Genomic DNA, 144179 nt, shown 5'->3' with positions numbered 1-144179 from the left:
CAGCCTACCAGACTGTATTGGGTCTAGCCATGATGAGATTCATGGGTCAGGGTCAAAGCAGTAGCCCTCAGGCACAGGGCAACATGGCCTTGTGGCCAGAGTCCATATAGCAGCCCCCAGATACAGGGCAGTGGCCTAGTGGCCAACACCAGAGGCGGTGTGGCAGCCCAGGTAGGGGGGGCCTGGGCTCACTTGACTCCACCAGGCCCTAACCCAGGGCCTTAACAGCACTCCGGCACTGGGTCAGCAGGGAATCACGCTGACCTCACATGAGTGGGAGATACCGAACTTCCTGAAGCTGCAGTCTATGAGGCATTGAGGTCTCCAGGCTCCTCAGTGCAGGTAACTCCCTGGGATCCTGATGGCAATAGATCTCTGGGCCTGCTCTCAGGATCTCTGGCTCTGGCAGGCAAGGGCTGAGATGGCTCCTCAGCTGGCGCCTCCCCAAAAGATCCTTCCTCTCTGACAGTCAACCCAGACTGAACTGGGTTAGAATCATAGAATCATAGAATATCAGGGTTGGAAGGGACCCCAGAAGGTCATCTAGTCCAACCCCCTGCTTGAAGCAGGACCAATTCCCAGTTAAATCATCCCAGCCAGGGCTTTGTCAAGCCTGACCTTAAAAACCTCTAAGGAAGGAGATTCTACCACCTCCCTAGGTAACGCATTCCAGTGTTTCACCACCCTCTTAGTGAAAAAGTTTTTCCTAATATCCAATCTAAACCTCCCCCACTGCAACTTGAGACCATTACTCCTCGTTCTGTCATCTGCTACCATTGAGAACAGTCTAGAGCCATCCTCTTTGGAACCCCCTTTCAGGTAGTTGAAAGCAGCTATCAAATCCCCCCTCATTCTTCTCTTCTGCAGGCTAAACAATCCCAGCTCCCTCAGCCTCTCCTCATAAGTCATGTGTTCCAGTCCCCTAATCATTTTTGTTGCCCTTCGCTGGACTCTCTCCAATTTATCCACATCCTTCTTGTAGTGTGGGGCCCAAAACTGGACACAGTACTCCAGATGAGGCCTCACCAATGTCGAATAGAGGGGAATGATCACGACCCTCGATCTGCTCGCTATGCCCCTACTTATACACCCCAAAATGCCATTGGCCTTTTTGGCAACAAGGGCACACTGCTGACTCATATCCAGCTTCTCGTCCACTGTAACCCCTAGGTCCTTTTCCACAGAACTGCTGCCTAGCCATTCGGTCCCTAGTCTGTAGCTGTGCATTGGGTTCTTCCGTCCTAAGTGCAGGACCCTGCACTTATCCTTATTGAACCTCATCAGATTTCTTTTGGCCCAATCCTCCACTTTGTCTAGGTCCTTCTGTATCCTATCCCTCCCCTCCAGCGTATCTACCACTCCTCCCAGTTTAGTATCATCCGCAAATTTGCTGAGAGTGCAATCCACACCATCCTCCAGATCATTTATGAAGATATTGAACAAAACCGGCCCCAACACTGACCCTTGGGGCACTCCACTTGATACCGGCTGCCAACTAGACATGGAGCCATTGATCACTACCCGTTGAGCCCGACAATCTAGCCAGCTTTCTACCCACCTTATAGTGCATTCATCCAGCCCATACTTCCTTAACTTGCTGACAAGAATACTGTGGGAGACCGTGTCAAAAGCTTTGCTAAAGTCAAGAAACAATACATCCACTGCTTTCCCTTCATCCACAGAACCAGTAATCTCATCATAAAAGGCGATTAGATTAGTCAGGCATGACCTTCCCTTGGTGAATCCATGCTGGCTGTTCCTGATCACTTTCCTCTCATGCAAGTGCTTCAGGATTGATTCTTTGAGGACCTGCTCCATGATTTTTCCAGGGACTGAGGTGAGGCTGACTGGCCTGTAGTTCCCAGGAGCCTCCTTCTTCCCTTTTTTAAAGATTGGCACTACATTAGCCTTTTTCCAGTCATCCGGGACTTCCCCGGTTCGCCACGAGTTTTCAAAGATAATGGCCAATGGCTCTGCAATCACAGCCGCCAATTTCTTCAGCACTCTCGGATGCAACTCGTCCGGCCCCATGGACTTGTGCACGTCCAGCTTTTCTAAATAGTCCCTAACCACCTCTATCTCCACAAAGGGCTCGCCATCTCTTCCCCATTTTGTGATGCCCAGCGCAGAAGTCTGGGAGCTGACCTTGTTAGTGAAAACAGAGGCAAAAAAAGCATTGAGTACATTAGCTTTTTCCACATCCTCTGTCACTAGGTTGCCTCCCTCATTCAGTAAGGGGCCCACACTTTCCTTGGCTTTCTTCTTGTTGCCAACATACCTGAAGAAACCCTTCTTGTTACTCTTAACATCTCTCGCTAGCTGCAGCTCCAGGTGCGATTTGGCCCTCCTGATATCATTCCTACATGCCCGAGCAATATTTTTATACTCTTCCCTGGTCATATGTCCAACCTTCCACTTCTTGTAAGCTTCTTCTTTATGTTTAAGATCCTCTAGGATTTCACCATTAAGGGTTGCTCCCTTTTATACTAGAATAGCACTCGGAGCACGCCTAGTATGGTCTGAGGGGTGGGAACGTTTCCACCTATAGTGTGGGGTTAACCCCTTCTGGTCCAGTGTGGGGTATGTATGCCCCATCACACAAGACCCCAAAAGGCGGTCCACCTCCCTCTCCTCCCCTCCCAACCTAGAGAAGAAGTCTGCATTGGTGTGGGCCTTACCTGGTCAATGACATACGCAGAAGTCATATGGCTGGAGGGAAAGGTACCAACGCATTAGCCGGGGATTTGTCTCCTTCATGCTGTGTAACCATCTGAGGGGTGCATGAGGAGTAATGAATGTGAAGGTGCTGTGAAGTAAATAATAATGTAGGGCATCGACAGCCCACTTCACGGCCAAAGCCTCTTAATCATTGAATGATGGGTTTCTCTGGGAAACAACTTATGGCTCAGATACAAAATGGGATGTTCTTCCCCATCTACTTCCTGAGGCAGGATGGCCCACAGTCCCATTTCTGAGGCATCGTTTGGAGCTGGATGTATGAGGACTGGCTCCTGTGCTAGCTGTTTCTTTAGAGTCTGAAAGGCCTCTTCACATTGGTCAGTCCATCGCACTTGCTGGGGCTGGGAGCTCTTAGTCGGGGGCGGGGTGGGGGAGAGAAGCAATTGTCATGAAGCTGGGCACAAAGTGTCAACAGTATCCGGCCAATCCCAAGAATTGGTGTACCTGTTTCTTTGGCATTGGTGTTTCAGATAGGGCCTGGACCTTGTTGACCAGCGGTCATAGCTTACCACCTCCCACTACATACCCACATAGGTCACTTCTTCCTGTCCGAGATGGCATTTCATGGGATTGACAGTGAGACTGGCATCCTGGAGGGCTTGGAATATACTGGCGAGGTGCTGGAGATGGTCTTCCCAGTTGCCACTGTAGACCACAATGTTGTCTATATATGTTGCCATGTACCAGTCATGAGGTTGTAACACCTTATTCATCAGCCACTGGAAAGTGGCGGCTGCCCCATGTAGCCTGAATGGCATTGTGATGAACGGGAAGAGGCCATATTGTGCGGGAAGGGCAGTATTCGCCTGGGAGTTTGGCATCAGGGGTATCTGCCAATACCCTTTTGTTAAGTCCAGGGTTGACAAATATTTGGCTCTCCCTACCTACTCTAGGAGTTCCTTGATGTGTGGCATCAGGTATGCATTGAACCAGAAGATGGCACTGACCTTTTGGAAACCAATGCAAAATCAGATGTTCCTATTTGGTTTGGGGACCAAGATGAGTGGGCTCAACCATTCACTTCATATCCTTCAACCACTCCCATCTCAAGCATCTCCTCCAGTTCCTAGCAGGTGGTGGTCCACATTTTCCGGGGAAGAGGCCAATGGTCATCCCTCACTCTCTGTCCCGGGGGTGTCGCGATGTGGCAGCGATGTGGCGGCCTCTGTCTGGGGCGGGTCAACAAGACATCTGGGAAGTCCTGCAGGAGATGCTGTAACTACTCTCATTGCTCTCATCCTGCTCTTTTCTAGTGGCCCAACAAAATCCATTCTGACATATTCAAAGGGTATGCCCACCACAGGGATATAAGCAGGGGGCTCTGGGTACCCCCTTTGGTCTCGAACACTAGCATTTGGAGCAGGAGGCACAATAGTCCTTTACCTCTTAGTTTATGCAACGCCAGAAGAAGCGGCGGGCTATCATCTGGAGGGTCTTCTCTCTACCTAGCTGTCCTGCCCAAGGTATCTCGTGGGCCAAATGTAGGAGGCTCTGGAATAATCTCTGGGGCACCAAGAACTGTTGGCTAGCTTCCTGTGTTTGGGGGTCCTGCACTACTCGATAGAGGCAGTTCCCTGGACCTCAAACTGCGGCCCCTGGGAAAGTTGTGGTGGGGTGTCCCCTCCTTAGTCTAAGACCACCACCTGTTCCCAGGCTTAGCTCAAGGTCGGGTCTTCTCTCTATTTTTGGATGAAGTCCCTGTCACACTCCAGCTCGGTCCAGGCGTCTTCCACAGGGCAGTCCGTGCCAGGGCGTGTATCCACAGATGGTCCCAAGGAGTTAGTTGGCCTTTCACCTACAGAGAAGGGAGGAACTCAGCTGGGGGGGAACTCAGCTGGGGGGGAGGGGCTCAGGGCTCCGGGCCATTGGGGGGGCACAGGCATACAGGATGGAGCCAGGGGCTAGCCTTCCCAAAGGCGGGCTCCACCTGCCACCCATGACCCCGGCATGTTTGCCTCTATCTCTGATATCATATTGCCTCTATATAATTCCATGGTAGGCCCACATGTTGAATACTGCTTGCAGATGTGGTCACCCCATCACAAAAAAAGATATATTGGAATTGGAAAAGGTTCAAAAAAGGGCAACAAAAATTATTAGGGGTATGGAACGGCTGCCAAATGAGGAGAGATTAATAGACTGGGACTTTTCATCTTGGAAAAGAGATGACTAAGGGGGGGATATGATAAAAGTTCATAGACATCATGCCTGGTGTGGAGAAAGTAAATAAGGAAGTGTTATTTACTCCCTGTCATAACAGAACAACTAGGGAATGAAATTAATTAAAATAAATGAAATTAATAGGCAGCAGATGTAAAACAAACAAAATGAAGTATTTTTTCACACAATGCACAGTCAACCTGTGGAACTCTTTGCCAGAGGATGTTGTGAAGGCAAGACTATAACAGGGTTCAAAAATAACTAGATAAATTAATGGAGGATAGGTCCACCAATGGCTATGTCAGGGTTCTCTCCCCATTCTGAACTCTAGGGTACAGATGTGGGGACCCGCATGAAAGACCCCCCTAAGCTTATTTCTACCACCTTAGGTTAAAAACTTCCCGAAGGCACAAATTCTTCCTTGTCCTTGGATGGGTACTGCTGCCACCACCAAGTGAGTTAGACAGAGATTCAGGAAAATAACCACTTGGAGTTCCTGTTTCCCTAAAATATCCTCCCAAGCCCCTTCACCCCCTTTCCTGGGGAGGCTTAAGAATAATCTACCAACCAAATAGGTAAACCAGATTCTTAAAAAACAGAACTTTATTATAAAGGAAAAAAAAAGTAAAAGAAGCACCTCTGGAAAATCAGGATGGATGGAAAGTAACTTTACAGGGTAATCAGATTCAAAACACAGAGGATTCCCCTCTAGGCAAAACTTTAAAGTTACAAAAAAAAAATGATAAACCTCCCTCTTAGCACAGGGAAAATTCACAAGCTAAAAACAAAAGATAATTTAACATGCCTTGCCTTATTTACTTACTCTTTTTGCAATATTGAGACTCATTTTAGGATGATTTTAGGAAAAGGAGTTTTCTGACCTGATGCTTCTCTGCTTCCCCAGGGAACACACAAAACAAAGAGCACAAACAAAGCCTCCCGCCCAATTTGAAAGTATCTTCTTTCCCCATTGGTCCTTTTGGTCAGGTGACAACCAGGTTATTTGAGCTTCTTAATTCCTTACAGGTAAGAAGGAATTCTAGGCTACCCTTAGCTGTATGACAGGTTTCAGAGTAACAGCCGTGTTAGTCTGTATTCGCAAAAAGAAAAGGAGTACTTGTGGCACCTTAGAGACTAACCGATTTATTTGAGCATAAGCTTTTGTGAGCTTATGCATCCGATGAAGTGAGCTGTAGCACACGAAAGCTTATGCTCAAATAAATTGGTTAGTCTCTAAGGTGCCACAAGTACTCCTTTCCCTTAGCTGTATGGTTATGACAGGCTATTAGCCAGGCTGGACAGGGGATGGTGTCCTTAGCCTCTGTTTGCCAGAAGCTGGGAGTGGGCGATAGGGGATGGATCACTTGATGATTACCTGTTCTGTTCATTCCCTTTGGGGCACCTGGCACTGACCACTGTTGAAAGAGAGGATCCTGGTCTAGATGAACCTTTGGTCTGACCCAGTATGGCCATTTTTATGTTTATAAACAAACTACCCACCCCAAAAGTGGAAGCTGGTAGCAGCACTGAACTCATGACATATCACACTCAAGCTGTGTTGCAGTTAAGAGCTCCGTCTGAGGCTAGGACATGCGCTGTGAGCTGACATCAGGTATGAAACTCAGGGAAGGCTAGAGCCGTTACATGCCCCCCCCCCCAAAAAAAATGGTGTCCCTGCAGCCAGGAGGAGCAGAAGCAGACAAAGCAGGGACCTCTGGTTCTCCAGAGATTGAGACTTTTGTACAGTTTGATTTGACTTTCTCTGCCATGTACTGACTGATTGAGCCATCCTCCCTTCTACCTCCCGATCTCTTCCCCTAAGCATCACTTTTTTTACCCTCTACTCACCACCCCACCCCCTCTCTTCTCCCCATCAGTGGCCTTCTCCCTTATCGTCACCTGGGCCCCTCCTGATTAAACCCAACAGCATGAACACCCTGTGGCACTCACATGCCATTGGCTGCCCTCATATTGTTTACTCTGCTGGTGTGTTCTACCCCTTCCCCATCCTGTGGCGGTCTGCTCTGCTTAGACTGTCAGCTCCTCATGGCCAGGGCTGTCTTCCTTTTCTGTGTTTGTACATCACCTAGCACAACAGGGTCCTGGGCTATGACTGGGACTTCTAGGGCTAAGGGAATAGAAATAACAGCAACTAATAAAGAGCTGCCTTGCTACTTTGCTGTTACAGAGCATGTAATCCTTCAGCAATCCACCAAAAATCTCAGCAGTGCTAATGAGGAATAACTTATTCAAACATGGCCAGTTTATTTCTTGAAACTGCTGGCACAGGTGTCAGTTAAGAACTAGACACAAGCCGGGATCACAATCTCTGTTAACTATCTGAGGTGGAGTTTCTAAGCAAAAATAGTTACCTATTTTCCTGCACCTATCTCACCTTCAACACTGATTGTATTTTACACACATTTGCAGTTCTTACTAAGGGATAAGTTCAACAAAAAAACCCACCATTCTATTTTCTCCACATCTCAAAGGGACAGCTTTTCCCAAATTATTGGATTAGGTAGGCAATGACTTCAGAAGTAACGTCATGTAGAGTTGTGACATACCAGCGTACAAGCCAGACTAATGAGCAGCTGTGTCACCCCTGCCCTCAAACCCTGGGTGCCTTACAATGCCTTTATGCAGTAGATACAACCTGGGCCACTCACAAATAGCCTTCCAGCATGCAAGACTCATCCTGAGTGTCTGTGCCTGCCAGCCACACTTGGGTTACACTCTGCCGCTCCCCAGCCTTGGTTATACTGCACGGTGACCCCCAACACACTCCCAGTCCCAGATTTCCCCCAGAAATATATGTCCTGTACTGCCCAGCTGTCTCCTGGACAGCACACAATAAACCTTTAAGAGAATAATATGCCAGTTTATTATTTCGAATAGCTACTCAGAAACTTCAGTGTAAATACACTGGTTTATATGAAACAGAAAAGAAATTTAATAACTACAAAAAGAGATTTTATGAGAGTACAAGAAATGAGGCATAAAAGTCATAAATGGTTTCAAGAAAAATAAAGCTAAAATGCTTACTAACACATTGCTAAGAAACTATCTTAGTTTCAAAGCAAATTTGTCTCAGCAGATGCTTCAGAAGTCTTACTGACCAAACTTTAGGTCAGGACCCCTCCATCAAAGCTCAATGGTGGTGCCATTTTGTCATCTCAGATGCAGAGAATGCAATGGGCAGGACGAGGAAGGGGTGTTTTGGGGGTATCTACCCCTTCTTTTTATAGATATAATTTGGCAAATCAAACTAATATCTGGTTATATGACCAAATGACCCTCAAAAAAGAAAAAGAAACACATCACAGAGAGGTGTAAGATTCACATAACTTGAAATTAGTTTCTAATTTCATATAACTAGAAATTCCAGAGCCGGTTAAACGTGATGACTCAGAATCAAGACAAGAGATTCTCCCATTGCATTCTCCTCTGATCCATTCAAACCAGCTTCACTCATTACTATTGAGTTTTGTACAGGGCTCTCAATTAATCGCAGTTAACTCATGCGATTAACTCAAAAAAATTAATTGTGATTAATCTCACTGTTAAACAACACAATACCAATTGAAATTTATTAAATATTTTTGGATGCTTTTCTACATTTTCAAATATATTGATTTCAATTACAACACAGAATACAAAGTGTACAGTGCTCACTTTATATTATTATTTTTATTACAAATATTTGCACTGTAAAAATGATAAACAAAGAAACAGTATTTTTCAATTCACCTCATACAAGTACTGAAGTGCAACCTCTTTATCATGAAAGTGCAACTTACAAATGAAAGTGAGAACAGGTGTTTGCATGGAACTTTTGTAGTCAGCATTGCAAGGTATTTATGTACCAGATTGCTAAACATTCGTATGCCCCTTCATGCTTCAGCCACCATTCCAGATGACATGTTTCCATGTTGATGATGCTCATTAAAAAAAAGCTTTAATTAAATTTGTGACTGAATTCTTTGGGGGAGAATTATATATCTCCTGCTCTGTTTTACCTGCATTCATCCATACATTTCATGTTAGAGCAGTCTCGGATGATGACCCCGCATATGTTCATTTTAAGAAGACTTTCATTTCAGATTTCTAAAGATAGCTTCAGCACTTGACCCAAGGTACGCTAAGTGCTGTGAGGAGGTACGCTAAGTGCTGTATTAAGGGGGCTGTGTTGGTGAGTATTTGAGTGTCTGTTGCGGGGATAGTTTGACAGTTTGACCGTGTGCTTGATTGTTTGAAAAGTGTGAATTGGGAGTTGTCAAGGTTCCTCCCCCACTCTGAACTCTAGGGTACAGATGTGGGGACCTGCATGAAAAACCTCCTAAGCTTATCTTTACCAGCTTAGGTCAAAACTTCCCCAAGGTACAAAATATTCCACCCTTTGTCTTTGGATTGGCCGCTACCACCACCAAACTAATACTGGTTACTGGGGAAGAGCTGTTTGGACACGTCCTTCCCCCCAAAATACTTCCCAAAACCTTGCACCCCACTTCCTGGACAAGGTTTGGTAAAAAGCCTCAACAATTTGCCTAGGTGACTACAGACCCAGACCCTTGGATCTTAAGAACAATGAACAATCCTCCCAACACTTGCACCCCCCCTTTCCTGGGAAATGTTGGATATAAAGCCTCACCAATTTGCATAGGTGACCACAGACCCAAACCCTTGGATCTGAGAACAATGAAAAAGCATTCAGTTTTCTTACAAGAAGACTTTTAATAAAAAATAGAAGTAAATAGAAATAAAGAAATCCCCCCTGTAAAATCAGGATGGTAGATACCTTACAGGGTAATTAGATTCAAAACATAGAGAACCCCTCTAGGCAAAACCTTAAGTTACAAAAAAGATACACAGACAGAAATAGTTATTCTATTCAGCACAGTTCTTTTCTCAGCCATTTAAAGAAATCATAATCTAACACGTACCTAGCTAGATTACTTACTAAAAGTTCTAAGACTCCATTCCTGGTCTATCCCCGGCAAAGACAGAATATAGACAGACACACAGACCCTTTGTTTCTCTCCCTCCTCCCAGCTTTTGAAAGTATCTTGTCTCCTCATTGGTCATTTTGGTCAGGTGCCAGTGAGGTTACCTTTAGCTTCTTAACCCTTTACAGGTGAGAGGATTTTTTTCTCTGGCCAGGAGGGATTTTAAAGGAGTTTACCCTTCCCTTTATATTTATGACAGGAGTGCTTTGTTCCAGGTGAGCCTTGAGTGGGCCTGACTGTTATAAAAAGCCAGTCAGCTGCGAACCAGCTGAGTGGCAAACAGCAGAGAGGCTAACAGAGGGAGTTTGCCTGGGGAGAGCCCACTGAGGCTTACATCGTGCAGGCTTCTCTGAGTAGTTACTACAACTCCTGAGGAAGCTCGTAGAAGGAAGGTAATGTGGATGGTGAGCGTTCTGCTGTTGTGACCTGCACAGGATGTGCCATGTTTGTCTTTCTTCCTCAGAACAGAAGTGACTTTGTCTGTACAAAGTGCAAGCTGGTCTCCATATTGGAAGAGAAGGTTCAATGTCTGGAGAAACAAGTATCGACCCTGCGTTGCATAAGAGAAACTGAAGATTTCCTGGACAAAAATCAGGATATGCTTCTACAGACACAACATTCTGAAGATTCAGAGCAGGCTGCGCAGCGGGGACAGAAGAACAGTGAAGAAATTTGGCAGCATGTGACCTCCAGAAGAAGAAAGGGGAGCATCCATGTACCAGCAATGAAAATACAGGTAAGCAACCGTTTTCATGTTCTCGCCACAGGTACTAATGCAGAGAGTGGACTAGATGATACATCTGAGGGAAGGGAACTGGAGACTTTGCCAATTGGAAGGCATGAGATACACTGTCCTAGGGATGGGGGTTCCATGACCACCGCTCCCAAGAGAAGGAGGTGGGTGCTGGTGGTCAGGGACTCTCTCCTCAGGGGGACCGAGTCATCTATCTGCCACCCCGACCGGGAAAACCGAGAAGTCTGCTGCTTGCCAGGAGCTAGGATTCATGATGTGATGGAGAGACTGCCGAGACTCATCAAGCCCTTGGATGGCTACCCCTTTCTGCTTCTCCACATGGGCACCAATGATACTGCCAAGAATGACCTTGAGCGGATCACTGCAGACTACGTGGCTCTGGGAAGAAGGATAAAGGAGTTTGAGGCACAAGTGGTGTTCTCGTCCATCCTCCCCGTGCAAGGAAAAGGCCTGGGTAGAGACTGTCGAATCGTGAAAGTCAACAAATGGCTACGCAGGTGGTGTCGGAGAGAAGGCTTTGGATTCTTTGACCATGGGATGGTGTTCCAAGAAGGAGGAGTGCTAGGCAGAGACGGGCTCCATCTAACCAAGAGAGGGAAGAGCATCTTCACAAGCAGGCTGGCTAACCTAGTGAGGAGGGCTTTAAACTAGGTTCACCGGGGGAAGGAGACCAAAGCCCTGAGGTAAGTGGGGAAGTGGGATACTGGGAGGAAGCACAAGCAGGAGAGCATGAGAGGGGAGGGCTCCTGCCTCATACTGAGAAAGAAGGACGATCAGCAATTTATCTCAAGTGCCTATACACAAATGCAAGAAGTCTGGGAAACAAGCAGGGAGAACTGGACATCCTGGCACAGTCAAGGAATTATGATGTGATTGGAATAACAGAGACTTGGTGGAATAACTCACATGACTAGAATACTGTCATGGATGGATATAAACTGTTCAGGAAGGACAAGTAGGGCAGAAAAGGTGGGGGAGTTGCATTATATGTAAGAGAGCAGTATGACTGCTCAGAGCTCCAGTATGAAACTGCAGAAAAACCTGAGAGTCTCTGGATTAAGTTTAGAAGTGTGAGCAACAAGGGTGATGTCATAGTGGGAGTCTGCTATAGACCACCGGACCAGGGGGATAAGGTGGATGAGGCTTTCTTCCGGCAACTAATGGAAGTTACTAGATAGCAGGCCCTGGTTCTCATGGGAGACTTCAATCACCCTGATATCTGCTGGGAGAGCAATACAGCAGTGCACAGACAATCCAGGAAGTTTTTGGAAAGTGTAGGGGACAATTTCCTGGTGCAAGTGCTGGAGGAACCAACTACGGGCAGAGCTCTTCTTGACCTGCTGCTCACAAACTGGGAAGAATTAGTAGGGGAAGCAAAAGTGGATGGGAACCTGGGAGGCAGTGACCATGAGATGGTCAAGTTCAGGATCCTGACACAAGAAAGAAAGGAGAGCAGCAGAATACAGACCCTGGACTTCAGAAAAGCAGACTTTGACTCCCTCAGGGAACTGATGGGCAGGATCCCCTGGGAGAATAACATGAGGGGGAAAGGAGTTCAGGAGAGCTGGCTGTATTTTAAAGAATCCTTATTGAGGTTACAGGGACAAACCATCCCGCTGTGTAGAAAGAATAGTAAATATGGCAGGCGACCAGCTTGACTTAACAGTGAAATCCTTGCTGATCTTAAACACAAAAAAGAAGCTTACAAGATGTGGAAGATTGGACAAATGACCAGGGAGGAGTATAAAAATAAAGCTCAGGCATGCAAGAATGAAATCAGGAAGGCCAAATCACACCTGGAGTTGCAGCAAGCAAGAGACATTAAGAGTAACAAGAAGGGTTTCTTCAGCTATGTTAGCAACAAGAAGAAAGTCAAGGAAAGTGTGGGCCCCTTACTGAATGAGGGAGGCAACCTAGTGACAGAGGATATGGAAAAAGCTAATGTACTCATTGCTTTTTTTGCCTCTGTCACAAACAAGGTCAGCTCCCAGACTACTGCACTGGGCAGCACAGCATGGGGAGGAGGTGACCAGCCCTCTGTGGAGAAAGAAGTGGTTCAGGACTATTTAGAAAAGCTGGACAAGCACAACTCCATGGGGCCAGATGTGCTGCATCCGAGAGTGCTAAAGGAGTTGGCAGCTGTGATTGCAGAGCCATTGGCCATTATCTTTGAAAACTCATGGCGATCGGGGGAGGTCCTGGATGACTGGAAAAAAGGCTAATGTAGTGCCCATCTTTAAAAAAGGGAAGAAGGAGGATCCTGGGAACCACAGGCCAGTCAGCCTCACCTCAGTCCCTGGAAAAATCATGGAGGAGGTCCTCAAGGAATCCATTCTGAAGCATTTAGAGGAGACGAAGGTGATCAGGAACAGTAAGCATGGATTCACCAAGGGCAAGTCATGCCTGACTAATCTAATTGCCTTCTATGACGAGATAACTGGCTCTGTGGATGAGGGGAAAGCGGTGGACGTGTTGTTCCTTGACTTTAGCAAAGCCTTTGACACGGTCTCCCACAGTATTCTTGCCAGCAAGTTAAAGAAGCATGGCCTGGATGAATGGACTGTAAAGTGGATAGAAAGCTGGCTAGATCATCGGGCTCAACAGGTAGTGATCAATGGCTCCATGTCTAGTTGGCAGCCAGTATCAAGCGGAGTGCCCCAAGGGTCAGTCCTGGGGCCAGTTTTGTTCAATATCTTCATTAATGATCTGGAGGATGGCGTGGATTGCATCCTCAGCAAGTTTGCAGATGACACTAAACTGGGAAGAGAGATAGATACGCTGGAGGGTAGGGATAGGATACAGAGGGACCTAGACAAATTGGAGGATTGGGCCAAAAGAAATCTGATGAGGTTCAACAAGGACAAGTGCAGAGTCCTGCACTTAGGATGAAAGAATCCCATGCACTGCTACAGACTAGGGGACCAAATGGCTAGGCAGCAGTTCTGCAGAAAAGGACCTAGGGGTTACAGTGGACGAGAAGCTGGATATGAGTCAACAGTGTACTCTTGTTGCCAAGAAGGCCAATGGCATTTTGGGATGTATAAGTAGGGGCATTGCCAGCAGATTGAGGGACGCGATCGTTCCCCTCTATTGGACATTGGTGAGGGCTTATCTGGAGTACTGTGTCCAGTTTTCGGCCCCACACTACAAGAAGGAAGTGAAAATATTTGAAAGAGTCCAGTGGAGGGCAACAAAAATGATTAGGGGACTGGAACACATGACTTATGAGGAGAGGCTGAGGGAACTGGGATTGTTTAGTCTGTGGAAGAGAAGAATGAGGGGGATTGGATAGCTGCTTTCAACTACCTGAAAGGGAGTTCCAAAGAGAATGGATCTAGACTGTTCTCAGTGGTAGCAGATGACAGAACAAGGAGTAATGGTCTCAAGTTGCAGTGGGGGAGGTTTAGGTTGGATATTAGGAAAAACGTTTTCACTAGAAGGGTGAAGAAGCACTGGAATGGGTTACCTAGGGAGGTGGTGGAATCTCCTTCCTTAGAGGTTTTTAAGGTCAGGCTTGACAAAGCCCTGGCTGGGATGATTTAGTTGGGGATTAGCCCTGCTTTGAGCAGGGGGTTGGACTAGATGACCTCCTGAGGTCCCTTCCAACCCTGATATCCTATGATTCTAAGGTTTAAGAATCTGAAGTGCCTTCCAAAATCTGAGAGGGATGAGGTGTGCAGCATGCTTTCAGAAGTGTTTAGAAAAGCAACACTTCAATGCAGAAACTACAGAACTGAACCACCAAAAAAGAAAATCAACCTTCTGCTGGTGGCATTTGATTCAGATTATGAAAATGAATATGTGTTGGTCTGCACTGCTTTGGATTGTTATCAAGCAGAACCCGTTATCAGCATGGACGCATGTCCTCTGGAAGGGTGGTTGAAGTATGAAGGGACATATGAATCTAGCACATAAATATCTTGCAATGCCAGCTACAACAGTGCCATGCACATATCAGATTATATACAAATTTATATACTAAAAATATAAATTTACTCCCACACTTTCAGGTGACATTGTAAACAAGAAGCAGGCAGTATTATCTCCTGCAAATGTAAACAAACTTGTTTGTCTGAGCGATTGACTGAACAAGAAGTAGGTCTGAGAAGTAGGACTTGGTTCTTAAGTTTTATACTGTTTAATTTTTGAGGGTTTTTTGAATACTGTTTTGTTTTTGTATATAATTTTACATTTGTAAGTTCAACTCTCATGACAAAGAGATTGCACTACATTATTTGTATTAGGTGAATTGAAAAATACAATTTATTTTGTATTTTACTGTGCAAATATTTGTAATAAAAATTATAATATAAAGTGAGCACTGTACACTTTGCATTCTGTGTGGTAATTGAAATCAATATATTTGAAAATGTAGAAAACATCCAAAAATATTTAAATAAATGGTATTCTATTATTCTTTAACAGTGCAACTAATTGCACAATTGATTAATTTTTTTAATATTGTGATTAATTTTTTTAATCACTTGACTGCTTGAGTTTTATTATTTTCAAAAGTTCTAGCATCATCATAATGGAAAATTAAACAAAGCAAATTTAACCTCTCCATCTGCAAACAATCTCATCTCAGTAGGAAAAATCCTAGAAGAGGCTTTCCCAACAGTTGGAAACCGGGATTTGAACTCCCAGTGATCATGCTGTGTTTGAGATCCATTCAAATTCCCCTTGCAGGTCTGTGACACTGTCAGCTCAGTTTCAAAAATACTGTTTTATGATCAAAGAAAACAAAATGTGATTCCCAAGCAGAAGACTGAGAACACTGAATCATAAGACACAATGACGGGTGGAGGTGTAGACAGTGGAGAAGATAAATTCTATTTGGCTCAAACATTGCTGGGGTAATTCGGAAGGTGGGAATCCCTCTAACTCACTTCTTCAGGTGTCACAGAGGTTGAAATTTTTGCCCCCCATCCCTAATCCTGCTCCTTCTCTTTGTTATATTTAACTGGTAGAAAAATGTTCAGCAGAACCCAGTGTAATGTGAGAACAACTGGGAATGAAACAATCTGTCCCTAGTGTGGGAACCTGGTGACTAACAATTTATTTGCCATGGGAGAAAAAGTTTAAATGTGATGCTCCAAATGTGTTTAGACTAGGAAAAGTGATGGAGGTTATGCCAAGTGTTGAGGAAATTTGCTAAACTATCCTTTTCTTTTTGCGAATACAGACTAACACGGCTGTTACTCTGAAACCTAAATTATCCTGGCCACCATATATGGGGTATTTTTCAATTGAAAAAATACTTGTGTTTTTACATTAGGATAACTAATTGAAGCTAGCTAACTCCATGGAAAATCCTAGTTGAGTCAAGGCCCACATAGATTTAATCTCCATGTACTTAGTTGAGGTCACTCCTGGTTCCCCCACCTGGGATTGATTGAGATTCCGGTTGGAGGGACACACACCTCCATCACACAGGACAAATGAGTTGCTGAAAAAGGCTGTGGGATTCCTCCCCCCCAAGGGAGGGTGAGCTACAAATGGGAAAAGCAGATAACTCAGCTGGGGGAACTGAAAGACCATGGGGGCACAAAGCTTCCTTTAAACTCACTAAGTGGGAACTAGCAAAAGGAAAACAAAAACTTCCCTCAGCTCTAGACAAGGTTTTGATTCTCAACTACCTAAGAGGTGGTTCCAGAGAGGATGGTTCTAGACTATTCTCAGTGGTAGAAGAGGACAGGACAAGGAGTAATGGTCTCAAGTTGCAGTGGGGGAGGTTTAGGTTGGATATTAGGAAAAACGTTTTCACTAGGAGGGTGGTGAAATACTGGAATGCGTTACCTAGGGAGGTGGTAGAATCTCCTTCCTTAGAAGTTTTTAAGGTCAGGCTTGACAAAGCCCTGGCTGGGATGATTTAATTGGGGATTGGTCCTGCTTTGAGCAGGAGGTTGGACTAGATGACCTCTTGAGGTCCCTTCCAACCCTGATATTCTATGATTTTATGATTCTATCTCCCTTGCAGCTTCTCTGATGATAAATAAAGGCTGAGCTCTGATGGAAGTATTTCCGACACTTGGAGCATTCATAGGATCTCCCTCCTGCGTGGATCCTCTGATGTCTAATAAGGTGTGAGTTCCGAGCAAAGGTTTTCCCACACTCACAGCATTCATAGGGTTTCTCACCTGTGTGGATCCTCTGATGTCGAATAAGGTGTGAGAGCTGAGGGAAGTTTTTCCCACACTCACAGCATTCATAGGGTTTCTCACCTGTGTGGATCCTCTGATGTCTAACAAGGTGTGAGTGCTGAGGGAACGTTTTCCCACACTCACAGCATTCATAGGGTTTCTCACCTGTGTGGGTCCTCTGATGTCTAATAAGGTGTGAGCTCCAAGTGAATATTTTTCCACACTCACAGCATTCATAAGGTTTCTCCCCCGTGTGGATCCTCTGATGTGTAATAAGATTTGAGTTCTGAGTGAAGGTTTGCCCACACTCACAGCATTCATAGGGTTTCTCACCTGTGTGGATCATCTGATGTCTAATAAGGTGTGAGTGCCGAAGGAATGTTTTCCTGCACTCACAGCATTCATATGGTTTGTCCCCAGTGTGGATCCTCTGATGGCTAATAAGAGCTGAGCTCTGAGGGAAGGTTTTCCCGCACTCTCTGCATTCATAGGGCCTTTCCCCTGTATGGATCCTCTGATGGTTAATAAGGGTTGAGCGCTCAGTGAAATTTTTCCCACACTCTCTGCATTCATAGGGTTTCTCCCCTGTGTGGATCCTCTGATGGTTAACGAGGGCTGAGCTCCAAGTGAAGGTTTTCCCACACTCACAGCATTCATAGGGTTTCTCCCCTGTATGGATCCTCTGATGGTTAATAAAGGCTGAGCTCCGAGCAAAGGTTTTCCCACACTCACAGCATTCATAGGGTTTCTCCCCTGTGTGGATCCTCTGATGGTTAGTAAGGGTTGATCTCTGAGAGAAGGTTTTCCCACACTCACAGCATTCATAGGGTTTCTCCCTTGTATGGATCCTCTGATGGTCAATAAGGGCTGAGCTCCGAGAGAAAGTTTTCCCACACTCAGAGCATTCATAGGGTTTCTCCCCTGTGTGGATCCTCTGATGTTTAATAAGGCTTGAGTGCTCAGTGAAGGTTTTCCCACACTCACAGCATTCATAGGGTTTCTCTCCTGTGTGGATTCTCTCATGTTTAACAAGGCACGAGCGCCTACTGAAGTTTTTCCCACACTCAACACATGTGTTACTTCTCTCTCCCATGGGGATTCTCTGCTGGGCCATGGTTTCCTTGTGGCCTTTGTGAGTTCCCTGATAATTAACAGATTTTCCAGCTTTCTGCACTGGCTGGTTTCCCTGCCGCTTCTCTGGCCTGTGCTGACTCTCACAGGCTTTTCCTTGCTCACAAGTCCTAGACATTCTCCCTTTGCATCTTTGCAATAAAGACTCTTGTGGTTCCATTTTATCATCTTCCTGCTGAGGATTCTGCTCCATGGTCTCTATCACCATCCCATCACCTGCTAGGACAGAGAAAGAAAAAATCTCAGAAACAGGAATGGAAAAGACCAAAAGAACAGCTGGAAATGGAAAAAATCAGGGACTGAATTTCACCAAACTCTTCCTTAAAGGGGAGAGAGGAGGGGATCAATTCTGCATGCAGTTCCCATCCAAACACTCTAGGAGAAGGAAGTTTGGGGAAGGAGGTACTGCCAGAAGTTAGTCAGGATGGGTAGGAAGCTGTGAGCAGTATCTGCCCTGAGGATATGACACCTGCTGGGAACGATCATGAACACAGAGAGCTCACAAGGCCTTTGCTGGGAACTCCATCTATTTTCTTCAGGCACTGAGTTGGTTTAATGATCACTCACCTGTATACCTACCTCTCAGGAGCTTTCTTTCCTCTGAGTCCTGGAGACCTGTGGAAAACAATTCTTCCCCTTTTTCCAGCTGGGAGATGACATCAAGTTTAGAAACTGGAAATCCTGCTAAGGGGAAAGAAGACAAGTGAGATCAGATGAATTCGTGGGGCTTTTGTCACACACACAAAAAAATTCTGTTACTTTAACCCCAGCCCATTTTAAAGCAGTAAAATCCTGAGGCCAGCTCCCCAGGTGCTCAAAGGTTCAGGGCACTCTTCTTCTGAGGTAATTAACTGTGCCCATGTCTACTAGGAACATACACAGCCAGACACTCATGATCAAAAGGGCTCTTAAAACCCAGAGCAGGTAACTCCATGTCACAGAAAGGGAAGACTCCAGTCAGAGGGGAAGTCCCCCTAGAACTGCTTCATACTGACAGAGAGAGAGGGCCACAGACACTGCAGGAGAGAGAAAGGCCTGAGACCTGAGAGCTGATGGGGGACACTCAGAGAGACGAGGAGTGGTAGATACGCTGGAGGGGAGGGATAGGATACAGAAGGACCTAGACCAATTAGAAGATTGGGCCAAAAGGAATCTGATGAGGTTCAATAAGGATAAGTGCAGGGTCCTGCACTTAGGACGGAAGAACCCAATGCACAGCTACAGACTAGGGACCGAATGGCTAGGCAGCAGTTCTGCGGAAAAGGACCTAGGGGTGACAGTGGACAAGAAGCTGGATATGAGTCAGCAGTGTGCCCTTGTTGCCAAGAAGGCCAATGGCATTTTGGGATGTATAAGTAGGGGCATAGCGAGCAGATCGAGGGACGTGATCGTTCCCCTCTATTCGACATTGGTGAGGCCTCATCTGGAGTACTGTGTCCAGTTTTGGGCCCCACACTTCAAGAAGGATGTGGATAAATTGGAGAGAGTCCAGCGAAGGGCAACAAAAATGATTAGGGGACTGGAACACATGACTTATGAGGAGAGGCTGAGGGAGCTGGGATTGTTTAGCCTGCAGAAGAGAAGAATGAGGGGGGATTTGATAGCTGCTTTCAACTACCTGAAAGGGGGTTCCAAAGAGGATGGCTCTAGACTGTTCTCAATGGTAGCAGATGACAGAACGAGGAGTAATGGTCTCAAGTTGCAGTGGGGGAGGTTTAGATTGGATATTAGGAAAAACTTTTTCACTAAGAGGGTGGTGAAACACTGGAATGCGTTACCTAGGGAGGTGGTAGAATCTCCTTCCTTAGAGGTTTTTAAGGTCAGGCTTGACAAAGCCCTGGCTGGGATGATTTAACTGGGAATTGGTCCTGCTTTGAGCAGGGGGTTGGACTAGATGACCTTCTGGGGTCCCTTCCAACCCTGATATTCTATGATTCTATGAAGGGCATAGAGAGGCAGCTAGCCCTGCCAATCACTATGACCCCCATGGTCCTTCCTCTAACTGCTCTCACCCTTCCACACCTCCAGGGACCCAAGGAAAAATCTCTCCTTGGGTTTTCTCCTCTCCTCCCATGGCCCACATCCCTTCACACTACCAGTTCTCCCAAATTATCTACTCCCCAACCCTCATCACATTATCTCAGTTGTCCCTTGGTCCTGATTCCCAAGAGCTCCTGCCAGAAATGTGTCCCTTTGCTCCCTCCCATTGCTAGCACCCCTATTTTCTGGAGCACCCTCTACCCAACACCCATGCTCCCTTTACTCTAACCAGCACCAACCCTTCCAGATTCTTGGTTTCTATTGCTTCCAGCCCTCCACAGCTTCCTAACTCACTACAGCAGCTGTTCCATGGCATCACCACCCCTTACCACTGCCCCCAGCCCTCCCAACTCATAGGAGATCTTTGCCCCAAACCTTCCTCTCCCTGCTCTCTAACACCCTCCCTCCCATTGCCCAGAACCTCCCCATTATTATCATTTACTATTCCTGTTACCATAGCACCTAGTAGTGCTATTCATGGACTAGGATCCCATTCTGCTGGACACTCTATAAACAAAAAAATGGTCTTTTCACTAAAGATCTGACAATCTAAGAAAGAGAGAAGAGAAAGATGGATACAGACAGACATGGGCGTGACAGAGATGGCAGTTTCCTGTGATATCCTGGACCATCCTTATTGAATGAAGTCAAACCTTACTGAATTAAGTTCTCAGTATCCTTGGAGTTTATTTGATTAAAAATATGAGTGTGTATGTATTACCGTGGGACGGTCTTTAACGTCTCCGGGGAGGAGACCTGGCTAACATAAACCCTAGGAAATCTTATGAACTTCCAAAGATTCTTTGAAACAACATGCTAGACAAAGGTAAATGGGATTCCCAGGAAATACTTGGAAGAAGGAGAAGGCAACTTCTCACCTCCACCCCAAACCTATGGAAGCTGTGAACACAAGTTCTACTCCTGGGGTAATTCTGCACCAAAAATTAAAATTTCTGCCCATATTTTAAAATTATGTAAAATTCTATATATTTTAGTTGTCAAAATAACGCAATATAATCATGCCATTTTCAATTATTTGTGTAATTTATTTCAACATACCTGTCAGCAAATATGTCTGTAACAATACAGACAACAAAACAGATTCAGAGAATGTTTTTCGACAAATAGATTAATTACAAGGAATATTAATACAGAACTCTGAGTAATAATTCATTTAAACTACAATACAGAAATGTATTTCCCGCATCCCTCAGAAGCAGTGCAAAAGCTTGTGGGAGTCAGGGGTAATGGAGATGAGGAAGAGGAAAGTGCTGGGAAGGGGCCTGGGTGCGAACCTCGAGAGTTGTTTGGTGTGGTGGGAGAAGTATGGAACAGACTTTTGGGTGGCGGGAGGGGGCGAGAGGGATTGTTAAGGATCCTTCCCCATACAAAGCCTGGCTGACCCGTCTCTCTCATTCAGACACATCTACACATGTCCCCATGTGTCCCTGCACCCTCTCCGCACTGCCCCCATGTGGTGCCACACTCCCACTCAACAACCCCCTCACTCAGGTGTCCCTGCCCCGCTCCCCATGTGGTCCTGCACCCCCAATAAGCCACTCCCCTCCCCATGTGTCCCTACACCCCCAACCCTTAACTTAGGCTGTCCCCGCACTAGTTCTTGAACCCCAGTCTGTGATTCCCCAGCAGCCCCATGTGCCCCACACTGTCCATCCCCCATATTCTGTGCCTCCTGACCTGGCTCCATGGGTATGGTACTATGAGGACCCTAGACGCTCCTCTTCCCTATCTCCAACTGGAACCGCTTGTGCCCAAGAGCATCTGCTCTCTTTACTGGCACCACATCAGCCCCTAGTGGGTGAAAGGTATAACTGCAGCACATCTCTGGCAGAATGTATTTTCTACAGAGAAAAAAATTCTGTGCGGCACATTAATTCTGTGCACATACAAAGGTGCAGAATTCCCCCAGGAGTAAAGTTCAGAGGCCCAAACTAGATAAAAGGGTATGCGCACATGCATAGGCATGCTTGTTCTAACAACCACAGAAAAAACTCTTGGTGGGGTCTGAAGGTCTGTTCACCTGCCTGAGCCCTTGTTGGGGTTGGGGTGCTCTCAGGTAAGCTTATTAGCATGTGTATAGGTTCTTTTATTGTTTTTAGTATGTTCTTTCTGTAATGCTTTTACCTTGAGAATCCCTGTTTGCTGGGAAAGGGCGATCTGGTAACTTAACTGGGGCCAGTTAGGCTGTTCATAGCCTCTGAGGAAGGCAGGCAAAGCAGGTCTGCTGAGAGGATCTGCCTTGCTGGGCAATTCACAGGGTAGGCAGGGAGCTGTGCAGCCTGGAGATACCCCAGTCAGGAGAGAGAGAGATGTGGGTTTCTACCCAAGAGAGGTGACGTCTGGGCAGCCTGAGAGTGGGAGCCCTTGCTGGACCACAGAGGGGGAATACAGGTGCAATGGCCATGAATAGTGACAGGGGAAGCACAAGGAAACAATAAGACAACATTTGTCATCCTGATAGATAGTGGTCTTAGCACACAACCCACCTAACCACTGTCATGTGTTTGAAAGCTTCATTGAACTGGGAAGTTGTATGGAGGGATGGGAAGAGGGCTAACCAGGTAGGTCTTGGGATGTTTATGGGGAGTTCCTCCAAAGAGCAAGAAGCATCATGGAAGAAAGCTCAGAACAATAGAAGGGAAGGGCTGGAAGGGAGCTTAAGAATTTTTCAAGCCCAGCTCTCTGTGCTATGACGGGATCAAGCAAACCTAGACCATCCCTCATAGGTGTTTGTCCAACCTGTTTTTTTTAAAACTTCCAATGATGGGGAATCCACAACATCCCTTGGAAGCCTATTCCAGGGCATAAGTATCCTTGCAGTTAGAAAGTTTTTCCTAATATCTAACAGAAACTGCAAAGTAAGCTCATTAAGGACCTGGTGGAAGATATCTCTGAGTCATTAGTGATAATTTGTGAAGATGTCTTAAAATCTAGTCCAAGGACTAAGTATTATGTAAGCCATCCCCTATCCCCAACCTGTTCTTACAAACTTTTGGGATCGGTAGAACTTTCTTGTATGATGAACAACATTTTCAGTAATCCTCATCGTATTTGACTTGACCGTCTGGGAGGAAGCCCAAGGCTGGGTTGTTTTAAGGGAACTGTTTTTTGCTTCTGGGTATCTAGTAAGGTAGTGTAGAAGCTGTTTTGTTGCTGGCATGGTACATCTAAGTATCAGAATAACCACCAGCTTTGGGGATTGTCTGCCCCATTCTTTGCAGCTTGCACTAAGTGAGCAATCTCAGCATGGTACCCCTGGGACCCTGGTCATGAGTTTCAATAATGGCATAGAGAACACCAAACTGGGAGGGGCTGCAAACACTTTGGAGGACAACATTAGAATTCAGAATGATCCTGGCAAACTGGGAAAATGATGGGAAATTAATGGAATGAAATGCAATAAGGATAAATGCAAAGTAATACACTTAAGAGGAAATAATCAACTGCACAAATATAAAATGGGAAAGGACTGCCTAAGGAGTATTGTGGAAAAGGATCTGGGGGTGGTAGTGGATTACAAACTAAATAGGACTCAACAATTTAATACTGTTGCAAAAAATATGAACAGCATTCTCCCATGTATAAGCAGGCGTGCTGTAAGCAAGACACAAGAAGTCATTCTACCACTCTGCCCAGCACTGATAAGGCCTCAACTGGAATACTGTTTCCAGTTCTGGACAAAATACACTTCAGAAAAGATATGCACATATTGGAGAAAGTGCAGAGGAGAGCAAAATCAAAAACGATTACAGGTCTGGAAAAATGACCTATAAGGAAAGACTAAGAAAATTGGGTTTGTTTAGTCTAGAAAAGAGAATCCTGAAGGGGGTCATGATGACAGTCTGCAAGTACATAAAAGCTTGTTATAAAGAGGAGGATGCTTAATTGTTCTCCTTATCCACTGAGGACAGGATATTACCTCTTGGTAATGAGCTTGAATTGCAGCAAGGGAGATTTAGGTTAGACATTAGTAGTAACTTCCTAACTGTAAGGGTAGTTAAGCACTGGAACAAATTACTTAGGATGGTTGTGGGATCTCCGTTATTGGAGGTTTTTAAGAACAGGTTGGGGATTGCTTATCTAATACTTAGTCCTTGAACTAGATGACCTTTGCGGAGTCTTCCAGTCCTACATTTCTATGATTACTTGTTCTCCTACCTTCAGTGGACACAGAGAACAATCACTGTCCTCTTAAGAACTGCCCTTAACATATATGAAGAGTGTTTTCAGGTGCCCCTTAAGTCTTCTTTTCTCAAGACTAAACATGCCAGCTTTTTTCAACCTTTCCTTTTGGGTTAGCTTCTCTAATCCTTTCATGATTTTTATTGCACACCTGAGCAATACCTTGAATTTCTCCACATATTTCCTAAAGTGCGACACTGAGAAATGGACACAGTACTCCAGCTGAGGCCTCACGCGGTGCTGACTAGAGCAGGACAATTACCTCCAGTGTCTTACAAATCAAATTCCTGTTAATAGATGTCAGAATGATAATATCCTCTTCTGCAGTTGCATCACAATGTTGATTCATATTCAGTTTGTGATCCACTATAACCCCCAGATCCTTTTCAGCAGTACTACTGCTTAGCTAGTTATTCTCCATTTCGTAGTGTGCATTTGATTTTTCCTTCTGAAGTAAAATACTTTGCACTTGCCTTTATTGAATTTAATCTTGTTCATTCAGACAATTCTCAATTATGTAATGGTCATTTTGAATTGTAATCCTGTCCACCAAAGCGCTTGCAACCCCTCTCAGCTTGGCTTAATAGGCACAAGTCTGCTTTTAGAACTCCTTATTCTGATACTCTCACCCCTTTCTATCCTTAGAATCACAAAATCTATCATTTCATGATTAATTTCACCCAAATTGCCTTCCAGCTTCAGATTCACTGCCAATTCCTCCATCTTGGTCATAAACAAGTCTGAAATGACTATCTCTCTGGTCACTTGTGCCACACTCTGGAATAAAAAGTTTGTCCCCAAAACGCTGCAAGAATTTAATGAACATTTTGTGCTTTGTGTGCTACTTTTCCAACAGATATCTGGATAGTTAAAGCCCCCCATATCTACTACATCTTGTGTTTCAGATATTTCTGTTATTTGCTCTAAAAATTCCTCATTCACCTTCTCTTCCTGATATCTTTACCTACAGAAGACCCCAACCACAACATCACCCCTATTTTTTTTTACTCCTGTTATCTTCACATAGAGAACCTCAGCTGTTCTGCTTACCACCTTCTCCTGGATCTGAGAACAAGTATTTATATTTTTGACTCCTGGGGGCATTCTGTGCCAAAAAATTAAAAATTCTGCACACAATATTTTAAAATTCTGCATATTTTATTTGTCAAAATAACTCTACACCATCATGCTAGTTTCAATTATTTTGGTAATTTATTTCAAAATATGTTAGCAAGTATGTGTGTAACAATCCAGACATACACAAAAATTCCCCCAGGAGTAGAGAGTTAAAGAAACCCCTACTACAACGCTCTGTTTCTCTCCCACCCCCCCACCCCCGAGCCCAGCTGCAGGGTGCTCCCCCGTCCAGACACCTGCACCCCCCTCAGCCCATACACAAACACCCCCAACCCCAGAGCCCAGGGATCTAGAGGGAGAAACAGCCTGATGTTGGGTCCCAGGCTTGTATGGAGTTTCCTGCATGCTGCTTTCTTCCTTCAGAGCATTCTGAGACCTGCAGCTGCCAGGAACCCCCCGGCAGCGTCTTCTATTTGTGAGCTCAGTTCTGCCAGGCCAAGTGGCCCCTAGTGGGGGCCAGTAACTCTGCAGCCCATTTTGGTGGGGCAAAAAAGAAAATTCTGCATGCACAGCATTTCTGCGCAAATTCTGCATTGCACAGTGGCGCAGAATTCCCCCAGGAGTATATAATGCAACACCTCTTCCCTTTCTACCCTGCTGGTCCTTCCTGAACAACCTAGATTCGTCTGCAACAATATTCCAGTCATAAGACTTGTCCCACTAAGACTCTGGGATGCTAATTAAGTCATAATTTAGCTTATGTACTAATACTTCCAGTTCTTCCTCCTTCTTCCCCATACTCCTTGCATTTGTGTGTAGACATCCAAGATGTTGAGCAGCTTTCCCTTTGGTTGTTCCTTTGACCTTATTGTAAATTTTCCTCTCCATGAAGGGGCTTGTCTGAAAATTTAACAAGTGGGTGATAGAGGCTGGCATCACGAGCTGATCAGAAGTGTGAGATCGCACCTCAGTACTGAAAGAGAGATCATATGTAAGGTAGTAATAAGCCAGAAAGGGCCTTGACACTGAAGATAAGTGTTTTATGTTTGATATGATAGGAATGGTGGAGATAGTGGAGGGATTAAAAGAGATGGCTGTGAAATGGTTTTCAAGGGTCTTGGATGACTCTAGCCTTTATGCAGGGTCTCTTGGGTCTGCTCCGTTTAGGCTGTCAGCACTACACCAGGGAGCGAGCCTTTCAGCCTAGGTCCCCAAACTTGCAAGAGTGATGCTCAAGCTAGCACATTAAAAACAGCTGTGTAGACATTGCAGCTCAAGTGGAGCTCAGGCTCCTAAGCCCATCCCTGGTTTGAGAGACCTAGCTCTAGCCCAGGGGTCTCAAACATGTGGCCCGCAGGGCTATTTCCTGCAGCCCGCCAAGCAGCCTGGCCCCAGTACACGCCACTGCCACCCTGGAGCCCGCACCCCTCCTGCACCCCAACTCCCTGCCCTGAGCTCCCTGCCACACTGACCCCCTGCTGCACCCCAACCCCCTGTCCTGAGTCCCCTGCCACACCTCTCCTGCACCCCCTGGGGGGCAGGGAGGGGGCAGAATTGGGGTTGGGACTTCAGGGCAGAGGTTGGAATGGGGGCAGGGAAGGGGTGGGAAGAGGTGGGGGCAGGGCGGTGCCTCATGGAAGGGGTGGAGTGGGGGTGGGGCCGGAGGCAGTAAGGGTGGGGGTGTCAGTGATGTGGCCCTCGGACCAATGCACTCATCCTCATGTGGCCCTCGTGGTCATATGAGTTTGAGACCTCTGCTCTAGCCCAACCTCCAAACACCTAGACGGTTATATATAGCCCTCCAGAGTGAGTCTGTGGACCTAGGCTAGGAGGATCTCTCCCAGAGACAATGTAGACATATACATAACATGTTACTTCCTAGCCTTTGCTTTCTGCAAGGGTGACCCCCAGGTCTCCACTCCTCGGAGATAGGCACGTCTGGAGGCAGCACCCTTTGTGTCATGATGGCACTTCAGTGAGTTCAAATGATTTCAGACCCCTCATAAACATCACTTCTTTTGGGGTGCTGCAGCCAGTAGGTATTTGCAGCAACACAAGACAGCCTTTTCATAACAAGACCACACGGCTTAAGCAACTGCAATACAGATCCCTTGGTTAGTCCGGTAAAGCAATACTGAACTCTACATTCATTTTGGCAAAGTCATCTGCCCAGCTTTTCCAAAGCCTCCTCCATTTCATCTCTCTCTCTCCCCGTGTCTCAGTCTTTTTGTCCTGGATAGCAGCAAAGTTAAAGCCCAGTTGGTTTGAACCCTAGTTCCTACATCCCAAAATATACTGCAGTTGTGTTCTTGTGTTCTGTTTTCCTTAGACCCAGTCATTACACCTTCATGTCCAATCTTTGAGACTTCCTCTGTTCAGTGTGCCTCATTCATATATCAACAGTTCTTGAAAGTGTTACTTTAATAGCAATTACATCCACATCCCAGAAGAGGAATTAATTTCTTCACACCCAGTGGCTAGCAAAATAAATTGAGAGGGAAGCAGATCCATGTATATTTTTCATTAAAAGAAACTACTAAATAAATCCCCCATTCTCCAGAGAGAGACAAGGTCAAAGAAAAAGACTAGGACAATGAATCATAAAAATCACAGAAACACAGGGGTAAAAGGACCTCAAAATGTCAGCTAATCTATCCTGCAGCCCTAATGCAGGACCAAGTATATATAGAACATTAGACAAATATATGTCAGCAACCTGTTTGCAAAAACCTCCAGTGACTGGGATTCCACAACCTCTCTTGGTAACCTATTCCAGGATTTATTTATCCTCACAAGTTGGAAAGTTTCTTCTAATAGACAACCTAAACATCCCTTGCTGTAGATCAAGCCAATTACTACTTCTCCTACCCCAGTGCACATGGAGAACAATTGATCACCATCCTCTGCAAAGCAGCCTTTAACATATCTGAAGACGCTTATCAGGTCTCTCCCAATCTTCTTTTCTCAAGACTAAACACCACCAATTCTTTCAAACTTTCCTCAGAGGTCACATTTGAGGATAGTGAGCCAGCTTTGTGGATGTTTACTTCTGAATGGATATGAGCAGCACATGATTGCGTACATTAAGGAGGAGAGAAGAATGTTGCAATAAATTGAGACAGGAGAATATGAGAGCTTGGACAAAAGTTTTAGCTGTGTGGATGGGTAGGAAGGCTGTACCTTAGGGACATTATGCAGTAAGAAAATGCAAGATGTAGAAATAAGGTGCATGTGAGGACCTAGAGAGAGGCCTGTGTTGCGGCATATGCGCAGCGTACAGACATGAGAGACAGAATGCAGAAAAGGATGGTGGTGGTCTCTGCAGTGATACAGAAAGGAGGCTGGGGGATGGCTCAGGGGAAATATTAAGACGTGTGTTTTAGCCATTTAAGCTTTTGAGCTTGAGCTGATGACTAGACATCTATGAAGAAATATCAGAGAGACAGGCTGAGATTTCAGTTTGGAGAGAAAGAGACAGGTCTGGAGCAGATAATTAGATCTGTGAGTTATCAGCATAGAGACGGTAGCTGAATAACAGACTTAAAAGTGGCAATTCTTCAACAAAAAAAACTTCAAAAACAAACTCCAATGTGAAACTGCAGAACTGGAATTAATATGCAAACTGGACACCATCACATTAGGCCTGAATAAAGCCTGGGAGTGGTTGGGTCATTACAAAACCTAAATCTAATTTCCCCCATACTAATTTCCCCCTACTGTTCCTCACACCTTCTTGTCAACTGTTTGAAATGGGCCACTCTAATTACCACTACAAAAGTTATTTTTCCTCCCTTGGTATCCTACTGTTAATTGAATTGTCTTGTTAGACTGACCTCACACTTGGTAAGGCAACTCCCATCTTTTCATGTATTTATACCTGCTCCTATATTTTCCACTCCATGCATCTGATGAAGTGGGCTCTAGCCCACGAAAGCTCATGCCCAAATAAATTTGTTAGTCTCTAAGGTGCCACAAGGACTCCTTGTTGCTTTTGCTGACACAGACTAACACGGCTACCACTCAAAGCTGAATTTGTGTTTGTGAATGAAATTAACCAATGTAAGGTACAGAGGAAGAAGAGAAGTGAACCAAGGACAGAGCTTGTGTAAGCCCCGCAGAAAGCTGGAGTGGGGATCAGGATTGTCCAAGGACACACTGAAACAGAGCTCAAAGAAGTAGGAGAAGTGGGAGAGGATAAGGGAAGATCAGATTTCAAGAGGAGGAGCATGGTCGATGGATGAAAGGCAGCTGACAGGTCGAGGATCAGAATGAAGTAGTGGTTCTGAGCTTTGCCTAGGGAGAGGCCAGTAGAAACTTTTGCAAAAACAGTCCCAGTGCCCTGCTCAAAATCTCTCACTCTCTGAAACGGTCCCTTCCCACCCCACCAGGCCCTTCCTGCTTTCTAGAGCAACCACTCTCCAAGCCCTTTACTCCCCATGTCCCTCGGCTCCAAGTGTTCCCCACTCCCAGCTACTCATCACCTACTCAACTTTCCTTCAACAGCACCACCATTGCTGGGCCCTCCACCCCCTTTTCCCCATTCCTAGACCCCACTCTCCCAGCTCACACCATTACCAGTTCCCAGGAGCAACTCTCGCTGACTCCCTCCAGCCTCCTCCTTCTACTGTACCCAATCATCCCTGATTCCCTCTAATCCTAGTCCTCCACACACTCCTCCCCTCTGTTCCCTCTGATCTCAGGCCTCCCTGCCTTGTGGCACCTCACAAACACCAGTTCCCCATCATCTTCTCCCTTCCTCCTGCTCTCCCTTGTCTTAAAGCCTGAATGAGACCCTCAAACTGTCTCATGTCCACAGATGGGTGCACCTGATTGCCATGTCCTCCATGCATTTGGAAAGTTATCCTAGCAGACCACCAGCTCCACTGTATTTAGGGTTCAGCATTACTTTCTGTTTAAAAGCCAGCTATTCTAGTTTCTCTGCAGTTTACATGCTTACTCACATTGTCCTGAAATATACTGCTCACCATGTGGGTGCAGGGCAGGATTAGTGCTCTAAAGAGGGGGTTAATACCATCTTGCCCTTGCAACTTATTAATGTTTAAATTATCAATTTGTTCCAAAATGTCCTCTATCAACACCTTAATCTGGAACTTTTCCTCAGATTTGCCAGCTACAAAGAATGGCTCAGGTATAGAAAAGTCCCTCACATCCTCTGTAGTGAAGACTGATGCAAAGGATTCAGTTAGGGAATCAAGGGCATTGCAGAGCAACTGAGTGCTCATTTAGCATCCCAAGCACCCAGTAGCCCCACTGATTGTCTGGCAGGGTTCCTGATTCTGATGTACTTAGGATGGGCAGGAATGCTGTCCCTAACCTCTGTTTGCCAGAAGCTAGCAATGAGTGGCAGGGGATGGATCACTTGATGATTACTTGTTCTGTTAATTCCCTCTGGGGCACCTGATACTAGCCACTGTTGGAAGACAGGATACTGGGCTAGATGGACCTTTGGTCTGACCCAGTAGAGCCATTCTTATGATCATATGAAAAATTTACAACACACAGTGTTAGGGCTCTGACTCAAATGCATGATGTGAAAGACAGCATGCAGTGAAATATAGTAAAAAAAAATTAAATGAATCAAACTGTTCCACAGAATCTCTATTGATAAAAATTCCACGCTTGAATAATAACGGTATAGCAATAAGAATATACTACTGAACACCTTACCAGGATGATCTTGGTGATTATGGAATGCTCAGGGAGATTAGAGAGATTATAAAAATGGAAAAGTCAGTAATATATGGTCAGTGGAAATCCCCAAATGTTTACTGGGTACATGTCACCTCAGGATGGGATGCAGAGATAAAGTTTTTATTCACCGTTAATGACATCTTATTGGAGCAGCTAGTTCTGGAATCCACAAGGGGAGAGGCAAGTCTAGATTTACCCCTAAATGGCACACAGGATCTGGTTCAAGAGGTGAATACAGCTTAACCACTTTGTAATATAGAGCATAATGTAATTAAATTTAATATGCCTGTGAGGGGTAGAAGCCCACCACAGATGTATTTAAGAGCATGTTCTTGTCACAAGGTTTGTCAGCAGTCTGGTGGCATACATGCTAGTGGTCTCCAATGCTCAGGGTGGGTAAGTGAAGGCAATTACTCAGAAGGAATCCTCAGTGCAAGGGTAAAGAGGTGGTAACATTATGAAAGTCTGAGATGGATTGTGTGTAGTAGGCTCAATATCTAAGTGCAGGCCAGGTGTAGGTACCTTCTGTTCCCTACATGAAACCTAACCCCAAGTTTTGCCTTAGCAAAGAGAAGGTGTTAGACTTTGTGCTGTACTGGTCCTGTGCTCTGTTCCCAAACTGCTCTGTAGCGGGGAGGGTAGAGTGTCATTTGCCTGTTGAGGTGTTGCTGAAACAGGGCAGAGATGAGGTTGCATTGTGGGGTGTTGTGAAACTAAACTCTTCACTTCCCCTTCGAATAACCAAGGGGACAGGAATCCTTACCCAGTGAGGTCACATTCTCATAGTTCTCCTGCATGACATCTCTGTACAGAGCTCTCTGAGCGGGGTCCAGCAAAGCCCACTCTTCCTTGGTGAAATACACAACCACCTCCTCGAAGGTCACCGGCCCCTGAAAGAGAAAGAGCCCCCACTCAGTACCTGCTGCCTCTGACAATCCCACAATTCACAGGAGAGGAGCGCCAATTACATGGAAGCTCTGGGAGGCAGGCAGACAGCATTATCCCATACCTGCCCCATCGGAACAGGCAGGAAGCATTAGGGTGAGCGGAGAAAAAGAGAGCCCTTCACCCCTCTGAGCAGAGAGAGGGGGCAGGGGTCTTCACATTCATCACTCACGTACTAGCCAGAGGCTCATACAGGAGATAAGGCTCCCAGCAGAGTCCAGGGATAACACCATGGTGGGAATTGCAACACCCTCCCCATTGATAGCAGCTAGATGGGGGTGTCTTCCCTAGGCCTCCCTGAAGTGCTAAGTTCCCTCTAAGGTGAACGGCCGCACAGCTGCCTATTAAGCCCCGTGCAGGGACTCAGGGCTGCGGCAGGGAAAGGCACCCCTCCCTGTCGGCCCCGGTGCGGACCTGCTCCAGACTTGCCACGGTTGGGGAAAAGGCACCCCTCCCCCGGCCCCAAGCACAGACCTGCCCTGGACTTGCTGCTGCTGTGGGAGAGGAGCCTCTCCCTGAGGCACCTCTCCCCCTGCCCCAAGCTGCTGAGGTGAGAGAGGGCTGGGGGGAGTCCTCTCTCCCCACCGCAACCCCGGGGCAGCCTGTACCCCCAAACCCCTCATCCCCAGCCCCACCCCAGAGCCCACATAGTCCCACATCACCTCCATATTGGGGCACATAACAAAATTCATTCCGCACATGGACATAAAAAATTAGAGGAACACTGCTGATGGGTGCCCCTTTATATCTCACAGCAGCCTCTGGCTAGTAGGTTCAGGCTCTAGTATTGGACTCTGCTAAGTTTTCCCAGCCCACTCCAGGGGGGTTGTTTCCTGTTCCACAAATTAGGAAATTCCTACCCACAAACCCCAGGGGTCTGTTCCTAGCAAATCCCAGAACATTTTTCACACCTTGCCCCTCTCCCTTTCTCCAGCCTGTGTAATTCCTGACCCCTCCCACCTTCAGACCAACTCCCCTCCCCCACCCCCCCAAGTGCCCACCTCCTATGTATTTACTGCCCTTCTCGCTCTCTAACAGGAACCACTAGCAACTCCCTGATAAATCCTACCTCAACTGGCTCCACTGCAGCCATTTCCCTTCCCTGGAAGGATCTGGAGCAAAACAGGGATGTTACACTGCAGCCTGTTAGAGCAAAAAAGGGCAATTGCGGACATGTTAGAACAGGAAATAATTTCACATCAAAATTACCCCCCAGGCTCTTTCCGGGCACACTAGTGTTCTAGACTGTTGCGCAAATAACAGAGAAATTCAAAATACATTTTACTTACCCAGACCTCTGTTAGAAAAGGAATTGAAAAAAACCTGTAAGTTCTTGGAATGTACTAGGGACACCTGTTTGTTTCAGAGGATTGAAGTAGTAGTAACTGGAGGACAGCCTTTTAGACTTGATTCTGGCTAACAAGAAGGAATTAGTTAGGAAACTGAAGGTGGAAAGCAATATGGGTAAATGTGATCATGAAATGATGATTTCAAGATTCTGTGAGAAGGAAGGCATGAGAGTAACAGAATAAGGACAATGGACTTCAAAAAGGCAGACTTCAACAAACCCGGAGATCTGGTAGATGAGGTCCCATGGAATGAAATCTGAGCTGAAAATAAGAGTTCAGGAGAGATGGCGATTTCTCAGAGACAATATTAAAGGAGCAACAGCAAACTATCATAATGTGAAGGAAAGATAGGGCTATTTTGCCCACTTACTATTCTTTCTGTCAGGAGCTCTTTAATGATCAGAAAATAAAAAGGAATCCTACAAAAAGTGCTATCATGGACAAATTGCTATGGATGAGTACAAAAGAATAGCACAAGCATGTGGGGGGAAAAATCAGAAAGATTAACTCACAAAATGAGTTAGGCCTAGCAAGTTATAGAAATGGCACCAAGATAAGGGTTCTATAAATATATTGGGAGCAAGAAACGGGTGAAGGAATATGTAGGTACTCTACTTACCAGGGACGGAGAGTTCGTAACAGATGATATCAAGAAGACTTAAGGTGTTTAATGCCTTTTTATATTCACTAAAAAAGTTTAATTATGACCAGATACTAAAACAATTATTCTTAATCAAGAGTGGGAGGAACAGAAACCACAATGGGGAACTAACAGGCTAAAATATATTTAGATAAGTTAGATGTATTAAAGTCAGCAGGGCCTAATGAAGCTCATCCCAGGGTACTTGAGGAATTAGCTGAAGCAATCTTGGAACAGTTACCAATTATCTTTGACAACTCCTGGAGGATGGTGAGGTCCCACAGGACAGGAGAAGGGCAAACATAAAACCGGTCTTTAAAAAGGGGAACAATGAAGACCTGGGGGAATAAAAACCAGTCAAGCCTTAGATAACTGGAAAGAAAATTTTATTAAAACAATCAATTTATAAGTACCTAGAGAACAGTAAAGTGAAAAGTAATAGGCAGCATGGATTATCAAATACAAATCATGCCAAACCAATCTGATTTCCTGCTTTCACAGGGGTAATGCTTTTATGGATACGGGGGACACTGTAGACATCATGTATCTCTATTTTAGTAAGGCTTTTGACCCAGGCCACCATGGCATTCTCATAGGCAAACTAGGGAAATGTAGTGTACATGAAAGTACTATGAGTGCACAATTTCTTGAAAGGCTGCACTTAGAGAATACGTATTAATGGCTTGCTGTCAAACTGGGAGCATTTACCTAATGGGGTCCCACAGGAGCCAGTCCTGGAACTGGTACTATTTAATATTTTTATGAATGGCAAAGATAATGGAGTGGAGGGTATGCTTATAAAATTTGTAGATAACACCAAGCTGGGAAGAGTTGAAAGCACGTAGAAGAACTAGAATTTAAAATGACCTTTATAAATTAGAGAATTTATCTGAAAGAACAAGATGAAATTCAATGAAGAAAACTGCAAAGTACTACATTTTAAGCAAGGAAAATCCAATGCACAACTACAAAATGGAAACTAACTGGCTAGTACTACTGAAAAGGGTCTGGAGGTTATAGTGGATCACAAACTGAATCTGAGTCAGCCATGTGACAAAGTTGTGAAAAAGGCTAGTTAAGCACTGGAGTAGTTACCAAGGAAGGTTGTGGAATCGCCATCACTGGAGGTTTATAAGGACAGGTTGGACAAATGCCTCAGTGTAGGGGGCTGGACTAGATAACCTCTCAAGGTTCATTCCAGTCCTACATTTCCATAATTCTATTCTGAGGAAAAGTTTGGTCACTTTATTACAGCACTGATTCATCCCCTTCCATCAGCACTAAGCCACCAGGACATTTTAAAACTGTCCCAGTAACAAAGTCTGAGAAGCAATTGCAAGACAAGAGCAGAACAAAAGGAGTGACTTTGGGGGATTCCCCTCCCAACATTGTCCCCAGGGGAGCACACTCCCACAGCTAGTTGTATAGGAAATTGTTTTTTTTCCTCTCCCTGCACCTCACCTTGTCACAGGAAAGTGAATCTGCCCAGGGATGCTGCAATAAGTGTGAGTGGGCAGGTCAGAGATCTGGGAATCTCTCCCCAGTTACTTCCCCCCCCTACCCCTTTCAGTCTCTCTCTTTTTTTCCCCTTATGTCTTCCTTCCCCTGTCCCTCCCCCTCTGGCTGAGGGGCAGCCATTTCTAGGTGTTTGGTCTCCTATGACTGGATCAGCTCCTACAATTGCTAAGGGGAGGAAATACGTGGGATGAAGGGGAGGGCTGTTTGTGCACAAACATTTTCCCTGAAGTCTCTATTAATTACCTGGAGTTTCTGGCTCAGCTGTTGGTGTTGGCAAAGTCTAGGGCTGCCTTATGGGCTAATTACAGCTGGAGAAAGTCCTCACCTTGTCTGGGCACAGAGAAGACTTTACTTAAGGTCACACCCTAGCCTTGATTCCGCCAGGGGAACAGCAGCTGCTCAGTCTTGATTCCCAGATTGGAATGGAGGCAGTAGTGTCTGACCCAGGAAGCTCAACTCCAATATCCTGAGCAGAGAGACTGAGCAGTTTCCCCACCTTTAGTGATAACTGAAATACCCACTCCACAGGGAGGCATCCTGATCTCATTTGCCCACGTGTTAATCTGGCCCTCAAACTCCTGCCAGGGAGCGGGGTCTGGAAAATTAGAGAGAAAATGGGGCAAAATCTGAAAAGGAGACTAGAGAAACTGTCAATAATTGCTTGCTGCCTTTACACCTGAAAGGAGAGGTCCTTTCTCTGACTCCTGTCCATGGGGCGCATGGTAGGAAGGTGACCCATAGAAGCTGACTTGAGGCTGACGCAAGGTAAGCAAAGCCGAACCAGCCTCCTAGGGTACTGGCTTGGAAGTCGGTACGGCGGGTGGGCCTGGCCTCCCCGACATCAGTGGTTCTCAACCAGGGGTACAGGTACCCCTGGGGGTACAGGTACCCCTGGGGGTACACAGAGGTCTTCCAGAGGGTACATCAACTCATCTAGATATTTCCCTAGTTTTACAACAGGCAACATAAAAAGCACCAGTGACGTCAGTCCAAACTAAATTTTGCACAGTACGACATGTGTGCGCCGCCCTGTATACCACACACTGAAACGTAAGTACAATATTTACATTCCAGTGGGTTTATTTTATAATTATGTAACCCTTCTGCCAGGCCAAGTTGATAGCAGCAAGGGCCGGATTCAGTACACAGGGGTTCCCTCTCATCAAAGCAAATGCAAAAACTGGCTCGAGCCCTCACCCAGTGACCCGGGAAAATCTTACACACCCCCTGGGCGCCTCAAAGAGGCAATACTTCCCCTCTCGCAAGCACAGAGTTTTGGTGTAGTAGAGAATCTTTAATAACATGAGGTAAACAACATCAGCATTAAATTGGGGAAACACCACAACTAGTGTTCATTAACCAAACCATGAGCAAAGACCCACCCCAGCAAATTGGGCCACATCCTTTCCCTCGGGTTCTTGAGTCCCAGAACCCAAACGTCTCTTGAGTCCAGCAATCCACAAATCACCCAAAGTTCAAAAAGTCCAGCCCCAGAGTTCAAACTTCATCTGCAGAGTGTTACTCCCCAGTCTGGCTAAAATGTGCCTGTGTGTGGGGGAAAGAGGTAAGGGACACCTTACGTGTCCTGAAGCTGACTGCCCCACAGGGCTCTGCTCCGCTCCGCTGTCTCACGAACGGCTCCGCTCCACCACGACTGGCTCCGCTCTGCACAGCTTGCCGTCCCACGAACAGCTCTGCTCAGCTCGCCGTCTCATGAACGGCTCCACTCTGCACAGCTCACCTCGCCGTCTCACAAACACTCCGCCAGCCTATCCACGAACAGCACTACTGCACTCTAGTTCTGCCGGCTCCCCACTACTTGACACAGTGCTCAGTGATTTCAGCTCATAGTAGTGGGAGCCTTAATGCTGGTGCACCATGAGGCCAAAGTGAATTCAGCACAGTACCTGTAGCAAGACTCTTAATAGACCCAAAATTAGCTCTGACATTCTACAGTGGAGAGAGACAGAGGTGCAACTGGTGTTTCAGGCCCTCACAAAGAGGCCCACACCACCAGGTACAAATACCTGTCTCAATCCCCCCCCGCTCAATTCACAGAGTTTTGGAACCCATGTCCCTTGCCTAGCAAGTGCTACTTAATTGATGGTGAGTCCCTCCATCATAACAAAAGCCCAAGTACAGTTCCAAGCACAGTTCCCATAATCAGGGTAATAACAATTTATTCTTCCCGCCCCAATAACAGAGACACTGGGGATCCCACAGCAGCCAAAGTGACCATTTGGGCAGTTATGGCCTCATTCTAGGCAGGGTGGGTGTGCCTATGCAAATGAGATCAGCCCCTGAAGTTCTTTTCCACAACTTGCCACACCTCACCACCAGATGCCAGGGTGGAGCTCATCCTGACTCTGCTGACAATTATAGGGTCCACATGAGCAAGTCAGCCATGCCCAGTCCCGGGGGCTGCAACACGTGGGCATGTCTGTATCTGACACCTGGGGGACAGGAGACGCAGCCAACGCCTGGAAGGGGACAGTCACCTGCAAAGGGAGCCCCAGCCCCCAGCTACCCATCCCTGGCTCGGCCCCTCAGCCAGGAGACCCCGCCCCCAGCACGATCATAGAATCATAGAATCTCAGGGTTGGAAGGGACCCCTGAAGGTCATCTAGTCCAACCCCCGGCTCGAAGCAGGACCAATTCCCAGTTAAATCATCCCAGCCAGGGCTTTGTCAAGCCTGACCTTAAAAACCTCTAAGGAAGGAGATTCTACCACCTCCCTAGGTAACGCATTCCAGTGTTTCACCACCCTCTTAGTGAAAAAGTTTTTCCTAATATCCAATTTAAACCTCCCCCACTGCAACTTGAGACCATTACTCCTCGTTCTGTCATCTGCTACCATTGAGAACAGTCTAGAGCCATCCTCTTTGGAACCCCCTTTCAGGTAGTTGAAAGCAGCTATCAAATCCCCCCTCATTCTTCTCTTCTGCAGACTAAACAATCCCAGCTCCCTCAGCCTCTCCTCATAAGTCATGTGTTCCAGTCCCCTCATCATTTTTGTTGCCCTTCCCTGGACTCTCTCCAATTTATCCACATCCTTCTTATAGTGTGGGGCCCAAAACTGGACACAGTACTCCAGATGAGGCCTCCCCAATGTCGAATAGAGGGGGACGATCACGTCCCTCGATCTGCTCGCTATGCCCCTACTTATACATCCCAAAATGCCATTGGCCTTCTTGGCAACAAGGGCACACTGCTGACTCATATCCAGCTTCTCGTCCACTGTCACCCCTAGGTCCTTTTCCGCAGAACTGCTGCCGAGCCATTCGGTCCCTAGTCTGTAGCTGAGCATTACCTTACGATCCCTGGCCCCCGACTGCCACGAGCCGGGCGGGGCCGGTCGCTATCTCTGGAGCCCGGCCCTGGCCGCGGGGGGAGCCGGGGGGGGAGGGGGCGTTCCTAGGGCGCTGCCCGGACCCCGGGGAGCAGCAGGGCGGGGCCCGGAGACCCCGGGGCTGAGGCTCCCCACGGAGCGCAGCGGCCCCGCCCCCGGGACACCAGAGTTCGCGTTAGAAGCGGGAAGGCGCCGGGGGGCTCTGGGCGGGGCCACTGCTCCGGGAGGGGGCGGGTCTGAGAGGCGCCGGCTGGGGGAGGGGCACAGGGCCGGGGGCCGGGGGGGTGTCTCGGGGGGAGGGTCAGGCTGACCCCGGGGCCCTCCCTTACCTGGGCTCCAGAGAGCGGAAGTGCCGCGGGACAGGCTGAGAGCAGGAGTTCCGGATTGTCCTCGGAGCGGAAGTGAGGTTTGGTTGCCCCGGCAACCGCCACGCATCCCGCAGGAAGCGGAAGTGGCCTATCCCGGTGCGCACTGGGAAGCGTAGTTCTCTCGCGCGCCCTCACGCTCGGCTTTCGATTGGCGGAGGGGGCGTGGGCACCTCCCCGCTCCCTGATTGGAGGAGAGGGCGGGGTCAGCGCGGAGCGGGCCCGCCAAAGACTCCGCGTCAAGGCTGCGGGAGTCGTAGGGAGGTGGCGGCCCTGAGGGCCCCGTTCCCGGGCGGGGCCTGGGCAGCGGGGGGCTCGGGGGCGGCGCCGCCGCCGGGGGTTATGCCTTCTCATCGCACCCTGTCAGTTGCTTTGACCTGGGCTCCGGGGGTGGGGCCACACGCTGCAGGTGGCCATTTGGGCCCAGGCTGGAGACCCTCACCCCGCGTGGGGGCTCGGAGCCTGGGTCTAGCCCGTAGGTCTCCACTGTCACGGAATCATAGAACATCAGGGTGGGAAGGGACCTCAGCAGGTCATCTAGTCCAACCCCCTGCTTGAAGCAGGACCAATCCCCAATTTTTGCCCCAGAGCCCTAAATGGCCCCCTCAGGGATTGAACTCACAACCCTGGGTTTAGCAGGCCAATGCTCAAACCACCATGTTGCAGCCCCAGCCCCACAGGCCTGAGCCAGCTGCCCCGGGCCTTGAGACAGGTGCCCTGGGTGGTCTCATCGCAGTGTAGAATTAATGTGAGGGTATAGTCACACTGCAGTGAAACACCCACGCCTGGCTTTGGCAATGGGGCTATAATGTTGCCGTGTAGGCATCTCGCCTCAGGATTGATACTGGGCTCCGGGACCCCACAGGGTGGGGAGGGAGTTTAGCAGGTGTAAATGGTAAAAGCGCAGTGAAGTATTACCCTAAACCTCACGGCATTTCTCCATTGGTCTGTCTCCTTTGTGGCAGGGACAATAACATGTCCTGCTGCATTCGTTATTTAGAAAGGTGGTTTATGATTTTCATTCTCAAACATGGTGCACAAAACAGGACTGAAACCTCAGTGTAAATGAAAGAGCTGCCCACAGATTCTTGCAGCCACAATGTGCCGTTTGAGAGCTGAGATGTGCCCCTGTCCCACAGTGATGGGGTTGTCTGCTAGGGGACTGGAACACTAGCCTATCCACGTACAATTCCCACACTTTCAGCACCTTTATTATTTGTGCCTGGCAGTATAATTTAAGCCCTCCCACACCTAACTCCCTCCCAGCCCCCACCTGGGCCCAACAAGCTTCACTTGGGGCCAGGTCTATGCTACAAAATTAGGTTGGTATAATTACAGATTGTACAGGGGTGTAAGAAATCCACCCCCTTGAGCAATGCAGTTACACCAACCTAACCCCTGGGGTAGACAGCGCTCTGTCAACAGGAGGGCTTCTAACGTCAACATAGCTTGAGATGGTGGAGGGGAGAAGCCCTCACATCAACGTAGATAGAGTCTCCACTGAAGCGCTAGGATGGTGCAGCTGCACTGGTGCAGTGCTTATGTGTGGACCTGCACTTTGTGAGATGGAGGTAATGCGTGTGGGGCTGTCACTGAACTGAAGGAGAAAATGGTTGTTGGGGAGAGATGGGAGAAGGATAAAAGAGGCCAGTAAGGATTGCGCCACATTAGCAGCGCAGCCCATTGCTTTAAATACTCAGGCACCTTGCTGATGGGTTTGCTGTTACTTAATTGTTTCCGTGGTCTCTGCTGCCCATTACATTTTCCCCAGCTCCTTGGCTGGCTGAGGAGGGGAGGGTTTGGCTTTTTATAAAACTGTCTCTGTGTTACCCCTCAGACAGAGACAAACACCTACAAGATCTCTATCAAGCATTCTTACAACTACAATACCCACCTGCAGAAGTGAAGAAACAGATTGATAGAGCCAGAAGAGTTCCCAGAAGTCACCTACTACAGGACAGGCCTAACAAAGAAAATAACAGAACGCCACTAGCCGTCACCTTCAGCCCCCAACTAAAACCCCTCCAACATATTATTAAGGATCTACAACCTATCCTGAAGGATGACCCAACACTCTCATAAATCTTGGGAGACAGGCCAGTCCTTGCCTACAGACAGCCCCCCAACCTGAAGCAAATACTCACCAGCAACCACACACCACACAGCAGAACCACTAACCCAGGAACCTATCCTTGCAACAAAGCCCGTTGCCAACGGTGCCCACATATCTATTCAGGGGACACCATCGCAGGGCCTAATAACATCAGCCACACTATCAGAGGCTCGTTCACCTGCACATCCACCAATGTGATATATGCCATCATGTGCCAGCAATGCCCCTCTGCCATGTACATTGGTCAAACTGGACAGTCTCTACGCAAAAGAATAAATGGACACAGATCAGATGTCAAGAATTATAACATTCATAAACCAGTCGGAGAACACTTCAATCTCTCTGGTCACGCAATTACAGACATGAAGGTTGCTATCTTACAACAAAAAAACTTCAAATCCAGACTCCAGCGAGAAACTGCTGAATTGGAATTCATTTGCAAATTGGATACTATTAATTTAGGCTTAAATAGAGACTGGGAGTGGCTAAGTCATTATGCAAGGTAGCCTATTTCCCCTTGTTTTTTCCTTACCCCCCCCCCCAGACGTTCTGGTTAAACTTGGATTTATGCTGGAAATGGCCCACCTTGATTATCATACACATTGTAAGGAGAGTGGTCAGTTTGGATGAGCTATTGCCAGCAGGAGAGTGAGTTTGTGTGTGTGGGGGAGGGGGGTGAGAAAACCTGGATTTGTGCTGGAAATGGCCCACCTTGATTATCATACACATTGTAAAGAGAGTGGTCACTTTGGATGGGCTATTACCAGCAGGAGAGTGAGTTTGTGTGGGGGGGGGCGGAGGGTGAGAAAACCTGGATTTGTGCTGGAAATGGCCCAACTTGATTATCATACACATTGTAAGGAGAGTGATCACTTTAGATAAGCTATTACCAGCAGGAGAGTGGGGTGGGAGGAGGTATTGTTTCATGGTCTCTGTGTATATAATGTCTTCTGCAGTTTCCACAGTATGCATCCGATGAAGTGAGCTGTAGCTCACGAAAGCTTATGCTCAAATAAATTGGTTAGTCTCTAAGGTGCCACAAGTACTCCTTTTCTTTTTGCGAATACAGACTAACACGGCTGTTACTCTGAAACTAGGCAGAGAAGGTAACTAGGCAGAGTTCATGTAAATACAGTCTGGTCCTGAAGCCTTCCCCCAACCCCTGGCTCATCACTAGCTCTCAGGGGAAAGTTCATTCAGACCTAGCTTACAAATCATAATTTTAAATTATAAGGTTGGTCAACATTACGAAAACCAATGCACCAACATTGTCAGAAAAAACAACAGCTGTGTGAGGAAGCTAGTCTTCGTTCATACTTTTCAAACATGTTATATGTTTTCAGGTACAAGTATTTTATCATACACTGTATATGCTTTTAAAGTGTGTATTAATGTTTCAATTTCAATTCAAATTTCCAACCAATCACTAAATTGGCAACACTGCATGTAACTAGTTGACCACTTGGGGGGGGGGTTGGAGAAATTCAGGGGTGGAGAGGTGTAGGGAAGTCTCTGTTTCGCTGAATTAAGTCTCCTGCAGCCCCTCCATAGGTCACATCAGACAGAGTACCTGCAGTGACCAGGCATTGGGATGTCTGGGCCTTTAAGAACCTAGCCCTGGGAGGCCCATGCTGAGAGGTGCTGTCTGGGGGAGGGGAAATAAAAAAATCCCCTTGCCCTATTTTTGCAAACACAAGTGTCTCAGGCCCCTGGGGTAACCGTTATCCCCTCTGCCCCTGCCTGGGCCAGGGTTTTACCCTCTGGCAGCACCTCACCCCTGGGCTTAACCCCTGCTCCTCCACCCCCATCCCTGATTGAGTCCCTCTCCTAACCCTGCCTCCAGCTACTTGACCCCCCCGACCAGTCAATTTCCGCCCCCTGCTCCGATTTGCCCCCTTGGCCCCTTTTTAACCCCTGTAAAAAACTGACTCCAGACTCTGATGCCAAGGAAGGGCAGGGTCAAGGGCAGTGCCTTCAGCAGTTGACACTGCGCATGCTCAGTGCGGGCTGGGGCTCGCACTGCAGCCCGCGCGGGTGTTTGCAGGAGACCCGGGAAGGGGCTGGAGCAGCTGGGGGCGGAGGCAGGAAAATCCTGCGGCAGCTCCGGGCTGGGCAATGCAAGGCGCTGCTCCCCCCATGGGGTTTGTGCTGGGGGGTCATTAACCCCCCCCTGCCCGGCCGGGGGGGACGTTCCCCAGCTGGGACCAGCCCCCTGGGCAGCCCCGGGCCGCAGCCTGCAGGTAATTAACCAAGGGCCGGGGGGGGGAGACGCCTCTGCACAAGGGGGCCCCGGTCCCCCCGCCCCTGGGAACCGGCCCCCGGGTTGTTCCCGCACCTGGGGCGGGCCCCGAGCTGTGTTCACACCAGTGACCCTGCTGCCCCCCCCTGCCCCTGGCTCCAGATGGGGCAAGAGACCGGGCCCCAGTGGGGTTCCCCTTCGTGTGTCTGCGGCTGCAGGGGCCGGGAAGGGAGGGATGAAAAATGAGCCAGAGATGGAGGGAGGGGACAGACCGTGTGAACTGGGGGCAATTGAACTGTCTCTGGGCAGGTAGGAGATTGCAGGGGGGAGGGGAGTAAGGGCCTCCTGTCTGATTTTGCTGCTTTGCTCTCAAATATTGATAAAAAATGACCAAATGGGGTCTAAAATCCATGTTGTTTTGCCCACCTTTCTCTCCTCCTGAGATTTTATCCTGTCTTCTGTTCCATTCTCAAATATCAATTTAAAATCTCCTCAGTTTTGGGGTGTTTTCCCACCCATTTTATCGGCAGCAGTTTGTCCTTGTGTAGGTGACCAATTGTTGCCCTGAGTCATTCCCCAGATGGGGATCCGGTCAGTGGGTGCGTCGTGGGAGAGCTGAGACACGGCCGTCTCTGGGGTGGGGACGGGGCGGCCGCTCTCTGCCAGCAACAGGGCCTGGCAGGGGCAGAGCAGTGAAAGGCAGGAGCAAGTGTCACCAGCGGAGTGACCAGTCCCAGCTCTTGTCTTCCAATCTGCCCAGTGCAAGACCCACAAGCCACCAGCTGCCAGTCACCTGCCCATTTCCTGCTGCTGCCCCCTCCCCGGCAGCCTTCCCGATCCGTATTCCACCCGCTGAGGCCCCCCCTCGACATCCTTTAAAAACTTGGGGCAGGGGTCTTGGGCATAGGCATAGTTTGACTTCTCTTTGGGGTGGGGCAGGGGCCAGCACGGCTTGAGCCACCTCCGCATGGCAGGGTCCAGGGAGGGAGCGCCACCTCCACCCCTTGACTCACCTCAGCAGGCTACGCAGCCTGTCTGGGTTGGAGTGGGTCAGTGAGTACTCTCCCCCTCAGGTACTTGTTCGCATGCTCCGTGGTTGGGTTTAGCATGCAGGTGCCTGTGAGACAGAGGAAGTCAGACCAGATGATCTGGGGGCACCTTCTGGCTTTAAACTCTATGACTATGAACAGAAGTATCCCAAATCCCATGACGAATGGTCTCTGTGACGGACTTCCCCAGGGTGTAACTTGGAACTGGGATACTGCTGAGCCCTCTGACATACCCATCTGGGCCCCTTCTCACACTGTGAGGCTGAGACAAACTGCAGACTACTCACGCAGACCTTTACACAGGCAGGGACACACCCAGTTGCAATTACATGAAGGCTTCTCCTCAGCCACTCATGAACGAATGATAGAGAGGCTCCAGCCAGCTCTCCCCAGCTCCCTAGCCTAGGACGTTTCTCAAATGCAGACATCTGGGGCTTTTCCTGCAGCCATGACAACCTCAGGAACCTGGCCGGGTGGCCCCAAGCTCTGACCGCAGGGCAGCGGGTACTGACCGCCCCCTGGCTCTGGCCATGCGGCTCTGGCCATGCCGCTGTGGGGCTTCAGCCTCTGACCCCTGGTTCCAGCTGTGCGGCAGCAGGTGCTGGCTTCCACGTCCAGTCCCAGGCTCTGGCTGCGCAGTGGCAAATGCTGGCCACAGGCACCGATGGCCCCCGGCCACAGGCACAGATGGCCCCCGGCCACAGCTGCATGGCCATGGGCTCCAACCACAGGGCTTTGGGCGCCAACCCCTGGCTCTGGCTATGGAGCTTCCTTTGGCCTCTGGCACCCAGTTTTGGCCGTGCGGTGGCGGGTGCTGGCCTCGGTCTCTGGCCACGTGGCCCCACCCCCTGGTGCTGATCTCCTGCCCCAGCTGCATGGCAGCAAGCACCAACCCACAGCTCAGTTCCCGGGCTCCAGCCATGCGGTGGCGGGAGCTGGCCTTGGGTGCTGACCCCTGGCCCTGTCTGTGCAGCAGCGAGGCTCCAGCCTCACACCCCTGGACTCTGGTACCCAGCTCTGGGCACTGGCCGTGCGGTTGCAGGCACTGGCCCCGGGCTCTGACCCACAACACAGGCTCCGATTGCTGGCTCCAGCCACCCTGTTTCTGTCCCTGTCCCTGGGTCCAGGCTCTGGCTGCTGACACCAACCCCTGGTCCTGGCCACATGGCAGCAGACACCAGGCCCTGGCTCTGGCCATGCAATAGTGGGGCTCATCACCCACCCCCATCGCCTCTGGCTGCCACTGCCTCTCAGGGCCCCGTATCTACTGCATGCCCCCCACCCCGCCCCGGACCCTGCTGCTTTCCTGGCCTCACATCCATCCCACCATCACCTCTGGCCCCCTGCTGTCTCTCCTTCGTGTTCCCCCCTCACACCCCCCCTTCCAGGGCTTAATGGGTTCTGGGGCTGCCTGAGAAAAGTGATATTAACAAACATGCAAATATCACTTTTAACAGCAGACTTACTAGCTATCTGTGAAAAGTGATACTTGTATGTTTGTTAATATCACTTATCCCTTTTCATAGCCTCCCAGGTAACTAAAGGGTGCTGTAATATTAACAGATATCACTTTTCACAGCAAGCCCAAGGACCTATTTGAGTCCTGGATGGGGGTGCTGAAGGGGGAGGCAGCAAGTGAGCTGTAACTCACGAAAGCTTATGCTCAAATAAATTGGTTAGTCTCTAAGGTGCCACAAGTCCTCCTTTTCTTTTTGCGGATACAGACTAACACGGCTGCTACTCTGAAACCTGTCTTATGAAAGGAGACTCAAGGAGCTTGGCTTATTTAGCCTAACCAAAAGAAGGCTGAGAGGAGATATGATTGCTCTCTATAAATATATCAAAGGGATAAATACCAGGGAGGGAGAGGAATTGTTTAAGCTCAGTACCAATGTGGACACAAGAACAAATGGATATAAACTGGCCACCAGGAAGTTTAGACTTGAAATTAGCTAAAGGTTTCTAACTATCAGAGGAGTGAAGTTCTGGAACAGCGTTCCAAGGGGAGCAGTGGGGGCAAAAGACATATCTGGCTTCAAGACTAAGCTTGATAAGTTTATGGAGGGGATGGCATGATGGGATAACCTAATTTTGGTAATTAATTGATCTTTGACTATTAGTGGTAAATATGTCCAATGGCCTGTGATGGGATGTTAGGTGGGGTGGGATCTGAGTTACTACAGAGAATTCTTTCCTGGGTGTCTGGCTAGTGAGTCTTGCCCACATGCTCAGGGTTTAGCTGATCGCCATATTTGGGGTAGGGAAGGAATTTTCCTCCAGGGCAGATTGGCAGAGGCCCTGGGGGCTTTTCTCAAGACTGAACATGTCCAGTTTTTTAACTTTTCCTCATAGCTTAGGTTTTTTGAGCCTTTTATCACTTTTGTTGCTCTCCTCTGGACTCTCTCCAATTTGACCACATATTTTTGAAGTGTGGCACCCCGAACTGGACACAGTGCTCCAGCTGAGGCCTCACCAGTGCTAAATCAAATGGGACAGTTCTCTCTTATGCCTTACATACAACACTCATATTATACACTGCAGGATGATATTAGCTTTCTTTGCAACTGGATCATATATTTGACTCAGATTCAATTTGTGATTTTCTGCAACCGCAGAGCCTTTTCAGCAGAACTATGGGCAGTTACTTCCCATTGTGTACTTGTGCATTTGAGTTTGTCTTCCTAAGTGTAGTACACACAAACAGAAACCCTCCTCTCTGACACACTTTAATATCAGAATTTGTTTAGGTAATAAAGCTCCAATTTTCACAGGCCAAGAATGAAACCCAGGTTTCCTGCATGGCAGGTGCAAATTCTACCATTGAACCATCTTAGTGAAATGAAAATCTATCATTTCTACTCCTTCCCCGCATCCACTAGGTCAGTAAGACTGTCAAAGAAGGAAGTTAGTTGGTTTGGCACTATTTGTTCTTGAAAAATCCATGCTGACTATAACTTCTACCCCTATTTTCCTGTAGGTGCTTAGCAACTGATAGTTTAAGAATTTGTTTCAATATCTTTTCAGATATCAAATGTAGGCTGAGTGGTTTATAAATCCCCAGGTCCTTTTTGTTCCTCTGTTTAAAGATAGGTTTCAGAGTGGTAGCTGTGTTAGTCTGTATCAGCAAAAACAATGAGGAGTCCTTGTGGCACCTTTGAGACTAACAAATTTATTTGGGCATAAGCTTTCGACTCCTCATTGTTTTTGTTGAAAGATAGGTACTATGTTTGCCAGTGGGAGCCATGATTGGCTGAACCTGCGGACGCGGCAGGTAAACAAACCGGTCCGGCCCACCAGGCACTTTCCCTGAACAAGCGGCGGACCGGCTTTGAGAACCACTGCTCTAGGCCACTGGTGTTGCTGAAACCACTGCCTATCATAGTGACCAACGTTGTTTCCTTTTACTCCTCCCCGTGTCTGTCTGTATCCAGGAGTCGGTTGTCTTAGTTTTATGGTGTCAGCTCTTCGGGGCAGGGACTGTGCTTTTGTCCTCGGTTTGTAGATTGTGCAGCACATTGGGATCCCAGTCCATGACTGGGGTTACTAAATGCAACAGTGATTGAAATAATAAATAATGGGCAGGATGTGGTCAGCAGTCAGGCAATGTAGTAAAAATTGTGAGGTCCGTGGTAATGTTTAAAAAATTGAATGACCTAACCCCCCCAATGTCTGTCATTAAGTACAGTAATTTTGACAATTGTCTGTCATGCAATATGGTGGTGCCAACCCCCAGATGCGGGCAATGGAAGGGAAGGATTTGGAGAGCTGGGAGGCGATGGGTGATGGCAGGCGGTGGTGTGGAAGGTTTGGGACAAAAACCTTCTGTGAGCTGGGGGGACTGGGGAAGAGGGATTCCCTGGAGCAGGGTCTCTTGGAAGGTGGTTTACTATGCAGGGCTGAGAGCAATGGTAGGGTCTGGGTCAGGCTGGGTTGGTGGTGGGGGTGGAAGTAAAGGGAGGTGGGTGCCGGGCAGCGGGTGCTCCAGAAAGTGGGGGTGCTAACAATGGGAGGGAGGGAAGGGACACTTTTTGGCTGGAGCTGCTGGGAGTCAGGAACAAGGAACAGTGGGAGTGGGGGGGTAGAAGGTGGTTGGGGAACAGGAAATCTGGGGGTAGCGAGACGGGCTGTGGGCAGTGGGGGCTGGGGTAGAAAACACAAGGAGTGGGTGTGATCCTAGCACCCCTGTATTCACCTGCACACTACTGTAGTCAGATGTTTGGCTGCGTGTGTGTGTTCCCTCCATATGCCGTCCCAGCTCTGCAGAGACAGCTGGCACAGCAGATCTCAAGCAAACTGCTCAGTGACCACAAAATCTGGTAAGGTAAAAAGGCACCCAGGCAGGTTTATTGTCGAAAAAGCACCTGAGTCAAGAGAGATTAACTCTATCAAGGTATCTTAAAGTACAGCAGCAGCAGTGAGTTTAGCAAACTGAGCAAGGATATAAAGGAAAACTTAACCGGTATGTAAAAATAAAAAGAAGGTTATATTTTTAGCTCTGAGCGAAGAGTGTGGATCAGTTGGTTAAAGCAGTTGGGAACCCACATCCCGGATTTTTATCCTGGCTCTGAGAGGAGAGTGGGGGTCGTTACCTGCTCCGGCAAAACCTGAAGTTGTTCCCTCAGTGTATGTTGCTTTTGTGTGTATGCCAAATGAATTGCAGGAATGCCCTTTTTTGCTGCAGTTAACTGTTTTTGGGCAACTCCAAGTGTTAATGCATTAATTCTCGGTATTCACTGGCTCAGTTTTGGTTTTTCACTTTGAAATTCTTCTTTATTTACTCCCCTGCAATCAAGTTACAGCTCTTGTCTTCTAAAGTGCTCTATGAACTGTTCCATTTTTCCCCTTCATCTGATTTACCAATCCAGTGAAAGTATTGTTTGCTACTTCTCCCTCCTGTGCACTCCCACTCTGATAGGCACCAGTCTAGGTCTTTGCTTAAGTTTTTCTGGAAACTGGCTTTTACCATATGGTGGTGGTTATTATGCAGTGATTCCTTTTTTAATTTTGCTATGGCCACCTTTTTCCATTTCTGTCCCCATTCTTCAGGCACAGGGTAGCTACCTGAAGCCTGCTGTTGGCCACCAATATTTATAACAGGGGACAGCACGTCTCTTTTTTTGTAGGTTTTTTACCTCTGTTTCCAGTGTTTTATTTTGTTCCCATGCTTGCTGTCTCTGGACTGCTTGCCACCCTGCTAGGAGAGCAGGAGTGTTCCAGAGCTCTGTGGCTTCTCCTGCTTTTTTTAACTCTTTCTTTGTTTCTGTTATTTGCCCCACCAATTTTGTGGCATGTTATCTTAGCCATTTAACAGCCATGGTTATAGTTTGCAATTTTCTACCTTTCAAGGCTACAGTCTGCCCTAGTCTTACAAATTCCATTGCATGTTTCTTCCCCACTATATTTTTTTAAATTCATATGGACCTCTTTTGCTAGCAACCCAGCACATCCATGCCTTCTAAAACTTTGTGGGGATTTTCCAGGAGAGGTTAGGGGGGTTCCCTAACACATATCAGATCAGCGATTGGGGTCACCAGTGTGGCTGCATGTGTATTTTGTATTTTGTATGTTTGGCTGCATGTGTATTTTTTCCCTGTGTGGTGCCCCAGCTCTGTGCAGACAGCTGGCACAGCGGATCTTGAGTGAACCACCCAATGACCACAAAATCTGTTCAGGTGTGAAGGCACTTGGTCAGGTTTATTGTCAGTGAAGCACGATCCTAGCTCCCCAGATCAATGTCTATGGTTATACCCGTGTAAATGGATGCAGTTCAGTCAGTGGCAGGACTTTCGATTCCCCCTCGGCTGGCCGAAGACACTCCCTCTGAGATAAACATTTATACACCAGTACAAACAATTTACGTGTTGCCCTTGACATATCTGGGTGCCACCCATTGCCTAGTACCTGTTGGTTTGATCAAAACCTCTCTATCCATCATGCTGTCATCCTGACCTTATCCTTAAGATGGGTCAGCATGTTTCTGTTATCTCTGGTGAATGTGCTGGTATCGGGGTGTGCTGGTACCACCTTTCTGGAATGTGTTTGTGTGTATATTCTTGTGCCTGCTACTACTTAGGAATATGTGTTTCTGCAATATCAACCCTGTTCTTGCCATATTCTGTGAGCAGGACCTGCCTCTTGCTCACACCTTAACTTTACTTTATATCAGCAAAGTTTTGACTACTACGTTAGTTCAGGCCTCTAATACAAGGGCTTAAGTCTCACGTTCTCTTTCTACTACAATTACTGCAATATTGTTTGTATAAAATATGCCCGTGAGGTATCATGTGGAAGCTAACAACACGCTGGTTATTAATATCACTGTAAAATGCATGTGCTAACCTTAGATGTGACATTCTGAATTTCCTCTGTATGCTGTCACTAGAACATGTTTAACACAAAGACAGCCTCCCTAGGGAACAGTGACGCACAGGTGTGTCCTAGACAAAGGAATGGGGGGTTGCTTCCACTTACCTAAAGCTTCAAGCTAGACCAACAGGGGTTCTCCTGAGCCTGAACTCAGGAGACGGAGAACTAACATGGCTCCTGCACCCAGAGAGATACAGGAGACTGAATCTTCAGGTGGCTTTGCTGACTTCAGACGCAGAGATCCCTCTGGGGAAGGAACAGAGAGAGACTATGTTTATCCTTGACCTTACCGAGTCGAAGAAAGCAGGCACTCTGATCCCTCGCCAGCCTGGCCCATAAAAGGCTAGGAAGGAGATGAAGCAGGGTGCATGGAGTGTGGAGAGGGTGAAAGAAACCATCTTGCATAAAGACTGTATTTTGCTAGATTAAGTTTTAGATGTGTGTTTTCATTGTTTTTGTAACTATAAAATCATAGGACTGGAAGGGACCTCAAGAGGTCATCTAGTCCAGTCCCCTGCACGCATGGCAGGACTAAGTATTTTAAAGACCATCCCTGAAAGGTGTTTGTCTAACCTGCTCTTAAAAAATTTCCAATGATAGAGATTCCACAACCTCCCTTGGCAATTTATTACAGTGCTTAGCCACCCTGACAGTTAGGAAGTTTTTCCTAATGTCCAATCTAAACCTCCCTTGCTGCAATTTAAGCCCATTGCTTCTTGTCCTATCCTCAGAGGTTAAGAAGAACAATTTTTCTCCTTCTTCCTTGTATGTACTTCAAAACTGTTCTCATGTCCCCTCTCAGTCTTCTCTTTTCCAGACTAAACAAACCCAATTTTTTCATTCTTCCCTCATAGGTCATGTTTTCTAGACCTTTAATCATTTTTGTTGCTCTTCTCTGGACTTTCTCCAATTTGTCCACATCTTTCCTGAAATGTGGTGCCCAGAACTGGACAGAATACTCCAGATGAGGCCTTATCAGTGTGGAGTAGAGTGGAAGAATTACTTCTCGTGTCTTGCTTACAGAACTGCTAATACATCCCAAATGATGTTTGCTTTTTTTGCAACAGTGTTACACTGTTGACTCATATTTAGCTTGTGGTCCACTCTGACCCCCAGATCCCTTTCTGTGGTACTCCTTCCTAGGTAGTCATTGCCCATTTTGTATGGGTCTACCTCTCCCTTTTACATGGGATCACTTAATTAATGCTCTTCTGTTAATAAATTTGTTTTTAGAGAGACTAGATGGGTGAGGTAATGTCTTTTATTGGACCAACTTCTGTTGATCATAAACCAATTCAGTGCTGTGCTTGAAGGGATGGGTGTATTTATCCCAGTTACACTGACTCTTTCACAGAGTAGTCTGAGGATGAGCCATGGTAGGAGCTGTGCGCTGCAGAGAAACATCTCTCAGAGTTCACTGGTTGTTACTTGCTAGTTTGCTAGTGAGGAAGACAGGCTGGTGTAGCAGGAAGCTGGCACAGTCTAGTCCAGTGGTTCTCAAACTTTTGTACTGGTGACCCCTTTCACACAGCAAGCCTCTGAATGCGACCCCCCCTTATAAAGTAAAACCACTTTTTTCTATATTTAACACCATTATAAATGCTGGAGGCAAAGTGGGGTTTGGGGTGGAGGCTGACAGCTCGCGACCCCCCCATGTAATAACCTCGCGACCCCCAGTTTGAGAACCCCTGGTCGAGTCACTCTTGCTGAGGTAGGGAGGTAACAGTGGCTCAGAGCTCTGGGTAGCCCCTGCAGTGAGTTCCAGCAGGTGCTCATCAGGTCCCAGGAGGTGGTGAGGGAGAGGCGCATGTGTCATAATGAAAGACGGGGCTCACTGCAACTCCTTCCCTTTCCTTTATGTCTGAGTGCCCCCTCCCCTCCCCGCCCCAGCAGCCAGACCTTGTGCTTTTGCCTCTCCTGGAATGAAATTCTGAAATTCTCCCATTCCTAGACCCTGGGCGACAATACCCTGTGTGAACAACTTTCCCTTCTGGAGTAGGGAGTCCCTTTGTAAACTGCTCCAGTCCTGCTCATCTAACCCAGTTCTGCAAGCTGGCTACTGCCAGCCAGTAGAATATCCAAAGTTCAGGCATTATCTCTTAAGAACCATTCATTATTTTTGCCAAGGGTGGCTCGTCTTGAGACATTCTTCTTCTTATCCTGCTTGTTTTCCTCACAGATCTCCTATGAAACGAATCCAAATGATTCAGACAGTAAATATTGCAAGAACCAGGGCAACATACAGCATTCATCAGTATTACGGAGCAGCTCCGTCTCCGTCACAGGGGTTTGGAGAAATATGACTACAGGATACCTGGGAAGTGGAGAGGGTGGGAGGAAGGGGCTGTGGGAGCTTTGAGGGATGTTGAACTGTGGAGGATCCCAGCCCATTCACACACAATTCCTGCCCAGACCCCGCTGAGTAAGCACCTGCATTCCATTCTTCCTCTAGCCCAGTTTCACTCTATTTTCCTTACTTTTCTCAAATATTTGTACTCTTCCCTTCTTGCCACTGCACAATGCTTACCTCACCGCCCACCATACACGCCCCTGTTCCGTATCCATGTGGACCCCAGCCACTGTTCCTGAGTCCTTACATTCTTTCTAGTCACAAGACAACCCCTTTCTTGGGACAAATGTGTACTATCTGAGAGATGTCATAGGTCAGTAGTAAAATTTCTGCAGGTTCATAGGGTCTTGCTTTCCCTTCCCCTTATGCAGCAGCCACAATCTCTCTTTCCTGCTGTTACCCGCTTAATTTAGGGCACCCCGCCTATATTTTACCGAGGGCTGAAGGCCTGACCTGGTTAATTTAGGACACCCCTGCTTATATCCTATTGACGGCTTAAGGCGTGACCCAATTCATTTCGGCATCTTTTTTGAAGGCTTAGGCACCTATTTTTACCCCTGGGGCTTAGGAAGAAACTTGGTTAATTTAAGTATTTGCTGGGGGGGGGGGCTTTACGGGTTTGCAAAACCTTTTTTTAGTGAAAGAGCTTTACACAGCTGTTTTAAATATTTATTTATTAGTAATATATACAGAATATATATGAAGCAAATTTTTTATGCTTACCATTTTTATTATACACACACATTTTGCTTGGTGGCTAGTTAGGATTTATTTATTTAGGGTTTTTTTGGCGATGCCTTTGCACATCATGGTCGGGCAGAGGGGTTAAAGTTTCAGCAGCGGGATGTTGAACTGCAGTTCAGAAATGGTTTTTAAAGAGCATTGTTTTTTATTTATATTATATAGGTGAAACTAGCTTTTTTTAAAAATTATTAAATTATATTTTATACTTTTAAATAACAAAAATTTTAATTACGCGCTGGTTCTTGTGTGGGGTTTTTTTTTTGTTTTGTTTGTTTAAGTTTTTTACATTGTATTAAATCTCAAGCCTATACTGAAGGCTCCTTTGATTTTTTGAGTCAGCCCCTACCAAGATCAAATTGTACAAGTAATATTTTTCACATTCGCCTTTTGCAGAGGAATTAGTCTTTTGATCTTGAATTATAGCATCTAATTCCCCATCAGTCTCCACATACCGGGGGATTTTCATACTCCCTCCACCTACATCAGACTTGCTAGATAACCTAATTCCTCAAAATGTGCTTTCCTGATATCTAATAACTCTGGCGTACTGCATTCAGTGATATTCCTGCCCCTTCTTATTCCTTGCAATGCTGAGTTCATGCTTACCTGTCCCACCTTCCCTAGGACTCTCTCATTGTCTTTGGGTCTCTCTCTGTCTGTAAGAAGCAGTTCCAGAGGGATTTTTGTTAGGGCTGGAGACTTCATTTTCTGGGAGGTGGAGTTACTGTGGCCTACCAGGGTACAATCTAGGCTAATGAGCAGCTGTCACCCCTGCGCTGTATCTGTGGGTGCCTTACAATGTCCTGCAGAAGTAGCTCCCTCTGGGCTGCTCACAAACAGCCTGCCAGCATGCAAACCACATCCTGAGTGTGTGTAATTGCAACCAGCCAGCCACCTTTGGGTTACAGTCTGGCTCTCACCAGTCTTGGTTATACTGCCGGGTGACTCCAACACACCCCCAGTCTCAGATTTCCCTCCAGAAATATACGCCCTCTCCTGGACAATACAAGTTATATTAGGTCCATTATTTCTTTAAAAGAATAATGTGCACACAACTTGTCACCCTAAATGGAGTTTCCCAGACACTTCAGTTTAAACACACTGGATTAGGTAAAACAATAAAGAAGTTTATTAATTACAAAGAGCTAGATTTTAAGTGAGTACAAGTCATGAGGTATAAAAGCCAGAAATGGTTATAAGACATATAAAGATACACCAGTGGTGAATTACCTAACAAACTATGTTAAATTCAAAGCAAAGTTTTCTCACTATATGCTTTCAACAGTCTGCCTGACCAAACTTCTTAGGTCTCTTGTCCCAGAGGCCAACGAAGGCTTCCTTTGTCTCTTCACGTGCAGTGAATGCGATGGGAAGTGAGAGAAAGAGGGGTGTTTCAGGGGTGTCTTTCCCTTCTTTTTATAGTCCCATTCCCCCTTTGAGAAGTCTTTCCAGCAGGGAGCAAGGCGACAGGCAGTCTGTGTGGAAGGGAACTCCATGTTGCTTCTTTGCTAAGATGTAAATTTTTTCCCCCTGTTCCCTTTTCTGCCAAAGAATGGCTGCTTAGCAGGTAATGGTCTATCAGCTCTGCTTTCACCTGGCTGAGACAGCCTCTTACCCTTTGTCTCTGAGGAATTGGTTTGGCCACTCCCCAGAGTTGTCTGGAAAACAGACTTTTAGTCGTGTTCTCAGCTTGTGTTTATAACTTCATATACAATGCTGCTATGTGCATTTTGCCAGGATATTAACTGAGATTTTAAATGATACCTTACAAGGCACACTTTTTACAAAGGTTATTAGGGTGTAAGGTATGAATACAGTTGTATATTCTGTCAGTTACCTACTCTATTTTTTGGAGCCCTTTTGATGAAGAATGCCTAGCTTTGTGCATTTTCAGCAGAAATGTGGATAGTTACATCCCTCATAAGCACAGTGTGTGTGGCATATTTGAGCATCCTGGGAGCTGGCCCCAGGACTTTATTGCTTTAAAATGGGCTGGGGTTAAAATAATGGAACATTCTGTGTGACAGATATCTCATGAATTCACCCAATATTCCATGTTTTCTTTCCCCTGAGCAGGGTTTCCAAATCTGATGTGATCTTCCAGCTACAAAGCTACAATGAGGGGAGGAGCTGTGGGTCAGAGATCTCAGGACCCAGAAGAAAGACAGTTCATGAAATTTGCCTGCATACGTGAGGAATCATTAATCCAAGTTAAAAACTGTCAGTGCCTGAAGGAACAGCTGGGATTCCCTACAAAGATCTTGAGAGCTCTCTTTTCCATTCCTGTTTCTGAGGTTTCCCTTTCTATCCCAGCAGATGTTGGGATGGTGATTCAGAATGAGAACCGGAATCCTCAGCAGAAGGATGCTAAGCAAGTGGAAACACATGTAACATTATTGCAAGGATCCAAAGGGAATGTGTTCATGAGTCATGAGTAGGAAAACGCCAGTGAGCGTCAGCACAAGCCAGAGATGCAGCAGGAAAACCAACCAGGTGAGAGAGTGGGTAAATCCATCAGTCGCTGGGAAGCTCAAAAAGACATCCATGAAACCCCAGCCCAGCAGAGAAACCTCATGGAAGAGAGAAAAAATTCATGTATTGAGTGTGGAAAAAACTTCAGTGACCGTTCAGACCTTATTAATCATGAGAGAATCCACACAGGGGAGAGACTTTATGAATGTGATGAGTGCGGGAAAAGCTTCAGTCAGAGCTCACACCTTATAAGACATCAGAGAATGCATACGGGAGAGCGACCGCATGAATGCAGTGAGTGCGGGAAAACCTTCAGTAATCGCTCAGATCTTATTAGACATCAGAGAATCCACACAGGAGAGCGACCGTATGAATGCTGTGAGTGTGGGAAAACCTTCAGTAATCGCTCAGATCTTATTACACATCAGAGAATGCACACGGGAGAGAGACCCTATGAATGCTGTGAGTGCGGGAAAACCTTCACACAGAGTTCACACCGCATTCGACATCAGAGAATCCACACAGGAGAGAAACCCTATAAATGCTGTGAGTGCGGCAAAAGGTTTGCTGACAGTTCAGCCCTTACTAATCATCAGAGAATTCACACAGGAGAGAGACCCTATGAATGCTTTGAGTGTGGGAAAAACTTCATTGATGGCTCAGCCTTTACGAAACATCAGAGAATGCACACTAACGAGAGACCCTATGAATGCTGCGAGTGCGGGAAAAACTTCAGTGTGAGCTCGGCCCTTATTAGACATCAAAGGATCCACACAGAAGAGAGACCGTAGAGATGTTCTGAATGTGGGAAAGGCTTCCATCAGCGCTCAGCCCTTATTTATCATCAGAGAATCTGCAAGGGGGATAAACACCATCTAAACCTTGTCTAGGGCTTAAAAAAAAATGTTTTCTTTAATCATTTTCCTAATTCCCACATAGTGAATTTTAAGGCTGTTGGCACCGTTTGATTCACTGTAGTCCCTCAGTGAGTTGTGTGCCTAGTATCAGGAATCCCCACCAACCCCAGCTGGGAGAGAGACGGGTGACCTTGACTAGCCACATCAAGTTAAAATGTATCTGGGCCTCATCTCTACTAGGATTTTCCATGGCGTTAGCTCAGTTGGGTTAGCTGTCCTGATGTAAAACCACAACTAGTCTTGCAGTAAAGATATAGCCCCATATATAGTGCCCAGCAGTATGTAGCATATTTCCTCATGACCTGACCTAACTTCCATCATTTTTCCTAGTCTAAACAGACCTGGAGCACATATTTCTACTCTTCTTCCCACTGCAAAGCAGTCTATTAAAGTTCCCAGGTTCCCCTTTTGGGCAAAAATTGTCTCATTCTCAGTTGTCCTCATGTTGCCCTGTTGGCTGCTGAACAGCTGTCATTTTTAGTACCATTTCCCTCCTTCCCCATCACCCCAACAGTGTTACCTTCTGTCTGAGCAGGTCCTCAAAGAATCAATCCTGAAGCACTTACATGAAAGGAAAGTGATCAGGAACAGTCAGCATGGATTCACCAAGGGAAGGTCATGCCTGACTAATCTAATCGCCTTCTATGATGAGATTACTGGTTCTGTGGATGAAGGGAAAGCAGTGGATGTATTGTTTCTTTACTTTAGCAAAGCTTTTGACACTGTCTCCCACAGTATTCTTGTCAGCAAGTTAAGGAAGTATGGGCTGGATGAATGCACTATAAGGTGGGTAGAAAGCTGGCTAGATTGTCGGGCTCAACGGGTAGTGATCAATGGCTCCATGTCTAGTTGGCAGCCGGTGTCAAGTGGAGTGCCCCAGGGGTTGGTCCTGGGGCCGGTTTTGTTCAATATCTTCATAAATGATCTGGAGGATGGTGTGGATTGCACTCTCAGCAAATTTGCGGATGATACTAAACTAGGAGGAGTGGTAGATACGCTGGAGGGCAGGGATAGGATACAGAGGGACCTAGACAAATTGGAGGATTGGGCCAAAAGAAATCTGATGAGGTTCAATAAGGATAAGTGCAGGGTCCTGCACTTAGGACGGAAGAACCCAATGCAGCGCTACAGACTAGGAACCAAATAGCTAGGCAGCAGTTCTGCGGAAAAGGACCTAGGGGTGACAGTGGACGAGAAGCTGGGTCTGAGTCAGCAGTGTGCCCTTGTTGCCAAGAAGGCCAATGGCATTTTGGGATGTATAAGTAGGGGCATAGCGAGCAGATCGAGGGACGTGATTGTCCCCCTCTATTTGACATTGGTGAGGCCTCATCTGGAGTACTGTGTCCAGTTTTGGGCCCCACACTACAAGAAGGATGTAGATAAATTGGAGAGAGTCCAGCGAAGGGCAACAAAAATGATTAGGGGTCTGGAACACATGAGTTATGAGGAGAGGCTGAGGGAACTGGGATTGTTTAGTCTGCAGAAGAGAAGAATGAGGGGGGATTTGATAACTGCTTTCAACTACCTGAGAGGTGGTTCCAGAGAGGATGGTTCTAGACTTTTCTCAGTGGTAGAAGAGGACAGGACAAGGAGTAATGGTCTCAAGTTGCAGTGGGGGAGGTTTAGGTTGGATATTAGGAAAAACTTTTCACTAGGAGGGTGGTGAAACACTGGAATGCGTTACCTAGGGAGGTGGTAGAATCTCCTTTCTTAGAAGTTTTTAAGGTCAGGCTTGACAAAGCCCTGGCTGGGATGATTTAATTGGGGATTGGTCCTGCTTTGAGCAGGGGGTTGGACTAGATGACCTCCTGAGGTCCCTTCCAACCCTGATATTCTATGATCTCAGCTCTTTCAGCACCAGCTTTCTTTGCTGTTGAGGATGTGCCGATGTGCCACTCTCTCTCCAGGATTCCCCGCGCCCCCCTGGTGAGGAGCACAGGGTGGGATTTTCAAAAGCACCAAGCTCATTTAGGAGCACAAAGCCCACATGCCTTTCAGGGGAGTGGAACTTATCCAGGGCAGTGAGCAGGATTCAAACCTACCCAGGAGAACCCTACTGCACTTCACAGCCACCTCCTCCACCACTCAGCCAGGCCTAACCAAAGTCTCCATTCAGACAGAGAATTTGGGGACACCAAGGACTGAACGCAGGATCCCCTATGTGCAAAGCTCACACGGAACCACTGGGCTATAGCCACAGACCTGTTACATAGAGGCAGGCCACTCAGCTGGTGTTAAGCCCGACAGTCCCGCATTTCTAGAGTTTGTCCCTCATCCACTACTTGGCTGGTGGACGTCACTGGACAACATTTGAAGAGCACCCTCACACACAAGGTCATGCCGGCAGGGGCACTCTCCAAAATGATGCCCCTGTGCTGCGTGCTCTTAAAAATGGCTGCAGCAGTGTGACATCATACACACCATGTGTGAGGTCATGATGGCGGGGAAGGGATCCCGCCATCCCCAGAAGTACCAGTTGCTCCACAGTGTTCTGGGTATGTGACAGTGGCTCCCAGAGCCCTGCTTTTCCCTGAGCATCCTCTGGCCTCAGAGCCACATGGAAAGCAGATTCCCTCCCCCTCCCTGGGAGCCCATCTATCTCTGCTGGGGGGCTTGTGGCTCAAAGAGCGGGAGGAGAGTTCTTCCAGCAAGCACTAGGCCATGCTGGCTCAGAGACAAGGGCTGTTTGGGGGCAGGCTGGTTTATTGAGGGCTTTCCCTTCATTTCTGTTTAGCGCTAATCGGATCATTTCAAGTGGAGTGTGAAGGGGCAGCCCCAGAGCAGGGCTCTTGGTGCGGGAGAGTGATGGAGCATGCTTCAATCTCAGGGCTGCAGGGGCTGAGCAGGACTTTCCCGCCAGTCCCTCCTCCTGGCAGCTGGCGTTAGCTATGGCATCAACCCATCAGCACTAAGAGCAGGGGGTCTCTGTCACTGATACTCTCCTTGGTCCTACTGCTGGTGCCAGGCAAGGTGGACACAGAGGAGGAAGCAGCCTGATCCCAATGCAAAGGGATGAGGAACAGAGAGGCCCAAGAGACATGATCTGCTGAGGGGGGCAGGGAGTTGGGGGGGGGGGTGCAAGGAAGGGAACTCTGAGATGTGATGGGGCAAAGTGGGAGATGGCTCGTGCAGTCTCTACATTCCTCAGCAAATAGCTGTGCAGCTCCCTGGCCAAATGTGGGTCACATCTCTGACTAGTGGCTGGGCCGCCTACAGGTTAACAGCCTACTACTACCAGCCCCTTGGAGAACTCAAGTGGCAGAGGTCTGCAGGGTGGGCATAGAGGTCCAGGCTTCCTGACAACACAAGGGGGGTTCATACAGCTCGCCAGGCTGGAATTTCTCTTTGTTCAATTCGTCTTCTTAAAAAAAAATGTAGGAAATGACACATAAAAATGTCAGTTCCCTTTTCTGTGGGCGTGTCGGGTTATGAGAAGAGGGGCTTTATCTCCTAAGAAGATCCAGCAGCGCTGTGGGTTGCTGCTGCGCATGCAATGAGGATGACCGCTCTGGCACAGCTTCTCCTCTGCAATAATCTCTCTGCCTTTCTCTTGCCACATCCTGCTAGCCCCAGATTAGGTTGTCTCAGACACAGACTGTTTGGTACCTGACAAACCCCCAGCATGGAGTGGCCCCTAAGGTCAGGAAACCCCAAAAGAAGAGAAAAATCAGCAGGAAGTTTTTGGAAAGCGTAGGGGACAATTTCCTGGCGCAAGTGCTAGAGGAGCCAACTAGGGGGGGCGCTTTTCTTGACCTGCTGCTCACAAACCAGGTAGAATTAGTGGGGGAAGCAAAAGTGGATGGGAATCTGGGAGGCAGTGACCATGAGTTGGTTGAGTTCAGGATCCTGACGCAGGGAAGAAAGGTAAGCAGCAGGATAAGGACCCTGGACTTCAGGAAAGCAGACTTCGACTCCCTCAGGGAACAGATGGCCAGGATCCCCTGGGGGACTAACTTGAAGGGGAAAGGAGTCCAGGAGAGCTGGCTGTATTTCAAGGAATCCCTGTTGAGGTTACAGGGACAAACCATCCCGATGAGTCGAAAGAATAGTAAATATGGCAGGCGACCAGCTTGGCTTAATGGTGAAATCCTAGCGGATCTTAAACATAAAAAAGAAGCTTACAAGAAGTGGAAGGTTGGACATATGACCAGGGAAGAGTATAAAAATATTGCTCGGGCATGTAGGAATGTTATCAGGAGGGCCAAATCGCACCTGGAGCTGCAGCTAGCGAGAGATGTCAAGAGTAACAAGAAAGGTTTCTTCAGGTATGTTGGCAACAAGAAGAAAGCCAAGGAATGTGTGGGCCCCTTACTGAATGAGGGAGGCAACCTAGTGACAGAGGATGTGGAAAAAGCTAATGTACTCAATGCTTTTTTTGCCTCTGTTTTCACTAACAAGGTCAGCTCTCAGACTGCTGCGCTGGGCATCACAAAATGCGGAAGAGATGGCCAGCCCTCTGTGCAGATAGAGGCGGTTAGGGACTATTTAGAAAAGCTGGACGTGCACAAGTCCATGGGGCCGGACGAGTTGCATCCGAGAGTGCTGAAGGAATTGGCGGCTGTGATTGCAGAGCCACTGGCCATTATCTTTGAAAACTCGTGGCGAACCGGGGAAGTCCCGGATGACTGGAAAAAGGCTAATGTAGTGCCAATCTTTAAAAAAGGGAAGAAGGAAGATCCTGGGAACTACAGGCCAGTCAGCCTCACCTCAGTCCCTGGAAAAATCATGGAGCAGGTCCTCAAAGAATCAATCCTGAAGCACTTGCATGAGAGGAAAGTGATCAGGAACAGCCAGCATGGATTCACCAAGGGAAGGTCATGCCTGACTAATCTAATCGCCTTTTATGATGAGATTACTGGTTCTGTGGATGAAGGGAAAGCAGTGGATGTATTGTTTCTTGACTTTAGCAAAGCTTTTGACACGGTCTCCCATAGTATTCTTGTCACCAAGTTAAGGAAGTATGGGCTGGATGAATGCACTATAAGGTGGGTAGAAAGCTGGCTAGATTGTCGGGCTCAACGGGTAGTGATCAATGGCTCCATGTCTAGTTGGCAGCCGGTATCAAGTGGAGTGCCCCAAGGGTCGGTCCTGGGGCCGGTTTTATTCAATATCTTCATAAATGATCTGGAGGATGGTGTGGATTGCACTCTCAGCAAATTTGCGGATGATACTAAACTGGGAGGAGTGGTAGATACGCTGGAGGGGAGGGATAGGATACAGAAGGACCTAGACCAATTGGAAGATTGGGCCAAAAGGAATCTGATGAGGTTCAATAAGGATAAGTGCAGGGTCCTGCACTTAGGACGGAAGAACCCAATGCACAGCTACAGACTAGGGACCGAATGGCTAGGCAGCAGTTCTGCGGAAAAGGACCTAGGGGTGACAGTGGACGAGAAGCTGGGTCTGAGTCAGCAGTGTGCCCTTGTTGCCAAGAAGGCCAATGGCATTTTGGGATGTATAAGTAGGGGCATAGCGAGCAGATCGAGGGACGTGATCGTTCCCCTCTATTCGACATTGGTGAGGCCTCATCTGGAGTACTGTGTCCAGTTTTGGGCCCCACACTTCAAGAAGGATGTGGATAAATTGGAGAGAGTCCAGCGAAGGGCAACAAAAATTATTAGGGGACTGGAACACATGAGTTATGAGGAGAGGCTGAGGGAGCTGGGATTGTTTAGCCTGCAGAAGAGAAGAATGAGGGGGGATTTGATAGCTGCTTTCAACTACCTGAAAGGGGGTTCCAAAGAGGATGGTTCTAGACTGTTCTCAATGGTAGCAGATGACAGAACGAGGAGTAATGGTCTCAAGTTGCAGTGGGGGAGGTTTAGATTGGATATTAGGAAAAACTTTTTCACTAAGAGGGTAGTGAAACACTGGAATGCGTTACCTAGGGAGGTGGTAGAATCTCCTTCCTTAGAGGTTTTTAAGGTCAGGCTTGACAAAGCCCTGGCTGGGATTATTTAACTGGGAATTGGTCCTGCTTTGAGCAGGGGGTTGGACTAGATGACCTTCTGGGGTCCCTTCCAACCCTGATATTCTATGATTCTATGATAGGACTTGGGGAGGTGACTCCTCTCTCAAAGGGCCTGGCAGACTCAAGCCAGGCCCCCCTGAAGCTAGTCCCCTAGGGACAGGGTTTCATTATCTATTTACCTGGTTGCCTGGAGAACCCACAGTCCTTTTGTGATGTCAGGTTGGGGAGGGTTCTGAGCCCATCTGAGCTGCAGAAGAAGAGGGAAGAAGAGGAGCTGGGCACTGTCTGGGTCTTCCTGGGTTCTTCAAACTGGTTCTTTAAAAATGGATTCTCCATAGATCTTGGCACTAGCCATTCCCCACTGTGAAGGAATCTGAGGAGATCAGCTGCGGAAAGACAGATAGATACGGATGGACAGACTCATGGGAAGGGCCCCTGTTCTGGACAGCTCTCTCTTTGGTATCTGAGCTAGGTTGAAGGGGAAATGAATAACCTTTGCTCATCAGATGGGGAGCCATTAAATATAAAGCAATGGAACACATCCAATTTGCAAATTGGATACTATTAATTTAGGCTTAAATAGAGACTGGGAGTGGCTAAGTCATTATGCAAGGTAGCCTATTTCCTCTTGTTTTTTCCTACCCCCCCCCCCAGATGTTCTGGTTTAACTTGGATTTAAACTTGGAGAGTGGTCAGTTTGGATGAGCTATTACCAGCAGGAGAGTGAGTTTGTGTGTGTATGGGGGTGGGGGGGATGTGAGAAAACCTGGATTTGTGCTGGAAATGGCCCACCTTAATTATGCACATTGTAGGAAGAATGGTCACTTTGGATGAGCTATTACCAGCAGGATAGTGAGTTTGTGTGTGTGGTTTTTGGGAGGGGGGTGAGGGGGTGAGAGAACCTGGATTTGTGCAGGAAATGGCCCAACTTTATTATCATGCACATTGTGTAAAGAGTTGTCACTTTGGATGGGCTATCACCAGCAGGAGAGTGAATTTGTGTGGGGGGGTGGAGGGTGAGAAAACCTGGATTTGTGCTGGAAATGGCCCACCTGATGATCAATTTAGATAAGCTATTACCAGCAGGACAGTGGGGTGGGAGGAGGTATTTTTTCATATTCTCTGTGTATAAATAAAGTCTGCTGCAGTTTCCACGGCATGCATCCAATGAAGTGAGCTGTAGCTCACGAAAGCTCATGCTCAAATAAATTGATTAGTCTCTAAGGTGCCACAAGTACTCCTTTTCTTTTTATGAAGAACAGGGTTTGTTCTCTATGGCTTGGGAGGTGGAAGAAATCTGCTAACTTCTTGCTGAGAATTCAATTCACTTTGTTAACAGAGTTAAGGTTGCCTGGTGGGATGTCGTCCCCTGGCAGAACCTCAACTTCAGCACAGCTCAAACTTCAGAAAACAAAGAAACACAGACTTAAGGTATCCCACACGCCCTTATCTCTGTCCTCTTAGCAACGCCCCACTTGGCCCCTTTAACACACATACTTTTACTTTGCCAGCGCCACGTCCATTTCCAACCCTGAAGACCAGACCCCCCCAACCTCATCCAGTCCTGACTAGGCACAACCCCAGGGCAAGCCAGATGGGGGCGCAGGGTGGGCCTTCCCATGATAGCGAGAAGCAGAGCAAGAAACACCCCCACCTTACTGACACCTCCTCACTCAGTCACATTGACCTCCATTCCCTGCTCCCACAAGCCTAGGTGGGGGAGCTCATTTTCCCTTGCAATGCTTCGAATCCCCTGAGGAGCAACTGGAGTGGAGATCAATGCCCCCCTCAGCTGCTCTCCTGTGAGAACCAAAGGGTTAATTGACAGGTTGCTGATTCAGCTCCTAGGTGGGCCTCCTTATCTCCACCCAGATTCTCGCCTAGGTTGATTTTTGACAAAAACATGACTCAGCATCCCTTTGAGTCATTTTATTACAATGAACAAAAAAAAAAAATCAACATCATACATCACAAAGGCGAAACTAGGATAAACATAACTCAACATTATGGATTGAACACACAGTTATCAAGTTCAAGTTGAACCAATAAATCAAGGCATGAACAATGATATTGCTTTGGAATCAAGTCATCAGTTTAATCTAATCATCAGATTAATACAACAGATAAACAACTCATCTGTTTTAGAAGAATAATCCAGTGAGAAGGCTGTCCATTTAGTCATAAACCCCAGTCAGAGAACTTCACCCTGGCAGCTCAAGCCACACTGAAACCAATGAATATTTCAATACTGAAATCAAATGATTGTTCATGTTTAAGCTACAACCTCAAAGCCAATTAAAGCTTCCGCCTCAGATTTCACTGTCATGTGACTAAATCCTTCTCCTTCTCACCCCAACACAGATACTGCCTTTATCAAGGCTGTCGTCAGTAGAAATGTAACAACTGCCACACAAAGGATGTGGGGAACTATTCCTTCTGGCATCTTCCCACTGTGGATTTTACAGGTGATCAACACAGATGTATTCAATGAACCACCCAGTCACACCCTAACATGATAGAAAGGCGGGGGCATACCCCAGATTATACAAAAAAATAAAATAAAAAAGGAATAATAAACCACTAAAACAGGAGAGCTGGAGCGCTCCAGCTCTCTTACTCTGTCGATTCATGTGTCGTAGGAGCTATAGCTGCAGTTGAGGAACCAGATGATTGAGTAGCTTGTCCAGCACTCCATGCTCACAGACTTTCCCAGGGGCAGGAAGACTAATCGATGTTGGCACAGGCTGTCACTGATGTCATGATTTCCCTCCCCAGAGGGGATCAGTCTCTCTCATATATCTTGTTGACCTGAAAGTCGAAGGACTTCAGCCTTTATCTTGATCTTTATGGTTGATGATTCTTCTTTACAGTGCCTCCCCAAGATCTCGGGGCAAATCAGGTGTGAAGTAAGCCTCAGATACCAACAATGTGGACAATCTGGTTGGAATGAGGCAGATCTTGGGCTAGCATCAGTTTGGGAAAGTTTCCTTTAATCCAGCCTTTTTCTCAAGATATCTATTGTGGCAAACCACATTCAGAGTGGATGTGCAAACCCAAGGCCCGTTTTTTGAAGGTTTCCATACATTGGCCGCAGGGTTCAATGGGTCTGAGCACCCATAAAAATACCTATTTGGGAAAGTTTTTTTAAAATCAAAGATACTCATTGCATCATGCATCCATCACCAAGCTTAAAAATAAATGTGGATATATCATGAGAGATGTCATATCTTTCCTTTGCAAACAAGGGAAGTGGGGAATTCAGTGACCCTCACAATCTCAGTGAGTAAAAAGGTTAAAGTAAAACTTATCTCTTTAAGTAGTTTTCCTCTTAATAGAAATGTACTTTAAAGTTTATCAAAATAAATTTCATTTGAAATAGAAATAACTGAAGTCTATACCAGGTCTTTATTCTCATATACATCTCTCACATATTCCACAACCCCAATCTTTAGAGTGACATTATAATTCACAACTTTTTAGTCCAAAGGGGATAAATTACATCAAATAAGCTTTTCAGGATTAGCCACCATTTCTTATATTTCTAAAAAGAAAAAATATATATAATTTCCAGTATAATTTGAATTGTCACATAATTAGTCTCTTACTCTAACTAATAATTAACTGTATGTTTAATTTCATTTTCATTGCTAACAACAACATATTCAAAGATTACAAAATCCTATTACAGGTCTTACTTTCTTTTCACCCCCCATTTCCACCCAGTGAACCCTTGAGTAAAGCTGTGGTTCACCCCAACATTAGTGCCTCTAACTTGTGTGAGTTCATTTACCCGGCGATCACCTGCCGTAAGGGTTGGTGGAAGATGTCTCACACTAGGTGGGCAGGTCTGCATCATAAGGAAAAACACCTGTACTCTATTTTCACACTTTTTAATCTTTCAGAGTAGCAGGAGATGGTGGAGAAGTGATGCAAATGCGTAAGAAACAAGATCAAAAGACCAAACCATAGAAACAGAACACAACATTTGTGCATGCTGCACTCTGAACTTGGAAGCTGACAAAGTCATTCCCTCGATGGATACAATCACTGGCACAGCACAAAAATCCTTGCTTCCCAACCAGGAAAAGAGATGGGGATCTACAGGAAAGGAGTGTTCTCTGAAGGTATCAACAGTTTTTCTCTTTAGCTTATGACACTTTGGATCCAAATAGTAAAGGGCAATAGTTCCAAATTTATCCATGGCATCCTTTGGAACTGTAATCAGTGACACTGAAGTAGTGAAGGGTGTTCTAAAAGCAATTTTACCTGGATCATAGTTCATCATAGCTTTCTTTTTGGGGGTGAAATCTGACCATCGGGTACCTGCTATACCTACCTGAGTTCTTGCCAAATCCTTGGCCTTGTTTGGGGTAAATTTATACTTCTCTGGAGTAGAATTCTTCACCAAACCATGCAATATTTCATCAGTGTTAGTGAGGATGGCATCTCCAAACATGACAAATGTATTTCTTTAAACTGGTGGCACATGTCTAAATTATCTCAGAGTCTCTGTAAACTAGGAGAGGTGGGATTTCTATTAAAAATAGATACTTTTCTGCAACTATCTCGCATTCAAAACTGATTTACTTTTATACACATTTACAGCACCTACAAAGGGTGAGTTCAAAAAACCCACCACCTTTATTTCCTCTGTATCTGCATAGTTAGGGATAATATCTCCCATGTTATTTGATTATGCAGGAGATATCTTCATAAGTAATCTCCTGTAAGGCCTGGGTCACAGCTGTTTCAAGTCACTTACTGTGAAATTCTCACTCCAGATCATCTGAGACTATACTGACCTAAACTATTGAATATTACTGTGATCACATGCAGTTACTTCAGATAGTTGCATCCTTTGCCTAGTCTGATGTTGTTCACCATTTCAGAGTGGAGATTTAAAAATGCTACGGTTTCTTTGTTAGCATGTCCAGTAGCTTGGGGTATGGTCTCCAGGTGACTGGAACTTTCCCTATATCATCATGGAGGGGTAGGGAAAAAGGAAAAATAAAGTAAGAACATAAGAATATAAGTACAGCCATACTGGGTCAGAGCAAAGGTCCATTTAGCCCAGTATCCTGTCTTCTGACAGTGGCCAATGCCAGGTGCCCCAGAGGGAATGAACAGAACAGGTAAACATCAAGCGATCCATTCCCTATCTCCCATTCCCAGCTTGTGGCAAACAGAGGCTAAGGACACCATCCCTGCCTATTTTAGCAAATCATCATTTATCTCAAAGTCCCCAAAAATAAATCTGAGAAAGAAAAACCCACATCCCAAGGAGGTATACAACAATTTAAATTTCATACAAAGTGAAATTCCAGAGCAGGCTATATCTGATGACTCAGAATCAGGACAAGAGATTCTCCCCATCCTGTTTTCCGCTGATCTGTTCAAAGCTACTTCACCCAGTGCAGTTTCATTATTATTAGTCATGTTATTTACTAAAGGTCATTACATCATTGTAATAGGGAAAACAACCCAAATTTCCTCCTGCGAACAATCCTAACTCAGCAGGAAGAACCTCAGGAGTAGCTTTGCCCATAGATGGAAAATGGGATTTCAATGCTGACTCATCACACTGTGTTTGGAATCCATTCAGATTCCCCTTCCAGGTTGGTGACACTTTCATCTCTACCGCTAATGAGTCTGATTTAGGATCAAAGAAATCAAAGGACAATTCCCAACCACAAAGGACTACTAGGATGATTGGAGGCATGGAGAACTACCTTACAAATGGAGACTTAGGTCTGGTCTACACTACAGCCCTGTATTGGTATAACTACGTTGATTGGGGTGTAAATCCACACCCCTGAGCAACATACTAACCCTCTTCCTCCCCTGTGTAGACAGTGCTATATCAGCGGGAGGGCTACCGCCTCTCAGGGAGGTGGATTAACTAACTTTCCAGCAGTTATGGGCCTATTACAGGAGAGGGTGGGTGGGTTTCTCTGGCCTTCAACGTGCAGGAGGTCAGACAAGATGGTCTTGATGGTCCCTTCTGGAATTAAAGTTTGTGAAACTATGAAAGCTGAAGACACTGCATCACATGACACTTTGGGAGTGGAGGGCTAAAATCTGAAGAACAAACTCTACATACCTCAGACAGAAGGTAAGAGTGTTGGAGTGATGGGGAAGCGTGGAATCCCTCCATCTTTTTCACATGTCCCAGAGCCTGAAATGACACTTCCGTCTTCCCCCCACCCACTCCTGCTTCTGCTCTTTGTTATATTTAAATCTATTTTATATGAGAAAAAGGGTACCAAAACAATTCTGGTTCAGCACGCCCCAGGGAAATGTGTGGACAACTAGGAATTAGACAAATCTGTGCCAAAGGGTGAACGCGGAGCCTCGAACAATCATTTTGCAGTGGAAGGAAGAGTATAAATTTGATCCTTCCTCCAGGTTTGCTTTGACTAGAAAAAGGACGTTAGGTCAGGACATGAAGATAACCTGGAGACTGTACGTGGGTTATGTCCTTACTGCAAGACTAGTTAGGTTTTTACATCATGATAGCGAACTCAAGCTAGCCAACTCCATGGAAAATCCTAGTGGAGATGAAACCAAGTAGATTTTACTTTGATATAGCTAGATGACGTCACCTGTATATCTCCCTGACCTGGAGATGATGAACATTCCTTGTAGGAGGTTCCAGAAACTCCCATGATGCATAGGAGACTATGGAGTTGACAGAAAGGACCATGGGATTCACCCCAAAAAGGTGGAGCTGCAGAAGGCAAAAACAGACAACTCACCTGGGGCAGCTGAGGTACCACAGTGAAGGAAATGGTGCAAGTAGCTTTAAAGTTCACTATGTGGGAATGAGCAAAAATATTAAAGATAAAAAAATCTTTTGTCGGCTCTAGACAAGGTTTTTATGGTGTTCTTCTCCCTTGTGGATTCTCTGATGATAAAGAAGGGCTGAGCTCCGAGTGAAGCTTTTCCCACACTCACAGCATTCGTAGGGTCTCTCTCCGCTGTGGATTCTCTGATGCGTAATAAGGGCTGAGCTCTGAGTGAAGCTTTTCCCGCACTCACTGCATTCATACGGTCTCTCTCCACTGTGGATTCTCTGATGTGTAATAAGGGTTGAGGTGTCAGTGAAACTTTTTCCACACTCATAGCATATGTAGGGTCTCTCGCCTATGTGGATTCTCTGATGTGTAATAAGCGTTGAGCGCTGAGTGAAGCTTTTCCCGCACTCACAGCATTCATAGGGTCTCTCCCCAGTATGGATTCTCTGGTGTGTAACAAGGGTTGAGCTGGCAGTGAAGCTTTTCCCACACTGATGGCATTCATAAGGTCTCTCTCCTGTGTGGATTCTCTGGTGTGTAACAAGGGTTGAGCTGTCAGTGAAGGTTTTCCCACACTCACAGCATTCATAGGGTCTTTCTCCTGTGTGGATTCGCTGATGATAAATAAGTGCTGAGCAATTACTAAAGTTTTTCCGGCACTCACAGCATTCATAGGGTCTCTCTCCTGTGTGAAGTCGCTGGTGTGTAATAAGGGTTGAGCGCTGAGTGAAGTTTTTCCCACACTCAAAGCATTTATAGGGTCTCTCTCCCGTGTGGATTCTCTGATGTTGATTCAGGGCTGAGCTGTCAGTGAAGCTTTTCCCACATTCACTGCATTTATATGGTCTCTCCCCTGTGTGGATTCTCTGATGCTGAATAAGGGTTGATCTGTCAGAGAAGTTTTTCCCACATTCACAGCATTCATAGGGTCTGTCCCCTGTATGGATTCTCTGATGCCTAGTAAGGGCTGAACTTTGAGTGAAGGTTTTCCCACACTGACTACATTCATAGGGTCTCTCTCCTGTGTGGATTCTCTCATGATTAATAAGGTCTGCACGTCTACGGAAGTTTTTCCCGCACTCAGCGCATGTGTTTTTTCTCTCTCCTGTGAGGATTCTGTGCTGGCCTGTGGTTCCCTTGAGGTCCTTATGAGTTCCCTGACTATTAATGGATTTAGCCACTTTCTCTTCTGGCGGGTTTCCCTGCTGCCTCTCTGGCCTGTGCTGACTCTCACAACTTTTTTGCTGCTCATCACTCCTGGACACATTCCGTTTGGATCTTTGCAACAATACCCCGTGCAGGTCCACATGCTCAGCCTCCTTCTGTGCAGGATTCTGCTCCTCATTCTCACTCACCATCCCACCACCTGCTGGGATAGAGAGAGAAAAACCTCAGACATAGGAATGGGAAAGAGGAGAGGAAACCAAAATAAGTGCTGGAGAAATAGGGGAAAAAATCAGGAAGTGATTCCCCCAAACTCTTCCCCATAAGGGAAAGAGGAGGGGATCAATTCTGTTTCCACATCCTATCCAAACACTGAGGATGAAGGGAGGCCAGGGAAGGAGCTACTGCCAGGTGTCAGCCAGGATAGGTAGGAAGCCATGAGAGATCTCTGCCCAGAGGATATTGCACCTGCTGGGGACAATCCTGGACTGAGAGCGTTCACAAGGTCCTTGTAGGGAATCCCAGCTCTTTCCTTCATACACTGACAGTTTTAACTAGGTTTAATGATTCTTCACCTGTGAAGGCACCTCTCAGGATCTCTTGTTCATCTGAGCCCTGGAGGTCTGGGACCCACGGCTCATCCCCTTGTTCCAGCTGGGAGATCATATCAGGTTTGGAAACTGGAAACTCTGCTCAGGGGAAGAAAACAAGTGAGATCAGATGAATTCATGGGACATTTGTCACAAAGAAATATGATATTATTTTAAACCCAGCCCATTTTAAGGCAGTAAAAAACCAGAGCCAGCTCCCCAGATGAGCTAGACTCCCTGCTTCTGAGGGACTTAACTAACCCCATCTGTGGGAACATACACAGCCAGACAGTCAACATCAAAGGGGCTCCTAAAACCCAGGTAAGGTAACTCCCTGTCCCTGACAGTGCTGACTCCAGAAAGAGAGGAAATCCCCCTAGAAATGCTTCTTATTGGTGGAGAAAGAACCAGAGACAATAAAAGTCACAAGAAGCTAGAACTGGTGAGCATGGGTTTGTGGGGTTTAGCACAGTAAGGAACAGCAGGGAGTAGGCATGTCCCAGAATGCAGTATGTCAGGGGTATTATTAAGGCTAAGATTTTGTCACCGAGGTCATGGAATCCGTCAATTTCAGAGACCTCCATAACATTTTCTGCTTCAGCCCAGGTGTGATGGGGCAGGAGCTGTCAGCTGTTGGAGGGACCCCCACAGCTCCCAGCCACCAGGGGTGGCAAGGGGGACCCCAGCACTCTCAGCCACCACTGTTCAAAACTAATCCCCTTGTGCCAAATTGCAGTCCCGCTGGGTTCCCATGTTCTGGGAACTCCCCTTGGCTCTCAAGCATTATGAATCAATTTCCAGTCCTTGGGTCTCCCATTGTCTCTCCAGGGCACTCCATGTAGGGACAGTTCTTGATAGTGTATCCATGCCAAACTGCATAGACTTCCATTACTCCATTACTTCCATGGGACAAACCATCCCGATGAGTCGAAAGAATAGTAAATATGGCAGGCGACCAGCTTGGCTTAATGCTGAAATCCTAGCGGATCTTAAACATAAAAAAGAAGCTTACAAGAAGTGGAAGGTTGGACATATGACCAGGGAAGAGTATAAAAATATTGCTCGGGCATGTAGGAATGATATCAGGAGGGCCAAATCGCACCTGGAGCTGCAGCTAGCAAGAGATGTCAAGAGTAACAAGAAGGGTTTCTTCAGGTATGTTGGCAACAAGAAGAAAGCCAAGGAAAGTGTGGGCCCCTTACTGAATGAGGGAGACAACCTAGTGACAGAGGAGGTGGAAAAAGCTAATGTACTCAATGCTTTTTTTGCCTCTGTCTTCACTAACAAGGTCAGCTCCCAGACTGCTGCGCTGGGCATCACAAAATGGGGAAGAGATGGCCAGCCCTCTGTGCAGATAGAGGTGGTTAGGGACTATTTAGAAAAGCTGGACGTGCACAAGTCCATGGGGCCGGACGAGTTGCATCCGAGAGTGCTGAAGGAATTGGCGGCTGTGATTGCAGAGCCATTGGCCATTATCTTTGAAAACTCGTGGCGAACGGGGGAAGTCCCGGATGACTGGAAAAAGGCTAATGTAGTGCCAATCTTTAAAAAAGGGAAGAAGGAGGATCCAGGGAACTACAGGCCAGTCAGCCTCACCTCAGTCCCTGGAAAAATCATGGCGCAGGTCCTCAAAGAATCAATCCTGAAGCACTTGCATGAGAGGAAAGTGATCAGGAACAGCCAGCATGGATTCACCAAGGGAAGGTCATGCCTGACTAATCTAATTGCCTTTTATGATGAGATTACTGGTTCTGTGGATGAAGGGAAAGCAGTGGATGTATTGTATCTTGACTTTAGCAAAGCTTTTGACACGGTCTCCCACAGTATTCTTGTCAGCAAGTTAAGGAAGTATGGGCTGGATGAATGCACTATAAGGTGGGTAGAAAGCTGGCTAGATTGTCGGGCTCAACGGGTAGTGATCAATGGCTCCATGTCTAGTTGGCAGCCGGTATCAAGTGGAGTGCCCCAAGGGTCGGTCCTGGGGCCGGTTTTGTTCAATATCTTCATAAATGATCTGGAGGATGGTGTGGATTGCACTCTCAGCAAATTTGCGGATGATACTAAACTGGGAGGAGTGGTAGATATGCTGGAGGGGAGGGATAGGATACAGAAGGACCTAGACAAATTGGAGGATCGGGCCAAAAGAAATCTGATGAGGTTAAATAAGGATAAGTGCAGGGTCCTGCACTTAGGATGGAAGAATCCAATGCACCGCTACAGACTAGGGACCGAATGGCTAGGCAGCAGTTCTGCGGAAAAGGACCTAGGGGTGACAGTGGACGAGAAGCTGGATATGAGTCAGCAGTGTGCCCTTGTTGCCAAGAAGGCCAATGGCATTTTGGGATGTATAAGTAGGGGCATAGCGAGCAGATCGAGGGATGTGATCGTTCCCCTCTATTCGACATTGGTGAGGCCTCATCTGGAGTACTGTGTCCAGTTTTGGGCCCCACACTACAAGAAGGATGTGGATAAATTGGAGAGAGTCTAGCGAAGGGCAACAAAAATGATTAGGGGTCTAGAACACATGACTTATGAGGAGAGGCTGAGGGAGCTGGGATTGTTTAGCCTGCAGAAGAGAAGAATGAGGGGGGATTTGATAGCTGCTTTCAACTACCTGAAAGGGGGTTCCAAAGAGGATGGCTCTAGACTGTTCTCAATGGTAGCAGATGACAGAACGAGGAGTAATGGTCTCAAGTTGCAGTGGGGGAGGTTTAGATTGGATATTAGGAAAAACTTTTTCACTAAGAGGGTGGTGAAACACTGGAATGCGTTACCTAGGGAGGTGGTAGAATCTCCTTCCTTAGAGGTTTTTAAGGTCAGGCTTGACAAAGCCCTGGCTGGGATGATTTAACTGGGAATTGGTCCTGCTTTGAGCAGGGGTTTGGACTAGATGACCTTCAGGGGTCCCTTCCAATCCTGATATTCTATGATTCTATGATACTCCGACAGCCATTACTTCCCCAGTAGAGCTGGATGTATTTTAAAGAATCTTTATTGAGGTTACAGGGACAAACCATCCCGATGTGTAGAAAGAATAGTAAATATGGCAGACAACCAGCTTGGCTTAACAGTGAAATCCTTGCTGATCTTAAACACAAAAAAGAAGCTTACAAGAAGTGGAAGACTGGACAAGTGACCAGGGAGGAGGATAAAAGTATTGCTCAGGCATGCAGGAGGGAAATCAGGAAAGCCAAATCACACTTGGAGTTGCACCTAGCAAGGGATGTTCAGAGTAACAAGAAGGGTTTCTTCAGGTACGTTAGCAACAAGAAGGTGGTCCGGGAAAGTGTGGGCCCCTTACTGAATGAGGGAGGCAACCTAGTAACAGAGGATGTGGAAAAAGCTAATGTACTTAATACTTTTTTTGCCTCTGTCTTCACGAACAAGGTCAGCTCCCAGACTACTCCACTGGGTAGCACAGAATGGGGAGGAGGTGACCTCTGTAGAGAAAGAAGTGGTTCAGGACTATTTAGAAAAGCTGGACGAGCACAAGTCCAAAGGTGCTAAAGGAGTTGGCTGATGTGATTGCAGAGCCATTGGCCATTATCTTTGAAAACTCATGGTGATCGGGGGAGGTCCTGGACAACTGGAAAAAGGCTAATGTAGTGCCCATCTTTAAAAAAGGGAAGGAGGATCTGGGGAACTACAGGTCAGCAACCGCACCTCAGTCCCTGGAAAACTCATGGAGCAGGTCCTCAAGGAATTAATTCTGAAGCACTTAGAGGAGAGGAAAGTGATCAGGAACAGTCAGCATGGATTCACCAAAGGCAAGTCATGCCTGACTAACCTAATTGCCTTCTATGATGAGTTAACTGGCTCTGTGGATGAGAGGAAAGCAGTGGATGTGTTATTCTTTGACTTTAGCAAAGCTTTTGATATGGTCTCCCACAGTATTCTTGTCAGCAAGTTAAAGAAGCATGGGCTGGATGAATGGACTATAAGGTGGATAGAAAGCTGGCTAGATCATCGGGCTCAACGGGTAGTGATCAATGGCCCCATGGCTAGCTGGCAGCAAGTATCAAGCGGAGTGCCCCAAGAGTCGGTCCTGGGGCCAGTTTTGTTCAATATCTTCATTAATGATCTGGAGGATGCTGTGGATTGCACCCTCAGCAAGTTTGCAGATGACACTAAACTGGGAGGAGTGGTAGATATGCTGGAGGCTAGGGATAGGATACAGATGGCCCTGGACAAATTAGAGGATTGGGCCAAAAGAAATCTGAGGAGGTTCAACAAGGACAAGTGCAGAGTCCTGCACTTAGGACGGAAGAATCCCATTCACTGCTACAGACTAGGGACAGAGTGGCTAGGCAGCAGTTCTGCAGAAAAGGACCTAGAGGTTACAGTGGACGAGAAGCTGGATCTGAGTCAGCAGTGTGCCCTTGTTGCCAAGAAGGCTAATTGCATTTTGAGCTGTTTAAGTAGGAGCATTGCCAGCAGATCGGGGGACATGATCGTTCCCCTCTATTTGGCATTGGTGAGGCCTCATCTGGTGTACTATATCCAGTTTTGGGCTACACACTACAAGAAGGATGTGGAAAAATTGGAAAGAGTCCAGGGGAGAGCAACAAAAATGATTAGGGGGCTGGAACAAATGACTTTTGAGGAGAGGCTGAGGGAACTGGGGTTATTTAGTCTGCAGAAGAGAAGAATGAGGGGGGATTTGATAGCTGCTTTCAGCTACCTGAAAGGGGGTTCCAAAGAGGATGGATCTAGACTGTTCTCAGTGGTAGCAGATGACAGAACAAGGAGCAATGGTCTAGAGTTGCAGTGGGGGAGGTTTAGGTTGGATATTAGGAAAAACTTTTTCACTAGGAGGGTGGTGAAGCACTGGAATGAGTTACCTAGGGAGGTGGTGGAATCTCCTTTCTTAGAGGTTTTTAAGGTCAGGCTTGGCAAATCCCTGGCTGGGATGATTTAGTTGGGGATTGGTCCTGCTTTGAGCAGGGGGTTGGACTAAATGACCTCCTGAGGTCCCTTCCAACTCTGATATTCTTTGATTCTAAAAAGAAAAGGAGTACTTGTGGCACCTTAGAGACTAAGAAATTTATTTGAGCATAAGCTTTTGTGAGCTACAGCTCACTTCATCGGATGCATGCAGTGGAAAATTCAGTGGGAAGATTTATATACATAGAGAACATGAAACAATGGGTGTTACCATACGCACTGTAACCAGAGTGATCACTTAAGGTGAGCTATTACCAGCAGGAGAGTGGGGGGGGGGGAGTGGAACCTTTTGTAGTGATAATCAAGGTGGGCCATTTCCAGCAGTTGACAAGAACGTCTGAGGAACAGTGGAGGGTGGAGGGGAGGAATAAACATGGGGAAATAGTTTTACTTTGTGTAATGACCCATCCACTCCCAGTCTCTATTCAAGCCTAAATTAATCGTATCCAGTTTGCAAATTAAATTTCAATTCAGGAGTCTCTCGTTGGAGTCTGTTTTTGAAGTTTTTTTGTTGAAGAATTGCAACTTTTAGGTCTGTAATTGAGTGACCAGAGAGATTGAAGTGTTCTCCAACTGGTTTTTGAATTTGCCAATTTGCTGATCTTTTTTATATGTTTGTATCATCTTTGTAGTATGAGTTATAAATATGTAGGGTATGTCTGTATTCCAAAACTTATGCTGTGTTTCTGGGTGACACCCCCAGACAGATTGGCATCAGCAGTGCTCAGCCTGTTCAATGGTCCATCAAGGGTCACCAGTTGTGAAATAAACCCATTGAAAGGAACCAGGGAAGACACCTTGTGAGTCAGCAAGGCATGTGGTATGCCTGTGGACAGAGAAGTCTAAGGCTTTTCCATGCCATGTGCTGTGAAGCTTGTGTTTGGGACAAAGAAAGTACAAGCCACATGGCAAAAGGAATACAAAATGGAGATGATGCAGCTGCCCTTTGTCTTCGATCCCATTTCCTACCCCTGGAGAAACTTCTCTACACACTGAAGCATTGAATAAAGGACTGAATGACCCATCCAAGCTGTAGATGTGTTCCCCAGCAAACTCACCAACACTGCTAAGAACCTGATATATGACTTTGAAGTCTGTTCTCAATGGTAGCAGATGACAGAACGAGGAGTAATGGTCTCAAGTTGCAGTGGGGGAGGTTTAGATTGGATATTAGGAAAAACTTTTTCACTAAGAGGGTGGTGAAACACTGGAATGCGTTACCTAGGGGGGTGGTAGAATCTCCTTCCTTAGAGGTTTTTAAGGTCAGGCTTGACAAAGCCCTGGCTGGGATGATTTAACTGGGAATTGGTCCTGCTTCGAGCAGGGGGTTGGACTAGATGACCTTCTGGGGTCCCTTCCAACCCTGATATTCTATGATTCTATGATTCTTATGTATGTAATTGATTGCTTTACTATTTAACAACTCTCTTCTTGTTCTTTCTTTTCTCTTTATAATAAACCTTTAGTTTTAGATACTGAAGATACTGGCTGGTAGCATGGTAGTTTGTGTAAGATCCAACTTAATATTGTCCTGGCAATATGGCTGGCCCTTTAGGGTTCAGAAGAACATTTTGTATAGTGAGCAGAGCTTTTAAATAACTTATCACTGTACTGGACCTAGGTGCTGATTGGGAGCCAGAGAACTGGAATGCAACAAAGGGGGATGTGTGATTTGTTTTTGTGGGGGATCAGGAGTACAGTTTGTGACTGGTTGGTGAGTCTAACTTCAGTGTTGACCATCAGTTCTGGGAGAATATGCTCTTCTTTTTGCAGCCTGCCCTGACCTTGGTATTTTCAGTGAGGGCTACGCTAGGCACCCCGGGTCACACCGGCATTTATCAGCATGCACTCCAGCTACGTGCATTTTATCAGCTGTAGCTGTAAATGAACGGTGAGGGATTAACTGGAGAAGCTTGGCAGAGCTGTGAGTGTGGTATGAAGAGAGGTGCATGTGAAGCCTGAGGGACCTAGTCTGCCCCATTTCAGTGCTGAGTGTTGTAAGTTGTGTCAGTAAATGTATACAAAGGTGTGTTCTTGCCATGGGGATCGTTAGCAGTCTGGTGGCACATAATGCTCGTGGTCTCCGGGGCTTAGGCAGGGGTAAGCGAAGGCGATGACTCAGAAGGAATCCTCAGGTTGAGGGTAAGGGGTGCTAACATTTTGCAGTCGGAGATGGTTTATGTGGAATAGGCTCAGTGCAGACTAGGCAGCTTCTGTTCACTACATCTGACCTAAACCCAAGTTTTGCCTTCGCAAAGAGAAGTGTTAGACTCTGTGCTGGGGGTAGGCAACTATGGCACGCGAGCTGCTTGCCAGTGGCACTCACACTGCCCGGGTCCTGGCCACCGGTCCGGGGGGGCTCTGCATTTTAATTTAATTTTAAGTGAAGCTTCTTAAACATGTTAAAAACCGTATTTACTTTACATACCGCAATAGTTTAGTTATAGATTATAGACTTATAGAAAGAGACCTTCTAAAAAATGTTAACATGTATGACTGGCGCGCGGAACCTTAAATTAGAGTGAATAAATGAAGACTCGCCACACCACTTCTGAAAGGTTGCCGACCCCTAGCCTGTGCTATACTGCTCCTGTGCTCTGTTCCCAGAGGGTTGTGTAGCAGGGGAGGGCACAGGGCTGGGGTGTGTGTCCCTGGCAGGTCGGGGTGATGCTGAAACAGGACAGAGCTGAGTTTGCATTGTGGGGTGATGTGAAACTTAACTCTTCATTTCTCATTACAATAAGCTAGGGGACAGGAATCCTTACCCAGCGAGGTCACAGTCTCATAGTTCTCCTGCATGACGTCTCTGTAGAGGGCTCTCTGAGCAGGGTCCAGCAGAGCCCACTCTTCCTTCGTAAAATACACAGCCACCTCCTCGAAGGTCACCGGCCCCTGAAAGAGCAAGAGTCCAACCCTCAGTAACTGCTGCCCCACTGACAACCCCACTATTCATGGGGCAGCAGGGCCAGTCACATGGAAGCTCTGGGAGGCTCACAGTCAGCACAGTCCCACCCCCACCCCACACAGAGCAGCCAACAGGCATCAAGATGAGGAGAGAAAGAGCCCCTCGTGTCCCCTAAAAGACACAGGGGTAGGTGTCTTCACATCCGTCACACACCTACTAGCCAGAAGCTGATACAGAAGATGGAGCCCAGGGCCCAGGGCCAATTCCTGGGTGGGAATACCAACCCCCTCCTCATTCCCAGCAACTGGATGTGAGGGACAGGACATCACACAAACCTTCTTGAGCGTGCCCCCTCAAATGTCATTGCAGCCCCTCATTCAGGCTCCAGCACTGGGAGTCTGGCAAGTTTTCCCAACCAGTCCGGGGATTTGTTTCCTGTTCCACAAACCAGGGGATTTTTCATCCCCAGCTTTATGGGTCTGTTCCTAGAGTCTAGGCCAAGTCCCAAAAGGTTTGTCACACCCTGCCTCCCTCCTTTCTCAAACATCAGCACTTCGTTCCCCCTCCCATCTCCAGACCACATTCCCCAGAAGCTCCCACTGCCTATTCACCCACGAAAGCTCATGCTCCAATATGTCTGTTAGTCTATACGGTGCCACAGGACTCTTTGCCGCTTTTATATATTTACTGTTCCTCTCCCGGCAGCAACTACTCAATAATCCCTCCCTGAATTGGTTTGCTGACTGCCATTTCCATCTTTTGTCTCATGGGAGGGTTTGGAGTAAAATATGGATATTATTCTGTATTCTTTCACATCAAGAAGGGCAACTGGGAAGATTTCAGAGCAGCCTTCAATTTAATTTCACGTCAAAATTGCCCCAGGCGCTTTCCCTGCAGAGAGACACTCCAGATTCTGCCACACTGGGAAAACGCTTGATCACTTTATTACAGTGCAGACCTGGCCCCTCCCGCCAGGACTAAACCCACCAGAGACATTTTTCAATCCTCCCAGTGACAAACTTTCTGAACCAAATGGTAGAACAGAAGAGAACCAAAGGAGTCACTTTGGGGGATTCCCCCAGACTTGGTCCCCAGGGCAGCATACTCCCAGGCAGGGGGAATAGGGAGACTCAGGAACTTGCTTTTCCTCCTTCTGCTCCTCCCCTTGTTCACAGGCAAGGGAATCTGTCCCGCGATGTTGCAATAAGCATGTCTGGGCAGGTCAGAGATCTGGGAATTTCTCTCCCCACTTATTTCTCCCACTGCCCCTGTCAGTCTCTCTCCTCTTTCCCTTTCAATCTCCTTTCCCCTCTCCCTGCCCCTCCGGTTTGGACAGTCCCATTCCTGGGTCATTTTCTTCCCCATGGCTGGATCAGCTCCTGCAACTACTACTGAGAGGAGAGATGAGCAATGAGGAGGGGTTGTTTGTGCCAAATCACTTTGCTGCCCGTCCTCGGCACCTTCCTTGAGGTCTCTGGCTCAGGAACTGATGTTGGCAGAGCGTAAGTCTGCCTTAGGGGACTTGTTCCAACTGGAGAAATTCTTCACCTTGGCTCAGCACAGAAGAAATTTTAAATAAAGTCACTCTCCAGCACAGATCCCACTGGGACAGAAGGAGCAGCTCAACTTGGGCTTCCAGATAACAGTGGAGGAAACAGCAGCATCTCAGCCAGGAAGCTCAATTCAAGACTCCTCAATAGAGAGAGAGAGAGTTTGTCTTTTAAAAGACTTTAAATAAACTCAGAATAGGAAGCAATAGTAAAAATCAAGAAAAAAATACAAATTCATAAAACAACTGCCCATCCCTAAAACTATTAAGTGCATTTCCAGCAGCCCACCCCTGAATAATGTGATCCAAATTATGTATGAGTAGAATATCTAAATTCCAAATGAAGGCAGAAATCCACTAAAAAATAAATTAAAAAATGAAGCCCATTGGCAATGCCAGTACCAGATACTTTGCATTGTCTGTTTTTCAAAATGGCTGTCTTTGCTTGACTCAAAATGACGTTCACACGGCATATTACAGATCTATTTGTGAATCCATACTTAATGGTAAAAGGAAATACACTATGAGAAAAATCAAGGGACTATAACCAAAAGATACCTTGAAATACAACAAATAATGGGTGTAACCTGGAACAAGTAAGAAACAGATGAGAAACAGTCTCCCCCATGTCACAGGGCACACATGGACACGTTCAGAGTCAAATGATGCACACATTCGAGGCCATACCCCTGTGAAGAATTCTCCATTGGAGATCACCCATATGCTTCGCAATCACAGGATTGCATAGAGACCACCAGGCTGGATAGATGGAGTCTGCCGCCAGAAACTGTCTTCTCCACACTGAACCAGGATAATCAATAAGCATTTGAAAATGCTGAATCTTTACCATAATCATATACAGGTATAATGCTTTGGGGCCTAAGCTATTAAAAGTACATTTTTAAAACTCACTGAAGGTAAGCAAATCGCCATGCCTATCAATGTCCCAATCCACAGCAGGAGCAACAGGCAAGGAAATAGAACTGTGAGTATAATCGGGGACGGCTTGTTCAAAGGGACATTTGTCCAGATCAGCAACACTGTGTCTCCAATAAAAAAAAAAGAAACCAGCAAACAGAATGAAAACCAAGCTTAGCAGCAATGGCCTCTGCTGAGACCCATGCAGAATTAGAAAAAAAATCAATTGAACTCATTTTCTTCCACCTGCTGCAATAAGTGCACCCTGAACTTTGCTATCCAACAGGTCCCACAAGCACAGGTGTTTTTAAAATATTTTTCAAGCTGTCCTACAACCCAGCATCATTATTGCCATGAAAGGCTTTTTTAAGTTCTGCAACACCCGGCTCTAACTGCTCCATTCTCTGGCAGAGGCCCAGAGTTGTCTGCTGTATATACATTGACTTTGCCACCTCCCACCATTGCCTCAAGGAAGGAAAGGCGTCCTTTGGAGGCAACCAGGTGCCGCAAAAAATATTTAAAAGAGTCCCCAAAATGAACATCCTGTACAAGGCAAGTGTTAAAATGCTAGTATGGGTGACAGTCTCCCACAGAGAGAAGAGAACACAAATGAGACCGAACACGATCTGAAATCCCAGCTGGGACAATGCAACTAGAAAGCAAATGATGAATAAACACATAAAAAGCCCTGCCCAAGTGGGTCCTAGACAAAGAGCTGGTACCGGTACTCAACGAGCTGTACAGCTGGGCATAAGGTTGGAAATGCTGTCGCAACACTGACAGACCCTGGTCATCAGCAGGCAGGATCAAACCTGGGACTTCTGGAGCTCAGTGGTCTCGGTGCCACTAGATGGGCCAGAACACGACACCCAGGGGGCGTGTAGGTTATACTATCCCACATCAGTCCAGTCAGCAGCCTGTCAAAGAGCTGAAAGTCACTGAGCAGACAGTGGATGAGGTTCCAGATGATTCCTATCCAATCTGTTGTTAAGAGTACAATTGAAATTGCTCCCCCCCACCCCAAATTAAAATATCACCTGTCAAAAAAACAATTTGCCAAAAGAGCACCCAAGTGCTGGGAAGAAAAAAAGAAAAAGTTCCCTGTATTTCCCTCCAGGAGGATTTTACACATTAACCAAAAAAAGATGATATTGCTCAAAAGTAGCTTGACCCATCAATAAACGTCCTGGAACAACGGCCTGCAGGGCCAGCCCATCTGCAAAGAGAAAGGCAACTCCCACACTCCCCGTGGAACCAGGACTCAGAAAAACCTCCCCTCTCCAATCAGAAAGCCAATTGGTTTGGTGCCTGCATCTCTGCAAGAGTCCTGCAGGAATGAAACGTCCACTTTCTTCTGAGACAGGCCCTCAAAAAGAGCCTGCAGGAGGTACACAGTCACAGAGAGCGCTGCCTAGTGGGGAGGGGAGGTTTTTGGCAGGGTGTCTCCCTGTTGCAAGCACAGCCCGGTCCTTCAGTGTCCCTGCCACAGGGGTTTCCCGTTCTCCCCATGAGCATAGAAGCTCTACTAGGCTGGGCCCTTGGACAGTCCACGCCTTCCCCAGCTGGGGACTCCTGGTAAAAGTAATACCCGGCAGCGACCCAGGCCCCCTGAGCAGTGTGTTCCCTGACTGCACTGGCCAAACCAGCCTGCTTCACAGCGCCCTCAGAAACTGGGGCCCCCTCCACCATCCATGGCCATTTTTTAAAAGGGGGCTTTCCCCACAAGCCAGAGTCCCCAGCGAAGGCCACGGATTCCACAGCAACAGGCTCTGCCTCCATTTCATAGTCAGGAGTCCCAGAACCAGTCATGCCATCTTCCCCCAGCTTGTAAAGGGCATTACCCACGGTAAACATCTGATGAAGTGAGCTGTAGCTCACGAAAGCTCATGCTCAAATAAATTGGTTAGTCTCTAAGGTGCCACAAGTCCTCCTTTTCTTTCCTCAGAGAAACACCCATGTTTCCAGGCCCAGGGTCACAGCTCCCTGGGGCAGCCCGCCTCTTTCTCGGCCACTGATTGACTAAACGTGTCAGACTCCCGCCAGGCCCTTGCTAGCCACACACACTCCCCAGTCCTATATTTTAGGGACATGTTTGGAACCATTGTTTAAAATCATAAAAATCTGCCTATGGAAGAAGCAGACATGCCAAAACTCCAGGGCTTTACAGCCCCGGGGAATCCTCACAAGAGGGCTGGTGATTTCACCATAGCTTGCCAGGTCTCACGCCAGCTGCTCATTTCTTTACAAAGGAGGGACATTAGAGACAGTGACTTTAACAGATGATGTTGAGAGGGCAACAAGGACAGAAACACCAACAAGGACAAAAACAGCCCAGTCCTTCAGCTGGTTGGCTAAGACCCTGGATAAAATCTTATAAACAGAGCAGAGAGAGGGGAAATCGGTCTCCAATTCCATAAATCACAGAGGTCCCCCTTTTTGAGAAGCACAGTGATCGCTGCCCAGTGGCAGGACCTGGATATACTTCAGCACTCCTAGAAAACAGTCAATAAGATGCCAGAAATCTTTGCAGAATTGGGATGGCAGCCCACTGATCCCTGAGGCCTTGCCTGTAGAGAGCTGCGGAACTGCAACAGAGGGCTCCAGCAATGACAGCGGGGCAGCCAGACACCGTTGCAGCTCTCTGGGCAGACAGGATAATCCCTGATGCAGCTCGGCCATTACCATGTCTCTTACCATGTCACAGGCTTTGGGAACACACAGAGAGCTGTAAAAGGAAACAGCTGCTTTCCGGATCTCAGCAGGGTCAGTCATCAGACGACCATCCGACAGCTAGAGAGAAGAAATCTGCTGATGGTCCATAGTCTTTTTCTCCATCCCCAGCCCCACAAGACAGCTTGGAGAAGCACCAATGTCAAGTGGGTGGGTCAAACAGGCCCAACCTGGGCCCCGTGCCCCTTCTCTTCCAACAAGCACCTCAGGCATTAATACTTCTCCGTTAGAGATTGGGGAATCTGCACTGGCTCCCCATACAGCTGGATCTGGAGTTTCCTGACAGCCCACCCCTAACACTCCCAAACCACTGTGGATAGTGGGGTGAAATCTGAGCCCTTCAGTAGTATTAAAGCACTAGTGGGAAGCCCAGGCAGAAAGAGGAAGATACACTTACAGAGTCCCAATGATGTTCAGACAAATGAGTGGGGGACATGGAAGAGCAAACAGGTAAGGCTGTCATGAATTGGTAATGACAGAAACCCCCCTTGGTGAGGTTTGAAGGACTGACTCTTGCCAGGCAACTGGTGGAGTGTGTGTGTGTGGGAGGGGGAGGGTATCTCTGGTAAGCTTTTAGCAAGTGTGTATGTTCTTTTATTTATCTTTAAATATGTTCTCTCTGTAATGTTTTCCCCTTAAGAATAAGTGTTTGCTCAGAAAGCTTTGTGTGGCATCATATAACTGCAGGCCGTGGTGCTGTTCACAGCAGCTGGAGAAAAAGCCGGGTACACAGGCTGGCCTGTTCGGGTAGTCTGGCTTGCTGGGAATATCACTGTATAAGCAGGGAGCTGTGCGGCCAGGAAACACCCCGTCCGGAGGGAGAAAGCAGCGGGTCTCTGCCCAAGCGAGGTGACTGCGAGGAGCCAGAAGCCTAAGCATGGGCCAGGAGGGGGAACACAGGTGCAGTTCCCTGAGCTGTGACACAGATTCGATATTAGAACCTGCACCCCCTGCCAGCCATTCACACAGGCAGAGGGAGCCCTGCGCGATGCTTTCACCGGAGGATGGAGGGCACGGAGGAGCCACAACAGTTAAGAAACTTCCAGCCCTGTCCCTGACCAATAATGGCCACTGACCCACCTCAGAGGTGGCTGCATCTCAGGGCTGGAGGAAGGAACCCTTCGTGGAGACCATTTGTTATGGGGTTTGGGGATACTCTGGTCAGAGTCACTGAGCCATAGTCACAGGGTTTAAGGCCAGAAGGGACCCCCTGGTCTTCTGGCCTGACCTCCTGTATGTCACACACCATCAGCACCAACCAGCATCGCACACTAAACCCAACAACTGACCTGAGACCAAAGTCTCAGAGCCCATAGGAACCTAAACTATTCTGTGCTACGGGAAGAGGAGTAGAGGGACACAGTTGCACCAGTGCCAGAGGGCCCAGCAATGGCAGGGAAATGAGTCAGCCAGATACATCCAGATAATCCTGGCAAGTGACCCGGCACCCCACACTCTAGAGGAAGGGGGAAAATACTCAAGGTCACTGCCAATCTGACCTAGGCAGACTCCACTGTGGTGATCAATTAGACCCTGGGCATGTGAGCAAGAACCCACCAGCCAAACAGCTGCGAGAGGGAATGTTCGGTCCCACCCAGTGTCTTGTCTCCAGCCATGGCAGTCTCTGAGGCTTCAGAGGAAGAAGACAAAATAAATAAATAAATAAAAACCCAGAATACGTGGGGTGAGAGAATCCCATCCTGACCCCAGCAGGGGGCTGGCTCAAGCTCTGAAGCATCAGCTTTTAGCAACATAAGAAATAAACTGGAACCCAAGGCTGCTCAGCCCAACCCCCACTATCACAAGCAATGCCGTCATACGATCCCGTTCATAATCAGTTGAAGGAGGGAGAGGAAAAATTGAAGTTGTTTGCCCCCAGGGGAGTGACCCCCTCATCCTGCCCCATCTGGGGAAAAGGTAAGGGTCCAGCCAACTGTCCGGTTAGCAGCTGGGAAACACTCATCCCCCAAATATGGGGAAGCCTCTGGCTTTGATGTCTACTAAATATGGGAGACGTCACTTTCATCAGCCAACATTTTAATGGAGATAAATGAGGACACAGATGATTCTCAAATGAGAGGGGAAAGTTGGTTTTTAGGATATCAGACCTACCCCCTGCAGCTTCCAATCTGGGGAATGACTCAGGAAAACAGGTTCCCTCCAAACAGGAGTTGCTACAATGAAATAAACATGGGGAAGACCTCTAAAACGGAGAGGGTTTTTTAATTCGTTTTTGATAACTACACAGAAAATAGCAAAATCGGAGAAGTGATCTCAATGTTCAGTAATTAAAGAGAAAAGGGAGGAAATCTGAGGAATTTGGGGTCAGTTTTCACAAATTAGAGAACAAAGTAGGAAAATGTGAGGATTTTAGACAGGGTGTATAAAAATTGGTGATTTTTATTTAATTTTTTCATGTTATTTAAATCAGATTCTTTTGATTTTATTATTTAAATTAGTATGAGTTTTTCTTTTAAAAAAACCTGTTTAAAATGAATTTTGAATTTAATACACAATATTTGAAGACCTAGCCTTATTATAATCTCTTAAAATATTTAAATAACAAATAAATATGATGAATCCGGGAGCCTCTATCAAACACTTGACATTAAAGGCTGCTTTTCTATGTAAAGAAAGAATCAGGGGGAAAGAATCTAACTTTTGAGGTCAAGATTTATAAATACAGCACAGTAGATCGTTAAGGGCTTCATCCTGTGGGCATCAGGGGCTGTGCCACTGGGTGCCTCAGACTGGCAAAGTCATCACAGGTGTTGGGACAAAGCCACTGACTCAAAGAGACACCAACAAGGAATGTAAGCTGAAGTCTCTTTCAGGTATATTGGAACATTTTCCCAGGCTGACCTGAAATAATCAGTTTAATTCACTAACTAGAGTTATTTTCTCTGTTTAATAAATCACTTAGTTGTAAATGTGAAACATGTTTTGATAAAAGAAGTTTATGTATCCAAGACATTTCAGATGATTTAGTTTCATAAAAATACATTTTATATGCTGCTTTGTGTGTTTAATTAAATTCTAGTTACCATCCTAATGCAGCATAACACAGAATCACTAGCAAAAAGTTAATTTTCTATTAAATAAGCAATATATCATTCACCATTTTCTAATGTACTAAAAATGTACAATTAATAAAAATATGAAAATGTTAAGCTATATAATGTATCTAGTTATAGTGTATCCTCCTTGGTAGCAAAAAGATGTACCTAATCTCAGTGGTGTTGGAACTAGGAGGGCTGGGGGTGGCTGCCGCACCCCCGGGCTTGAAGTAGTAATAGCAAACACCAAATACATAGTTTCAATGGTTTCCATCATCAGCACCCCCCACTATAAAAATTGTTCCAGCACCTCTGCCTAATCTAGTGTAAAGTGTCTATTTAGTTTTAAATCAACATGTTGTAATCGTTGTGTCAACCAAAGGGAATGCACCTTTCTTTAGACAAAAAACCAACAACAACTACAAGTGGAAAAGTTTACTAAACTTCAGTGCTTTATATCAAGGCTTCCCACTGGGTTATTTAAATTATTATTTGAATTGCTGATTTAAATTGCCTTGTTTTAAATCAATCCACCCTGATTTTATATCAATGATCAATAATAGCTAAAGAGGCAAAATGAGTGATTTATCAATATTTTATCAACAGAAAGGAAAAGAGCAACAGTAGCAATAATTTTATTGTAATATTCAAGAATTTGAGAAAAGGACAAAATCTAATGAGATTTTTACGTTAATATTCTATATTTAGATTGGCAGGAAGAAATCTCAAGAGCATATTACCTTAGTAACATAACTACAGAGAAAGTGGGGCAATTTGGGGGGGGGGGGTATTTTATATCGATGTTTAGGAATTAGGGAGAAAAAATGGATCAAAAATCATATTTGACAATAGGAGAGAAAAACACCAAGATCTGAGGGCAATTCAATAATTACAGGGGAAAAGGGGGAAAGTTTGAGGGGATTCAACAGGAATGTTCAATAAAGGATCAGAAAGTGATGGTTCCCTCCACCCCCACCATTCACATGCAGAGCAGGGAGCCCTTTGTGTCACTCATGCAAGGGAGGAGGTGTAGAGCAGGAGATGGGCAGGCGGCTGAGTTGGGGGGGGGGGGGAAACAGCAGCTGAGAGTGGATCCTCCAGGGGGGACATTGGCTCCCCCTTCCCCTCCTGTGCCCCTTCCAGGCCCTGTTGCTGGCAGAGACTGGCCACCCCACCATCCCCACCCCAGATTCAGCCGTGTTTCAGGCCTCTCCCAAACAGCACCCACTAACCCCCCATCCCATTTGGGCAACAATTTCCCACCTAAAGAAGGACAAACTGCTGCAGATGGAATGGGCAGGGGAACCCACATATCTGAGGAGATTTTAGATTGAGATTTGAGAAATAGAAAGAAAATGGTTTAATATCTGGGAGGGTAAAAGGTGAATCCTCTGAGAGAAAAGTCGGGTGCGGGGAACCAGGTGGATTTGACAGGTTTCGGAGTAGCAGCCCTGTTCGTCTGTATCCGCAAAAAGGACAGGAGGATTTGTGGCACCTTAGCGACTAACATATTTATTAGAGCATAAGCTTTCCTGAGCTGCAGCTCACTTCATGGGGTGGATTTGATAGTCATATTTGATCATTAGAGAGAAAGGAGGAAGAAGTGGAGAGAATTTTTTTCAACATTTGAGGGGAAAGTGACAAAACCAGAGAAGATGCATTTAACTCTCCCCCCCCCCACACACACACATACACTTAAGCCCCCCCCCCCACACACACACACCTACCTCTTCCCCTGGTCTTCTCCCCCTGAAATCTCCTGCCTTCCCAGAGACAGTTCAGACTCCCCCGGGTCACACTTGCCTGGTGTCAGGTATCAGAGGGGAAGCCGCGTTAGTCTGTATCCACAAAAACAAGCATGCATCTGAAGCAGTGGGGTTCTTTTACCCACAAAAGCTTAGACCCAAATAAAGCTGTTAGTCTTTACTTGGTGCCACCGGACTCCTCCTTGTTCCAGCTCGCAGGGTCTGTCCCGTCCCGCCACCTCTGGCTCATTGTTCATCCCTCCCTTCCCCACCCCTCCGCCCCCACACAGGCAAGCGGGGGGACCAGCTCTGGGGCCTCTTTCCCCACCTGCAGCCCCCGGGGCTTTGCCTGTCCAGCCGGTCCTGCCCAGAGCTGCAGCAGGCAGCTCCGACCCTCGCCGGGCCCTTGACCGGGGCTGCGAGACCCGAGAACCCCTGGGGCAGAGAGTCACTTTCCTGCCCGTCCCCAGCACTTCCCAGGGGAGCTTCTCACTCACCTGCAGTCTGCAGCCCGGGGGGCTGGTCCCCGCTGGAGAAAGTCCCCCGCGGCTGGGCAGGGAGGGGTTAATGAGGGGCTCCCCCCAGCCCAGACCCCCATTGGGGTGCGGGGAGTCAGCAGCTGCTCAGCCCGGGCTCCCGGGTCAAAATGGAGGGAGCAGCGCCTGGGATTTTAGGAGCATCCGCGCCCAGGTGTCTGGTCTCGGGGCTTTGTTCTGCCTGCTGCCCGCCTCCTTCCTCCCAGCACCCAACGCTCAGCGCTGCAGCAGCCCCTTCCTGTGTCAGCAGCCCCGGGCCTGTCTCCGGCTGCTGGCTGGAGCCTCCCCTCTGTCTTTGCCGGGCGCGGAGCGCTGCCCTGAGCGCCCGCTGCAGGCAGGCTCTTGGGACCAGCTCCTGGCCGCCGCTGCAGGGGCCGAGCCGGAGAGAGGGAATGCCCTGGGGACAGGAACGTGACTCAGTCTCCCTGCCGGAGAGGAGGGGAAGGGGTGAGACAGGGAAAGAGGAGAAAGAAAGGAGCAGACGGAAAATCAGTGGGTGGGGGAGGGGGCTCCCAGTAAGAAGTAGCAAATGACAGCTGAGGCCTCTGAGAAAGTACCTAGATAAAATATCACATAGCCGCAATTATTAACACCAAAACACTTTCGGACAACTGCGGTAAGTTTCGAAATTGTTTTGAGTGTACAAAGAGTATTAACTTCGGTTTTGTCAAATAGAAGGATTGCAGGCCTAGATGCAGATAGATAGGTAAACCTATTCAAAACTTCCCAGCCTTAGTGTGGCTTGTTTAGTATCCCTATCAGAGTTTGAAAGAAAATGACACGTGAACGCTGGAGCTTAGCCTTATGAGTCAAGCCCCCTAACCTTGGCATTTTCAGTGTGGGCTCCCCAAGGCACAGCGGAAAGGGGTGCAGGTTCCTGGGGTGATGGGACTACAGGGGGTCATTGTGGCCATGGGAGTGTCACTGTGAGGGGCAGGGTCCATGAGGGTGTGACTGTGACGGGAGGGCTGTAATGGGGGAGCTATGGGGTGTCTCTGTGACGGGGAGGGGCTGTAAGGCTATGGTCACTTCCAGGCACCCCCTGACATGGGTGTTGAACTGCCCCCTCCTTCTGCGGGTGCTACGTGAATAATGTAACTGAAGTCAACGTACTTAGATCTACTCACCGTGGCGTCTTCACGGCGGTGAGTTGACTGCTGCCGCTCCCCCGTCAACTCCACCTGTGCCTCTCGCGGCGGTGGAGTACAGGAGTCGACGGGAGAGCGCTCATGGGTACATTTATCGCATCTAGACAAAACACGATAAATCAACCCCCGCTGTATTGAACGCTACCTGCCGATTCGGCGGGTAGTATACGCATACCCTAGGTCTCGGTTTAAGTTTTTCTGGAATCTGGATTTTACCATATGGTGGTGGTTATTATGCAGTGATTCCTGTTCCATTTTTTAATTTTGCTATGGCTACCTTTTTCCATTTCTGTCCCCATTCTTCAGGCACAGGGTAGCTACCTGAAGCTTGCTGTTGGCCACCAATATTTATAACAGGGGACAGCACGTCTCTTTTTTTGTAGGTTTTTTACCTCTGTTTCCAGTGTTTTATTTTGTTCCCATGCTTGCTGTCTCTGGACTGCTTGCCACCCTGCTAGGAGAGCGGGAGTGTTCCAGAGCTCTGTGGCTTCTCCTGCTTCTTTTAACTCTTTCTTTGTTTCTGTTACTTGCAACACCAATTTTGTGGCATGTTATCTTAGCCATTTAACAGCCATGGTTATAGTTTGCAATTTTCTACATTTCAAGGCTACAGTCTGCCCTAGCCTTACAAATTCCATTGCATGTTTCTTCCCCACTATATTTTTTTAATTCATATGGACCTCTTTTGCTAGCAACCCAGCATATCCATGCCTTCTAAAACTTTGTGGGGATTTTCAGGGAGAGGATAAGCGGGTTCCCTAATACATAATTTTCTACCACGTTAGATTGTGATTCCTACAGAGGGCAGCTTGCTTACTTACCAGATCAGCGGTTGGTGTCACCAGTGTGGTCAGATGTTTGGCTGCTTGTGTGTGTTCTCCCTGTGTGGTGCTCCAGCTCTGCCCAGACAGCTGGCACAGCAGATCTCGAGCGAACCGCCCAATGACCACAAAATCTGTTCAGGTGTGAAGGCACTTGGTCAGGTTTATTGCCAACGAAGCATGGTCCTAGCTCCCCAGATCGATGTCTACAGTTATACCCATGAAAATGGACGCAGCTCAGTCAGTGGCCAGACTTCCGATTGCCCCCTTGGCTGGCCAAAGATGCTCCTTCTGAGATCCATCTTTATACGCCAATACAAACAAGTTATGTGTTGCCCCTGACATATCAGAATCATAGAATCATAGAAGATCAGGGTTGGAAGGGACCTCAGGAGGTCATCTAGTCCAACCCCCTGCTCAAAGCAGGACCAATCCCCAATTAAATCATCCCAGCCAGGGCTTTGTCAAGCCTGACCTTAAAAACTTCCAAGGAAGGAGATTCCACCACCTCCCTAGGTAACGCATTCCAGTGTTTCACCACCCTCCTAGTGAAAAAGTTTTTCCTAATATCCAACCTAAATCTCCCCCACTGCAGCTTGAGACCATTACTGCATCCTCTGGGGTGGAGGGTGCCATCCTCTGACGTATCTGGATGCCACCCATTGCCTTATACCTGTTGGTTTGATCAAAACCTATCTATCCATCATGCTGTTATCCTGACCTTATCCTTAAGATGGGTCGGCGTGTTTCTGTTATCTCTGGTGAATGTGCTGGTATCGGGGTGTGCTGGTACCACCTTTCTGGAATGGGTTTGCGTGTGTATTCTTGTGCCTAGCACTACCTAGGAACGTGTGTTTCTGCAATATCAGCCCTGGTCTTGCCAGATTCTGTGAGCAGGACCTGCCTCTGGCTCACACCTTAACTTTGCTTTATATCAGCAAAGTTTTGACCACTACGTTAGTTCAGGCCTCTAATACAAGGGCTTAAGTCTCACGTTCTCTTTCTACTACAATTACTGCAATAACGTTTGTATAAAATATGCCCATGAGGTATCATGTGGAAGCTAACAACACGCTGGTTATTAATGTCACTGTAAAATGCATGTGCTAACCTTAGATGTGACATTCTGAATTTCCTCTGTATGCTGTCACTAGAACATGTTTAACACAAAGACAGCCTCCCTAGGGAACAGTGACGCACAGGTGTGTCCTAGACAAAGGAATGGGGGGTTGCTTCCACTTACCTAAAGCTTCAAGCTAGACCAGCAGGGGTTCTCCTGAGCCTGAACTCAGGAGACGGAGAACTAACAAGGCTCCTGCACACAGAGAGACACAGGAGACTGAATCTCCAGGTGGCTTTGCTGACAGGATGGGTGTATTTATCCCAGTTATATTAACAAGCAGTGACGCATTGAGTCCTTCACAGAGCAGTCTGAGGATGAGCCATGGTAGGAGCTGTGCGCTGCAGAGAAACATCTCTCAGAGTTCACTCATAGAATCATAGAATATCAGGGTTGGAAGGGACCCCAGAAGCTCATCTAGTCCAACCCCCTGCTCAAAGCAGGACCAATTCCCAGTTAAATCATCCCAGCCAGGGCTTTGTCAAGCCTGACCTTAAAAACCTCTAAGGAAGGAGATTCTACCACCTCCCTAGGTAACGCATTCCAGTGTTTCCCCACCCTCTTAGTGAAAAAGTTTTTCCTAATATCCAATCTAAACCTCCCCCAAACTGGTAACTGGTTGTTACTTGCTAGTTTGCTAGTGAGGAAGACAGGCTGGTGTAGCAGGAAGCTGGCACAGTCTAGTCCAGTGGTTCTCAAACTTTTGTACTGGTGACCCCTTTCACACAGCAAGCTTCTGAGTGCGACCCCCCTTATAAATTAAAATCATTTTTTTCTATATTTAACACCATTATAAATGCTGGAGACAAAGCAGGGTTTGGGGTGGAGGCTGACAGCTCGCGACCCCCCCCCCGTAATAACCTCGCAACCCCCTGAGGAGTCCCGACCCCTAGTTTGAGAACCCCTGGTCAAATCACTCTTGCTGAGGTAGGGAGGTAACAGTGGCTCAGAGCTCTGGGTAGCCCCTGCAGTGAGTTCCAGCAGGTGCTCATCAGGTCCCGGGAGGTGGTGAGGGAGAGGCGCATGTGTCATAATGAAAGACGGGGCTCACTGCAACTCCTTCCCTTTCCTTTATGTCTGAGTGCCCCCCCCTCTCCCCGCCCCAGCAGCCAGACCTTGTGCTTTTGCCTCTCCTGGAATGAAATTCTGAAATTCTCCCATTCCTAGACCTTGGGCGACAATACCCTGTGTGAACAACTATCCCCTCTGGAGTAGGGAGTCCCTTTGTAAACTGCTCCAGTCCTGCTCATCTAACCCAGTTCTGCAAGCTGGCTACTGCCAGCCAGTAGAATATCCAAAGTTAAGAACCATTCATTATTTTTGCCAAGGGTGGCTCATCTTGAGACTTTCTTCTTATCCTGCTTGTTTTCCTCACAGATCTCCTATGAAACGAATCCAAATGATTCAGACAGTAAATATTGCAGGAACCAGGGCAACATACAGCATTCATCAGTATTATGGAGCAGCTCCGTCTCCGTCACAGGGGTTTGGAGAAATATGACTACGGGATACCTGGGAAGTGGAGAGGGTGGGAGGAAGGGGCTGTGGGAGTTTTGAGGGATGTGGAGCTGTGGGGGATCCCAGCCCATTCACACACAATTCCTGCCCAGACCCCACTGAGTTAGAGCCTGAGCTCCATGAGCTCTGGCATTCCTCTAGCCCAGTTTCATTTTATTTTCCTTACTTTTCTCAAATATTATTATTCATACTCTTCCCTTCTTGCCACTGCATAATGCCTACCTCACCGCCCACCACACACACCCCTGTTCCCTATCCATGTGGACCCCAGCCACTGTTCCTGATTCGTTACATTCTTCCCAGTCACAAGACAATCCCTTTCCTAGGACAAATGTATACTATCTTGGAGACGTCGTAGGTTGGTAGTGAAACTTCTGCAGATTCATAGGGTCTTGCTTTCCCTTCCCCTTATGCAACAATCACAATCTCTCTTTCCTGCTGTTACCCACTTAATTTAGAGCATCCTGCCTATATTTTACCAAGGGCTGAAGGCGTGATCTGGTTAATTTATGACACCCCTGCTTATATCCTATTGAGGGCTTAAGGCATGACCCAATTACCTGGCAGGAACCTAATAAACCCCCCTGCTTCTGGCAGTCAGGGAGAAGGAGGAAGGAGAGAGGACTGGAGCTTGGAGGTGTGTTGTGAGACTTGAAAGACCAGAGAACTGAAGTAAGGGAGACCCTGCCCTGGCAGGGCAGGGAGACTCCCTCCCCCAGCGTCTAAGGACCGAAGGTACCCCACCCAAGGTGGAAGAGGGTAAGAACCCACAGGGGTTGAGAGGGGCTGTGACTCAGAGTGAGGAGCAAACGCAGACCCCTCCCCGACTTCCCTCCTTTACCACCGTCCCGGGCCACTAGCGGGGGCCCTTGGAGCCCAACAGCAGGGGCAAAGGGTGGTATATTAGCCCCCCACCAAGAAAAGCGCAGGACCCACCATACAAACATCGGCCACCTTGTCACACAGGGTATAAAGATATATCTCAGGGGGAGTGTCTTTGTCCAGTCGAGGGAGGACTGGAAAGTTCCACCATTCACTGAACTGCGGCCATTGTCATGGACATACATGTCTTAGTATCCTCGTAGAGTCTGCCAGGGGCTATTACCATGCTTCGTTGACAATAAACCTGGCCAGGTACCTTCAGACCTTAACGGATCAATGGTCATTGGTCGGTTCTCTCACGGTCCGCTGTGCCAGCTGTCTGCACAGAGCTGGGGCAGCAGGACACAGGAAGAACACACACACACACAGCCAAACATCTAACCACAGCATGTATGCCGCTAACCTGGCTACTGTAAAGGAACCTGCAAAGTTATCGCCACCTGGCAGAGGAAGGAATAAGGCTGCTGTCCTTAACTTCTGGGAGAGGATTGCTGAGTGCTTCCATGGAAGTTACATTGAGATCGCTCAGGAAGATTCAAGGGACATCCCTGTGCACATAAACCAACTGCTCCAGGTGCCCCCTCCTCCCCCAACTCTAGAGGGGAATGAAAAGCAGACAGCAACGCTACCTCTCTCTGTTGTACCGCTACCTCCTGTCGTACGAGTAGATGAATGAAAAGTCGAAAGCTCTGCACTGCTAATTTTGCGGGTGCCCTCCCTGTGATGGAAATTTTATTTCCCATACACAGCTGCTGAGAGTGACTGGATTGTGCTGGTGTCAAAACCAGGTCCCAGCATGCAGCACCCCTGGGCACCTGTCCCCTATAGTCCTCCTCCTCCTCGCTGTTCATGACAAAGACCTGTGACGTGGGCCCCTCAGCAGGAACCACTGTGGGGTGCTGGTGGGGTCTCCACCAATTAACAGTGGCAGGTTCATGGCTCAGCATGGGATCGATTGTTGGCCTCGCTGGTGGTACGCCAGCCCCAGTTCCTTGTCTTTCAGGCAGCCCTGCTGCTGATCCTTGCCATGAACCTCCTCTTGCAGCCCCTGAGCAATCTGCTCACAGATGACAATGTTTCTGTGGCTGGATCAGAACTGTGTGTCCACACAGACCCAGGAGAGCCAATATTTCCTGTCTACTCCAGGCAAGGGCTTGTCTGGCTCATGTAGCAGGCACGGTCAGCTGGGCAGCTGTGCACAACAATGGAACGCAACTAGAGGTGTGCTTGCCAAGCTCACAACCACAAAAAGGCATTTCAAAACTTTAAAGGGCACGTGTCTGGTCTATGTGACCCCCTGGGCAGTGGAGCTCACGCTTGTGACCAGGGAGATCAGTGTTGGGAATTTCGGGACAGCTGCTGCAGGACTTTAAGGGTTGACATAAATAACCCCCCAGTGGCCAGGAGCTCTGGGGTGCTCCGGGGTTCCCCTGCTGCCCACTGCAGCCAGGAGCTCTGGGGGTTTCCCCGCTGCCTGCAGCAGCTGGGAGATCAGGCATTCCTGCACCATGGGCAGCTCTGGGGACCCCACTGCCCATGGCAGCCAGAAGCTCAGAGGTTCCCCCACTGCCCGTGGTGGCTTGGAGCTCCAGGGGCTGTCAGATGTGGCAGGGGTACCCCATAGCTCCTTACCCCCGTGAGCAGTGGGGGACCCTGCAGCTCCCGACCACCGCAGGCTGAAGTCACAGAGGTTGCTGGAAGTAATGGATTCTGTGACTTCCACAACCTCCGTGACTAAATCGTAGCCTTAGGAATCAGTGATCATTATTTTTCAAAATTACATAGCCTCTAAACCTGCCTTTATCAATCAGAATCATTCAGTGTCACCTTCTTTTTGCTTGTCCTGGTGAGAAAGAAGAGACAGTTGTGGTTCTCTGGAGGGACAAGAGATATTAGAGGGGGGCATGTGGGGTAGATGTTTGACTCTCACACAGCCTCACCCGCCCTGAAATAGTAACAGGGACCTAAGGAGGGAGACTGGAGCCAGTGCCAGGGGCGCTCGAGCCTGCTCAGGCTCCAAAATGGAAGAAACAAAAACACAAAACTCCAGATACTCCATCGTCAGCAGGATTGAATCCTGCATCAGCAGGCCCCTGGCCCCACATTGCTAGTTTGCCACCTTAACCACTTAGCCTCAGTCCCATTGCACCAAACTCTTTCACTGCCTTGCAGTTGTGTCCTCTGCAGAAAGGGGCTCCCAGGAACTACGAGCATGTTGACTCCAGCTCTTCTCAGTGCACTCATCCCTGCGTAACAGGGTGTATGGCTGAACAATAACCATTCCTTCCAATTTCCCTGTCTGCAACATCACTAGAGTGGGTCTTTGGCAATGACACTGCAGTGGATTGTTGTCCATTGCCCACATTGCCAGATCAGATAGTTTTGTTCCTACTCAGCTCTCCAGCACGTCAGCAATTCAGGGGTCAGGTTTTCCTTGGGGCACTGGAATTTTCAGGGATCTCGGTGACTTCTTTCCTCCCGCGCCATGGCGTGAACTCACCCTCTCTTTCCAGCCCGGACATTCCACGAAATAACAACAGCAGTATAAAGAAAGAGGAGAAAGAATACCACAATCAGCGAAGAAGGTGGCCAGACGCCCTCTGTTAGTTGATTGTTTTCATTGAGGGTGAAGGATTCCAACTGAGAACTGATTTAATTCCACTCACCTGAGATTAGAAATACATTTGTTTGTTACATAGAGTTATTGGGAAATGTGACAATTCAGATTCTGGGGGTTCTGGCTTTTTTAAACTCTCTGTAAATTCATGAACTTGATTCTAGAGAAAAAAGTCCAGAGCTGCCTTTACTGCCAGACTAGGGACTTCTAAGCAGTGGGAAACATCCCTTGTTTGCTACTGCCAAGGCAAGTACACAGGTAATTAGCAGCTGGAGACATCGCTGGGCTGGGACCAATCTTGGGAGGGGGGAAGGTTTGGATAGAATTTGTCACACATGCCTGCCCAGAACCCCAGAATTTAGAGAAGGAAGGGTCATTTCTCACCTGCATTCCTAGAAAAGCTACAAGGGTTCCTCCCTGCCAGTAATTCACTCCCTGAATTCATCCAGCTCTCTTGGGATCTCTCTGCTCCAAAGGCTTCTGAGCCCTGGGTTTGAGGAGTGAGTGGCTACAAAATCTGAAATGAAAGGGATGATACTGGAGGGAAGGAAAGAACAGAAAATAGAGAGAAAGAAACAGAGAGAAACAAATAAATAATCAAGAATGGTGAAAATAGCTGAGTGTAATAAAGAAAATATATGAAATTGAAACTTTGTCTCAATCCCTGCCCCTGTCAACCCAGTGGGCTGAGAGAAATAGCCCTGATGGTTGCTCCAGTGTGCAACTGGTTAGCATGGTGTACTTCTAGAGCATTGCTCGATTCAAGCCTCCTGTGGAGCATGGGTTTCATTAACCAAATAGCATCCCCTCACTCATCTGGCCCTGTGGAGCATAGAATCCCAGTCCCCACAGAGGGGAAGAGTCCAGTTATGCAGCCTGCACTTGTTAGCTCCTCTACAGAGAGTTGACCAGAATTCAAAGAGCCACAATTCTCTGCCCCCCACCACTCCCCCTGTGCCAGGTTCCCTCAAGCACAGCCCAGAGTCCTGCCTTCTCCTTAATCTTTGCTCCCAAATGCTCCCTTTTAAAACAGAAGTCCTCATGAGGTGAGCAGTTGCTTGTTAACTGGGTTAGTGATGGTTTGAACCTTTCCAGTGATGGAGTTTTACTAGAATGTGATTTTGGTGAATTTTAACAAGAAGAAATCTCTCTCCTGTTCCAGTCTGGTCCCTATTGTCTCCTTTTGCCCTTCTTGTTCCTCCCCCTCAGCCTCTTTTCCTGGCCCTTGGGAAGATTGAGAGACCAGGATCAGGCTGTCTGAATGACTGAGTCTCTATCCAATAGCATGTGTGTAGAGAGGGCCATAGGGCACACTGAAATAGCATGTGTGTGTGTTAGGGGAGAAGGAACAGAAAGAAAGGTGAACTGTCCATGGGTCCCAGGCAGATTAGAGTGATTCCCTGCTGCCCAATATTATCCCTCTCTGGATGCCCTTGGGATGCCACATTTAATAATCACATGTAAAAATCATTATGAGATGTTACTAAGATTAAAGCATCATCACACCCAGTGTCACCATCACTGAACTTGCTCTGTCCTGATATTGTACCAGCCCTGGAAACAACGTGAATCGAACACAAGCCTCTCTCAGCGTCGATGCACGCAGAGGAATCACGCCGCTTTAATTCTGTGGCCATTTTGTTTGATGCCTTTCAGCTGAAAGCGTCAGTATTTGGGAAGGAAACAGTACGTCCTTTAAGCAGCGGCTGCCTTGACTTACTCTACAATGCAAAGCATTCAGATAGTCCCGAGGCAGCTCAGGCCCAACCTGCCTCGTGTGCTGATGCAACTCTCGCCCACCCATCCCCATAGCCCCCAGTATCTGCTGTTGCTCCTCTCTCTGCACTGTCTAGTGCCCGAAATGCTGAGGGACTTGGTCTCCCTTCTGTTCTGAGAGACCCTCTATCCTGCCTTGAGTCTGGCTGTTACTGGTCCAGGGGGGCTTCTCCCAGGAGAGGATCATTGCAGGAGGTTGGTCCCGGTTTGCTTTTTATTCAATCTAGCCATGTCCAGGGTGCCTATAGCTGGGGTGCCTGAGCACCAGGGCCCTGTGGGGAGTTGCCATTCACCTGCTCCTCATTTGGTCTCACCTTTCATTGAATCCATCACCCCAGACACGTTGCACTGCTGCCCAGCGTCCCTCCTGGGTGTAATCTGCCTGTATCTCTGCTCTTTAAGCACCAGACTCTCCTCCATTTCTTTGCTGTTTCTTTGCTGATGTGCCGTTTTCTCTCCAGGATTCCCCCACTAGGAGCACAGGGTGGGATTTTCAAAAGCACCAAGCTCATTTAAGAGCACAAAGCCCACATGCCTTTCAGGGGACTGGAACTTATCCAGGGCAGTGAGCAGGATTCAAACCTACCCAGGAGAGCCCTACTGCACTTCACAGCCACCTCCTCCACCACTCAGCCAGGCCTAACCAAAGTCTCCATTCAGACAGAGAATTTGGGGACACCAAGGACTGAACGCAGGATCCCCTTTGTGCAAAGCTCACACGGAACCACTGGGCTATAGCCACAGACCTGTTACATAGAGGCAGGCCACTCAGCTGGTGTTAAGCCCGACAGTCCCGCATTTCTAGAGTTTGTCCCTCATCCACTACTTGGCTGGTGGACGTCACTGGACAACATTTGAAGAGCGCCCTCACACACAAGGTCACGCCGGCAGGGGCACTCTCCAAAATGATGCCCCTGTGCTGCGTGCTCTTAAAAATGGCTGCAGCAGTGTGACATCATACACACTATGTGTGAGGTCATGCTGGCGGGGAAGGGATCCCGCCATCCCCAGAAGTACCAGACGCTCCACAGTGTTCTGGGTATGTGACAGTGGCTCCCAGAGCCCTGCTTTTCCCTGAGCGTCCTCTGGCCTCAGAGCCACATGGAAAGCAGATTCCCTCCCCCTCCCTGGGAGCCCATCAATCTCTGCTGGGGGGCTTCTGGCTCAGAGAGCGGGAGGAGAGTTCTTCCAGCAAGCACTAGGCCATGCTGGCTCAGAGACAAGGGCTGTTTGGGGGCAGGCTGGTTTATTGAGGGCTTTCCCTTCATTTCTGTTTAGCGCTAATCGGATCATTTCAAGTGGCGTGTGGAGGGGCAGCCCCAGAGCAGGGCTCTTGGTGCGGAAGAGTGATGGAGCATGCTTCAATCTCAGGGCTGCAGGGGCTGAGCAGGACTTTCCCGCCAGTCCCTCCTCCTGGCAGCTGGCGTTAGCGATGGCATCAACCCATCAGCACTAAGAGCAGGGCGTCTCTGTCACTGATACTCTCCTTGGTCCTACTGCTGGTGCCAGGCAAGGTGGACACAGAGGAGGAAGCAGCCTGATCCCAATGCAAAGGGATGAGGAACAGAGAGGCCCAAGAGACATGATCTGCTGAGGGGGGCAGGGAGTTGGGGGGGGAGTGCAAGGAAGGGAACTCTGAGATGTGATGGGGCAAAGTGGGAGATGGCTCGTGCAGTCTCTACATTCCTCAGGAAATAGCTGTGCAGCTCCCTGGCCAAATGTGGGTCACATCTCTGACTAGTGGCTGGGCCGCCTACAGGTTAACAGCCTACTACTACCAGCCCCTTGGAGAACTCAAGTGGCAGAGGTCTGCAGGGTGGGCATAGAGGTCCAGGCTTCCTGACAACACAAGGGGGGTTCATACAGCTCGCCAGGCTTGAATTTCTCTTTGTTCAATTCGTCTTCTTAAAAAAAAAATGTAGGAAATGATACATAAAAATGTCAGTTCCCTTTTCTGTGGGCGTATCGGGTTATGAGACGAGGGGCTTTATCTCCTAAGAAGATCCAGCAGCGCTGTGGGTTGGTGCTGCGCATGCAATGAGGATGACCGCTTCTGACCCAGCTTCTCCTCTGCAATAATCTCTCTGCCTTTCTCTCTGCTAGCCCCAGATTAGGCTGTTTGGTACCTGGCAAACCCCCAGCACGAAGTGGCCCCAAAGGTCAGGAAACCCCAAAAGAAGAGGAGAATCAGCAGGACTTGGGGAGGTGACTCCTCTCTCAAAGGGGCTGGCAGACTCAAGCCAGGCCCCCCCGAAGCTAGTCCCCTAGGGATGGAGTTTCTTTATCTATTTACCTGGTTGTCTGGAGAACCCACAGTCCTTTTGTGATGTCAGGTTGGGGAGGGTTCTGAGCCCATCTGAGCTGCAGAAGGAGAGGGGAGCAGAGGAGCTGGTCACCGTCTGGATCTTCCTGGGTTTTTCAAACTGGTGCTTTGAAAATGGGTTCTCCATAGATCTGGGCACTAGCTCTTCCCCACTGTGAAGGAATCTGAGGAGATCACCCGCGGAAAGACAGATGGATACAGATGGACAGACTCATGGCAATGCCCCAGTTGGCCCCTTTAACACACATCCATTTACTTTGCCAGCGCCACATCCATTTCCAACCCTGAGAACCAGACCCCCAACCTCATCCAGTCCTGACCAGGCAAGCCAGATGGGGGCGCAGGGTGGGCCTTCCCATGATAGTGAGAAGCAGAGCAAGTCTCTCTGCTCCTACACAGAAATACCCCCACCTAACTGACACCTCCTCACTCAGCCACATTGACCTCCATTCCCTGCTCCCACAAGCCTAGGTGGGGGAGCTCATTTTCCCTTGCAATGCTTCGAATCCCCTGAGGAGCAACTGGAGTGGAGATCAATGCCCCCCTCAGCTGCTCTCCTGTGGGAAACCAAAGGTTAATTGACAGGTTGCTGATTCAGCTCCGAGGTGGGCCACCTTATCTCCACCCAGATTGTCTACAGTTCCGGCCTATGTGGCTTATTGACAGAAACATGACTCAACATCCCTTTGAGACATTTTATTATAACAAACAAAGAAAATCAAGAACATACATCACAAAGGCTAAACTATGATAAACATAACTCAACTTATTATGGGTTGAACACACAGTTATCAAGTTCAAGTTGAACCAGTAAATCAAGGAGTGAACAATGATATTGCTTTGGAATCAAGTCATCAATTTAATCTAATCCTCAGATTAATACAACAGATAAACAACTCATCTGTTTTAGAAGAGTAATCCAGTCAGAAGGCTGTCCATTTAGTCATAAACCCCAGTCAGAGAACTTCACCCTCATAGCTCAAGCCACACTGAAACCAGTGAATATTTCAATACTGAAATCAAATGATTGTTCACGTTTAGGCTACAACCTCAAAGCCAATTAAAGCTTCCGCCTCAGATTTCACTGTTGTGTGACTAAATCCTTCTCCTTTTCACCCCAACACAGATACAGCCTTTATCAAGGCTGTCATCAGTAGAAATGTAACAACTGCCACACAAAAGATGTGGGGAACTATTCCTTCTGGCATCTTCCCAGTGTGGATTTTACAGGTGATTAACACAGATGTATTCAATGAACCACCCTGTCACACCGAGGATGATAGAAAGGTGGGGGGCATACCCCAGATTATACAAATGAATGAAAAAAAAATAAAGGAACTACTAAAATAGCAGCGTTTGAGCGCTCCAGCTCTCTTACTCTGTCGACTCATGTGTAGGAGGAGACTTTCCCAGGTACAGGGAAACTAATCGATGTTGTCACAGCTTGTCACTGATGTCATGATTTCCCTCCCCAGAGGGGATCAATCTTTCTCAGATATCTTGTTGACCTGAAAGTTGAAGGACTTCAACCTTTATCTTGATCTTTGCAGTTGACGATTCTAGCTTATCCCGCTTTACGGTGCCTCCCCAAGATCTCGGGGCAAATCAGATGTGAAGAATGCCTCAGATACCAACAATGTGGACAATCTGGTTGGAATGAGGCAGATCTTGGGCTAGCATCAGTTTGGAAAAGTTTCCTTTAATCCAGTCTTTTTCTCAAGATATGTATTGTGGCAAACCACATTCAGCATGAATGTGCAAAACCCAAAGATATCAAAAATGAAAGATAATCAGGACGAGTTTGAAAAGGTTTCCATAGACTGGCCACAGGGTTCAAAGAGTCTCAGCACCCATAAAAATAGCTATTTGGAAGGTTTTTTTTTAACAGCAAAGCTACTCATTGCATCATGCATCCATCACCAAGCTTAAAAATAAATGTGGATATATCATGAGAGATGTCATATCTTTCCTCTGCAAACAAGGGAAGTGGGGAATTCAGTGACCCTCACAATCTCAATGAGTAAAAGGTTAAAGTAAAACTTATCTCCTTAAGTAGTTTTCCTCTCAACAGAAATATACTTTAAAGTTTATCAAAATAAATTTCATTTGAAATAGAAATAACTGAAGTCTATACCAGGTCTTTATTCTCATATACATCTCTCACATATTCCACCACCCCAATCTTTAGACTGACATTATAATTCAGAACTCTTTAGTCCAGAGAGGGTAAAGTACATCAAATAAGCTTTTCAGGATTAGCCACCATTTCTTATATTTCTAAAAAAAACCCCTGATAATTTCCAGTATAATTTGAATGATCACATAATTAGTCTCTTACTCTAACTAATAATTAACGGCATGTTTAATTTAATTTTAATTGTCAACACAACATATTCAAAGATTGCAAAACCCTATTATAGGTCTTACTTTCTTTTCACCCCCCATTTCCACCCAGTGAACCCTTGAGTAAAGCGGTGGTTCACCCCAACATTGGTGCCTCTAACTTGTGTGAGTTCATTTACCCGGCGATCACCTGCCGTAAGGGTTGGTGGAAGATGTCTCACACTAGGTGGGCAGGTTTGCATCATAAGGAAAAACACCTGTACTCTATTTTCACACTTTTTAATCTTTCAGAGTAGCAGGAGATGGTGGAGAAGTGATGCAAATGCGTAAGAAACAAGATCAAAAGACCAAACCATAGAAACAGAACACAACATTTGTGCATGCTGCACTCTGAACTTGGAAGCTGACAAAGTCATTCCCTCGATGGATACAATCACTGGCACAGCACAAAAATCCTTGCTTCCCAACCAGGAAAAGAGATGGGGATCTACAGGAAAGGAGTGTTCTCTGAAGGTATCAACAGTTTTTCTCTTTAGCTTATGACACTTTGGATCCAAATGGTAAAGGGCAATAGTTCCAAATTTATCCATGGCATCCTTTGGAACTGTAATCAGTGACACTGAAGTAGTGAAGGGTGTTCTAAAAGCAATTTTACCTGGATCATAGTTCATCATAGCTTCCTTTTTGGGGGTGAAATCTGACCATCGGGTACCTGCTATACCTACCTGAGTTCTTGCCAAATCCTTGGCCTTGTTTGGGGTAAATTTATACTTCTCTGGAGTAGAATTCTTCACCAAACCATGCAATATTTCATCAGCGTTAGTGAGGATGGCATCTCCAAACATGACAAATGTATTTCTTTAAACTGGTGGCACATGTCTAAATTATCTCAGAGTCTCTGTAAACTAGGAGAGGTGGGATTTCTATTAAAAAATAGATATTTTTCTGAAACTATCTCACATTCAAAACTGATTTACTTTTATACACATTTACAGCACCTACAAAGGGTGAGTTCAAAAAACCCACCACCTTTATTTCCTCTGTATCTGCATAGTTAGGAATAATATCTCCCATGTTATTTGATTATGCAGGAGATATCTTCATAAGTAATCTCCTGTAAGGCCTGGGTCACAGCTGCTTCGGGGATCAAATACATGGGTATTTTGGCTAGTTTCAAGTCACTGACTCTGGAATTCTCACTCCAGATCACCTGAGACTATACTGACCTAAACTATTGAATATTACTGTGATCACATGCAGTTACTTCAGATAGTTGCATCCTTTGCCGAGTCTGATGTTGTTCACCATTTCAGAGTGGAGATTTAAAAATGCTACGGTTTCTTTGTTAGCATGTCCAGTAGCTTGGAGTATGGTCTCCAGGTGACTGGAACTTTCCCTATATCATCATGGAGAGGTAGGGAAAAAGTAAAAAGTAAAATAAGAACATAAGAATATAAGTACAGCCATACTGGGTCAGAGCAAAGGTCCATCTAGCCCAATATCCTGTCTTCCAACAGTGGCCAATGCCAGGTGCCACTGAGAGAATGAACAGAATAGGTAAACATCAAGCGATCCATTCCCTGTCTCCCATTCCCAGCTTGTGGCAAACAGAGGCTAAGGACACCATCCCTGCCTATTATAGCAAATCATCATTTATCTCAAAGTCCCCCAAAATAAATCTGAGCTACATTCTGTCAAACAAAATTAATATCCAGTTATGTGACCAAACAGACTTCAGAAAGAAAGAAAAACCCACATCCCAAGGAGGTATACAACAATTTAAATTTCATATAAAGTGAAATTTCAGAGCACATTACATCTGATGACTCAGAATCAGGACAAGAGATTCTCCCCATCCTGTTTTCCTCTGATCTGTTCAAACCTACTTCACCCAGTGCAGTTTCATTATTATTAGTCATGTTATTTACTAAAGGTCATTACATCATTGTAATAGGGAAAACAACCCAAATTTCCTCCTGCGAACAATCCTAACTCAGCGGGAAAAACCTCAGGAGTAGCTTTGCCCATAGATGGAAAATGGGATTTCAATGCTGACTGATCTCATTGTGTTTGGAATCCATTCAGATTCCCTTTCCAGGTTGGTGACACTTTCATCTCTACCTCTAATGAGTCTGATTTAGGATCAAAGAAATCAAAGGACAATTCCCAACCACAAAGGACTACTAGGATGATTGGAGGCATGGAGAACCTACCTTACAAATGGAGACTTAGGTCTGGTCTACACTACAGCCCTGTATTGGTATAACTATGTTGATTGGGGTGTAAATCCACACCCCTGAGCAACATACTAACCCCCTTCCTCCCCTGTGTAGACAGTGCTATGTCGATGGGAAGGCTACCACCTCTCAGGGAGGTGGATTAACTAACTTTCCAGCAGTTATGGGCCTATTACAGGAGAGGGTGGGTGGGTTTCTCTGGCCGTCAACGTGCAGGAGGTCAGACAAGATGATCATGATGGTCCCTTCTGGAATTAAAGTTTGTGAAACTATGAAAGCTGAAGACACTGCATCACATGATACTTTGGGAGTGGAGGGCTAAAATGTGAAGAACATAAACACTACATAGTTCAGACTGAAGGTAAGAGTGCTGGAGTGATGGGGAAGCATGGAATCCCTCCATCTTTTTCAGGCTCTGCCAAGAGCCTGAAATGACACTTCCCTTCCTCCCCCACCACTCTTGCTCTTTGTTATATTTAAATCTATTTTATATGAGAAAAAGGGTACCAAAACAATTCTTATTCAGCACACCCCAGGGAAATGTGTGGACAACTAGGAATGAGACAATCTGTGCCCAAGGGTGAACTCGGAGGCTCGAACAATCATTTTGCAGTGGAAAGAAGAGTATATATTTGATCCTTGCTTAGACTAGAAAAAGGACGTTAGGTCAGGACATGAAGATAACCTGGAGACTGTACGTGGATTATGTAATTACTGCAAGACTAGTTAGGTTTTTACATCATGATAACGAACTCAAGCTAGCCAACTCCATGGAAAATCCTAGTGGAGATGAAACCAAGAAGATTTTACTTGGATATAGCTAGATGACGTCACCTGTATATCTCCCTGACCTGGAGGTGATGAATATTCCTTGTAGGAGGGTCACAAATTCCCATAATGCATAGGAGACTATGGAGTTGACAGAAAGGACCATGGGATTCACCCCAAAAAGGTGGAGCTGCAGAAGGCAAAAACAGACAACTCACCTGGGGCAGCTGAGGTACCACAGTGAAGGAAATGGTGCAAATAGCTTTAAAGTTCACTATGTGGGAATGAGCAAAAATATTAAAGATAAAAAAATCTTTTGTTGGTTCTAGACAAGGTTTTTATGGTGTTCCTCTCCCTTGTGGATTCTCTGATGATAAAGAAGGACTGAGCTCCGAGTGAAGCATTTCCCGCACTCACAACATTCGTAGGGTCTCTCTCCGCTGTGGATTCTCTGATGTGTAATAAGGGCTGAGCTCTGAGTGAAGCTTTTCCCGCACTCACTGCATTCATAGGGTCTCTCGCCACTGTGGATTCTCTGATGTGTAATAAGAGCTGAGCTCTGAGTGAAGCTTTTCCCGCACTCACAGCATTCGTAGGGTCTCTCCCCAGTATGGATTCTTTGATGTGTAACAAGGGTTGAGCTGGAGGTGAAGCTTTTCCCACACTCACGGCATGCATAGGGTCTCTCTCCTGTGTGAAGTCGCTGGTGTGTAACAAGGGTTGTGCGCTGAATGAAGGTTTTCCCACACTCACAGCATTTATAGGGTCTCTCCCCCGTGTGGATTCGCTGATGATAAATATGGCCTGACCTGTCAGTGAAGCTTTTCCCACATTCACTGCATTTATATGGTCTCTCCCCTGTGTGGATTCTCTGATGCTGAATAAGGGTTGATCTGTCAGATAAGTTTTTCCCACATTCACAGCATTCATAGAGTCTGTCCCCTGTATGGATTCTCTGATGCCTAGTAAGGGCTGAACTTTGAGTGAATGTTTTCCCACACTGACTACATTCATAGGGTCTCTCTCCTGTGTGGATTCTCTCATGATTAATAAGGTCTGCACATCTACGGAAGATTTTCCCACATTCAGTGCATGTGTTTTTTCTCTCTCCTGTGAGGATTCTGTGCTGGCCTGTGGTCCCCTTGAGGTCCTCATGAGTTCCCTGACTATTAATGGGTTTACCCACTTTCTCTTCTGGCGGGTTTCCCTGCTGCCTCTCTGGCCTGTGCTGACTCTCACAACTTTTTTGCTGCTCATCACTCCTGGACACATTCCATTTGGATCTTTGCAACAATACCCCGTGCAGGTCCACATGCTCAGCTTCCTTCTGCTGAGTATTCTGTTCCTCATTCTCACTCACCATCCCACCACCTGCTGGAATAGAGAGAGAAAAACCTCAGACGTAGGAATGGGAAAGAGGAGAGGAAACCAAAATAAGTGCTAGAGAAATAGGGGAAAAAATCAGGAAGTGATTCCCCCAAACTCTTCCCCATAAGGGAAAGAGGAGGGGATCAATTCTGTTTCCACATCCTATCCAAACACTCAGGATGAAGGGAGGTCAGGGAAGGAGCTACTGCCAGGTGTCAGCCAGGATAGGTAGGAAGCCATGAGAGATCTCTGCCCAGAGGATATTGCACCCGCTGGGGACAATCCTGGACTGAGAGCGTTCACAAGGCCCTTGAGGGAATACCGGCTCTTTCCTTCAGGCACTGACAGTTTTAAGTAGGTTTAATGATTCTTCACCTGTGAAGGCACCTCGCAGGATCTCTTGTTCATCTGAGCCCTGGAGGTCTGGGACCCACGGCTCATCCCCTTGTTCCAGCTGGGAGATCACGTCAGGTTTGGAAATTGGAAACTCTGCTCAGGGGAAGAAAACAAGTGAGATCAGATGAATTCATGGGACATTTGTCACAAAGAAATGTTGTATTATTTTAAACCCAGCTCATTTTAAGGCAGTAAAAAACCAGAGCCAGCTCCCAAGATGAGCTAGACTCCCTGCTTCCGAGGGACTTAACTAACCCCATCTCTGCTGGGAACATACACAGCCAGACAGTCAACATCAAAGGGGCTCCTAAAACCCAGGTAAGGTAACTCCCTGTCCCTGATAGTGCAGACTCCAGAAAGAGAGGAAATCCCCCTAGAAATGCTTCTTACTGGTGGAGAAAGAACCAGAGACAATGAAAGTCACAAGAAGCTAGAACTGGTGAGCATGGGTTTGTGGGGTTCAGCACAGTAAGGAACAGCAAGGAGCAGGCATGTCCCAGAATGCAGTATGTCAGGGGTATTATTAAGGCTAAGATTTTGTCACCGCGGTCACGGAATCCGTGAATTTCAGAGACCTCCATAACATTTTCTGCTTCAGCCCTGGGGTCACGGGGCAGGAGCTGTCAGCTGGCGCAGGGACCCCTGCAGTTCCCAGCCACGAGTGGTGGCCAGGGGAACCCCACAGCTTCCCAGCCACCATGGGCAGATCCCGCAGTTTACCAGCCACCACAGGTGGCAAGGGGGACCCCGGCACTCCAAGCTACCACTGGCGGCCATGGGGAGGGAGAGCCACGGGAAACGGACCCCCAGAAATGGTGGGTGCTGAACCCTCCTCACTCCCCATTTTGTCACAGTTATTTTTAGTAAAAGTCAGGGACAGGTCACGGGCTTCTGTGAATTTCTGTTTATTGCCTGGGACTTGCCCATGACTCTTATTAAAAATAACCGTGACAGAATCTTAGCCTTAGTATTATATGTCAGGAAAGCACATTCTAAGGAAGCAGGGAATCTAGCAAGTCAGGTGTAGCAGAACGGAGTATGAATATCTCCCACAGTGTGGTTAGGTCTACAGAATTAGTTTCAATAACTCAGAAACAACAGATTCTACTTCCTCTGGAAAAGGAGAATGTGAAAACGATGGATCAGGCCATGTGACTTTAGGAGGGACTGATTCAAAGGTCCAAGAAGCCTACAGGGAAGACTGATTGTGGATACTGCAGATGAGTCCCCAGAAGTTGCACTACCAACCAATGACATCATCAAGAAAGTGCACATTTGTGCCAGGGATGGGTCGTCCTGCTGCTGTGAGGAACAGAAGATGTCAGGAATGGTGGCTGGGTCACAGGGTGTAGGGAAGAGATGCGTGTGTTGTGGGGGGGAGGCACTAAGTAGCAGAGAGAGGAGAAAGTGAAAATAACATTTGAAAAAGATATGTAAAATAAAGTGAAACTGGACTGTAATAAGAATGGAATGCAGGCTCTAAATCAAAAGGGTGTGCGCAGGGATTCTGTGTTAATGGGCTAGGATCCCCCTAGCTCCAACCCCCAAAACCTTCCTTTCCTTATCTGCCATTGCCCACACACACTGCAGGTGCCCCTTGGTCCAAATCCTCCAATCCGCTGTGACGGCATTGGAGCTGGGGAACATTGAAGAATACTGCATGATGACCTGGATATTGGGATATTTACCATGGGAATAAGTTGGTTTAGTTTAATAGGGGGCTTAAAGGAAAACAAGTAGGAAGGGAAGAAGATTGGCCTATGGCCCCAAACTCCCTACATCACCTACTCCATGGACTAGGATCCAATTGTGCTAAACATTCTACAAAGAGAGAACAAAAGGACAGTCCCTGCCCCAAAAGAGCTGACTAGCCAAGAACAGGACCAGAGACAGATGGAGACAGACAGATGGCGAACACAAGGAAACAAATAGGACAATGTTGGTCACTAGGAGACTAGATGTTGTAATGTCATTGTAGGCATCACGGAGAAGGAGAGTGTTAAGGAGGGTTGGGAAGGAGGAAACTGAGGTAGTTTGTGGGATGTGCATGGGCAGCTCCACTCAAAGCACAAGGAGCAACACGGGAGAAGGCATGAAGGGAATTGTTTGAAAAGGTAACAAGTGGGTGATGGAGGCCGTGGAGGTGGGAGTCGGCAGCTCAACACAGAACAAGAGATGACATGTCAGGAGGGGAAAGGCTGGGACAGGCTCTAGGAGTGAAGATAAGCAACTTGTTTGATGTGCTAGAGAAGGGACAGTAAGTGGAAGGATTCAAAGAGAGGGCTCTGGATTGACTAGGTGTGATATGCCCCAGCCTTTAGTGTGCTAGAACCCAGACATAGCTGGAATATATCTGATGATTCTTAGGTTAGTCTGGTAAAGCAAAACTTAACACAAAGCTAATTTTATCAGTATCATCTGCCCAGCTTTCCCAAAGCCTCCTCCATTTCATCTCTCCCTGTCTCAGTCTCTCTGCCCTGGACAATACCAACCTTAAAGCTCCATCTGTTCACAACTAATCCCTTTGAGCCAAATTGCAGTCCCGCTGGGTTCCCAAGTTCTGGGAACACCCTTGGCTCCCAGGCATTGTGAGTCAATATCCAGTCCTTGGGTCTTCCATTGTCTCTCCAGGGCACAGTTCTTGAAAGTGTATCCATGCCAAACTGCATAGACTTCCATTACTCCAACAGCCATTACTTCCCCTCTCCCAGAGAAGGAATTAACTCCTTCACACCCAGTGGGTAAAAAAGCAAAGTCAGAGGGGAAACTGAGTCATGCACCATCTCTATTGTTATGGTTCAGACATTCAAATCACTCTAAAATGCACATGCTTACTCAGATTATCTTGACATTCGTTGCTCCTCATGGGGATGCGGGCATGGTTAGTGGGCCATATATGAGATTATTTGATGAAGAAGTACCTGAGAAAAAGTTCTCACCAAAAGAAGCTGTTTACAAAGTCACTTTTCTGCACAGACCTGGGGCTCAAAGTATGGCTCTAATTGTCCCCTGATTCATCTCAGCCACTTCGCATTTATCTCAGCTGCACATAGTACCTACTGTCTTTCTGGGGGAGCAATATTGAAAAAGTTAATAACTAAAGAGAGTGGAACTTCAGATTAGCATCAGCCAAATTGACAAGTAGAAGAAATAGAAATGCACATGTGAAGCAAGACTAAGGCGCAGCTAAGAACACAAAAACATTAAGAACGGCCATACTGGGTCAGACCAAGGGTCCATCTAGCCCTTTCTTCTGACAGTGGCCAGTGTCAGGTGCTTCAGAGGGAATGAACAGAAGAGATAATCATCAAGTGGGAGCCAAGAGGAGCAGAACATGGCAACCCAACTATTTCCTGGGGCAAGGGCTGGAGGAACCAACAAGGGGCAGAGCTCTTCTTGACCTGCGCTCACAAACTGGGAAGAATTAGTAGGGGAAGCTAAAGTGGATGGGAACCTGGGAGGCAGTGACCATGAGATGGTTGAGTTCAGGATCTCGGATCCTGACAAAAGGAAGAAAGGAGAGCAGCAGAATACAGATCCTGGACTTCAGAAAAGCAGACTTTGACTCCCTCAGGGAACTGATGGGCAGGATCCCCTGGGAGAATAACATGAGGGGGAAAGGAGTCCAGGAGAGCTGGCTGTATTTTAAAGAATCCTTATTGAGGTTACAGGGACAAACCATCCCGCTGTGTAGAAAGAGTAGTAAATATGTCAGGCAACCAGCTTGGATTAACAGTGAAATCCTTGCTGATCTTAAACATAAAAAAGAAGCTTACAAGAAGTGGAAGCTTGGACAAGTGACCGGGGAGGAGGATAAAAATATTGCTCGGGTATGCAGGAGGGAAATCAGGAAGGCCAAATCACACTTGGAGTTGCAGTTGGCAAGGGATGTTCAGAGTAAGAAGAAGGGTTTCTTCAGGTATGTTGGCAATAAGAAGGTGGTCCGGGAAAGTGTGGGCCCCTTACTGAATGAAGGAGGCAAACTCGTGACAGAGGATGCGGAAAAAGCTAATGTACTCAGTGCTTTTTTTGCCTCTGTCTTCACAAACAAGGTCAGCTCCCAGACTGCTGCACTGGTCAGCACAGCATAGGGAGGAGGTGACCAGCCCTCTGTGGAGAAAGAAGTGGTTCGGGACTATTTAGAAAAGCTGAACAAGCACAACTCCACGGGGCCGGATGCGCTGCATCCGAGAGTGCTAAAAGAGTTGGCGGATGTGATTGCAGAGCCATTGGCCATTATCTTTGAAAACTCATGGTGATCGGGGGAGGTCCTGGACAACTGGAAAAAGGCTAATGTAGTGCCCATCTTTAAAAAAGGGAAGGAGGAGGATCCTGGGAACTACAGGCCAGCAGCCTCACCTCAGTCCCTGGAAAAATCATGGAGCAGGTGCTCAAGGAATCAATTCTGAAGCACTTAGAGGAGAGGAAAGTGATCAGGAACAGTCCGCATGGATTCACCAAGGGCAAGTCATGCCTGACTAACCTAATTGCCTTCTATGATGAGATAACTGGCTCTGTGGATGAGGGGAAAGCAGTGGATGTGTTGTTCCTTGACTTTAGCAAAGCTTTTGACACTGTCTCCCACAGTATTCTTGCCAGCAAGTTAAAGAAGTATGGGCTGGGAGAATGGACTATAAGGTGGATAGAAAGCTGGCTAGATCATCGGGCTCAACAGGTAGTGATCAATGGCTCCATGGCTAGTTGGCAGCCAGTATCAAGCGGAGTGTCCCAAGAATCGGTCCTGGGGCCGGTTTTGTTCAATATCTTCATTAATGATCTGGAGGATGGCGTGGATTGCACCCTCAGCAAGTTTGCGGATGACACTAAACTGGGAGGAGTGGTAGATACGCTGGAGGGTAGGGATAGGATACAGAGGGACCTAGACAAATGAGAGGATTGGGCCAAAAGAAATCTGATGAGGTTCAACAAGGACAAGTGCAGAGTCCTGCACTTAGGACAGAAGAATCCCATGCACCGCTACAGACTAGGGACCGAGTGGCTAGGCAGCAGTTCTGCAGAAAAGGACCTAGGGGTGACAGTGGACGAGAAGCTGGATATGAGTCAACAGTGTGCCCTTGTTGCCAAGAAGGCCAATGGCATTTTGAGCTGTATAAGTAGGAGCATTGCCAGCAGATTGAGGGACGTGATTGTTCCCCTCTATTTGACATTGGTGAGGCCTCATCTGGTGTACTGTGTCCAGTTTTGGGCTACACACTACAAGAAGGATGTGGAAAAATTGGAAAGCGTCCAGCGGAGGGCAACAAAAATGATTAGGGGGCTGGAAGACATGATTTATGAGGAGCGGCTGAAGGAACTGGGATTATTTAGTCTGCAGAAGAGAAGAATGAGGGAGGATTGGATAGCTGCTTTCAGCTACCTGAAAGGGGGTTCCAAAGAGGATGGATCCAGACTGTTTTCAGTGGTAGCAGATGACAGAACAAGGAGCAATGGTCTAGAGTTGCAGTGGGGGTGGTCTAGGTTGGATATTAGGAAAAACTTTTTCACTCGGAGGGTGGTGAAGTACTGGAACGGGTTACCTAGGGAGGTGGTGGAATCTCCTTCCTTAAAGGTTTTTAAGGTCAGGCTTGACAAATCCCTGGCTGGGATGATTTAGTTGGGGATTGGTCCTGCTTTGAGCAGGGGGTTGGACTAGAGGACCTCAGGAGGTCCCTTCCAACCCTGATATTCTATGATTCTAAGTGATCCATCCCCTGCTGCCCATTCCCAGCTTCTGGCAAACAGAGGCTAGGGATACTTCACAGCATAGCCTATCCACCATGAATTTATCTAGTGCTTTTTTAACCCTGTTATAGTCTTGGCCTTCAGAACATCCTCTGACAAAGAGTTCCACAGGTTGACTGTGCATTGTGTGAAAAAATACTTCCTTTTGTTTGTTTTAAACCTGCTGTCTATTCATTTCATTTGGTGACCCCTAGTTCTTGCGTTATGAAACGGAGTAAATAACACTTCCTTATTTACTTGTTCCACACCAGTCATGATTTTATAGACCTCTATCATATCCCCCCCCCCTTAGTCGTCTCTTTTCCAAGCTGAAAAGTCCCAGTTTTATTACACTCTCCTCATATGGAAGCTGTTCCATACCCCTAATAATTTTTGTTGCCCTTTTCTGTACCTTTTCCAATTCCAATATATATATCTATTTACCACATCTGTACACAGTATTCAAGATGTGGGTAGACCATGAATTTATATAGAGGCAATATGATATTTTCTGTCTTATTATGTTTCCCTTTCTTAATGATTCCCAACATTCTGTTCACTTTTTTGACTCCTGCTGAAGATTGAAAGGATGTTTTTAGAGAACTATCCACAATGACTCCAAGATCTGTTTCTTGAGAGGTAACAGCTAATTTAGACCCCATCATTTTATATGTATATGTATAATAGTTGGGATTATGTTTTCCCATGTGCATTACTTTGCATTTATCAACATTGAATTTCATCTACCGTTTTGTTGCCCTGTCATGCAGTTTTGTGAGATCCCTTTGTAGCTCTTCTTAGTCTGCCTGGGACTTAACTACCTTGAGTAATTTTGTATCATCTGCAAATCTCACCATTTACCTGCTTTTTCCAGATCACTTATGAATATGTTGAACAGTACTGGTCCCAGTACAAACCCCGGGGACACCACTATTTACCTCTCTCCATTCTGAAAACTGACCATTTATTCCTACCCTTTGTTCCCTATCTTTTAACCAGCTACCAATCCCTCTTATCTCATGACAACTTACTTTGCTTAAGAGACTTTGGCAAGGGACTGTTGTAGGGTATACTTGCCCCGCACCAGACAGGAAAGAGTTAACCCCATGCTTTGGGCAGAGGAAGCCACACCCCCTCGCCGCTGATAGGCATCCTCTAACAGTTGCTGCAGTATAAAAGGGAGCCTCCCAGCTCACTCTAAGTGGATCGCCAGAGTGGGAGGACGCACCTCACAGGCTGCAGCCTGGGAGCAGCTGGAATCCCAGACTATGGGAGCCAGAGGTGCTGAGACCCCGGCAGACGCCCAGATACCTGCGGATGCCCAAGGAAGGCCGGAGCCACCAGGAGCAGTGTAGGCTGAGCAACCCAGAGACCCTGAAGACGTCCAGACCACAGCATCGGGGAAAAGGGAAGGAAGTAGCCCAGGGTAACTTGACAGTGGACCAGTTAGTGAACCGGATCTTGAGTCAGCATGTTTTGGCCAAATCCCTGCTGACTCAGAGAGGCTCGCATGCTTGCCACTGCCAGGGCCCTGGGCTGGAACCCTGTGGAGAGGGAGGGCCCAGGTCCCCCTACCCTGGCTGCCAACCCCCTAGGGTGGTGACCCACTTCCACCATTAGGATGCATAGCCCTGTTAAGGAGGGCAGCCTTATTGACTCTGGCTGCTAGGCTGCATAACCGTGTTGAGGTGGTCAGCTGTACTGACTGTGGCCATTAGGCCATACTGATCTGACATCAAGGCTGACTATACTGACTCTGGCCATTAAGCTGTACTTCCCTGACAGCGAGGGTAGGCAGATGGACTTAACTGCAGGACTGCGACACCCTTGCCCCACCCCAAAGGGGGACAGGTTGTACTTGCCCTGTGATAGAGACCTTGTCAAAGGTTCTCTGAAAATCTAAGTACACTATATCCACTGGATCACCCTTGTCCACATGCTTGTTGACCCCCTCAAAGAACTCTAGTAGATTGGTGAGGCATGATTTCCCTTTACAAAAACCATGTGGACTCTTCCCCCAGCAAATCATTTACATCTATGGGTTTGATAATTCTGTTCTTTAGTATAGTTTCAACCAATTTGCATGGTACTGAAGTTCAGCTTACCAGCCTGTAATTGCTGGGATTGCCTCTGGAGCCTTTTTAAAAAAAATTTCATCACATTAGCTATCTTCCAGTCATTGGGTAAAGAAGCTGACTTAAATGATAGGTTACATACCACAGTTAGTAGTTCTGCAATTTCACATTTGAGTTCCAGCAATCTAGGTTCTCAAAATAATTGGCTGGCTCAAAGAGACATTCATGCTGTGGCCATTGAACCTAAGCTACACCATACATTTCAGTTTCAGCCTGACCACTGACAGCTTTCTTTCATACTGTGGCAGTTCCTTTGGAAGTTTTGCATTGATACCAATATTTCTGGATTAAGAGCAATATTTCAAAGTGCTCTAAGACCAGTTTGCAGACTCTGGCCTGGACCCCTGCAGTACTCCTGCATGGTACCGTGTGACTCTGGGCTGGCAGCGTGGTAGTTTGTGTAAGATCCAACTTAATATTGTCCTGGCAATGTGGCTGGCCCTTTAAGGTTCAGAAGAACATTTTGTATAGTGAGCAGAGCTTTTAAATAACTTATCACTGTACTGGACCTAGGTGCTGATTGGGAGCCAGAGAACTGGAATGCAACAAAGGGGGATGTGTGATTTGTTTTTGTGGGGGATCAGGAGTACAGTTTGTGACTGGTTGGTGAGTCTAACTTCAGTGTTGACCATCAGTTCTGGGAGAATATGCTCTTCTTTTTGCAGCCTGCCCTGACCTTGGTATTTTCAGTGAGGGCTACGCTAGGCACCCCGGGTCACACCAGCATTTATCAGCATGCACTCCAGCTAGGTGCATTTTATCAGCTGTAGCTGTAAATGAACGGTGAGGGATTAACTGGAGAAGCTTGGCAGAGCTGTGAGTGTGGTATGAAGAGAGGTGCATGTGAAGCCTGAGGGACCTAGTCTGCCCCATTTCAGTGCTGAGTGTTGTAAGCTGTGTCAGTAAATGTATACAAAGGTGTGTTCTTGCCATGGGGATCGTTAGCAGTCTGGTGGCACATAATGCTCCTGGTCTCCGGGGCTTAGGCAGGGGTAAGCGAAGGCGATGACTCAGAAGGAATCCTCAGGTTGAGGGTAAGGGGTGCTACCATTTTGCAGTCGGAGATGGTTTATGTGGAATAGGCTCAGTGCAGACCAGGCAGCTTCTGTTCACTACATCCGACCTAAACCCAAGTTTTGCCTTCGCAAAGAGAAGTGTTAGACTCTGTGCTGGGGTAGGCAACCTATGGCACGCGAGCTGCTTGCCAGTGGCACTCACACTGCCCGGGTCCTGGCCACCGGTCCGGGGGGGCTCTGCATTTTAATTTAATTTTAAGTGAAGCTTCTTAAACATGTTAAAAACCGTATTTACTTTACATACCGCAATAGTTTAGTTATAGATTATAGACTTATAGAAAGAGACCTTCTAAAAAATGTTAACATGTATGACTGGCGCGCGGAACCTTAAATTAGAGTGAATAAATGAAGACTCGCCACACCACTTCTGAAAGGTTGCCGACCCCTAGCCTGTGCTATACTGCTCCTGTGCTCTGTTCCCAGAGGGTTGTGTAGCAGGGGAGAGCACAGGGCTGGGGTGTGTGTCCCTGGCAGGTCGGGGTGATGCTGAAACAGGACAGAGTTGTGTTTGCATTGTGGGGTGATGTGAAACTTAACTCTTCATTTTTCATTACAATAAGCTAGGGGACAGGAATCCTTACCCAGCGAGGTCACAGTCTCATAGTTCTCCTGCATGACGTCTCTGTAGAGGGCTCTCTGAGCAGGGTCCGGCAGAGCCCACTCTTCCTTCGTCAAATACACAGCCACCTCCTCGAAGGTCACTGGCCCCTGAAAGAGCAAGAGTCCAACCCTCAGTAACTGCTGCCCCACTGACAACCCCACTATTCATGGGGCAGCAGGGCCAGTCAAATGGAAGCTCTGGGAGGCTCACAATCAGCAGAGTCCCACCCCCACCCCACACAGAGCAGCCAACAGGCATCAAGGTGAAGGGAGAAAGAGAGAACCCCTCGTATTCCCTAAAACAGTGCTTCTCAAACTATCTGATGTGGCGGACTGTCAATTTTTTTTCCCCCAATGTGCCAGGGACTGGTACCATATTTATGCCTTATTATTATAGTTTTCACATAGGAACGTAGCACATCAGATCAGAAAAACTAACATTCTTCACTGTATTGATTGGAATGGGAGTGTGGTGTTCATGCGGAGATATTCCCATTTAAATACATTGAAGACTGACTGAAAGGCTGTGTGTCTGTGTGGATAGTATAAAATGATTATTATTCATTTACAATGCAAGAAAATATTATTTGGGCATTTGTAGTAATATTAATTTATATCGGAAACAATATAATGAATACAATAAAAGTTAGCAGACATTTTTATTTTATGTTTATTTTGTAAACAAATACAATATTACAATACAAATAAAAAAAATTAAAAAATCAAACCAGCAAAGTCTCCTAACAAAGAAATTATAAAAAAATTTATTAACACAATAATAGGCATGTTAAAACCCTAACCTTTACTAATGTGAAAGGTGAGCCTGCTTCTTCACTGTCAGTTTATCCAGTCATGGCTCAATGGAGGACAGTGCCACATGCAATGGAGAATGACTATCCGAACTATTCTTGTACTTTGTCTTAATGACACTTATGGTTGAGACGCCAGTCTCACAGAGGTTTGTTGAAGGAAATGGGAGAAGAGTTTTCAGAGCAATTTCAGTAAGCTCAGGATATTCTGCTTTCACTTTTATCCAATAGGAAGCAAACGATGTTGTAGTTTCGAAACTCATCTTCAATCTTTCGTCAGCAGCCAGCTCCAACAATTTATCCTCCGTAGTGACAATTAAGTCATCTTTCAATGGAATAAATGGATTTTGGATCCATCCAGTCCCTTTCTGTGGATCTTCTTCTGCTGGAAAGTTAAACTCAAAACATTCTGCCAAATTCGTCAAGTGTTCACTGATGACATTTCATAGAGATGTAACATCAAGGTCTTCACCTGCATTGGTGATGATTGTTGCTAAGTTGTGAAACATGTCATAACGATCTCTTGACACTCGACTCGTCCATGCTTTTAGCTTTTGTTTCTGTCCATCAATCTTGTCTGCCATTGTAAGACACGAAGCCATCCTTCCCTTCATGGAGGTGTTGAGATCATTAAAAGATGGCAAAGATATCAAGCAAATAAGCCAGCTTGGCTATCCAATCCTCATCTCGGAACAATTGTGACCAGTTTGGTTTTTTGTCAAGAAGAAACTCGGCAAGCTCGTTTTGGAGCTCAAATACTCTTGACAGGACGTTTCCCCTCGATAACCAATGTACATTGGCATGCAGTAGGAGCTGTTTATGATCAGCTCCCATATCATCACATAATGCAGTGAACAGTCTCGAATTTAAAGCATTTGCCTTTACATGGTTCACAATTTTTATAACCTCGCTGAGCACACTGTTCAGTTCTGTTGACATTTTTTTTGTTGCAAGACTTTCTTGGTGAAGGAAGCAGTACAGCGACTTGCATTCGGGTGCAAGCGCCTTAATCTGGGTAACCACTCCCGAATGCCGTCCTGTCATTGCAGGAGCACCTTCAGAACATACGCCTACACAGAACTTGAAATCCAACCCACATTTGTTAACGATGTAGTCGCTCACAGTCTTGAACACTTCAGAACTAGTTGTTTTTGTTGGTAGTGAAGCAGAAACAAACTCTTCCTTCAAATCACCCTCATGTTCAAAGCGCACATTACACCATCAGAATTGCTGTATTAGCAAGGTCTGTACGTTCATCAAGCTTCAAAGAAAAGTACTTTGCTAATTTAATCTGGCCTATGAGCTGATCTTCCATATCGTGAGCCAGATCGTGAATTCGTCGAGCGATAGTGTCATCTGAAAGTGGCACCTGAGCCACTTTCTTTGCCGCCGGCTCGCCCACCATTTCCATGCAGACATCTTTAATACCGCTTATCACTGGTGTCTCACCGATTGTGTATGGCTTTTTAGCCTTAGCAATGCGAAGCGCTACTTTATAAGAAGTTTGCAAAGCAGAATTATTTATATTACACTTCAAAGATCTGTTTCTGATGACCTTGTAAATCAACATGCTTTCTTTCAAAGAACTCTTTCGGCTTTGAACCAATTTCATTATGTTTTGTATTTAAACTCCTCTTGAGCTTTGACGACTTCATTGCGTTGTTAGCCAACACATTGCCACAAATAACGCACTACGGTTTTGGCATGCCACCATCATTCGTGGCTACAAAACCGAACTGAATGTTTGAGAAGTCTATTTCTGAGTAAAGCTAGTGCGAATTCTTTTTGTTGACAATACTTCGGTTTCATTTACATTGCTGTCAGCTGATTCAGAATTACTTGCGTGTTCAGCAACTGGATGTCTTTGCTTGATAAATACGTCAATTGGGCCTCGCTTTGCCATCTGTAAATTAGGCATAAAAATAATTAATATAAATTCCATTACCCCGGGTATATACTTAATTTATGATATTAGTATGAAAGCCGAATAAATGCATTGGAATGCTTTTATTGAGAAATATGTGCAGGAGAACATTGATTAATAGGGTAAGTAATGTTAGGATAAGAAGATAATACAAATTTTAAAATTAAATTGCAAACAGGATAATAATTGGAAAGTTAAGATGGTTTGAACATATGGAAAGAATGAATAATGAACATCAAAAATAAGATTTACCTGTCTGAAAGATATGGAGTGAGAAAGCGAGGAATTTCGAGAACTTCCTGGCAGAAACACGTAAGTTTGATGCTAGAAGAGGGGTAGGCTATAAGTAAGAACAATGAGAGCGTGTATGAAACGATATATGGCTATGGAGGAAGTGAGGATGTTATGCTCATACAAAGCACACGGGATCTTTTCAGGGGGAAAAGGCAAATACGCCGCATTTATTGAAAATACAACAGTTAGCAATGCTTTTCAGTCTCTCTCTCTCTCTCTCACACACAGACACACACACACACAGAGTCCTTCCAGTAGCTGTTTATAGTTACCAGTCTGTTGTAGCTCAAGTCAATCTAATGGCCAGTTAGATTGAGCATGAGTGAGGAGCTGGGCTCTGTCAGTCGCGATCCGATGCTCCAAGGCTTTGCAGGACTGAACCCAGAGTTCCATGCCAAAACACTCCAGCTTTATAGTTGTAAATTCCCATTTGAGTCCATGCATTTTGCAATGTCATCCTGTAATCATTAGTCCTTAAGTGGTGTTAATCTTGGGGTTTTCTGCTGTTATTATTTGATGGTTATTGTTGGGCTTCCCATCGTTATCTCCTATTTGTTGTCTCGCCTTCAGGGGTGCCTGTCTCACCTCTGAGGTCGTCAGTGCTGCTAACATGTTTAGCATCCGATACAATGGATGTTTTCTAATTGTCTCCTGGTCTTTCCAAGTCTCTCACTTTTTCTTTTAGAGTAGCAGCCATGTTAGTCTGTATCCACAAAAAGAAAAGGAGTACTTGTGGCACCTTAGAGACTAACAAATTTATTTGAGCACAAGCTTTTGTGAGCTACAGATCACTTCATTGGATGCATGCAGTGGAAAATACAGTAGGGGGATTTTATATACACAGAGAACATGAAAAAATGGGTGTTACCATACACACTGTAATGAGAGTGATTGGGTAAGGTGAGCTATTACCAGCAGGAGAGAAAAAAAAAACTTTTGTGGTGATAATCAAGGTGGGCCATTTCCAGCAGTTGACAAGAACATCTGAGGAACAGTCGGGGGGGGGGAGAGGAAATAAACATGGGGAAATAGTTTCACTTTGTGTAATGACACATCCACTCCCAGTCTTTATTTAAGCCTAATATATGGTGTAGAGTGGAATAAAAAACAAAAAAACTTCAAAAACAGACTCCAACGAGAGACTGCTGAATTGGAATTAATTTGCAAACTGGATCCAATTAACTTAGGCTTGAATAGAGACTGGGAGTGGATGGGTCATTATACAAAGTAAAACTATTTCCCCATGTTTATCCCCCCCGCCCCCCCACCCCGACTGTTCCTCAGACATTCTTGTCAACTGCTGGAAATGGTCCACCTTGATTATCACTACAAAAGGTTTCCCCCCCACCTCCCCCGCCCCCCCCGCTCTCCTGCTGGTAATAGCTCACCTTAAGGGATCACTCTCATTACAGTGTGTATGGTAACACCCATTGTTTCATGTTCTCTATGTATATAAATCTCCCCACTGTATTTTCCACGGTATGCATCCGATGAAGTGAGCTGTAGCTCACAAAAGCTTATGCTCAAATAAATTGGTTAGTCTCTAAGGTGCCACAAGTCCTCCTGTCCTTTTTGCGGATACAGACTAACACGGCTGCTACTCTGAAACCTGTCATTCCTTTCTGTTATTCAAAAAGGGTGGCTGGCAGAATGAAATCAAAGTTTACATCAATTCTTATAGTACAATTAGTACAATTATAAAATCCTGCTCCTACAAGGACTGTCTATTTGGCTATAGGTGTGTGGGGCTCAAGAAGGGCAACTGGGGAGATTTCAGAGCAGGCTTCAATTTAATTTCACATCAAAATTGCCCCAGGCACTTTCCCTGCAGAGAGACACTCCAGATTCTGCCACGCTGGGAAAATGCTTGATCACTTTATTACAGTGCAGACCTGGCCCCTCCCTCCAGGACTAAACCCACCAGAGACATTTTTCAATCCTCCCAGTAACAAACTTTCTGAACCAAATGGTAGAACAGAAGAGAACCAAAGGAGTCACTTTGGGGGATTCCCCCAGACTTGGTTCCCAGGGCAGCATGCTCCCAGGCAGGGGGAATAGGGAGACTCAGGAACTTGCTTTTCCTCCTTCTGCTCCTCCCCTTGTTCACAGACAAGGGAATCTGTCCCAGGATGCTGCAATAAGTATGTCTGGGCAAGTCAAAGATCTGGGAATTTCTCTCCCCACTTATTTCTCCCACTGCCCCTGTCAGTCTCTCTCCTCTTTCCCTTTCGATCTCCTTTCCCCTCTCTCTGCCCCTCCGGTTTGGACAGTCCCATTCCGGGGTCATTTTCTTCCCCATGGCTGGATCAGCTCCTGCAACTACTACTGAGAGGAGAGATGAGGAATGAGGAGGGGTTGTTTGTGCAGAATCATTTTGCTGCCCATCCTCGGCACCTTCCTTGAGGTCTCTGGCTCAGGAGCTGATGTTGGCAGAGCGTAAGTCTGCCTTAGGGGACTTGTTCCAACTGGAGAAATTCCTCACCTTGGCTCAGCACAGAAGAAATTTTAAATAAAGTCACTCTCCAGCACAGATCCCACTGGGACAGAAGGAGCAGCTCAACTTGAGCTTCCAGATAACAGTGGAGGAAACAGCAGCATCTCAGCCAGGAAGCTCAATCCAAGTCTCCTCAGTAAAGAGAGAGAGTCTGGCTTTTAAAAGACTTTAAATAAAATCAGAATAGAAAGTAATAGTAAAAATAAAAAAAAAACAAAAAAAAAACCAAACAAACAAATTCATCAAAACAACTGCCCATCGCTAAAACTATTAAGTGCATTTCCAGCAGCCCACCCCTGAATAATGTGATCCAAATTATGTATGAGTAGAATATCTAAATTCCAAATGAAGGCAGAAATCCACTAAAAAATAAATTAAAAAATGAAGCCCATTGGCAATGCCAGTACCAGATACTTTGCATTGTTTGTTTTTCAAAATGGCTGTCTTTGCTTGACTCAAAATGATGTTCACAAGGCATATTACAGATCTATTTGTGAATCCATATTTAATGGTAAAAGGAAATACACTATGAGAAAAATCAAGGAACTATAACCAAAAGACACCCTGAAGTACAACAAATAATGGGTGTAACCTGGAACAAGTAAGAAACAGATGAGAAACAGTCTTCCCCCATGTCACAGGGCACACATGGACACGTTCAGAATCAAATGATGCACACATTCGAGGCCATACCCCTGTGAAGAATTCTCCATTGGAGATCACCCATATGCTTCGCAATCACAGGATTGTGTAGAGACCAACAGGCTGGATAGACAGAGTCTGCCGCCAGAAACTGTCATCTCCACACTGAACCAGGATAATCAATAAGCATTTGAAAATGCTGAATCTTTACCATAATCATATACAGGTATAATGCTTTGGGGCCTAAGCTATTAAAAGTACATTTGTAAGACTCACTGAAGGTAAGCAAATCGCCATGCCTATCAATGTCCCAATCCACAGCAGGAGCAACAGGCAAGGAAATAGAACTGTGAGTATAATCGGGCACGGCTTGCTCAAAGGGACATTTGTCCAGATCAGCAACACTGTGTCTCCAATAAAAAAAAAAGAAACCAGCAAACAGAATGAAAACCAAGCTAGCGGCAATGGCCTCTGCTGAGACCCATGCAGAATTAGAAAAAAAATCAGTTGAACTCATTTTCTTCCACCTGCTGCAATAAGTGCACCCTGAACTTTGCTGTCCAACAGGTCCCACAAGCACAGGTGTTTTTAAAATATTTTTCAAGCTGTCCTACAACCCAGCATCATTATTGCCATGAAAGTCTTTTTTAAGTTCTGCAACACCCGGCTCTAACTGCTCCATTCTCTGGCAGAGGCCCAGAGTTGTCTGCTGTATATACATTGACTTTGCCACCTCCCACCATTGCCTCAAGGAAGGAAAGGCGTCCTTTGGAGGCAACCAGGTGCCACAAAAAATATTTAAAAGAGTCCCCAAAATGAACATCCTGTACAAGGCAAGTGTTAAAATGCTAGTATGGGTGACAGTCTCCCACAGAGAGAAGAGAACACAAATGAGACCGAACACGATCTGAAATCCCAGCTGGGACAATGCAACTAGAAAGCAAATGATGAATAAACACATAAAAAGCCCTGCCCAAGTGGGTCCTAGACAAAGAGCTGGTACCAGTACTCAACCAGCTGTACGGCTGGGCATAAGGTTGGAAATGCTGTCGCAACACTGACAGACCCTGGTCATCAGCAGGCAGGATCAAACCTGGGACTTCTGGAGCTCAGTGGTCTTGGTGCCACTAGATGGGCCAGAACACGACACCCAGGGGGCGTGTAGGTTATACTATCCCACATCAGTCCGGTCAGCAGCCTGTCAAAGAGCTGAAAGTCACTGAGCAGACAGTGGATGAGGTTCCAGATGACTCCTATCCAATCTGTTGTTAAGAGTACAATTGAAATTGCTCCCCCCCACCCCAAATTAAAATATCACCTGTCAAAAAACCAATTTGCCAAAAGAGCACCCAAGCGCTGGGAAGGAAAAAAAAAGAAAAAGTTCCCTGTATTTCCCTCCAGGAGGATTTTACACATTAATCAAAAAAAGATGATATTGCTCAAAAGTAGCTTGACCCATCAATAAACGTCCTGGAACAACGGCCTGCAGGGCCAGCCCATCTGCAAAGAGAAAGGCAACTCCCACACTCCCCGTGGAACCAGGACTCAGAAAAACCTCCCCTCTCCAATCAGAAAGCCAATTGGTTTGGTGCCTGCATCTCTGCAAGAGTCCTGCAGGAATGAAACGTCCACTTTCTTCTGAGACAGGCCCTCAGAAAGAGCCTGTAGGAGGTACACAGTCACAGAGAGCGCTGCCTAGTGGGAAGGGGAGGTTTTTGGCAGGGTGTCTCCCTGTTGCAAGCACAGCCCGGTCCTTCAGTGTCCCTGCCACAGGGGTTTCCCGTTCTCCCCATGAGCATAGAAGCTCTACTAGGCTGGGCCCTTGGACAGTCCAGGCCTTCCCCAGCTGGTCTTTCACCGAGGTGGGGACTCCTGGTAAAAGTAATACCCGGCAGCGACCCAGGCCCCCTGAGCAGTGTGTTCCCTGACTGCACTGGCCAAACCAGCCTGCTTCACAGTGCCCTCAGAAACTGGGGCCCCCTCCACCGTCCGCAGCTATTTTTTAATAGGGGGCTTTCCTACAAGCCAGAGTCCCCAGCGAAGGCCGCGGATTCCACAGCAACAGGCTCTGCCTCCATTTCATAGTCAGGAGTCCCAGAACCAGTCATGCCATCTTCCCCCAGCTTGTAAAGGGCATTACCTCCCCAGAGGGCTCTGCAGCCCATTAGCCCGGCAGTCTCAGCCATAGCCCCTTCGCTCTTTCCTCAGAGAAACACCCATGTTCCCAGGCCCAGGCCCAGGCAGCAGCCACAAATGCTAAGAAATTTCCATGCCCTGTCACTGGCCAATAACGGCCACTGACCCACCCCAGAGGTGGCTGCATCTCAGGGTTGGAGAAAGGAACCCCTTATGGAGACCATTTGTCATGGGGTTTGGGGATACTCTGGTCAGAGTCACTGAGCCATAGTCACAGGGTTTAAGGCCAGAAGGGACCCCCTGGTCTTCTGGCCTGACCTCCTGTATATCACAGACCACCAGCACCAACCAGCATCGCACACTAAACCCAACAACTGACCTGAGACCAAAGTCTCACAGCCCACAGGAACCTAAACTATTCTGTGCTACGGGAAGAGGAGTGGAGGGACACAGTTGCACCAGTGCCAGAGGGCCCAGCAATGGCAGGGAAATTAATCAGTCAGATACACCCAGATAATCCTGGCAAGTGACCTGGCACTCCACACTCTAGAGGAAGGAAGGAAATACTTAAGGTCGCTGCCAATCTGACCTAGGCTGACTCTACTGTTGTGATCATAGAATATCAGGGTTGGAAGGGACCTCAGGAGGTCATCTAGTCCAACCCCCTGCTCAAAGCAGGACCAATCCCCAATTAAATCATCCCAGCCAGCGCTTTGTCAAGCCTGACCTTAAAAACTTCTAAGGAAGGAGATTCTACCACCTCCCTAGGTAAAGCATTCCAGTGTTTCACCACCCTCCTAGTGAAGAATTTTTTCCTAATATCCAACCTAAACCTCCCCAACTGCAACTTGAGACCATTACTCCTTGTCCTGTCCTCTTCTACCACTGAGAATAGTCTAGAACCATCCTCTCTGGAACCACCTCTCAGGTAGTTGAAAGCAGCTATCAAATCCCCCCTCATTCTTCTCTTCTGCAGGCTCAACAATCCCAGCTCCCTCAGCCTCTCCTCATAACTCATGTGTTCCAGTCCCCTAATCATTTTTGTTGCCCTTCGCTGGACTCTCTCCAATTTATCCACATCCTTCTTGTAGTGTGGGGCCCAAAACTGGACACAGTACTCCAGATGAGGCCTCACCAATATCGAATAGAGGGGGACGATCACGTCCCTCGATCTGCTCACTATGCCCTTACTTATACATCCCAAAATGCCATTGGCCTTCTTGGCAACAAGGGTACACTGCTGACTCATATCCAGCTTCTCATCCACTGTCACCCCTAGGTCTTTTTCCGCAGAACTGCTGCCGAGCCATTCGGTCCGTAGTCTGTAGCTGTGCATTGAGTTCTTTCGTCCTAAGTGCAGGACCCTGCACTTATCCTTATTCAACCTCATCAGATTTCTTTTCGCCCAATCCTCCAATTTGTCTAGGTCCTTCTGTATCCTATCCCTCCCCTCCAGCGTATCTACCACTCCTCCCAGTTTAGTATCATCCGCAAATTTGTATCAATTAGACCCTGGGAGTGTGAGCAAGAACCCACCAGCCAAACAGCTGCGAGAGGGAATGTTCGGTGCTATCACAGAGCCCTGGCCCCACCCAGTGTCTTGTCTCCAGCCATGGCAGTCTCTGAGGCTTCAGAGGAAGAAGACAAAATAAATAAATAAATAAATAAATACCCAGAATACGTGGGGTGAGAGAATCCCATCCTGACCCCAGCAGGGGGCTGGCTCCAGATCTGAAGCATCGGCTTTTAGGAACATAAGAAATAAACTGGAACCCAAGGCTGCTCAGCCCAACCCCCACTATCCCGCTCATAAACAGTTGAAGGAGGGAGAGGACAAATTGAAGTTGTTTGCCCCCAGGGGAGTGACCCCATCATCCTGCCCGATCTGGGGAAAAGGTAAGGGTCCAGCCAACTGTCCGGTTAGCAGCTGGGAAACACTCATCCCCCAAATATGGGGAAGCCTCTGGCTTTGATGTCTACTAAATATGGGAGACGTCACTTTCATCAGCCAACATTTTAATGGAGATAAATGAGGACACAGATGGTTCTCAAATGAGAGGGGAAAGTTGGTTTTTAGGACATCAACCCCACCCCCTGCAGCTTCTAATCTGGGGAATGACTCAGGAAAACAGGTTCCCTCCAAACAGGAGTTGCTACAATTAAATAAACATAGGGAAGACCTCTAAAACGGAGATTCGTTTTTTAATTCGTTTTTGATAACTACACAGAAAATAGCAAAATCGGAGAGGTGATCTCAATGTTCAGTAATTAAAGAGAAAAGGGAGGAAATCTGAGGAATTTGGGGTCAGTTTTCACAAATTAGAGAGGAAAGTAGGAAAATGTGAGGATTTTAGACAGGATGTATAAAAATTGGTGATTTTTATTTAATTTTTCATGTTATTTAAATCAGATTCTTTTGATTTTATTATTTAAATTAGTATGAGTTTTTCTTTTAAAAAAACCTGTTTAAAATGAATTTTGAATTTAATACACAATATTTGAAGGCCTAGCCTTATTATAATCTCTTAAAATATTTAAATAACAAATAAATATGATGAATCCAGGAGTTTGACATTAAAGGCTGCTTTTCTATGTAAAGAAGCAATCAGGGGGAAAGCATCTAACTTTTGAGGTCAAGATTTATAAATACAGCACAGTAGATCATTAAGGGTTTCAACCTGTGGGCACCAGGGGCTGTGCCACTGGGTGCCACAGATTGGCAAAGTCATCACAGGTGTTGGGACAAAGCCACTGACTCAAAGCCCTGGTCTACACTAGGACTTTAGGTCAAATTTAGCAGCGTTAAATCGATGTAAACATGCACCCGTCCACACGATGAAGCCCTTTTTTTCGACTTAAAGGGCTCTTAAAATTGATTTCCTTACTCCACCCCTGACAAGTGGATTAGCGCTTAAATCGGCCTTGCCAGGTCGAATTTGGGGTACTGTGGATGCAATTAGATGGTATTGGCCTCTGGGAGCTATCCCAGAGTGCTCCATTGTGGCTGCTCTGGACAGCACTCTCAACTCAGATGCACTGGCCAGGCAGACAGGAAAAGAACCGTGAACTTTTGAATCTCATTTCCTGTTTGGCCAGCGTGGCAAGCTGCAGGTGACCATGCAGAGCTCATCAGCAGAGGTGACCATGATGGAGTCCCAGAATCGCAAAAGAGCTCCAGCATGGACCGAACGGGAGGTACGGGATCTGATCACTGTATGGGGAGAGGAATCCGTGCTATCAGAACTCCGTTCCAGTTTTCAAAATGCCAAAACCTTTGTCAAAATCTCCCAGGGCATGAAGGACAGAGGCCATAACAGGGACCCGAAGCAGTGCCGCATGAAACTTAAGGAGCTGAGGCAAGCCTACCAGAAAACCAGAGAGGCAAACGGCTGCTCCGGGTCAGAGCCCCAAACATGCCGCTTCTATGATGAGCTGCATGCCATTTTAGGGGGTTCAGCCACCACTACCCCAGCCGTGTTGTTTGACTCCTTCAATGGAGATGGAGGCAACATGGAAGCAGGTTTTGGGGATGAAGAAGAAGATGATGATGATGAGGTTGTAGATAGCTCACAGCAAGAAAGTGGAGAAACCGGTTTTCCCGACAGCCAGGAACTGTTTCTCACCCTGGACCTGGAGCCAGTACCCTCCAAACCCACCCAAGGCTGCCTCCTGGACCCGGCAGGCGGAGAAGGGACCTCTGGTGAGTGTACCTTTTAAAATACTATACATGGTTTAAAAGCAAGCATGTGAAAGGATTAATTTGCCCTGGCATTCGTGGCTCTCCTGGATGTACTCCCAAAGCCTTTGCAAAAGGTTTCTGGGGAGCGCAGCCTTATTGCGTCCTCCATGGTAGGACACTTTACCACTCCAGGCCAGTAACACGTGCTCGGGAATCATTGTACAACAAAGCATTGCAGTGTATGTTTGCTGGAGTTCAAACAACATCCGTTCTTTCTCTCTCTGTGTTATCCTCAGGAGAGTGAGATATCATTCATGGTCACCTGGTTGAAATAGGGTGCTTTTCTTCAGGGGACACTCAGTTCCTGCTGGGCTGTTTGCCTGTGGCTGAACAGAAATGTTCCCCGCTGTTAGTCACGGGGAGGGGGGAGGGTTGAGGGGGTAGCCACGCAGTGGGGGGAGGCAAAATGCGACCTTGTAACGAAAGCACATGTGCTATGTATGTAATGTTAACAGCAAGGTTTACCCTGAAAGAGTGTAGCCACTGTTTTATAAAATGTGTCTTTTTAAATACCACTGTCCCTTTTTTTTCTCCACCAGCTGCATGTGTTTCAATGATCACAGGATCTTCTCCTTCCCAGAGGCTAGTGAAGATTAGAAAGAAAAAAAAACGCACTCGTGATGAAATGTTCTCTGAGCTCATGCTGTCCTCCCACACTGACAGAGCACAGATGAATGCGTGGAGGCAAATAACGTCAGAGTGCAGGAAAGCACAAAATGACCGGGAGGAGAGGTGGTGGGCTAAAGAGAGTAAGTGGTGGGCTGAAGAGAGTAAGTGGCGGGCTGAAGAGAGGGCTGAAGCTGAAAGGTGGTGGCAGCGTGATGAGAGGAGGCAGGATTCAATGCTGAGGCTGCTGGAGGATCAAACCAGTATGCTCCAGTGTATGGCTGAGCTGCAGCAAAGGCAGCAGGAGCACAGACAGCCGCTACAGCCCCTGTGTAACCAACCACCCTCCTCCCCAAGTTCCATAGCCTCCTCACCCAGACGCCCAAGAACGCGGTGGGGGGGCCTCCGGCCAACCAGCCACTCCACCCCAGAGGATTGCCCAAAAAACAGAAGGTTGGCATTCAATAAATTTTAAAGTTGTAAACTTTTAAAGTGCTGTGTGGCATTTTCCTTCCCTCCTCCACCACCCCTCCCAGGCTACCTTGGCTGTTATCCCTCTATTTGTGTGATGAATGAATAAAGAATGCATGAATGTGGAGCAACAATGACTTTATTGCCTCTGCAAGTGGTGATTGACAGGAGGAGGAGCGTGTGGTTAGCTTACAGGGAAGTAGAGTGAACCAAGGGGCGGGGGGTTTCACCAAGGAGAAACAAACAGAACTTTCACACCGTAGCCTATCCAGTCATGAAACTGGGTTTCAAAGATTCTCTGATGCGCACTGCGCCCTCCTGTGCTCTTCTAACCGCCCTGGTGTCTGGCTGCCAGGCGATTTCCCTCAACCAGCTTCCAGGCGATTTGCCTCAACTTCCCACCCCGCCATAAATGTCTCCCCCTTACTCTCACAGATATTGTGAAGAGCACAGCAAGCAGTAATAACAGTGGGAATATTGGTTTCGCTGAGGTCTAAGCGAGTCAGTAAACTGCGCCAGCGCGCTTTTAAACGTCCAAATGCCCATTCTACCACCATTCTGCATTTGCTCAGCCTGTAGTTGAACAGCTCCTGACTACTGTCCAGGCTGCCTGTGTACGGCTTCATGAGCCATGGCATTAAGGGGTAGGCTGGGTCCCCAAGGATACATATAGGCATTTCAACATCCCCAACAGTTATTTTCTGGTCTGGGAATAAAGTCCCTTCCTGCAGCTTTTGAAACAGACCAGAGTTCCTGAAGATGCAAGTGTCATGTAACTTTCCCGGCCATCCCACGTTGATGTTGGTGAAACGTCCCTTGTGATCCACCAGAGCTTGCAGCAGTATTGAAAAGTACCCCTTGCGGTTTATGTACTCGCCAGCTTGGTGCTCCGGTGCCAAGATAGGGATATGGGTTCCATCTATAGCCCCACCACAGTTAGGGAATCCCCTTGCAGCAAAGCCATCCACTATGACCTGCACATTTCCCAGGGTCACTACCCTTGATATCAGCAGATCTTTGATTGCATGGGCTACTTGCCTCACAGCAGCCCCAACAGTAGATTTGCCCACTCCAAATTGATTCCCAACTGACCGGTAGCTATCTGGTGTTGCAAGCTTCCACAGGGCTATCGCCACTCGCTTCTCAACTGTGAGGGCTGCTCTCATCTTGGTATTCATGCGCCTCAGGGCAGGGGAAAGCAAGTCACAAAGTTCCATGAAAGTGCCCTTATGCATGCGAAAGTTTCGCAGCCACTGGGAATCGTCCCAGACCTGCAACACTATGCGGTCCCACCAGTCTGTGCTTGTTTCCCGAGCCCAGAATCGGCGTTCCACAGCATGAACTTGCCCCATTAGCACCATGATGCATGCATTGGCAGGGCCCATGCTTTCAGAGAAATCTGTGTCCATGTCCTGATCACTCACGTGACCCCGCTGACGTCGCCTCCTCGCCCGGTATCGCTTTGCCAGGTTCTGGTGCTGCATATACTGCTGGATAATGCGTGTGGTGTTTAATGTGCTCCTAATTGCCAAAGTGAGCTGAGCGGCCTCCATGCTTGCCTTGGTATGGCGTCCGCACAGAAAAAAGGCACGGAACGATTGTCTGCCGTTGCTCTGATGGAGGGAGGGGCGACTGACGACATGGCTTACAGGGTTGGCTTACAAGGAATTAAAATCAACAAAGGGGGTGGCTTTACATCAATGAGTATTTCAGGCAGGACTTCACAGAGGGTTCCAATAAGAAATGGTGCACCTAAGTAATTGTTCTTATTGGAACAAGCAGGTTGGTCTGGCCTCTGATTGATACATGGCTAGATTTACCTTGCTGCACCTTCTCTGTGAGTGACTGCAGTGTGACCTAGAGGAATGAGTCCCCTAGACACGGGAGGAGGCAAATGAGTACAAAACAAATCTGATCTATTTCTTGTTTTGATCCACTCCATCTATCTTTTACGTCTTTGGCTGGCAGCAGATGGTGCAGTAGGACTGCTAGCCATCCTCATCTCTTGTCTGCCTGGCAGAAAATGGTACAAGAGGACTGCTAGCAATCTGTATCGCCTTCCTGCTCGCCATAAGATGGTTCAATAGGACTGACTGCAGGACTAAAGAGAATGACCTGGTCAAGTCACTTCTAATGTAGTCCCTGCACCCATGTCTGCCCAGACACTCCTGGCTGACGCAGCCAGGAGCACCTTGGACATGACGATGACAGCTACCAGTCGTACTGCACCATCTGCTGCCACAAGGCAAGGGATTGCTGCTGCTGTGTAGCAATGCAGTACCATGTCTGCCAGCACCCAGGGGACGTACGGTGATGGTGAGCTGAGCGGGCTCCATGCTTGCCGTGGTATGGCGTCTGCACAGGTAACTCAGGAAAAAAGGGGCAAAACTATTGTCTGCTGCTGCTTTGACGGAGGGAGGGAGGAAACGGGGACCTGATGATATGTACCCAGAACCACCCGCGACAATGTTTTAGCCCCATCAGGCATTGGGATCTCAACCCAGAATTCCAATGGGCAGCGGAGACTGCGGGAACTGTGGGATAGCCACCCACAGTGCAACAGTCCGGAAGTCGACTCTAGCCTCGGTACTGTGGAAGTGCTCCGCCGAGTTAATGCCCTCAATGCACTTAGAGCATTTTCTGTGGGGACACACACACTCGAATATATAAAACCGATTTCCAAAAAACCGACTTCTATAAATTCGACCTAATTTCATAGTGTAGACATACCCAAAGAGACACCAACAAGGAATGTAAGCTGAAGTCTCTTTCAGGTATATTGGAACATTTTCCCAGGCTGACCTGAAATAATCAGTTTAATTCACTAACTAGAGTTATTTTCTCTGTTTAATAAATCACTTAGTTGTAAATGTGAAACATGTTTTGATAAAAGAAGTTTATGTATCCAAGACATTTCAGATGATTTAGTTTCATAAAAATACATTTTATATGCTGCTTTGTGTGTTTAATTAAATTCTAGTTACCATCCTAATGCAGCATAACACAGAATCACTAGCAAAAAGTTAATTTTCTATTAAATAAGCAATATATCATTCACCATTTTCTAATGTACTAAAAATGTACAATTAATAAAAATATGAAAATGTTAAGCTATATAATGTATCTAGTTATAGTGTATCCTCCTTGGTAGCAAAAAGATGTACCTAATCTCAGTGGTGTTGGAACTAGGAGGGCTGGGGGTGGCTGTCGCACCCCCGGGGCTTGAAGTAGTAATAGCAAACACCAAATACATAGTATCAATGGTTTCCATCATCAGCACCCCCCACTATAAAAATTGTTCCAGCACCTCTGCCTAATCTAGTGTAAAGTGTCTATTTAGTTTTAAATCAACATGTTGTAATCGTTGTGTCAACCAAAGGGAATGCACCTTTCTTTAGACAAAAAACCAACAACAACTACAAGTGGAAAAGTTTACTAAACTTCAGTGCTTTATATCAAGGCTTCCCACTGGGTTATTTAAATTATTATTTGAATTGCTGATTTAAATTGCCTTGTTTTAAATCAATCCACCCTGATTTTATATCAATGATCAATAATAGCTAAAGAGGCAAAATGAGTGATTTATCAACATTTTATCAACAGAAAGGAAAAGAGCAACAGTAGCAATAATTTTATTGTAATATTCAAGAATTTGAGAAAAGGACAAAATCTAATGAGATTTTTACGTTAATATTCTATATTTAGATTGGCAGGAAGAAATCTCAAGAGCATATTACCTTAGTAACATAACTACAGAGAAAGTGGGGCAATTTGGGGGGGGGGGTATTTTATATCGATCTTTAGGAATTAGGGAGAAAAAATGGATTAAAAATAATATTTGACAATAGGAGAGAAAAACACCAAGATCTGAGGGTAATTCAATAATTACAGGGGAAAAGGGGGAAAGTTTGAGGGGATTCAACAGGAATGTTCAATAAAGGATCAGAAAGTGATGGTTCCCTCCACCCCCACCATTCACATGCAGAGCAGGGAGCCCTTTGTGTCACTCATGCAAGGGAGGAGGTGTAGAGCAGGAGATGGGCAGGCGGGGGAGTTGAGGGGGGGGGGGGGAAACAGCAGCTGAGAGTGGATCCTCCAGGGGGGACATTGGCTCCCCCTTCCCCTCCTGTGCCCCTTCCAGGCCCTGTTGCTGGCAGAGACTGGCCACCCCACCATCCCCACCCCAGATTCAGCCGTGTTTCAGGCCTCTCCCAAACAGCACCCACTAACCCCCCATCCCATTTGGGCAACAATTTCCCACCTAAACAAGGACAAACTGCTGCAGATGGAATGGGCAGGGGAAACCCACATATCTGAGGAGATTTTAGATTGAGATTTGAGAAATAGAAAGAAAATGGGTTAATATCTGGGAGGGTAAAAGGTGAATCCTCTGAGAGAAAAGTCGGGTGCGGGGAACCAGGTGGATTTGACAGGTTTCGGAGTAGCAGCCCTGTTCGTCTGTATCCGCAAAAAGGACAGGAGGATTTGTGGCACCTTAGCGACTAACATATTTATTAGAGCATAAGCTTTCCTGAGCTGCAGCTCACTTCATGGGGTGGATTTGATAGTCATATTTGATCATTAGAGAGAAAGGAGGAAGAAGTGGAGAGAATTTTTTTCAACATTTGAGGGGAAAGTGACAAAACCAGAGAAGATGCATTTAACTCTCCCCCCCCCCACACACACACATACACTTAAGCCCCCCCCCACACACACACACACCTACCTCTTCCCCTGGTCTTCTCCCCCTGAAATCTCCTGCCTTCCCAGAGACAGTTCAGACTCCCCCGGGTCACACTTGCCTGGTGTCAGGTATCAGAGGGGAAGCCGCGTTAGTCTGTATCCACAAAAACAAGCATGCATCTGAAGCAGTGGGGTTCTTTTACCCACAAAAGCTTAGACCCAAATAAAGCTGTTAGTCTTTACTTGGTGCCACCGGACTCCTCCTTGTTCCAGCTCGCAGGGTCTGTCCCGTCCCGCCACCTCTGGCTCATTGTTCATCCCTCCCTTCCCCACCCCTCCGCCCCCACACAGGCAAGCGGGGGGACCAGCTCTGGGGCCTCTTTCCCCACCTGCAGCCCCCGGGGCTTTGCCTGTCCAGCCGGTCCTGCCCAGAGCTGCAGCAGGCAGCTCCGACCCTCGCCGGGCCCTTGACCGGGGCTGCGAGACCCGAGAACCCCTGGGGCAGAGAGTCACTTTCCTGCCCGTCCCCAGCACTTCCCAGGGGAGCTTCTCACTCACCTGCAGTCTGCAGCCCGGGGGGCTGGTCCCCGCTGGAGAAAGTCCCCCGCGGCTGGGCAGGGAGGGGTTAATGAGGGGCTCCCCCCAGCCCAGACCCCCATTGGGGTGCGGGGAGTCAGCAGCTGCTCAGCCCGGGCTCCCGGGTCAAAATGGAGGGAGCAGCGCCTGGGATTTTAGGAGCATCCGCGCCCAGGTGTCTGGTCTCGGGGCTTTGTTCTGCCTGCTGCCCGCCTCCTTCCTCCCAGCACCCAACGCTCAGCGCTGCAGCAGCCCCTTCCTGTGTCAGCAGCCCCGGGCCTGTCTCCGGCTGCTGGCTGGAGCCTCCCCTCTGTCTTTGCCGGGCGCGGAGCGCTGCCCTGAGCGCCCGCTGCAGGCAGGCTCTTGGGACCAGCTCCTGGCCGCCGCTGCAGGGGCCGAGCCGGAGAGAGGGAATGCCCTGGGGACAGGAACGTGACTCAGTCTCCCTGCCGGAGAGGAGGGGAAGGGGTGAGACAGGGAAAGAGGAGAAAGAAAGGAGCAGACGGAAAATCAGTGGGTGGGGGAGGGGGCTCCCAGTAAGAAGTAGCAAATGACAGCTGAGGCCTCTGAGAAAGTACCTAGATAAAATATCACATAGCCGCAATTATTAACACCAAAACACTTTCGGACAACTGCGGTAAGTTTCGAAATTGTTTTGAGTGTACAAAGAGTATTAACTTCGGTTTTGTCAAATAGAAGGATTGCAGGCCTAGATGCAGATAGATAGGTAAACCTATTCAAAACTTCCCAGCCTTAGTGTGGCTTGTTTAGTATCCCTATCAGAGTTTGAAAGAAAATGACACGTGAACGCTGGAGCTTAGCCTTATGAGTCAAGCCCCCTAACCTTGGCATTTTCAGTGTGGGCTCCCCAAGGCACAGCGGAAAGGGGTGCAGGTTCCTGGGGTGATGGGACTACAGGGGGTCATTGTGGCCATGGGAGTGTCACTGTGAGGGGCAGGGTCCATGAGGGTGTGACTGTGACGGGAGGGCTGTAATGGGGGAGCTATGGGGTGTCTCTGTGACGGGGAGGGGCTGTAAGGCTATGGTCACTTCCAGGCACCCCCTGACATGGGTGTTGAACTGCCCCCTCCTTCTGCGGGTGCTACGTGAATAATGTAACTGAAGTCAACGTACTTAGATCTACTCACCGTGGCGTCTTCACGGCGGTGAGTTGACTGCTGCCGCTCCCCCGTCAACTCCACCTGTGCCTCTCGCGGCGGTGGAGTACAGGAGTCGACGGGAGAGCGCTCATGGGTACATTTATCGCATCTAGACAAAACACGATAAATCAACCCCCGCTGTATTGAACGCTACCTGCCGATTCGGCGGGTAGTATACGCATACCCTAGGTCTCGGTTTAAGTTTTTCTGGAATCTGGATTTTACCATATGGTGGTGGTTATTATGCAGTGATTCCTGTTCCATTTTTTAATTTTGCTATGGCTACCTTTTTCCATTTCTGTCCCCATTCTTCAGGCACAGGGTAGCTACCTGAAGCTTGCTGTTGGCCACCAATATTTATAACAGGGGACAGCACGTCTCTTTTTTTGTAGGTTTTTTACCTCTGTTTCCAGTGTTTTATTTTGTTCCCATGCTTGCTGTCTCTGGACTGCTTGCCACCCTGCTAGGAGAGCGGGAGTGTTCCAGAGCTCTGTGGCTTCTCCTGCTTCTTTTAACTCTTTCTTTGTTTCTGTTACTTGCAACACCAATTTTGTGGCATGTTATCTTAGCCATTTAACAGCCATGGTTATAGTTTGCAATTTTCTACATTTCAAGGCTACAGTCTGCCCTAGCCTTACAAATTCCATTGCATGTTTCTTCCCCACTATATTTTTTTAATTCATATGGACCTCTTTTGCTAGCAACCCAGCATATCCATGCCTTCTAAAACTTTGTGGGGATTTTCAGGGAGAGGATAAGCGGGTTCCCTAATACATAATTTTCTACCACGTTAGATTGTGATTCCTACAGAGGGCAGCTTGCTTACTTACCAGATCAGCGGTTGGTGTCACCAGTGTGGTCAGATGTTTGGCTGCTTGTGTGTGTTCTCCCTGTGTGGTGCTCCAGCTCTGCCCAGACAGCTGGCACAGCAGATCTCGAGCGAACCGCCCAATGACCACAAAATCTGTTCAGGTGTGAAGGCACTTGGTCAGGTTTATTGCCAACGAAGCATGGTCCTAGCTCCCCAGATCGATGTCTACAGTTATACCCATGAAAATGGACGCAGCTCAGTCAGTGGCCAGACTTCCGATTGCCCCCTTGGCTGGCCAAAGATGCTCCTTCTGAGATCCATCTTTATACGCCAATACAAACAAGTTATGTGTTGCCCCTGACATATCAGAATCATAGAATCATAGAAGATCAGGGTTGGAAGGGACCTCAGGAGGTCATCTAGTCCAACCCCCTGCTCAAAGCAGGACCAATCCCCAATTAAATCATCCCAGCCAGGGCTTTGTCAAGCCTGACCTTAAAAACTTCCAAGGAAGGAGATTCCACCACCTCCCTAGGTAACGCATTCCAGTGTTTCACCACCCTCCTAGTGAAAAAGTTTTTCCTAATATCCAACCTAAATCTCCCCCACTGCAGCTTGAGACCATTACTGCATCCTCTGGGGTGGAGGGTGCCATCCTCTGACGTATCTGGATGCCACCCATTGCCTTATACCTGTTGGTTTGATCAAAACCTATCTATCCATCATGCTGTTATCCTGACCTTATCCTTAAGATGGGTCGGCGTGTTTCTGTTATCTCTGGTGAATGTGCTGGTATCGGGGTGTGCTGGTACCACCTTTCTGGAATGGGTTTGCGTGTGTATTCTTGTGCCTAGCACTACCTAGGAACGTGTGTTTCTGCAATATCAGCCCTGGTCTTGCCAGATTCTGTGAGCAGGACCTGCCTCTGGCTCACACCTTAACTTTGCTTTATATCAGCAAAGTTTTGACCACTACGTTAGTTCAGGCCTCTAATACAAGGGCTTAAGTCTCACGTTCTCTTTCTACTACAATTACTGCAATAACGTTTGTATAAAATATGCCCATGAGGTATCATGTGGAAGCTAACAACACGCTGGTTATTAATGTCACTGTAAAATGCATGTGCTAACCTTAGATGTGACATTCTGAATTTCCTCTGTATGCTGTCACTAGAACATGTTTAACACAAAGACAGCCTCCCTAGGGAACAGTGACGCACAGGTGTGTCCTAGACAAAGGAATGGGGGGTTGCTTCCACTTACCTAAAGCTTCAAGCTAGACCAGCAGGGGTTCTCCTGAGCCTGAACTCAGGAGACGGAGAACTAACAAGGCTCCTGCACACAGAGAGACACAGGAGACTGAATCTCCAGGTGGCTTTGCTGACAGGATGGGTGTATTTATCCCAGTTATATTAACAAGCAGTGACGCATTGAGTCCTTCACAGAGCAGTCTGAGGATGAGCCATGGTAGGAGCTGTGCGCTGCAGAGAAACATCTCTCAGAGTTCACTCATAGAATCATAGAATATCAGGGTTGGAAGGGACCCCAGAAGCTCATCTAGTCCAACCCCCTGCTCAAAGCAGGACCAATTCCCAGTTAAATCATCCCAGCCAGGGCTTTGTCAAGCCTGACCTTAAAAACCTCTAAGGAAGGAGATTCTACCACCTCCCTAGGTAACGCATTCCAGTGTTTCCCCACCCTCTTAGTGAAAAAGTTTTTCCTAATATCCAATCTAAACCTCCCCCAAACTGGTAACTGGTTGTTACTTGCTAGTTTGCTAGTGAGGAAGACAGGCTGGTGTAGCAGGAAGCTGGCACAGTCTAGTCCAGTGGTTCTCAAACTTTTGTACTGGTGACCCCTTTCACACAGCAAGCTTCTGAGTGCGACCCCCCTTATAAATTAAAATCATTTTTTTCTATATTTAACACCATTATAAATGCTGGAGACAAAGCAGGGTTTGGGGTGGAGGCTGACAGCTCGCGACCCCCCCCCCCCATGTAATAACCTCGCAACCCCCTGAGGAGTCCCGACCCCTAGTTTGAGAACCCCTGGTCAAATCACTCTTGCTGAGGTAGGGAGGTAACAGTGGCTCAGAGCTCTGGGTAGCCCCTGCAGTGAGTTCCAGCAGGTGCTCATCAGGTCCCGGGAGGTGGTGAGGGAGAGGCGCATGTGTCATAATGAAAGACGGGGCTCACTGCAACTCCTTCCCTTTCCTTTATGTCTGAGTGCCCCCCCCTCTCCCCGCCCCAGCAGCCAGACCTTGTGCTTTTGCCTCTCCTGGAATGAAATTCTGAAATTCTCCCATTCCTAGACCTTGGGCGACAATACCCTGTGTGAACAACTATCCCCTCTGGAGTAGGGAGTCCCTTTGTAAACTGCTCCAGTCCTGCTCATCTAACCCAGTTCTGCAAGCTGGCTACTGCCAGCCAGTAGAATATCCAAAGTTAAGAACCATTCATTATTTTTGCCAAGGGTGGCTCATCTTGAGACTTTCTTCTTATCCTGCTTGTTTTCCTCACAGATCTCCTATGAAACGAATCCAAATGATTCAGACAGTAAATATTGCAGGAACCAGGGCAACATACAGCATTCATCAGTATTATGGAGCAGCTCCGTCTCCGTCACAGGGGTTTGGAGAAATATGACTACGGGATACCTGGGAAGTGGAGAGGGTGGGAGGAAGGGGCTGTGGGAGTTTTGAGGGATGTGGAGCTGTGGGGGATCCCAGCCCATTCACACACAATTCCTGCCCAGACCCCACTGAGTTAGAGCCTGAGCTCCATGAGCTCTGGCATTCCTCTAGCCCAGTTTCATTTTATTTTCCTTACTTTTCTCAAATATTATTATTCATACTCTTCCCTTCTTGCCACTGCATAATGCCTACCTCACCGCCCACCACACACACCCCTGTTCTCTATCCATGTGGACCCCAGCCACTGTTCCTGATTCGTTACATTCTTCCCAGTCACAAGACAATCCCTTTCCTAGGACAAATGTATACTATCTTGGAGACGTCGTAGGTTGGTAGTGAAACTTCTGCAGATTCATAGGGTCTTGCTTTCCCTTCCCCTTATGCAACAATCACAATCTCTCTTTCCTGCTGTTACCCACTTAATTTAGAGCATCCTGCCTATATTTTACCAAGGGCTGAAGGCGTGATCTGGTTAATTTATGACACCCCTGCTTATATCCTATTGAGGGCTTAAGGCATGACCCAATTACCTGGCAGGAACCTAATAAACCCCCCTGCTTCTGGCAGTCAGGGAGAAGGAGGAAGGAGAGAGGACTGGAGCTTGGAGGTGTGTTGTGAGACTTGAAAGACCAGAGAACTGAAGTAAGGGAGACCCTGCCCTGGCAGGGCAGGGAGACTCCCTCCCCCAGCGTCTAAGGACCGAAGGTACCCCACCCAAGGTGGAAGAGGGTAAGAACCCACAGGGGTTGAGAGGGGCTGTGACTCAGAGTGAGGAGCAAACGCAGACCCCTCCCCGACTTCCCTCCTTTACCACCGTCCCGGGCCACTAGCGGGGGCCCTTGGAGCCCAACAGCAGGGGCAAAGGGTGGTATATTAGCCCCCCACCAAGAAAAGCGCAGGACCCACCATACAAACATCGGCCACCTTGTCACACAGGGTATAAAGATATATCTCAGGGGGAGTGTCTTTGTCCAGTCGAGGGAGGACTGGAAAGTTCCACCATTCACTGAACTGCGGCCATTGTCATGGACATACATGTCTTAGTATCCTCGTAGAGTCTGCCAGGGGCTATTACCATGCTTCGTTGACAATAAACCTGGCCAGGTACCTTCAGACCTTAACGGATCAATGGTCATTGGTCGGTTCTCTCACGGTCCGCTGTGCCAGCTGTCTGCACAGAGCTGGGGCAGCAGGACACAGGAAGAACACACACACACACAGCCAAACATCTAACCACAGCATGTATGCCGCTAACCTGGCTACTGTAAAGGAACCTGCAAAGTTATCGCCACCTGGCAGAGGAAGGAATAAGGCTGCTGTCCTTAACTTCTGGGAGAGGATTGCTGAGTGCTTCCATGGAAGTTACATTGAGATCGCTCAGGAAGATTCAAGGGACATCCCTGTGCACATAAACCAACTGCTCCAGGTGCCCCCTCCTCCCCCAACTCTAGAGGGGAATGAAAAGCAGACAGCAACGCTACCTCTCTCTGTTGTACCGCTACCTCCTGTCGTACGAGTAGATGAATGAAAAGTCGAAAGCTCTGCACTGCTAATTTTGCGGGTGCCCTCCCTGTGATGGAAATTTTATTTCCCATACACAGCTGCTGAGAGTGACTGGATTGTGCTGGTGTCAAAACCAGGTCCCAGCATGCAGCACCCCTGGGCACCTGTCCCCTATAGTCCTCCTCCTCCTCGCTGTTCATGACAAAGACCTGTGACGTGGGCCCCTCAGCAGGAACCACTGTGGGGTGCTGGTGGGGTCTCCACCAATTAACAGTGGCAGGTTCATGGCTCAGCATGGGATCGATTGTTGGCCTCGCTGGTGGTACGCCAGCCCCAGTTCCTTGTCTTTCAGGCAGCCCTGCTGCTGATCCTTGCCATGAACCTCCTCTTGCAGCCCCTGAGCAATCTGCTCACAGATGACAATGTTTCTGTGGCTGGATCAGAACTGTGTGTCCACACAGACCCAGGAGAGCCAATATTTCCTGTCTACTCCAGGCAAGGGCTTGTC

The 144179-nt window shown here is 47.1% G+C and overlaps 2 protein-coding genes and 1 long non-coding RNA gene across 4 annotated transcripts; 1 reads left to right on the top strand and 2 right to left on the bottom strand.

The window, feature by feature from the left end:
* The first annotated feature begins 43292 nt into the window (after positions 1-43292).
* On the top strand, positions 43293-57802 carry LOC140904250 (uncharacterized). The gene is made up of 2 exons (XM_073326728.1): positions 43293-43484; positions 56069-57802. Exon 2 carries the CDS (start codon positions 56464-56466, stop codon positions 57253-57255), a length of 792 nt encoding a protein of 263 aa, XP_073182829.1. The 5' UTR covers positions 43293-43484; positions 56069-56463; the 3' UTR covers positions 57256-57802.
* Positions 57803-65314: 7512 nt separating this feature from the next.
* On the bottom strand, positions 65315-119234 carry LOC140904155 (uncharacterized). The gene is made up of 8 exons (XM_073326467.1): positions 119114-119234; positions 109580-109693; positions 108165-109210; positions 100480-100636; positions 90245-90366; positions 79610-79736; positions 71886-71999; positions 65315-71515 (listed from the first exon to the last, which is right to left on the bottom strand). Exons 1-8 carry the CDS (start codon positions 119145-119147, stop codon positions 70215-70217), a joined length of 3015 nt encoding a protein of 1004 aa, XP_073182568.1. The 5' UTR covers positions 119148-119234; the 3' UTR covers positions 65315-70214.
* A 550-nt stretch (positions 119235-119784) lies between these two features.
* LOC140904272 (uncharacterized) lies at positions 119785-137943 on the bottom strand. Of its 2 annotated transcripts, XR_012156479.1 has the most exons (4): positions 137489-137943; positions 136974-137084; positions 122118-122205; positions 119785-121844 (listed from the first exon to the last, which is right to left on the bottom strand). It is a non-coding gene; the product is annotated as an uncharacterized lncRNA (long non-coding RNA). The 2 variants fall into 2 exon arrangements; XR_012156480.1 differs by lacking the exon at positions 122118-122205.
* Between the last annotated feature and the right edge of the window lie 6236 nt (positions 137944-144179).

Source organism: Lepidochelys kempii, chromosome 28 (assembly GCF_965140265.1).
Source record: "Lepidochelys kempii isolate rLepKem1 chromosome 28, rLepKem1.hap2, whole genome shotgun sequence".
Taxonomy (NCBI): domain Eukaryota; kingdom Metazoa; phylum Chordata; order Testudines; family Cheloniidae; genus Lepidochelys; species Lepidochelys kempii.
This window is presented reverse-complemented; position numbering and strand designations above follow the sequence as displayed.

Coding starts and splice junctions, on each gene's coding strand:
- LOC140904250 (XM_073326728.1), top strand. CDS start 56,464: ATGCAGCAGGAAAACCAACCAGGTGAGAGAGTGGGTAAATCCATCAGT.
- LOC140904155 (XM_073326467.1), bottom strand. CDS start 119,147: ATGCAGGAGAACTATGAGACTGTGACCTCGCTGG. Junction 109,211..109,579: donor CCTGCGAGGTGCCTTCACAG/GTGAAGAATCAT, acceptor TCTCTATTCCAG/CAGGTGGTGGGATGGTGAGT. Junction 90,367..100,479: donor GGTGATGGATTCAATGAAAG/GTGAGACCAAAT, acceptor CGGGCTGAGCAG/CTGCTGACTCCCCGCACCCC.